Source organism: Carcharodon carcharias, chromosome 12 (assembly GCF_017639515.1).
Source record: "Carcharodon carcharias isolate sCarCar2 chromosome 12, sCarCar2.pri, whole genome shotgun sequence".
Classification (NCBI taxonomy): Eukaryota; Metazoa; Chordata; class Chondrichthyes; order Lamniformes; family Lamnidae; genus Carcharodon; species Carcharodon carcharias.
Window position 1 is genome coordinate 69,012,736 of NC_054478.1, and position 144,179 is coordinate 69,156,914.

Here is a 144,179-nt window from a genome sequence, read left to right on the forward strand (position 1 = left end):
TGCTCTAGATTTAAGTCCCACCAAAGTGCCTGTCTCTGGGCTGGTGGAGGGTGCGAAAGAGCATTGTGACAGGTCTTCTAGAAGTGAATCCTCAAGATCCTCATCCGAGGTGTCTTCAGGGCTGGATATGAGGGGCTGGTTACCAGTGTCACTAGGGTGCTTGGCTATGGTGCCTATGAAGAAGAGTAGAGATACTTAGTACATGGCAACAGACACCAAGACGTAACATTGCACTCACAGTCTTGCAGTCTGAAGTCAGCTGGTTCAGGATCCTCACTTAGGTGTGCCCAGTTGACCTCACTGTCACTGCAGGCACGGTCCTGGTCCTCTCTGGACAGGAGTACTGCTCGCTCCTCATACTGGGTGAGGACCTGATCTCTGGCATGCCACCACCAGTCCAGGACCTCTCCTTTTTAATATGGGCGAGTTTGGTCTGCATGAAGACAGATGGACAGAGTGTAAGCAGGACACATACCAAGGCAGATGATAAGAATGCCTGCTTTGTATTTGTGCTGACTGGAGCCGTGTACAGGATGCACACAAATTGCACACAATTTGAGCCAGATGGAAATATCAAGGTGTATATGGGAGAGTGAGTGGTGATGTCCCTTGTGCTGATAGTGCCTGAGATCCCTGTGGACTGTTATCCTGCGAATGTGTGAGGAGCTTGTGAGATTGTGAGCTGAGATAGATGAGAAGGCTCACTTATCTTGGGTGTGCAGAGAGGCCATTCCTCCATTAGGGGCACTGTATTCTTGTTCTCCTCTGGGCTGAGTTGGTGCTCACCACCACAGCCACCTCCTCCCAAGCTAGGTTGATGATCTTGTTGGAACTTCACCAGCCATACCAAAAATGGAACGTTAGAAACAGAGTTAATGTTTTGAGTCCATACGACTCTTCTTCAGAGCCGTAGTCATACGGACTTAAAACATTAACTCTGTTTCTCTCTCCACAGATGCTGCAAGAACTGCTCAATTTTTCCAGCATTTTTTGTTTTTATTTAAAAAAATGTTATGCTTTAAATCCTTGCTCACGTGGTAAATAACCTCACATTTCCCCCTATTATACTCCATCTGCCACCTTGTTCCCGAATCAATTAACCTGTCTATATCCCTTTGCAGCTTCTGTCATGCCCAGAAGACCTGAAGGAAAATATGTATATCTACATCATCCTGGTTACTTAATTTTTTTTAAATGGACAAAGGCTTTACACTGACTGAAGCCTGACTAGCTACAACCCACACAAGTTGAATTTCTAGCCTTCAGAAAACAGCAAGGACCTTGTTATATCTAGAGGCCCTAATGCCTCTGTGCCTGCAGAAATCAAATTCCAAGGAAATGTACACAGGCCCTTTTCATTTCTAAGGCAGAGCTCTGGCTAATGGAGATGATGCGTCTATGAGGACAAAGGGATCCTGAAACCTCTGAAGCTTATTAATGGACAAAGCTTTAACCATCTCAAGAATCCACACCAGGAATATACAGCCTTTGTCCAAACCAAAGGGAAGAAGTGGGAGTTAAGTCACATCAGTGCTCCCCACCCCCAACCCAAACTGCTAGAACCTATAATATGTGAAGCTAAAAGAGGCAGCCTGCCATCTTCCATCAACAGAACAGCAACAGAACCCAAGATCTGTCCAAGTTTAATTTGCCTGGCCCTCATCTACACTGTTTCTACTGGAACACCTGAACTCTGTACCAGTGCCTACTACAAGACTAGTTCATCTCTACATGCTTCTCCCATCGTGGAAGTCAGCGCTACTGGAAAAGTGGAACACCCCGTATCAGCTTCAGCCTGCTAACCTCTCTGAAGGAATACACCATTGGACTTTTGATTCTGGACTCTGGACTCATGTGAAACAATAATTCTCATTTTATCTGTGGCCTTTGCCCTGCACCTCTTTCTTTCCCTTATCCCTGTTTAATTGCATGAATGTACTGGGGTTACACAGCAAAACCCCCTTTCCACATTTTGAGTGTGTGTAAAATAACTAACTCTCTGATTTTACTCTATCTCGAGTTTACTGGGGGTTATTAACAGAGGATTGGATCGCTCCAAAACTGAGGGGTTGGGGAAAATATACCACCACTTATAAAGGGGGAAATCAGACATTTTAAACAGACCTTTCTGTTTACAGACAGTTGGTGAGAGGAGAAATCAGGGTTGTTTAACTTAGACCCCCTCTCCTATCCATAACATTTCTCTGAGTCCTCCTCACAGTTACTATTCCCAATCCAGAGGCTCAGGCTAATGATCTGGGGATGCTGGGTTCAAATCCCACCATGACGGCTGTGGAATTTAAATTAAATTAGTAATCTGGAATTTTAAAAGCTAGTCTCAGTAATGGTGACCAAATTGATTGTCATAAAAATCCACCTGGTTCACTAATTTCTTTCGGAGAAGGAAATCTACAGTCTTTACCTGGTCTGGCCTACATTTGACTCCAGACCCACAGCAATGTGGTTGACTCTTAATTGCCCTCTGAAATGGCAAGCCATTTGATTCAAGAGCAAATAGGGATGGACAAAAAATGCAAATGCCAGCAATGCCTATATCCTATGAAAAAAAATCTTAGATATTATTGATCCTTTTGTCTATGTCATTAATAAACATTGTAAAAAGCTAAGACCCCAGCATTGATCCTTGTGGCACTCCAGTAATTATTAACTTGAAAATGCCTCATTTATCCCTACTCTCTGCTGCCCGTCTGTTAAACAATTCTCCATCCATATTACTTCAACTCCATGAGCCCCCAATTTACCTATTAACCTTTCATATGGCACTTTGTCAAATGCCTTTTGGAAATCCAAGTAAATCCACTAACTCTCCTTAACTAACATGCCAATTACATCCTCAAAAACCTCCTTAAATTTGTCAAATACAATTTCCCTTTCATGAAACCATTTGACTCTGTCTGATCATCAATGAGTTTCTTATTGCATTTTTAAGACTTCCTTAATAATAGATTCCAGCATTTTTCTAACAACTGATTTCAGGCTAACTGACCTGAAGTTCTCTGTTCTCATGTTCTTAAGGTAGATCATAACAACTGCTCCCATTTTTCCAGGCAATAAGTGAAGGCATTGTTTCTACTGTTGCCATTTACAGCTTCTCTGAACCCATCTTTTGTTTATTTATCTGTCCCATATTTCCTCCCTTTTGCCTTGCACAATGATCCCTTTTGTCATTTTATCACCCTTGCCATCCACCTGTTCACAGTGCTGTCTTCTTGTTCTTTCTCTGCCTTCCCTTTCCCCGTCTTTGTACTTGCTTAAAATCTGTATATTCTAGGCCTGAGAAAGATATCTGAAACATTAATGTTCATACACATAATCTTCACACACAGATGCTACGTGAGCTGCTGAGTATTTCCAATATTTTCTATTTATAGTTCAGATTCCAGCATCACAGTGTTTTGTCTTTGTCAAAGTTCAGTACTGCTTCCGTGGAAGTATGACTGGGCTATTTGAGATGGAGAAGGTTTCTCAGGGCCCACACAAACCAGACCATGAAAGGAGGTGGCAGAACAAGTAAATCCTGAAAACAACACCTAGAACATTTGGTACCTAGCCGTCCAAAGCTGAGCTTGTAAGTGTAGGTATCTGACATTTAGGTGCAGTATCAACTGTCTGGCATCACTCCTTTACTCATCTTTTTCTTTCCCCAAAATAATATATAGTATCAAGGTATTATCGCTTTTGGTTGTTTGGTGAAGATGAAAATGGCAATGCTAAAACCTAATAATCAGTAGTGTTAACAAAACAAATTGTATTGTATGACAAGTTTAGCTTCTGCCTTCAACATTCTCTTGGGTACCATTTTGCCAACTTCTCCCATAAATATTTTGAGCATTTTATGTTAGAGTTGTTCCTATATTGCCTAATATTTAACTATACAAAGCATAACCCAGGGCATAACAAAAGTTTTCAATTGTAATATGAACTAAGTATTTGTGCCTTTTACATATATGTTTCTTCAACCTCTTTGAGAGTGTGCAAACACTTGCTGAGATATAGGCAAAGTAAGAATTATTAAGCAGTTATCATCAGATTCATTTATTTCAATCATTACAAGTCGTCTATATGTAATAATGAAAAATAATAAACATGCTATGCTTCCCACAGCAGCAAGTTGCCCAGCTTATCTTAAACAAAATAATTTCTCATTACTCCATTGCACCTTTTGCGATTCTGGCAGCCTCGTAACTTCCATTTTAAAAATCTGGTCTACTGACTATCACAACGGACGTGACTTATTTTTTCATAGACCAACTAATTGCTTATTATTTACAATCTATGGGAAAATCATATCAAACCTAGCTACTTCAAATCTTAATTAGCTATTGCCTAAGGGCTCTTTTCTTTCAATTTACATGAAGACACTCTGCTTTAACACACGATTAAATTTACATTTTTTAAAACCATCTGTGAAAAGATGGTCAAAAATCCCAAAGCATGAAAGCTCCAATAAAATCTACGAGGAGTACTCTTGTGCTGCATACTGCAAAAAATAATAATCCAAATTGATCCTTTCCCCTTTAAATTCTCACTAGTTTCAGAACAGGGCCTGCAACCGTGACAACAGGTAACATCGTGGAAAAAGATAGCATCCTTTTGTCCCTTGAAAAAACTGGCTAAATTCAGGGATGGCAAGAAAAGCTAATGATGTTGTTAAAGCAATAAAAGAAAAGTACAGCCAGTACATAAGCTAGCGTGTAATCTGATGCTAAGATTTCCAAAGAGAGGATCATTGGAGCAGTGGGTTAGAACAATCAACAATTTACCTGTATTATTGCTGCTATCTTTCTAGAGTGCTGAAAACTTCAAACATCTTTACAACCAGATTAGCAAACCTTCCTCCTGTAAGAGCTGTTCATTGATGTTTCCTGTTGTTTATTTTGTCAAGGTAGTGCTATAACAAATAAAAACTAAATAAGACAGAAGAAATCTGTGAAAATTAGGAAAATGCAGAGCAAAAGTAAGGTCAATTCATTCTTCTTCATTATTCATCAGATTGACCTGGGAATGTAAGCCTATCAGTCAACAGATACTGTAACTGTTCATGTTCATATTTATAGATTTTAACCATTTTATTTTTTCACAATTACATAAGCTGTGATGTAGGTAACTTCTTGAACTTCAAATCCTCAAAAATATTATTGATTAAATAAATTCTTCAATTGACCTCTTTCTAATTATTGTGTTATGGGGAATAAGTAATGACAAATAATCCAAAACTGTGTTTCAGTAATTCTCTTGTTAACCTGTACGGCAGAGAGGAGAGAGAGAAAAACGATACAGTATAAAAGGTCAGAGAAGTACAGGCATAAGCATATTTTTTCTATTTGCGTTGGACATTACTTTAGTACTTATAATAGAAAAATATGGACTGTGACTAGGGTCAGGTAGCATAAAGCAGAAACCACAAACATGACCACCCGCAGACCTAGGTCTATCTCAAAGGTAAGGCCATTTATGGTCATTCCAGAGGTAGAGCAGATTTTGATCCGTTGGGCTAAGCCAAATGGCAAGAGTGTAGCCAAAATTCAGGATTGAGACACTTAGGGCAATGCTGGAAGTATACTTATCTAGATGTCCCTGTGTCTTGGCAACCTGTTCAGTTCTCTCTGTGAAAATGCTGACTATCACAGGTGCATTAATAAAACATGGCTGGAGACAGTCTGGTTGTAATACATAAATATGGATAAGGGGAGTTCAGCATAGGGGTTAAGGGCATAACATAGATCAGAGTCATAAGGTTAATTGGGCTCTATTTGTTTATGTGGGTTGAATAACTCAAATTACATTAGCTGGAATAAAGTAATTCAAACAGTATCATCATGCTTTTATTTAAGGATTGGACAATGAGTACCTAGCATTATTCCAAGTATTAGAGGTTAAGGTTAAGTCTTGTATATTTGGCTGATAAATTTACATTCTTTAAATTTGTTGTTCCTTGAAGAACAACCCATGAGCAGTTGTATTTTTTGAAGAATACTGTACAGACAGAAAAATCTGGGTATATACTACATTGTAATAGTTGAGCATTCTGCTATACTGTCCTCTCTGCTGCCAGCTCTGTTGAGGAGGTGTAAATAAAGTTGTTCAATAATGGCCGCCAGGAGTTGACCATGCGTCAGTCTTAGTATAATACACAACTGAAAGATGGCGACAAGGATGGGATGAAATCCTTTTGTGCACTTCCTTTAAGAAATTAAGGACCGAAGAACAATGTGACACACTTTTTGGAACTTCTAAAATTGATTTTGAGGAGGTTTGAGCAGTTTGAAAGATTGGCCTGTGTGTGCACATCATATATTCAGATACATAGTGAGTCAGTATGATATGTAATTGCAAAATGGCACTGAAGACGTATTTGGGGACAATGGGGGATTTCAACCGTAATAAAAAGGGCTGGTGTGATTACGAACAAAGGTTACACATTTGGCTGAAAGCAAATGTAATAGGGGATGAGGAGACAGCAAATGTTTTCATCACCATTATGGGACCAGATGCTCTTCACAGCATCATAGAATCGTTACAGCGCAGAAGGAGATCATTCAGTCCGTCGTGTTTGCACCAGCTCTCCCACTCTCCGAATGAGAAATTAACCTAGTGCCATTTCCCCATCTTCTCCCTGTAATCCTGCACACCCTGTTCAGATAAAAGTCTAATTCCCTTTTGAATGTTTCAATTGAACCTGACTCCACAACACTCTCTGGCAGTGCATTCCTTAACCACTCGCTGCATGTCAGTATTGCTTCTTTTGCCAATTACTTTAAATCTGTGACCGCTCATTCTCGATTCTCTGATGAGTGGGAACATTTTCTCCCTATCTACTCTGTCCAGACCCCTCATGATTTGAATACTTCTATCAAATCTCCTCTCAACCTTCCCTTCTCTAAGGAAAACAGTACCAACTTCTCCAATCTATCCTCATAACTGATGTTCTTCACCTTTGGAACCATTCTCCTGAATCTTCTCTACACTCCCTCCAATGCCTCTGATGTAGTGTCTAACCAATATTGTCTGAGAGACCCCATTACTATGGACTATGCTGAAATTAATGAGATTCTGAACTCATATTATAGCACAACCAAGAATGAAATTGCACTGAGAGTGATGTTCAGTCAAAGGAAGTAGTTGCCAAGTGAGACTGCTGCAGATTACTTTCTTTAATTAAAGAAGATCTCTTGTCACTGTGGGTATGGCATGAACTTAGAATCAACCTTAGAGACATGTTTGTAGGAGGCCTAAAGAGCAATGAAATCCAGGCCAAGCTTTTGAGCAAAGAAATAAGCTGATGTGGAAGGAGGCCTGTGATGAGTCCAAAGCCATGAAAATGGCAGAAAGAGATAGTTGCAAATTTCAAATGAGTTCTTTTCCTGAGCTGGCAGGATTTCAGCAAGATACTGGCCAGGGCAGCCAAGTTCATAGTCTCAGAGTCAGAAATTTAGATGCCATCATTGCTATGGTAGCCACCAGCCATTTAAATGTCCTCAATTCCAGTCAAAGTACTATGCTGGTGGGAAAGTAGGTCATATACAGACAGCATGCAGGGGTTGAGGAAATAATAATGCTACAGGTCATGGTAAAGCTCCAGCCATGCACTAGGATGAGGTTGTGATGGATCTAAAGCTAGTTCAGGAGTCTGGAAATCCTTGAATGCGCATATGATAGATGTGGAAACAGAAGCTAATGCTATTGAAGAGGGAGGTCAAGAGTTGTACTCAATCTGCGAGCAAGAAAAACAGCACATGGAAGATGAGAGTAATATGGCTGAAGATAAAATTCCAACACCCACAATGGAAATGAAAGTTGGAGATTCACAAATTACTTTCATCGTTGATACAGCCGCAGCCATGTCTGTTAGCTCAGAAGAGAAATGCAAGGAGTCCCTAAATTACATTCCCTTACAGAAAACTGGAATGAAACTGACTAGCTATTCCAATAACAGTATTCCAGTATAAGGTGAATTTTGTGTTGGAGTGGAATGTGATGGTACATCCTATTGCTTGCCATTGGCAGGAGTAGGAGGGACCAAAGTCTCCCTGATAGGAAGGACTTGGCTTAAGAAGTTACGGTTAAACTGGTCCAAGTTATTCACAGGATCAGGAATCAGTAAGAGTACGTCTGACATTGACAAAGTGCTAGGGGAGCACAAACTGGCCATTGAGTAAGGAGGACCAATTGATAAAATTAGGCTTCACAAAGCCCAAATCAAGATGAAGGACAATGTATAGCTGACATTTTGCAAGGCTAAACCAATGGCCTGTGTACAGTTAGAAGCAGTAAGTAAAGTGCTGACTAGATTAGAAAGAACAGGGGCAATTAAGAAGGTGAAGCGCAGTGAATGGGCCACAACCATTGTGGTAGTTCACAAAGCAGATAGGTCCATTTGTACTCATGTAAGTATAAGCAAGCAGTAAATGAAATGATTGAGAATGAAACTTAACCACTGCATAGCAGTGAGGATTTGCTTTCTAATTTAACCAAGGAAGGTGTTCAGTAAAGTAAGCCTGTTAAATGCATATTTGCAATTAGAACTAACTGATGAGAGCGAGGAATTGCTTACCATTCGTACACACAAAGGGGTGCGCCAGTATGGAAGGTTACCATTTTGGGTGTCTACTGCTCCCACAGTGTTCCAGAGTGTCATGGATTAGATAGTAAGTGGGATGAAAGGTGTGTGCTGTTTCTTAGATGACATTCTAATTAGCAGTAAAACAGAGAAATAGCACATTGAAAGGTAGAACAAAGTCCTAAATCAACTTCAAGAGTGTGGCACAAGTGTTGCCATGTGGTCAAGTGTAACATACCTGGGTCATTAAATAGATGGTGAATGTATTCACCCAATGCAGGAGAAGGTTAAGAGGATCTTAGAAGCAAAGAAATCAGAGAACAAAGAAGAACTTAAAACATGCATAGGAATAGGTGTATTATTCTAAGTTCATCGTCGACTTATCATTCCACTGTATTCCACTACTCAAAGATGGAATAAAGGAGAAGTGGTCTGTGGAGTGTCAGAAAGCATTTGAAGAAGTGAAGAAAGTACTGACTAGTGATGCTCCTTTGACCCACTATGATCCCAAGAAATAATTAGTTTTAGTGTGCAATGCCTGACTACAAGGGTTATTTGTGGTGTTATCCCACATAATGGAAGATGGTGTGGAGAAGCCTGTAGCATCAGCTTCACGTATTTTAACAAAGTAGGGCAAAATTACTCACAAGTTGTAAAAGAAGCATTAGCGATCATAATAAAAACAAAGAATGCTGGAAATACTCAGCATATGTGGTCCAGTAGCATCTGTGGCGAGAAACAGAGTTAACGTTTCAGGTCAATGAACATTCACCAGTAAGATAGAAATGTAAGAGTTTTTAAGCCAATAGAAGTGGAGGAGGAGGCAGAAAGAGCGAAAGGAAAGGTCTGTGATAGTGTGGAGGGCAGGAGAGATTAACTAACAAAATATTTCATGATGCAAAGAACAAAGAGAGTGGTAATGGGCTTAGTAGAGAAACAAAGATTGTGTCCAGAGGAGGTGTGAATAACTACTTTGCAACCATCTGAATGCAACACGAAGGGATGAAGAATGAAACAAGCCAGCAAAAAAAACCTAAAAAACAACACATAAAATAGGAGGTTGGCAGAGGTATTGTTGAAATTGTTGAACTCAATATTGAGTCCAAAAGGCTGTAGAGTGCTGATGTGAAAGTTGAAGTGTTGTTCCTCGAGCTTGCGTTGAGCTTCATGGGAACACTGTAGCAGGACATGGACAGGAAAGCTCTCCACCTTGCTCCCACTCTGACCACAGTGAGCCACTGAGTTACCCGTGAATTACTTTATATTAAAAAATGCCAGAAATTAGTGAAGAAACTCGCAAGGATGTGGTGCTCAATAAAGTGTTTAATTATGTTTTGATGGCTGCCCAGTGTGATGATGATAAATTGCAGGAGTATTTCACACGTAGAAATGAATTGAATGTAGGTCAAGGCTATCTCCTTTGGGGTTTAAGAGTCATTATTTTGCCAAGATTTAGAGAGATTTTTTTTAAATTAATTCACGGGATGTGGGTGTCGCTGGCTAGGCCAACATTTATTGCCCATCCCTAACTGCCCTTAAGAAGAGGTGGTAAGCTGCTTTCTAGAAGTATTTCAACAAGAGCACACAATGTGTCTGTATGAAAGCAGTAGCATGAAGCTACATTTTGTATCCAAGGGTAGAGATATTATTGATAAAAGCAAAATACTGCTGATGCTGGAAATCTGAAATAAAAACAGAAAATGCTAGAAAAACTCAGCAGGTCTGACAGCATCTGTGGAGAGAGAAACAGAGTTAACATTTCGAGTCTGTATGACCCTTCTTCAGAGCTAAATAGAAGTAGAAATGTGATGAAATTTATATTGTTTAACAGGGGTGGAGCAGGTGAAGCTGGATAGAAGGCCAGCAATAGATGGGGGCTAAGGAGAGATTGACAAAGATGTCATGGACAAAAAGACAAAGAGAGTGTTAAGTGTTAATAGTAGTTGTAAGGGCTAAAGAAGGTGTTGATAGTGGCATAAAGATAAGAAAGCAGAATGTGTGAATAGCAGAACAAGGGTCAGCACTCTGTGAAAGAACAACATGGAACAAGTAGCAGCTGGCCCTATTGGGGGTGGGGTGGTGGGACAGATGGTGATTTGGGAAAAAAGATTAGAAAAAGGGATAGAAAAAGGGGGATAAAAAAGGGGATAAAACAATGAATAAATGAATACAAATGAAAGTAGTTGGGTAAAAAATAAAAATAAGTTTTTAAAAAGGGATTAAAAAAGGGGTGAGGATAGACGTGAGAGTTCATGTTAAACTCAGTATGAAATCTGGAAAGCCCTAAAGGTGCCTAATCAGAAGATGAGGTGCTGTTCCACCAGTTTGCGTTGGGCTTCACTGGAACATTCCAGCAGGCCAAGGAGAGACATGTGGACATGAGACCAAGATGGTGTGTTGAAATGGCAAGTGACAGGAAGGTCTGGGTCGTGCTTGCGGTCAAATTGAAGGAGGTGCAAGTGAAGCATTGCTTCACCTGAAAGGAGTGTTTGGGCCCTTAGACGGTGAGGAGGGAGGAGGTAAAGGGGCAAATGTTGCACCTTCTGCGATTGCATGGGAAGGTGCCATGGGAAGGGGACGAGGTGTTGGGGGTGATGGAGGAGTGGACCAGGGTATCCCAGAGGGAACAATACCTATGGAATGCTGATGGAGGTGGGGGAGGTGCTGGGGGGGGAGGTGAAAGGAAGATGTGTTGGGTGGTGGCATCATGCTGGAGTTGGCGGAAATGGCGGAGGATAATCCTTTGAATGCAGGGACTGGTGGGGTGAAATGTGAGGGCAAGGAGGATCCTATCATGGTTCTGGGAGGGAGGGGAAGGTGTAAGGGCAGAGGCGTGGGAGATGGGTCGGACACAGTTGAGGACTCTGTCAACCACAGTTGGTGGGAAACCTCAGTTAAGGAAGAAGAAAGACATGGAAAGTGGTATCATCAGAACAGATACGACGGGGACGAAAGAACTGAGAGAATGGGATGGAGTCCTTACAGGAAGCAGGGTGTGAGCAGCTGTAGTCAAGGTAGCTGTGGGAGTCAGTGGGCTTGTCATGAATATTGGTGGAAAGCCTATCGCCAGAAATGGAGACAGAGAGCTCAAAGAAGGGAATGAAATGTCAGAGATGGACCATGTGACAGTGATAGAGGGTTGGAAATTGGAAGCAAAATTGATAATTTTTCCAGGTCCAGATGAGACCATGAAGCGGCACCAAAACAGTTATTGCTGTACCGAGAAAAGGGTTGTGGGAGGGGGCCTGAATACGACTGGAACAAGGAATGTTCCACATACACCAGAAAGAGATAGGCATATTGGGGACACGTTTTATTTGGAGGAAGTGAGACCAGTTAAAAGAGAAATTGTTCAGTGAGAGAACAAGTTTAGCCAGACGGAGGAGAGTGGTGGTGGATGGTGATTGTTCAGACCTCTGTCCAAGGAAGAAGCAGATAGCCCTTAGACCATCCTGGTGGGAGGATGGAGGTGTAGAGGGATTATACGTCCATGGTGAGGAGGAGGCGGTTAGGGCCAGGGAGCTGAAAATTGCTGATATGACGAAGGGCATCAGAGCAATCGTGGATGTAGATGGGAAGAGACTGGACAAGAGGAGAGAGAATAGTGTCAATATAGGAAGAAGTAAGTTCCATGGGGCAGGAACAGGCTGACACAATCGGTCTACCAGGATAGTCCTGTTTGTGGATTTTGGGAAGGAGGTAGAAGTGGGCTGTCCGGGCTTGGGAGACTATGAGGTTGGAAGCTGTGGAGGGAAGATCTCCAGAGAAGATGAGGTCAGTGACAGTCCTGGAAACAATGGCTTGATGTTCGGTGGTGGGGTCACAGTCCAGGGGGAGGTTGAAAGAAGTGTCTGAGAGTTAGCGCTCAGCCTCTGCGAGGTAGAGGTCAGTATGCCAGACAGCAACAGCACCATCCTTGTCGGCAGGTTTGATAACAGAGTCAGGGTGGACCTAAGAGAACTGAGTGCAGCAAGGTCGGAAGGATACATATTGTTGACATTGGTTTAGTCATATTGTATGTTGGGAAATTATGTACATGCACCATTTTCCATTTTAATATATGTTTCTTTGTGGGGAGGGAGTGTAATATCTTGTAATAGTCAAGCATTTAGTTATACTGCCCTCTCTGTTGGGAGGTGAAAATAGAATAGTTCAAGAATGGCTGCCTGCAGTAGAGCATGTGTTAGTCTTAGTGTCATTCACAACAGGCTATATACAATTTTATTTTTCTAATGCAATTTGTAATTAAAGAAGTTGCTGTTTCTTTTTGGGCTGAAGTAGGTGTTTGTAGTTTGAAATTACAAATCGACAATACGATCAGAGGCATCTGAATTGTTCCAAGCCAGACCTTCATGTTGTCAAGCCTCCTCATGTATTTGGGTAATTCTGAATTCCCACTGGAGAATCCTCTCATAAATTTCAGGCACAGTCCACATGAGCAGCACCAAAAGGCTACATATAAAAACAAACACTGCATGAAGGGCTTATTCCCTTGTTGTTAAAGATACTTTTTGCTAACTCTCCTGGTAACTAACAATTTCTGTTATTTAGTTGGTTTTGTTGGAAACTGGGGTAACTTTGAAATAAAAACCGAAAATGCTGGAAATACCTGGCAGTTCAGGCAGCATCTGTGAAGAGAAACGGAGATAATGGCCAAGATCGTCAAGGGCAGGACGGAAAATTTGATGAACCAGCCAAAGGTTTGTCGACTTCGGGAGGGAATTTCCGGTCCTGCGGCAGGCACAACCATAAAATCCTAGCCAATATTTTAGGTTGATGACCACACATCGACCTGAGACATTGACCCAGATCTTACAGTCAGCAGTGGAGGAGTACTGCTGACTGTGATTTATATTTCACCCCTCTCCTATTTTTACTTAGTTCTGTTGAAGGGTCATGAGGCCTTGAAACGTCAACTCTACTCTTCTCCGCCAATGCTGCCGGACCTGCTGAGTTTTTCCAGGTATTTTTTATTTTTTACCCTTTAACATTAGAGTCTTTGGACCTTCTGGTCCTGACTCCAGCTTGAATCCATTGATGAACAGACAGGGGAGGCCTTGTGGCAAAATGTAACTGAAGCGAAGCCATATCTCCTTTCTCATCATGAACTGAAGACATTCATGCCCCTTAAGGTCTCCTTCAGTTCATTAATGTGCAGAATTTTAACTGTTACACCCAGCGTCCCTCCCATGTCACTGCTCACTCCCTTTACCTATACTGCTCATCCTCACCCCTTACCCCGACACTGCTGGCCCTTCCTATGACAATGTTCAACCCCAACAATGCTCGCCCCTGACAATGCTCCCCCTACCCCTGACAATTCTCACCCATGACAATGTTCAACCCCAACAATGCTCACCCCCTGACAATGTCCTTTAAGGTCTCCTTCAGTTCATTGACTTGGGGAGTTTTTAACTGTCCCTATCACCCCCAACACTTCACAGCTTCTCTGCCATGACGCTGCTCACCACCACCACCCACCCCCCCCCCCAACACCTGGCAATGTTTATTATCATATATAAAAACAAAAAAACTGCGGATGCTGGAAATCCAAAACAAAAAATAAAAAATACCTGGAAAAACTCAGCAGGTCCGGCAGCATCGGCAGAGAAGAGCACAGTTGACGTTTCAAGGCCTCATTACCCTTCAACAGAACTAAGTAAAAATAGGAGAGCGGTGAAATATAAACTGGTTTGGGGGGGTGGGGTGGTTGTTGGGACAAGCAAGCAGTGATAGTAGGAGATAACCAAAAGATGTCACAGACAAAAGAACAAAGAGGTGTTGAAGGTGGTGATATTATCTAAAAGAATGTGCTAATTAAGAATGGATTGCAGGATAAGCCAGGTAGCTCTAGTGGGGGTTGGGTGAAATAAACTAAAAGGGCATAAAAGGTATAAATGGTGGCGGAACACATTAAAAATAATGGAAATAGGTGGGAAAAGAAAAATCTATATAAATTATTGGAAAAAACAAGGAGGAGGGGGAAGAAGCAGAAAGCAGTAGGGATGGAGGAGGGAGTTTAAGCAAAATTAATCTAAAAAATTTAAATTTATTAATTTATTAACTTTGCTTCCAATCTCCACCCATCCATCATTTTCACATGGTCCATCTCTGACACTTCCCTTCCCTTCCTTGACCTCTCTGTCTCAATTTCTGGTGATAGACTGTTCACCAATATCCATTACAAGGATCCATTACATCCATTACCGACTCCCACAGCTACCTCGACTACTGCTCCTCACACCCCGCTTCCTGTTAGGACTCCATCCCATTCTCTCACTTCCTTCGCCTCCGTCGCATCTGTTCTGATGATGCTACCTTCAAAAGCAGTTGCTCTGACATGTCCTCCTTCTTCCTTAACCAAGATTTCCCACCCACGGTAGTTGACAGGGCCCTCAACCGTGTCCAGCCCATCTCCCGTGCATCCGCCCTCAAGCCTTCTCCTCCCTCCCAGAAACATGATAGGGACCCCCTTGTCCTCATTTATCATCCCACCAGCCTCCGCATTCAAAGGATCATCCTCTGCCATTTCCGCCAACTCCAGCATGATGCCACCACCAAACACATCTTCCCTTCACCCCCACTGGCAGCATTCGGTTAGGATCGTTCCCTCCATGACACCCTGGTCCACTCCTCCATCACCCCTACTCCTCAAACCCCTCCTACGGCACCTCCCCATGCGAACGCAAGATATGCAACACCTGCCCCTTCACTTCCTCTCTCCTCACCGTCCAAGGGCCCAAACACTCCTTTCAAGTGAAGCAGCATTTCACCTGCATTTCCTTCAACTTAGTCTACTGCATTCGTTGCTCCCAATGCGGTTTCCTCTACATTGGAGAGACAAAACGCAGGCTGGGCGACCGCTTTGCAGAACACCTTCGGTCTGTCCGCAAGCATGACCCAGACCTCCCTGTCGCGTGCCATTTTAACACTCCACTCTGCTCTCTTGCCCACACGTCTGTCCTTGGCTTGCTGCATTGTTTCAGTGAAGCTCAACGCAAACTGGAGGAACAGCACCTCAGCTTCCTACTAGGCACTTTACAGCCTTCCGGACTGAATATTGAGTTGAACAATTTTAGATCTTAATCTCCCTCCTCCATCCCCACCCCTTTCCGTTTCTTCCCCCTCCTCCTTGTTTTTTCCAATAACTTATATAGATTTTTCTTTTCCCACCTATTTCCATTATTTTTAATGTATTCCATTGATCATTTATCTATACCTTTTATGCCCTTTTAGTCTTATTTCACCCCACCCCCCACTAGAGTTACCTGGCTTGTCCTGCTATCCATTCTTAATTAGCACATTCTTTTAGATAATATCACCACCTTCAACACCTCTTTGTTCTTTTGTCTGTGACATCTTTTGATTATCTCCTCCTATCACTGCTTGCTTGTCCCAACAACCACCCCCCTTCTCCCCGCCCTCCCCCCCCCCACCCCCCCACCCCCCACCTTAACCCAGCTTATATTTCACCCCTCTCCTATTTTTACTTAGTTCTGTTGAAAGGTCATGAGGACTTGAAACGTCAACTGTGCTCTTCTCTGCCGATGCTGCCGGACCTGCTGAGTTTTTCTAGGTATTTTTTATTTAACTTTTATTCTCACCCTGACACTACTGACCATCCCCCCTCACCCTCAACAGTGCTCATCCTGACGATGCTCCTCTTCCCCTTCACCCCTGACAATACTCATCCTCGACAATACTCACCCCAATGATGCTCACCCCTTGACAATGCTCCACCTTTCCTTCTCACCCCCGACAATATTCGCCACCAACAATGCTCACCCTCCCCCCTCACCCTCACCAATGCTCACCCTAACTCTTCAAGCCCCCAACAATACTCAACCTCACCCCTCACATCCAACAATGCTCACTCTAACCCCTCAACACCCTAATACTCACCCTCACCCCTCACACTCCAACAATGCTCACCCTCATCCCTCACACACCAACAATGCTCACCCTCATCCCTCACCCCTCACATCCCAACAATGCTCACCCTCACCCCTCACACACCAACAATGCTCACCCTCCCCCCTGAACAATGCTCATCCCTACATTCTCAAACCCCAAAAATGCTCATCCTCCTCCCTAAATCCCTGAAAACATTTATTCACCACCCCCCCTGCCCCGACAAAGGTAACTTTTCCCACATTGGCCAGACAGGAGCTAGGGATTCCGGGAGGTGAGTTGTGATAGGGGGTGCATGTGGGTAGTTGAGCAAAGTCGGGTGAGTGCAGGGTGAGTGGGTAAGCATTGTTGGAGGCTGCTGTTGAGTGGATAAGCATTGTTGGGGGGACTGAGCTGTGAGGGGGGTGGTGAGCAGTGTTGGGAGGAGGCTGAGCTATGTGGAGAATATGGTGAGTGATGTGTGGGTGGATGAGCTCCATGTAGCTTGAGGTGAGCAGTGTCTAGAGCAGGTATCTGGAGAGGGGCGTGCGGTGTCAGGAGGGCGGAGAGCTATTTTGGGAGGGTGAGTGAGTTGTTTCAAAAGTGTGGTGAGCTGTTTCAGGAGGGTAGTGAGCAGTGTCAGGGTTTCAGAAGAGTGGTTCAGTAGTGTCAGTAGGGGGATGAGCAGTGTTAGGAGGGGGTGAACAGTGTCGGGAGGGGGCAAGAGGTGTCGGGAGGGGGTGAGCAGTCTCAGGAGGAGGGTGAGCAGTGTCGGGAGGAGGGTGAGCAGTGTCGGGAGGAGGGTGAGCAGTGTCGGGAGGGGTTGACCGTTGTCAGGAGGGTGCTAAGTGGTGGTGGGAGGGTTCAGCAATGTCAGGAGGAGGATGAGCAATGTCAGGAGGGGATAAGTGGTGTTGGGAGGGGGTGAGCAATGTCGAGAGGGGGTGAGCGGTGTCGGGAGTGGGTGAGTTGTGTCGGGAGGGTTCAGCAATGTTAGGAGCAGGATGAGCAGTGTCAGGAGGGGCTGAGCTGTGTCAGGAGGGGGTGAGCGGTGTCGGGAGGGGGGTGAGCTGCTTCAGGAGGGGGGTGGGGTGTTTCTGGAGGGGGAGGTGAGGTGTTTCGGGAGGGGGGGTGAGATGTTTCAGGAGGGGGGTGGGGTGTTTCGGGAGGAGGGTTCAATAGTGTTAACAGGCATTTGAGCAGTGGCGTGCAGGTGACCAGTGTCTAGGTTGCTGTTGAGCTGGACACGCCAGCAGATTTACTTAGAGCTGCGACCCTGAGCAGGCTTTACACCTGCCGGGAAAAGCTCTAAGTAAGTTGGTATAAAGACCAGAATAAATATAGTGCAAACAGCCCAAGTCTGCCTGGTTATGGCCATCTCTGTTGTTGGGAATTGCAGAGCAGTCTGGCAATGAAAAATTAGCAGTCAGAAGTTTAAACTACCCGCTGAAGTACTGTGCATGTGAGCGTCTGTCATGACTTCCTCAGGGTTGCAATAAGCATCAGCAGCTTCTGTTGACTCATTGCTCCCGATAACAGAGGATTCAGGCCATTAACTCTGTTTCTCTCTCCACAGATGCTGTCTGACCTGCTGCGTATTCTGTTTTTATTTCAGATTTCCAGCATCTGCAATATTTTACTTTTGTGTTATCTGGAAACGTCTTGTTGCCTTCCTGACAGCTTTGTAAAACTATGTTAAATCCCTGTTTGTACAGCTGAAGCTACAGCTACAGTTATCCCATGGGAACACCACTCTGCATCCATGTTCTAGAGGAAGGAAAGATGATTAGAAGAAGCATTTTGGACAGGTATGAGAGATATGCTGAACAGCTGTGCTTGCATTTTAGACATTCTTTTAAGATCCTTCTGTATGGTGCTATTTGCGTACAACATCAGACTTCTATAACTAGAATCATTTGAAGAAACCAGCCTGCATGACTATGATTTTTAAAGAATTCCACAAGTGAAATAGGCACATTCCTGCAGTCAGATGTATGGGCTGATTCCAGGAGGACATCTCTGTTAGTTTCTTTGAAGGTTGCAGCAGTGTTAAACGAACTGATTCTAGGAAAATACAGGCAATCTTTATTCGATCTCCCAATCTGTAGTATACACTTCCATCATGGAAGTCACCAATACTTTGCCTGCCAAAACCAGTGATTGAATTAAATTCCTTTTGGAAGGCAGCCAACAGCAGGAAAGAATCTACTACCTATAATGTGCAGTTGGATTCCTGAGTGCACTGCAAAATATACTGCAACTCTACGTCCATATGTGCCTCTGTTCCAATACAACTCTATTCATGAACAAAACAAGCTGCTGGTCGCCCATGGCCATTGGAATTGAATTACCGGCCTGTGCCTAGTAACCCTTGCTGCCCTATGATTCCTTCATCCAGGGAGGTTGACAATGAAAGTATTATTTGAATGACCATGAAAACTTGAAGGATGACATTGAAGCAGTGGCTCATGACACCATTGTCATCAAGTACAAGATTTGTGAAGAGGCACAATGCACGCAGTATAAGTGAAGCACCCCAATGACATCCTGAAGCAGTGATTCTAATGCTTGGATAGATCAAGGAAATGTTGAAGTCTAGTCCAGCTCAGATCTCTGAGATTATTTTAGCTTGCTATGTCCCACAAAGCATTGCCCTGCAAAATAGCTTAATAACTTCACAAGGGTAGAAAGACAAAGCTCATTCAAAAACCCTCAATTACATGTTCACAGTAGAGCAGCAGTTCTAAACCTTATGCTTTGTTCTGGGATTGGACACTGTCACATGATGCAAGTGGGAATTCCTGATCTCATGATAATATTTACCGGATTGCATTTATCGGCAGCTCTTGGCAGAGATTGAAACAATACTGTCAGGTAGAACTTGGATCTAAGACCACCAAATTCTGACAAGCGCACCAGATTTTCGAGATACTGATATCATTTGTAAGTGCTGGTGATTGGCATGTGAGACCCAACTTTTCAACCATGATTTTGCCGCACCATTCTTCTTTTCCCTTTTCTCTCTCTGCTTGTTGTCTACTCTTTATGCACTGCCATGTAAAATATTTTCATATGCTCTCTGCATATCAATTGTACTCTACTGATTTGCTAATGCTGTCCTGCATTTTATTTCAGTTCTGGAAAGAGCAACAAATGAAGTTCGTCTACATGCATTCATTTAACAGATATGAATCTCCAGCATTTACATTTTTTAACATCAGCTATTTACTTTGTTACAGTAACTGGATATATTGAGTGTTAAGTCTAATAAAATCCCTAGGTCACGCAGCTTCATCCTCAGCTATTTTAATATTGCTTATGTAATGTGTAATTTGTCTGTTACCCATTTCTTTCATGTGGTTCCTCTGGTTACCTCTGGTTTGTCACACTGCTTACCTGACATCCAGTATTGGATAAGCAGAAATTTCCTCCAACTAAATAATGGAAAGATAAGAGCAATTGTCTTTGGTCCCCATCACAGACTCCGTTTCCTATCCACTGACTCTATCACCTTCTCAGGCTGAACCTGATCACAGCCTTGACATCCTATTTGGCCCTAAAATAAGCTTCTGGCCATATATCCACTCTATCATGCGCCGAGACCACCTGCTTCCACCTCCATAATATTGCCCGTCTCTGCTCCAGCTTCAGCACAAATGCTGTTGGAAGCCTTTGATATCATTAGACTTGACTATTCCATTATCTTGTCCTGGGCGTCCTCCATTTTGCACACTCTCTTAAGCTTGTGCTCATCCAAAACTCTGCTGCTTGTATCTTAACATGCGCCAAGTCCATTTCAGCCATCAGCCCTTTGCATCCTTATTTTGGCCTCAACTGTGTGGCCTCTTGCATTTGCTGTATTTAATTTAGCTGCAGACTTCCTCCATGAGGGCGATGGGTTTTGTTTTCCCTGGTGGGTTATATGTGAGTGCTGTCAACAGGGCCAAGTTAACAGTAAGGGCAAACGTTTGCTGTTCTGCCTGAGCTGTTACTCCAGACAATGCAAATATATAGTTCACTCAGAGCAGACTGTGTGCACAGAGTGGACCGACCAGCAAAATGTTAATGAATGAATGAATGAGTGGTTGCCCTGAGCTTTGGTGGCACGAGTTCGCAGATACACTTAAATCAACGCACAAGGAAGCTGCCGTTAACCGTTGCTGTTGTATAGAGGCTGCGCGCAGTCATTCTTATGCATCGGTGGTTCAGTGGTAGAATTCTCGCCTGCCACGCGGGAGGCCCGGGTTCGATTCCCGGCCGATGCAACAATTTCTTTTCCCTTGGTGCCACCCTCCCCCCCCACTCCTTCTCTTAGCAACTTTAATCGTTTCTTTTTAATTTTTGAAATCCTCGTTTACTTTGCTCCTCATAATATCTGAATTATTACGTTGCTCCAGTCCGGGTCAAGCCGGAGGAAACGAGCTAAACTTGTCAATCTCGCTGACACCAGAGTGAAGGGTTGGCGTTCCGCTAGTACCTGTCAACCATCTCAGCGACAAATCTCCAGCTGAATGACCAATCCAGTTGGAAAACTTCATCAACTGAAATTGTATTTCACCGCATCAGGTCAGTTGACTCCACTTCAGCCATTATTTAGGGGCAGTTTTCGGGCTTGGGGATGTAGCTCAGTGGTAGAGCGCGCGCTTCGCATGTGTGAGGTCCCGGGTTCAATCCCCGGCATCTCCATAAAGCTGTATTTTATTTATCTTCTGAACGGAAACGCGATGCTCTGTAACAAAAATTAGTTGTGGAGGAGAAACACATAATATTCGCAAAGTGAAAGGAAGAAGAAGCAATTTAAAACGCCGGGAAGGAATTATTTTTGTTTTCAACATTGCGTTAGAGTCGAAGCAAAATCACCGAGAAACGCAAGAGTCTGTGCAACCAGAGTCTCCTTCCCATAATTAAAATTTACCTGAGTGGACACAAGCTAATCTTTGATTTGAAAAGTAAGTTTTTGGATCATTTTATTTTTACGGAAAAGATCTCGGAATTGGGTTACGTTTTCAAACCAAGTGAATTTACAGTGCTATGGGAAGAAAAGCCCAAGCTGCCGGCCAGACAATGCAGCCTGGGGAATAGTACAATTCACAGCCAGTTTCAATATAAGTAGAAAGAGGATTAATCACAACCCTATTATCCAGGATGACAAGTAATATTTAGCAATTCATAACTTGTCCCACATCGCTGTTGAGATGCCACCTTGAACCAATACTGGAGGTGCCCAACATCATGTCCACCAAGCCAGCTCGTTATTCAAAAGAGATCTGCAGAGTGGACCTGCCAATAATACATTAGCTGTGATTAAATTATTTCAGAAGCATCTCGAACAAAGACCAGTAATTCCAATATGATTCTGATGAGGTGGAGCAATTTACCATTGAACCCGTTTCTGTCTGTTTTCTGCCACGTCAATTCATCAGGAGTGGGTGGTGCCAGGGGAGGGGTTGAGTGATGGTAAGAGAGGCACATGCTTCTTAGACAAAAACAAAAACAAAAATACTGGAAAAACTCAGCAGTCTGACAGCTTCTGTGGATAGGAATACAGCTGACGTTTCGAGTACGTATGACTCTTCATCAGAAGGTCCACCTCTGTGATATCAGTTTAGCCCCAGGCATTCCAGCCAGCTGGTTTTGATAGGCCCTGCAGAATCTACACCTACTGGTCACAGGTGTACATCCCATTCTGGGCCTTAATAAGGCCCCTGAAAGCAAAAAAAAAGAGGTAATCAACTCCAGAGGGATTGCTTTTATGATATACCCACTCCATTTTCCAAGAAAATTAGGAAAGCAGTTTTTTCCATTTTTTATTGGCCCAATTTGTCCTTTTTGGAGTTTTAGGTTCTGCTTTAATTTCTGCCTCCACAGAGAGATTGATGCCTCTGTTAACCATCCAATATTCTAATCTTCCCATTCCTGGGATTTTGATCCCATCATGGCACACCAAAGTAACTTCCTGAATTTCTGCTATGCTCCCTCAAAGGAGTCCGTTAACTTCTTAGATTTCTGAGATCAATGTCATCCAGTACATCATTGTTAAAGACATTTAATAGAAAGGGCAATGGTGCCTCCTATTTTGCCTCCTAAGCCTCCACTTTCATTAGAAATACATTCAATTTCCCATCTGCCTTTACTTGAATCTTGGAGCTGGAATATATTTTCAGATAAAATCCAAGATTTGATGATTTACTCCCATTGCTTCCAAGTTCATCCTTAGAAGGGCTGCATGAAGCAATTTGTCAACAGTCATATAAGGGTGGATTAATCAAATTGTCATATGGTGTTCTACCATCTCAAATGTAACTTACCCAAGCCTCATAAAATCTAGCTTGTTTCTTCTTGATTATACCATAGGCCTCCAAAGCATCTAATAAATGTATCACAAGCATTTGAGGAACTACCTTGATAACAGTGAAATATTCTGTCAGTACAATTCCCCTTTCATAGTGATCACAACTGTACTGTTGAACACCAAGAGTGTACACACCTCAGACAAAAATCCAGTTCCTATGCCACAGAAAGACAGCACCAAGGTGTATTGTTGGACTGTAGCACTGGTCCATTTTCTAAATCCATTATTCACTCTTCTCTCCCTTGCCCTGAGTAGCTTTAAGGAACTTGGCATGAATACCATTCATGTCTACCAATCTACATTTTGGTGTGGAGTCTCTACCCTCAGCAAACTGCTTTATGGAGGTCTCCCATTAGCACAAAACATCTGCCGACCTTTCTGAACTCCTCATGGATGGATCATGGTACAACTCATTGGCATCAATGACCACCAAGTTTAATGTTCATTCTAAACCCTGAAAATGTCCACTCAAGTCTTAAGTGTACCAGACCAGTCATTGATTGGCATTAGCCCAGATAAATCTTTTTAACTATGATTGATGACAAACATTAACCAAAGGAAAAATTATGTCAAATAATATTTGTGTAATTGCTGGGCCTTGCAGATGATGCAACCTATTAATATTGCTTCATCTCCCTAAAAACCTTCCTGACAATAAGAAATGCTATATTATAATTTATCTTCACAGTAGTTCTTGATTGTTCTGAAGAGGCTTCTGAAGAGAAATTGTGCTCTCTACTGTCACCCCATAGTTCTTCTTCCCTTCATAGTACCTTGAAAAAGATCTGCTGAGTGAATATGTGGCAGGTGCCAGCTTAAATTGGTTTTTCATTTTGGCCATAGAGCCAAAAAAAATCATTAGCGACATTAACTGCCATTAAGTAGTCTGTTTTACCCACAGTCACAAGGACCCAATCATGGACTTCATGCTCAGCACCATCTTTCTTGCAGCTCGGTGCCTTGGTGCCAACAACCACTCCAATTTAGTGGTCATCCCTTTGTAAGTCCAGCATTTGTTTCAACACAGCTGCCCTATTGACAAAGGAGATAAGCAGCCCAGTGGTTCAAGATTTCTCAGCAATGTCAAACAAGACAATTTGAAAACAAAGAGGTGTGCCAAGGCATTCCTTACTGTCATATGACTGATTGCCATACTGTGAATGCCCCTTAATGAGTGAACTGCAGAAAGGGGTAAAACACTATTACTACCAAAAGGTTTACAAATGAGAAGTTAAACAATTTGATTCTTTTCAGACTCTGACAGATCTGCTGTGTGCTTCCAGCATTTTCTATTTTTAAATGCAGGAGGACGTTCTCAACATAGATTTCCTAAAAAGAACTGGTGTGTATGACTATTACTCTTGCAGTGAGATACAGCAGATGCCATTGATATATGTAATTTGAAAATCTGCCAAATCTTGTGTAACAACTGTTACTAGATATAACCTATGTCACTACTGTACAAATACAGTATACAGACTTTTATTTCAGGTAATGTTTATTTAAAGCAGTTTGGGTGGTTAGAGTCTAGAATAAACTTCCTGAAAGGGTGGTGAAGGGAGGTTCAATTGAGGTATTCCAAAGGGAATTGGGTTGCTACCTGAAAAGAGAAAATGTGCAAGGTTACAGGGATAAGGCAGAGGCGTGGAACTAGGTGGAATGCTCTTTCAGAGAGCCATGCAGACTCGATGGGCTGAATGGCCTCCTCCTGCACTGTAAAGATAGTGTGACACTGTGATTAACTTATTAACGAATCATGAATAATACTGTTTACAGTGATGCTAGTGTCCAGGCAATGATAGTTCTTTACTGGACATTAAGATACTCTTCCAAAATAAAAACCAGATTGCAGACAAATGGCAATTTTGAAAACTCATACACCTTCCACATAAAGTATCTTATTTGTATAGTTATGGAGAGGTTTCTACCTATATGTAACATTCACACATAAGCCAACTATATTTAACTATGCTAATACTTGCTTCAGAGTTTGCAGGAAATGCTTTCAGCTACATATCCTCATTAGTTACTTTTTACAGGCATAGGCAGACATACCTAATGTACACAATTGCGCACAATGCTTTTCATGCCTTCTCTGTAGTAGCAGCAGCTTGGAGTTTAAATAGTTAAATAGTTGTCACATTGGTGACGCTATATGAGTTTTTTATGCTAATGAGAAACTAAGAAAAGGCACTGTGATGCCTACAAGACTGGTGTTTGTGTTTGAGTCCCATGAACCTTATGTTAGCAGCTGCATGCATTGTATGCAAACATGGACAGTTTTTCTATTTGTGTGACAAATCCGTTTTTGCAGTGTATGCTCTCACTAGAAAGTCAATTCCCAGAGCAAAGTAACAGCATCAGAGTGGTCACTGAGGGAGGGGGGCAAAGGTAACTTTGTGGCAGAAAAGGTAAACATGCTGGTGTAAAGCAGGGTGGGGGTGGAAGAAGAGTGTTTCCATGAAAGAGGAAAAGAGTGCCTCTTTGAAGAGGGGAGTGGGTTTTGTGAAAAGATCTCTCAGTGAAAGGGATACAGGACATAATATAACAAGATAAAATGTGTAACAGTTCAGCCATTTGTAAACAACTGATATTAGTTTCCATAAACAGACCTAATCACTTATTAACTGATATATGTCCATTTATATTATGTTGCTTATGGTTTTGTGTAGCCCAATTTATAAATGAGCAGCGTGCAAAAACAAAAAAGATTTGGATTTATTTGTACAAGACAATGGTTAGGTATAGTAACTTGACGCACTCCGTTCTCTCAGGTCCAACCCTGACTTTGTTATCAAACCTGCTGACAAGGGTGGTGCTATTGATGTCTGGTATAACGACCTCTACCTTGCAGAGGCTGAGTGCCAACTCGCAGACATTTCTTCCTACCTCCCCCTGGATCATGACTCCACCACCGAACATCAAGCCATTGTTTTCAGGACTGTCACTGTCCTCATCTCCTCTGGAGATCTTCCCTCCACAGCTTCCAACCTCATAGCCTCCCAACCTCGGATAGCCCGTTCTACCTCCTCCCCAAAATCCACAAACAGGACTGTCCCAGTAAACAGATCATGTCAGCCTGTTCCTGCGCCAAGGAACTCATTTCTTCTTATCTTGAATCCGTTCTTTTCCCCCTTGTCCAGTCTTTTCCCACCTACATCCGTGATTCCTCTGATGCCCTACATTATACCAACAACTTCCAGTTCCCTGGCCCCAACCGCCTCTTCTTCACCATGGACATCCAAACCCTCTACACCTCCATCCCCTATCAGGATCGTCTAAGGGGTCTCCACTTCTTCCTTGAACAGAGGCCTGAACAATCCCCATCCACCACCACTCTCCTCCGTCTGGCTGAAGTTGTTCTCTCACTGAACAATTTCTCCTTAAACTCATCTCACTTCCTCCAGATAAAAAGTGTAGCTATGAGTACCTGCATGGGCCCCAGTTATGCCTGTCTGTTTATGGGGTATGTGGAACATTCCTTGTTCCAGTCCTACTCAGGGTCCCTCCCACAACTCTTTCTCTGGTACATGGATGACTGTTTCGGTGCCGCTTCATGCTCTCGTCTGGACATGGAAAAATGTATTAATCTTGCTTCCAATTTCCATCCCTCCATCACTTTCACCTGGTCCATCACTAACACTTCCCTTCCCTTCCTTGACCTCTCTGTCTCAATTTCTGGTGATAGACTGTCCACCAATATTCATTACAAACCCACTGACTCCCACAGCTACCTCGACTACAACTCCTCACACCCCGCTTCCTGTAAGGACTCCATCCCATTCTCTCAGTTCCTTTGCCTCCGTTGCATCTGTTCTGATGATGCCACTTTCCAAAACAGTGCTTTTGACATGTCTTCCTTCTTCCTTAGCCGAGGTTTCCCACCCATGGTGGTTGACAGGGCCCACAACTGTGTCTGACCCATCCGCCCTCACACCTTCCTCTCTCTCCCAGAACCATGATAGGGTCCCCTTTTCCTCACTTTTCACTCCACCAGCCTCCGCATTCAAAGGGTCATCCTCCGCCATTTCCACCAACTCCAGCATGATGCCACCACCAAACACACCTTCCCTTCACCCCCTCCCTGTCGGCATTCCGTAGGGACCATTTCCTCCAGGACTCCCTGGTCCACTCTTCCATCACCCCCTACCATGGCACCTTCCCATGCAACCGCAGAAGGTGCAACACCTGCCCCTTTACTTCCCCCTCCTCACCGTCCAAGGGCCCAAACACTCCTTTCAAGTGAAGCAGCACTTCATTTGCACTTCCCTCAATTTCGTCTACAGCACTTGCTGCTCCCAATGCGGTCTCCTCTACATTGGAGAGACCAAATGCAGACTGGATGATCGCTTTGTGGAACACCTTCAGTCTGTCTGCAAGCATGACCCAGACCTTCCTATCGCTTGCCATTTCAACACACCACCCTGCTCTCATGCCCACATGTCCATCCTTGGCCTGCTGCAATGTTCCAGTGAAGCTCAACGCAAACTGGAGGAACAGCACCTCATCTTCTGACTAGGCACTTTACAGCCTTCCAGACTTAACATTGAGTTCAACAACTTCAGACCATAAACTCTCTCCTCCATCCTCACTGCTTTTTGATCCCCCTTCTTTCAAATACTTATTTTTTAATTTTTATATATACATTTTTCCCCACCTATTTCTATTATTATTTTTTAAATTTATTTCCATTCATTGTTTTATCCTCACCTTTTAGCCTATTTTGATCTTTTCTCCCACACGATCCCCTCCCCCTACCCCACCCCCACCAGGGCCACCTGTCACTTGCTCATCCAGCTTTCCACTCTTAATGTCCCCAGTAGCACCTCCTTTAGTCAATATCACCTCCATCAACACCCCTTCGAACTTTTGTTTATGACATCTTTTGCAATCTCTCCTTTGCCTCCACCTATCATTGGCCTCCTATCCAGCTTCATCTGTCCCACCCCCCCACTTAAACAGTATATATTTCCCCACATTTCTACTTCTCTTTAGTTCTGAAGAAGAGTCATCTGGACTCGAAATGTTAACTCTGTCTTTCTCTCTACAGATGCTGTCAGACCTGCTGAGTTTTTCCAGTAATTTTTGTTTTTGTTAGGCATAGTGGTTAGGTTAATCTGTGCAGAATTGGATACCCCATTATGGAAATTTAAGACATCCGGCTGGATTTTCCCTCTAGAGATGGGAAACAGGAGTTGGGACTGTTTCCAGAACACAAACTTGCCGCCGGGGCAAACAGTCACTCTCTGAAATTTTCACAGAGGTTTAGTTGGCCTGGAGACAGGTTCTCTGTCCAACTAAGGGTGGCAGATGGGCTCTTGAAGTTGGAGGCCAATCAGAGGCCTTCCAGTGTGAAAGGAGCAACAGCCTACCGACGATGGTAAGTAACAGAGAGGGAGCTCCAACATGGAGTTGTCCTCTCACCAACTTTTTAAATTTTAAACTAAGATACATCAGCCAGGTCATCAGTGTGTGTGTGTGTGTCTTGGGGGTGGTAGGAGAGGGTGCAAGGTGAGATGTGGAGGGATTGGTGAAATACATCTACAGGGGATTTATGGTTGCAGCTGTACCCAGGGAGTTGGGAGGACCTGTAGGCATGCCTGGAGGGCTGGCTTCTTGGCCTGCCATTGAGTGCCCCCCTCCAGGCAGTTAAACTGACCCCACACTGGTTCAGGAAAGTGAAGGCAGACCGAACAATTCCAGTTGGCCTCCTTTGCTGTTAACAAGGTGCTTAACAAGCCTAATCGGCTACCCAATGTGTGGGGGCAAGTAGCCAGCCTCCTGAAAAATGCCAGCACTGGGAAGTGTCGGGAAACCAGCACATCGCCCTTTGCCAGTATTTTTTGGCCCTGTCAGCCTCCGTTCCTGCCCCTTTCAGGTGTAGGGATCATGATGGCAACTAACACACACCTGTTAATTGCTTATTTTCATGATTTCTGCATCAGCTAGAGCTGACTATTTTGTTGATTGGCTGAGTAGGGGGCCAATACCATGAGTGACTAACACCAATTAAATTCAGCCTGCACCTTTTAAAGAGGAGGTACATTGTGGCTGGAGCATGTTCTGAGAGATGTGATTGAAAACAATCTCACCTGGGAAAGAGTGGAGACAAAGATAGGAAGGGAGTGAGCAGTTCCCAAGGCTTTAAAAGGCTATGCACTGGTGCAGGAGGTGGAAAAGGGGTGACATGTCTTTTATCTGCAGAGGGGAAGGAGGCTCTTCAGACATATGGACAAAAGGTAGTGGGAGCATACAGCCAGGATTTAACTCCATATGCTTAACCTCACCCTCGCACACTTAGCACTGCTGGAAGCCTCACATCTACCCCTCATAGGCTGCACAAACTGTCAGCTATTCAAACAAGACCGCTCCATCAACAAAACAGATTGCATGTCACTCATTGACACAGTTCCTTCTCTCTCACAGGACAAGATAATGCATAAGCAGAGGCAGCAGAAGCTAACCTGAAAGGGACAGGCATGCCTGCATGTTGTAAGTGGGATGTAGAAGACAGTGCTGGCCATTAACTGGATGCTCAATGCTGAAGCCCTGGCTCACAGCAGGGCTGAAATCATTGAAGGTGAGAGCATCCTCATACCTAATCCTTCTCCACACATCCCACTTCTCCCTTGTCACACACTCACTTTCTGATTTACAAGCTACAGGTGACATAGACATGCACCTCTTAATTTCCCCCTCACTCCCCACATCATGCATTACCTTTGTACCTTTTTCTTTCCAGGTACCCAAGAGGTGCAACTTGGCAAGGCAGTGAAGGAGCAGCAAGAAGACAGTGTTGATGAAGACAGTCAGTTGACTTCATTCACATAGCCAACTCAGATACTGACATTGCATGTATCTTAGAAGATAAATTAAAGGTAACATTGGCATGGTGAGACACCAGGAATGAGTTACAGGTGTTATGTCAATAAGGCATGGAAAGGAACCCAAAACCAAATGGTTTCTGAATTTTATTCTTTTTGCTATTTTTAAAACAGACTTTTGGCTGAACCAAAAAGATAGCTGTAGATGGTAACTCTTTCAAAAGCTAATGCCTGGGACTTTATCTGTACTGAAACCAAAGCCAGTCTGAGACAATAGATAAACATCCCTTTCAACATCATTGTGGAGAAAGAATGTCACATGACTTGAGTGACCATTTTGAAATTTCTATAATTCTATGAGAACTGGGATATCCTTAGAACACTGCATTAACACCAGCCGGAAAGAACTCCAGCAGCTCCTGGTTGAGCAAGCAGCTGGCCACCATCTCTCAATTCCTGGAATCCTGATTTTCAAAGTTTCTGATAATCACCTGCCAAGTGTTCTAAGCACAGAAAGCCCATCGTGCTGCAGTGTCATTCATTTAAATTCATGTTGTCTCTAACCAGAAACTTGTCTGGACTGAACCCCACCACGAAGGAAACACCCTCTGGACTTTGACTTCTTAGACTTTGGAAATCATGTGAACTAATATTAATTTCTGTAGTTCTTTTATTGTTGTTGTCCACAGTTATAAATCTTCTTTTCTATCTGCCTTACGGTATAAATGTTTAAGAGTATGTGTGTATGTTTGTGTGTGTGAGGTTGCGAACACTTCATGACTGCTGCCACGTTATTGGGCATTGACCTGTATGATTTGCTGTTTGTGGTAGGACAGCAGCTAGGCATTGAGGGAGTGGAATCCCTTTTGGTTCTGATATAGAAAAGAAATGATATGCATGCAGTCTATGGCACCCTGGGAAGTCTGGACTCTTAGCAAAGCTATTTGTGCTCTGCCTGCTACTCTCTGGCTAATAATTTGGATTGCTCTTTTTGAAAAGACAGCATCAATGATTTCCCTGTCACAACAGTGGGCAGCAAACTCCAAATAGCTCCAATTCCAGCCTTAAAGAAGCCAGACTTATAAAAATTCATCACCGCAGTCACTGGCAATGCCATTCCTCTTCTGTTCTGGAGTTGCTGTTGTGAATGCAGCAGGTAGCATGTTTCAGTAATGATGTCATGTCACATGTGCTTTGCTTGAAGGTAGGTCCTTGGCTCGCTGCCTGATGTTTCATCCTGAGTAATTGTTTTGGCAGATTTTGTTAGTTGTGGTTTGCCATTACCTTCCGTTCTCATGGGCAGGGTGAGGAGGCACGACCCAAGACTATATCAACCAGAATAGGAATTTAACCCATATTGTTGATGATATTCTGAAGCACACGCGAGCCACCTAACCAAGTGAGCTAGCCGCAACCCTTTCCCCCAAGTCAGTGATGATATCCTTATTGAAATGTAAATGTCTCACTCATTATTCTTCTCTGAGGTTCAGCTGGAAGAATTGTTACCTGGGCACCCTGGATGTATCTAGCCCCTTGCTGAAAGCTGTTCTCCCCTTCTCCTCCTCCCTCTTCTAGCAGTTTGTCCTCTCCTGCATGACCTCTATTTATTTTCCAAGTCATCCTGTATAGCAAGGGCTATGCCAACTAGCATACCCATGTCTGGGAGCAATTAGTTTGTGCCAAAGCCTTGAAGCTTTTCAGCATCTGCCATTTCCGCGGCTACGTTCGTGGCCAGATGTCTCTGGGGAGGGAGCACGCGGTGTCTGCTCGAGGCCTTCCATGCCCAGTGGGCACCGTGGGGACTGGGGTGTTTTGTTGACCCCTTTAATCACATTTTGATTTAAAGTTTGTAAGTTTCCTTTAAACTTTGTTCTTGGTTTTACAGTTGACCTGAATTAGGGGCTGTGCCTGATTTATCCCAATTTTGTTAATTTGGTTTAATTGTTTTTAACTCGAAAGAGTTACATCTTCTTAATGCTTGGCCTAAATAGCCAAGTGGTTATGGTACTGGGCTTGTAACCCCAAGATCAAGAGTTCAAATCTCACAATGGCAAACTATGAAACAATGTAATTTCATCTGAAAAGTCCAGGCAGTGGGCGATCGACGGGGGAGTCCCGCCCGATTGTTTGTCCCTCTTCCGCGGCTGCGTTCGCTGCCGGATGTCCCTGGAGAGGGAGCACGTGGTGTCTGCTGACACGCTCAAGGCCTTCCATGCTCGGTTGGCACCGCGGGGACTGGGGTGTTTTGTTGACCCCTTTAATCACATTTTGATTTAAAGTTTGTAAGGTTCCTTTAAACTTTGTCCTTGGTTTTACAGCTGACCTGAATTAGGGGCTGTGCCTGATTTATCCCAATTTTGTTGATTTAGTTTAATTGTTTTCATTTTAAAAGATTATCAAGAGTTCAGCATCTGCCATACCACTTCCTCTGGACTACTGCAATTTGAAACAACTATAGAAAGCACTTGTAGATTCAAAGCAACAGCCAGAAAAAAGTGACCAGCAACTAACCTGTAAGTAATTGACTCTACCATCAATTACTTTAAATAGCAATGATGGCAGGTCCTTCCTGCTGCTACACACACGTTCAGCTAACCTTGCAGGTTAAGAGAGGGCATTGGCTGGAGCACTGAGTGGCAGTACTGGGGTCACATTAACGTTGCACACTGATTGCCATGATTTGCTTGCTGTTCACACATCTGATGGATATTCACTGGGTGCGTGCTAACACCCTCATGAATATGGCATCTGGTGCAATTTGCCCATAAGTGTGTGCATGCATTGCAGACCCATTTTTGAAATCTGAGGGCCCTCGTAACACCCAAAAAAGGTACTAGCCAGTCCAATTTCTCGCTTTATAGATATGAGAGACTTAAGATGATAGGACTATTTTAATTGCAGTATTGATTAAACAGGAGATTTACTAATTAATTTTTTTTAATTTATGAAAAAAATTGAAGTGAATAGGAAAAGATTATTTCCTTTGGTTAGAATATGAAGGGGGTCATCAATTGTCACCAAGATTATGAGGAGAGAGGTTTGGAGAAATTTCTTTACACAGAGCTTTGCTACAAGGAATAATTGAGTCAGTGACTACTGGATTTTTTTTTTATATAGAGCAAATGAATACTTCGATCAGAGGAAACTACAGGATGGTGGATTTAAGTCTGGATGATTATTAAAGATGAAAGCACAGTTTTCAGCGATGTCCTTCAGGACTCAGTTAGTAACATTTTGCATAGCTACTCATGTAGAGCACACCCTTTTTTCCCTCAATGCTTCCTTTGTGTAGTGTTCAACATAGAGGAGTACTCATTCTTCAGTTGCGGTTTGGATTATAAGCTTATGCATTTGATGTTGTTTGGCCCGAAGTCATGTGGAATCTTGAGGCAACAGTGAGGACTCTCAGGGCACTTCCACCAAATTGCATACCAAGGTGCTCCCATCTCTAATGAGTCTATTGAGCTGGTGGGAGAAGCTAAGGATAGTGAAGGAAGAGTCTGGGAGATTGGCTGATAGTCATGATTCTGTGAGTTTAACTCAATCACGCAGATATAAGCTCACATGGGCATTTTTTTCCAGGTGCAGAAAAGGACTTTGGATAGGGTCTAGTTCCATGTGATTATTGTTCTAATTATTTTGAATTTGGTATTAATTGTTTACAACTGAGTACCCTGGTAGGCCAATTGAAAGAACATTAAAGGTCAACCACCTAATGTGGAACTGAAGTAATTTGTTGGCCCGATTGGATAGTCTCCCTTTTGGGGAACCATTTTTTTTTAATGATAATCTGGAAGTTTGTTTTATACTAGCTCTAAACCAGAAATTAGGGAACGTGTTCAATTTCACAGCTGGCCATGGTGGAATTTTAACACAACCTCAAAGTAGTAGTGATCTACTACCTCTGGAAAGTACTGGTAATCCTGTAGTCCAGTATTATAACTACCGTGGGGATCACAAAATCTTAAGCGAAGCAGTCTTAAAGGAATACAACTAACCATAAAAGGGGAAATCGTGATGATGGGAGAGAAATGATGAATTGGTTAGCATTTGGAAGAAATGTACATAATTCCAAGTTTGCTATCTACACCGGGCGTGTAGTACATTTGGGAGGGGCTGGAAGGATCAATTGATCAGGCTCTCTATGTATACAGGATTCAAATTGCTACCTACAACCATTGACTATTCATGAATTATTATAATATGAACTGCGCAAGTGCAATTTTATCAATTTCAATAAGCTTCGAATCAAAAGTAACATGGCACATCAAAATGTATAAATCTACATCAATACATTTCTCAAGCTTGTGGTTTGGATGGATGTCCTGCAAATAGCTTGGTAGCGCAGCACAAAATGAGAAATTGTCTCTGAATTGAGGAAAAACGAGTTTTAAATATTCCATCGAAAGTTTGCAGCTGCCTGTTTTAATCTGTTTCTAATTTCGGAGAATGCTTGCCTGATGATATTCGCTATTATTGTAATGCATCATCGCACACGCAGTAAAACTTGTGTTTCCATTGTACAGCCACTTGTGAGGATCCCCTTTCGCTTTTTCCCCCCACTAAATGCCGTCAATGGAAAAAGCCATCAGTCAGGCGCTGGGCTGTAATTGAAACAAATGTGTCTATTTATAGGATGACGCAGGCAGTGAGCGCGCGCCGCTCACGTCACGGAGTCTGTGCTCCATTGACGCCAGAGTGACGAGGATGTGGAGTTTGTTAGGAGGGCTCCGGGCGCGAGCGGCAGAGCAGCTGGTCACAATGGAGCCTTTATCTCGGAGAGTTCCACTTGGAACAAAGGGCAAGCGGCGCGAGGCTGCCTTAGCAGCAGGTACGCGATGGGTGAGTAGCCGCAAGCTGACCCAAGGACACAGGCACTGGAATCCGAGCTCTGCCCAGCTCTGCTCCACTCCGCCAGCGCTTCCCCACTCCCTGTTTTGGGTGAGTAGAAGTGGACCTGTGTCCTGCCTGCAAATCCTGTTCTATGGTGAATGCTGTGATTAAAACCAGAGTAGGCTTGTCCTTTATCCCACTAGATCTTTATTGATAAGACTCCACGGACGAACCAGGAGAATCTGTACTAACATTTTGTTTTTGACAGTGCAAAGGATTCCAGGACTGAGGACTATATTTATGTTTTACCCTGGCTGCATGAAACACGGTTATTCACCGTAAATACGGTGATCACCTATTTTCATCGCCTTTTTTCAGATAGTTTTTTTTTAAGATTGTGCATTCTCTAGTAAGGCGGCTACTTAGTATGATTTAGTATCAGATCCACTGATTTTCTCCGTTGTTTCTAATGTATTTTAATCGGGAGTTTTATCAAAAATACCCATCGCATAATTAAGTGCATGCCTCAAAAAGTCATTAATTGTATATTAAGGAAATAATTAATTATATGTCAATGATGTAATAATAGTTAACTGAGTAAATAATAGAAGCATATTTCGATTAGCGTAGCAGGATCCACATGGGTTACAGATGTTGCTTAATAAATGGTTAAGCATGGATGGGCATGTAAACATATGGAAAGCAACATGTTGCCATATGGTCCATTTAGCCTCTAACCTTCAGCAGAATCAATCATATAAAATGTGTGTAAAATGACAGTGGTATCTCAATGGCAAAGATGAATTTTATGTCACAATGATATGTGGTAGTACTAGTTCATACATTGCGAGAGATAATAAATAACCATGTTAGTGCTTGTTTCATGTTTGGGGCCTTTGCACTGCAATAAGTTATAGCTAAATGCTTAAATATGTGATCTTGTTAAGAATGAGTAGGATTAAGAAAAGCCTATTTTAATGTTTTGAAGGCAAGTTAGATTGTATTAGGTTTAAGAATACAGAATGAGGAATTGGAATAAATGTTGCAATCCTATAAGTAGACAAAATCATTGTTTAACAGAGAAAAACTTTGGGTTAAGAGATTGTATATAAAGTGCTTAAATACCAGAGGTGGAAGGGGAAGAGGCTTTGGTGCACCCTGCATGTTACTGTGGAAGTTAGGAGCAGATAACCATAATAGCAAAAAATTGAGTTAAAATTTAAGTTCTATATATACCTAAGCTTATAATCCAAACCTTTTCTTCCACAGATTCAAACCAGCACGGACTCTCATACTGTTGACTGACGGTTGGTTTAAATTAGGTAAGTGTTATAAATATGGACTTTTCATGTTTTAAGTAGGGGATGATTCATTTGCTGCTGTAAACCTACACTGTGCTAATGAGTACCTTATGTGTGTATGAACCATATGCTATTCTTCTTCCACTGCTATTGCATCTCGAATATGGATTTTTTATCTTGCATATCACCAGACTGGTTAGATGAATAAATTAATTAGATGAGTGTGAGTTTGTTCAAAATGGGGTAGCGTGGTTCTTTACTGAAATGGCTTAATTCACATTAGAACCACAGCTAGATAAATGATCGTCTGTGTACTAAATTTACTGTAGGTTCGTAGTTTGCTGGTGAGAAGAGCTTTGGGGACAGCAGGGAAGTGGGACCAATTGAAGAATTCTACCAAAGAATCAGCACAGACATGGACTGAATGGTCTCCTTCTGTGCTGCATCATTCTATTATTTTAAGAACCATTAATGTATGATTTCACAATTATCATTGCGCTTAAAATCTTTCTCAACACTTTTTATTTCAATAGAGATATTTTGAGTGCACTTAGAAATGTTTTTTTTTCACTGGTTGCAGACTGCAACAGATGTTCTATATTGTATGAGCAAATATTTTCTCTCTCAGACTTTTTAAATTAGTGATCAGTTCTCTAGGCTGTGATGTACCAAAAATATCCATGTGTTCCTCTTTCCTTCTGCTTGGCCTGCTCCCTGATTTATGTTGCGATCAGTCTCTCTCTTTCTCTCTTTGGCTCTGCTGTGCACAGAGACTAATACCATGTATCAGGATAATTGGGCACAGTGTTATGATGTGGCCAGGCCCAGAATGACATGGAGATATCACTCAGGTGCACAGAACTTGAATCATTTGTGAAATGAGTTTAGTCATCTCAACCCACTTTGTAGAAGGCATATAATTTCCCATTAAATTTATTCTATGGAGATTAATGTTAAGGGAAATAGAACTTATACTGATGTATAATGATGGATGAATGCAGCTCCAACAGCACTGAGGAAGCTTGACACCATCCAGGATCAAGCAACCTTCTTGATTGGCATCATATCCACAAATGTTCACTCCCTCCACCACTGATGCACAGTGGCAGCAGTGTGAACTATCTACAAGATGCACTGCAGGAATTCACCAAGGTTCCTTAGACAATACCTTCCAAACCCAGGACCACTACTATCTAGAAGGACAAGGACGGCAGGCACATGGGAACACCAACGCCTGGAAGTTCCCGTCAAGCCACTCACCATCTTGACTTGGAAATATATCGCTGGGTCATCATCCTGGAACTCCGTCCCTAACAGCACTGTGGGCATACCTACATTACATGGACTGCAGTAGTTCAAGAAGATGGCTCATCACCATCTTCTCAAGGGCATTTAGGGATGGGCAATAAATTCTGGCCTAGCCAGCGACACCCAGATCCCATGAACGAATTTAAAAATAAGGCGGGTCTTTGAGGTTTAAGTCAAGGCATGATGTTGGAGCAAGTAAGATTGCTGCTGTTCATGTGGCTATGCTGTACCTAATCTGAAAATGGCTGGCGCACAAGCAGAGTAACCAAAGTTAGTGCCCCAAACACTGGTATCAAACTCCTTCAGCTTGAGCACTTGAATTCACCCCCACTTTTAAAATTTCTGAACAACTTACTATTATGTAAATTTATAAGTTAATAACAAATTAGTTTTGGATATGATCAACTTAATAAATATACAAGATTTTCTATGTACAGTGGACCTTTCATGTTGTATTTGACAAATTTGTTGAAAAATAGCCACAGTATGCATATAACATTGCTCGGTTTAACCAACTTCTGGAGTAAAATGTAAACAGTTTCAAAAATGCTGGTACTTTCAGAATTTTGGTTCAGTGACTTGTGTTTTTTATATTGTGCCTTTGTTGTAGGGAAATATCCCAAGGCGCTTCTCAGGAGCATTCCCAGACAAAATTTAATACCAAGTATATGAGGCGATATTAGGATGGGTAACTAAAAGCTTGGTCTAAGAGAGAGTTTTTAAAGTTTTAATACTAGATCATTAACACCAATGTTAACACCTTACTTTAGTAAGGGTGGAAGTTGATTGGTGGTTGACCTTATTTTTCTGGTCTGGTCTTGTTCTTGATTTTTTTTCATTTCCCCCACTCAAAGGTTGTGACTCACTGGAGTAATTAGGCACTTTTTACATCTCAATACAGACATTGGGTGACATTACAGTCAAGTTCAACTCTGCTTTCACCCAAAGCCTATACACCTGCAGTTTCCAACCTCGGTCTCTGGGTAGTAGTTAGGAGCCAAAACTCTGGTTAATTGAATCTTCACAAATGAGCTTTGTAGCTTAGTAACATGTATGTGTTTTTAATGTATCCCATTATACATTACTGCTTGAGATATAAGGGGTTATTGTCTCTCATTTTAACTATACTATGTTAAACTTGTAGTTAATATTTTAAAAATCCTAGCAGTTGAATTATAACATTTTTCTTTCATTACAGCGATAGTGCCTCATTCATTGACCCTGAAGGTTGCTGTGTTTAGTGCAGTGAAGCTTTTTTAAGCACAGTATATATGTGGCTCCATTACAGATAAGTACAAAGTGATGCTAGAGCTCCATTTGTATTTGTAAATTAATATTTTAGATAATTTTACTTCTTTCAAAAATATAACCATTTAATATAAACACATCTGTTGAATTAAATATCTTAATGCTCATCTCCAAGCTATACATAGTTGTATAAGTTACACATACATGTTATAAGATCACAAATGGAAGATTGTAATACCACAAAAAATAATATTTTCCTAGTGTAAAAACGGCATTAGAAATGCAACCAAGTATTGCATTAGAACCCTTACAACTAAATTTTTTTATAATAGGATAAATTCAACAGTGCTTCCTTAATTGTAGTAATACTTTTTAGTACAAGGTATATTTAAAATATGTTAAAAACTTGCATTTATATAGTGCTTTTCATATATGATCACCAGACATCTCAAAGCACTTTACAACCATTGAAGTACTTTTTGAAGTGTAGCCACTGTTGTAATGTTGGAAATGTATGGACATTTAGTTTAATGAACAACAGTCCTAGTTTGATTTCTGAGAACGTACTAATCCATGATCAATCCAATATTGAGAACTAAAGAATGCACTTTTTATCAATCTTATGTATATTTCTTTTACTCTGAGGTTTCCTTACATTATACACTGTGTTCAAGTTGAACCAGATGAGGTTACATTGGTGGATGACTAGAAAGTGCGGAAGTGTGTGGTCTAGGCAAATTAACCTTTATAATTTGCTCTGCCTTCCTCCGTCAGAAATATATTGGCCTCTTCTCTTTGCTGTTATATATTTGCCCCAGGACCCGGTCAAAAACTTGTCATGAGGTAAATTTTAGGAACAAACTTGCATCCTAACACCCTACAATGGGAGGAACAATGCCATTCTTCTATGTTGTAAAGGAAGAATGTAGTCTATATATCAAAACTAAAATGCATGCATTATTCTAGAGGTCTTTGATCTAATTAACACTAGCCTTTCTTTTGTTATATGTCCTACCATATCATGTATGGTCATGTACTGTAACTAAATTGTAGAGGGTAAAAAAAAAATAGAATAAGAATTCTATTGCAGTCTACCATCTGTGATTAGAAAAGTTGTATTTTGGAACAGTAAACTATTTTCGACAAATATCTAGCAATGCTGAAAAGGACTGATTGCATTCAACGTCACATAATGACTCCAAAATGATGGGCAATATAAAGGTATCTCTTTTGTTTTCCTTTCTTTACCCCACTCCTCCAATCAAATTTGCTGATTCTACAATTCTGTTCTCTGACCACATTGAAATGGAAATGTATAATTACTTTTCAAATCCAATCCAAATTTACCTTCTGTAGCTCTATCTGCAGTTACAAAATTTGCCAGTATGAATTAAATTTCTAAATTTCAAATGCTTCAAGAGCTTTACACAGTGCTTTTGGGCTACATGGCAATGCTTGTAACTGTAAAGCTAAACTAGTACAGACTTGTTGTTGTAATAACCTTACCAATGACGCACATGCAGCTGATCACTTTCATGTTAGGACAATTATGCAGACTACTTCTAAACATAAACTCTCACTTTTAAAACCCACTTGCAATAGTTTTCTCCTGTCCTGTGCCTCCCTTTGTGGTTCAAATGCAATTTAATTCTCAACATTGAACCTTTAATCACTAGTGTCCATTTTTTTCTTGTAGTTTTATACATTGAACATGTAATACTGAGATTCTGAAAATTATGCTTTTAAAAAAATTATGCTGGCACATAATTTCTGATATTATAAAAATTTCCAAGATTGGCATTATGTTAATTCAAACTCTGGCAATAACTAATTATTTTTACTCTTATCAGATCACAGGCTATAAATATCAATGCTTCTATCAGGAAGACATTTGTCCCATTATGTTTTGTGCTCGTTGTTGCAAGAGTATTTCAATACTAATCTTACTGCCTTCCTCTCTGCCCATAGCCTTGTATTTCCCACTCTTCAAATGTATAGAATGAGGTGTTTTTTGTCCCTTTCTTAAAATGAATAAAAACAGCTAGTCAGCAGAATTTTCTGATCAGTTCTAATATATATTGTGGTTCTAAAAACAAATGGAAAAACCTGTTCATGCGAATGCCTTAATCTTTTGCTTTTAAATTAAATGTAAAAGTCCAAATAGACACCAAACGTAGCATGATTTTCCTTTGAGAAGAAACCAGAAAGGGATAAGTGAAATCTTAAACATAGTATATAAATCTTAGTTATTTTCAAGAATCCTGTAATTATATAGATTATTGAGCATATTACGATTGTACAGGTTTACAGGATTGCTAAACTGAATTGTACAAAATACACAGCAGATCAGTCAGTCACTGAAAGTGAAAAACAAATTCACGTCACAGGTGAGAATCTGCAGTTAATGAAGGTCCCACCTTGAAATATTAACTTGTCTTTTTCACTTTTAGATGTTTACTTCATTTCTTTAAAAAAATTGAAAACTGACGTGAATAATGTTGAACAAACCCAAAATTGGAAAGAAGAGCCAAATACATGGGGAAGTACTGATGTTAAATGTAACAAGTTTTGGTGTTAAAAGCCTGATGATTGTAGAAAGAATTAAAATTAGAGGGAAGTGAGGAGTAACAGAGGTTTGACATCTCAGGAAAGAACAAATTAAGAATGTGACATTCTGAAATAAGAGTTTATGTAAGTATATTGGGATTGTAGGGGGAAAGAGGAAACTATGTATGATGCTGTATTTAGAGAAAGGGAAGTTTTAACCATAGTATTGATCAATAGGGAGAAAAACCAGAAAGACTTGTCAATCAGACCAGTTGAAGGCCAAAGGTATGAAAATGATCACCTATAATAACAACCAATATTCATATAGTACCTTTAATGTAATAAAACATCCCAACACATTTCACTGAAGAAATATAAAGCAAAATATGATACTGAGCCACAAAAAGAAATATTAGGGCAGGTAACCAAAAGTTTGGTCAAAGAGGTGTTTTTAAGGAGTATCTTAAAGGAGGAAAGTGAGGTAGAGAGACAGAGAAGTTTAAGGAGAGAATTCCAGAGTTTAAGCCTAAACAAGTGAAGGCATGATTACCATTGGTGGAACAATTTAAAATCTAGGATGCTCGGGGCCAGGTTTAGAGGAATGCAGATGTCTTGGAGGGTTGTAGAGCTGGAAGAGGTTAGAGGTAGTAGGGGGAAAGCTCATGGAGGGATTTGAAAACAAGGATGAGAATTTCAAAATGAAGGCATTGCTTAAATGGAAGCCAGTTTAGGTCAGCAAGTGCAGGATGTTAGGTTAACAAGACTTAGTGCGAGCTAGGACACAGTCAATAGACTTTTAGACTTTTAAAGGACCTTAACTTTACGAAAGGTAGAACATGGGAGGCTGGCCAGAAGTCAAGGTAACAACGGCCTGGATGCGGGCTTCAGCTTTTCAGAGTTTTAGGATGAGTTGAAGTGCGGTGGAACCAGGTGATGTTACAGGGGTGTAAATAGGTAATATTTGTGAAGGCTTAACTATGTGGTTGGAACTCATCTTGGGTTCAGATATGATACAGGGTTCCCAGGGAGAGGAATGAAGTTGTTCACTAGGGATCAGATGTTTGTGGCAGGGACACAACACAATGGCTTCAGTTTACCCAATATTTAGCCTATCAGCATTTACTTGTCCTGTCCAGTGGTGTGAAACAGATGGTAGCAATGTCTCCCTTTAGATATGGGACAAGTATTCAAGTTTTGGTCAGAGTTCGGCTTGATGAATGTCATGAAAGGTGGGGGTGGAAAATATTTCTTGGCATGAAAAATGAAACTAAGCATGGAGCCAACAACGGCGAAATGGCAGTTCCACCAAGTCGATGATTGTGAAACCACCAATTTTGATTTTAGATGACAGAATATTATGGATACAGCCATCAAAGGTAGGAGGTGATCATTGTAGTGTTCAATTTGCTAAATACAAGAATAAACTGTCTGAAGAATGGAATGAAACAAAGTTTTCATTCACCCATTGACTGACATGGATGTAATGATGTAGTAGTTCAACCACTGCAATGAGAGAACATTACAGTATGAGAGGATGAGGCTGTGCAATGTGATCTGTTATGTATTTCCCTCATTTTCTGTTTAGATTTCATATTTCAGCATTTTTATCTGTGAATCTGTTTTAACTAGACTCAGTTGATTTTTAATCTACACCATGTCCTTGGAAGGAATTGTGGGGTGGGAAATGTATGACATACACCATATTCCTGGGATGGGCATTGAGTGTAGGCCATTTTTTAAAAAAATATTTCTTTTTATGCAGTGTTTGTGCTAATACAGTCATTTCTCTAGACTAACTGAAGAATTTGTTTAACATGTTTAGATATTTCATTCAATTTATTTGCTAATTTCAATCAACAGGAATTGTTGCCCAGTTTGTTTTAAGTTGAATGTAGTCCAGCTTTTATTGGCAAGATGTGGGGAGTTTGCCAAAGCCAAAGAAACATGCTTGAACCTTTGTTTTAACAGTTTAAAATTTACTTTTTGTCCATAAATGGTTTTGAAAATAATTTTTAAATCAGTTGGAAATTGCTAAGAACCATTTGCAGACAAGATCATGTTTGTTATTATCCATGGGGATTAGTTTCAGCAGTAGGCTTAACATTTATAATTGTACTGTATCTGTAACTTTAATTCTTTTTTCATATTTTAGAATTTTCAACGATACATCCACTCAAAATAATATTTTGTAATGTTAGTCATTAACCATAACTGATCAAAACGGAGTCATCGGCACGTGGTTCCTCTAACAATTGGTTTACTTGGGTCTTTTATCAGTACCATCAGGAATTTGATTATTATCTGTGCCATTAAGAAGGATCTGTTTTATATCACATGGATAATTAGGGTGTAAAATGTCCTTTACTAGGAATTATTTCAAATTATTTTTGTTCAGTATATAACTTTGTGAGAAGCATATGAAAACTCTTCCAAACCCTTATTTAACATCAAAAGGAGTTACTTTCGATTGACTTTTGGAATAACTTTGCAATTAATAAGCTGTACTGTTTACTTAACAATAAAAATTTTGTTCATTTTTTTACTTTGTGTCATGCGTCTCTACTTTCTCTTCCCCTTCTCCCCTCCCGCCCCCAACAAACACATGCGCGCGCGCGCACACACACAAAACACAGACGCTTAGATATTTTAGCCTAGGAGGAAATAAGATCAGAAAGCATATCCTTTTTACCATTGTAAAACATCCTGTAATTTTACTCTTCAACAATGAAACTGAATTGGATCAATAGGGTAATTGTAAATGATTAATGTTTTTGGCAAAGACTTAAATTATCCTGTAACAATTCAAGAAAATGTGCTTTCCATTCTGCTGCTATATATCTAGCTGATAACGGCAGTCCTCAGTGCACACTGGGAGCTTGTAATTTAGCCAGCCTACTCTGCTCTATGTGTGAAGAGAAGCTAGATGTGCGTTTGACCTATTTGGTTTCATATGTAAATTTATTTTGGAGAAAATTATGTATAATGTTGTTGGAATATGATTGAGGGCGACTGCCTCTGCCTGGTCAAAACGCGCAACTGCAACAGTTCCGGGCATTTGAATACAACTGTTTCCAGCCCAGTGAAGAACTTGCAAAGCGGTCAACCACTGGAAATATGCCATCTGCCAATAACATTTCCATTTAGACACGTAATGGGCGTTTCGCTTAAATTGTTTTTTTTTCTTAAATTGATTTTACGTTTGGATACTAGATAGCTCAGGATTACTGAGTAGACAAGGGAAGGGGGCCTTTATACCAGAAATAATAATAATCTTTATTGATTAAAATACCGCTTATATAATTTTCCCAACCACACTCCCTGCTTGGCAATTATTAGGTCAAATGTTAAAAGTTGAGGTGCAATGCATCAGGTAGAAGAGGATACGGTCGTAGACGCGGCGGATAGGTTTTAATTCAAAGCTAATCTGTTATACGGTCCGGCTTGCTTTATAGTGAATGTGAGAAAGTACAGAAAGTACAGTGTTGCTGTACCACTGTCTAAACAGCTCGTCAATTGTGGCAAAAACAATAAGCCAGTACAAAATACGCAAAACGGCATGACCCTGCAAAAAAAACAACCCTTATATATATTGCAAACTTGACCCCTTCTAAATAGCCCCGTGCCAAAGCACTAGCTCTAAAAATATCCGCAATGTCTTAATTTGGTGTTCTCGAGTTTCCGATGGGGTTTAAAATAGCCGGAGTAAGTCCTGCCCCTGTGTGCATCACTTGCAGACTGACAGTGCATTGCCAGACCTGCTATTTTTGGCTGAGCCGGCTCTTTGCGTCAATGGCAGCGTTCCTGCGTCACGCGGCACTCTGCCGGCCCCGGCGCGCAGCCGCTCACATTTTCCTTTCGTTCATTAAATAGCTTCGCCCACGATCACTGACGCTGCTCTGCAACAGGCCGGATTAATGAGCTCCCTCTGTCCTCTCCTCGCCTTACATCATTAAAGGTAGTCACCAGACTTTTCCCAACCAGTCCGCCCTCCCTTCACATTGTTTCCAACAATACAAATATATCTGTATATCTATCTGAATATATATATATATATAGTTGGACTTTTATATTTAGTACTGCAGCAGAGCAGCAAATTAAATATTTAACTTCACAATTACCAGTGTAGATCTTTCAAAACTTAGTTAACCGTAAACCAAAACTTATTGTCCCACGCACCCAGCAATCCGAAATTATTATATCTGCCGATTTTTTGATGTTTTACATTCCATAATCAGGACACTTTCCAGTATCCAACGTATCTGCTTCTTAAGCAGCTTGCATCAAATAAAATGCGTGTCTTTCAAACAACTGAATACAAACTGAATAAAGCAAAGGAAGGGAATGCTCTTTGAATGCCAAATAATACACTCGCCGGTTTCCCTTCCTGGCTCTAACGAATTACGAGAATTTACAGAATAAATACTTAATAATGGAATAATTTTTATACCAGAAATAAAAATAATAATTACGCAGTTTACCGTTACAGAAATAAGTCCAAAACAAGTGATCAATTAGATCGATAAGCTACAAACGGCGAATATTCCAACTACGTGTTGTTGTGGAAATGCTGAAACAGGAGGTGAGAAGGTTGCCTCAAGTCATGCCCCAACTACCTTAAAAATCCAGAGCGTTAACGTCACCTCGGAAATTTACCAAAGTGAGACTTAGCCAACCGTGTGGTGCGGGCCCAGCCCTCGGGCGCTCATTGGGTTTGGCTACGCTGACGCTCGCTGACGCTCGGAGACTTGGTTACACGCTGCCGGTGGAAGAGAGGAGCTCACATAAACAAAGGCACATTGGAGAGTAGGGCCAGTCCGAGTCTGATCGCCTGCTCAGAGTGCGGGAACAGCAACCTGTACCACTGCTGCCGCTACTTAAAGCAAACACTGCTGCACTTCAAAGTTAATTCTATGTTGAACCGAGTTTCTACCCATCCTGTGATCTGCGGTATCTAAATGAGATGTGGAAGTAAAAATTTAACAAGTAGGTATTGAATTATTTGAGTAGTCTCATGATGCGTGGTTATGCGAATATTTCTATTATATTGTTCACCGCTGCTGTTCTGATTGTCATGGTTTAGTTTTTCTGAGGATGCTGTGAATTAGCCGTAGAACTAGCCAATTCTGGAACTGTGTATTTGGACAACAGTTACGGACTGGAAGCTCTTTCTGTTACGACCATCGTTGCTCTGTCACTAAGCAATTGAAAAGCACATCCTGATAGTAATTTAAAACAGTGATTGGATATATACTCCTCCTCTTAGAAGTTGTGGGCGATGTCCAGGTTGATCCGCGTGGCTTTGTTTTTACCTGTACGATCCACCTGGTGCCCTGCCACCGCTGTTTGGGATGGGGGCAGTAATAGCGGGTTCTCATTCACACGTGCATCTCTTGCGACCAGCAACATGATATATTAAAAAAACAAAAATACCAAATTAATCTCGCTCACTAAGGCGCAGCCCACATTACAATGTGTAAACATCGGTTTGCAGTCCAAACGATTTGCAGACGATATGAGACAGTTCACAGAAAGTTAGATGTGCCCAGTTAGTTATGGGAACATAGCCACTGTACTTGAGCGGGTATTATGGGGATTATCAATCTAAAATCTGCTTGATGTTTTGTAATTACGACGGTCCGCAAATAATTAAGTCGAGCTACGCAGATATGGTAATATAAATTAAAGCATACGCAGTTGTGATTGTTATTTCCAAAAGTTATTTTGACTTTTTAACATTACATAATTGTTTCCAGATTATGATTTTAAAGGCTATCTGCGCAATAAATGTAGTATGTGTGTGTGTGTGTCATATTGCTAAAAAGCTATTGTTAAACCCATGGTTATGACTTGTACTGTTTGGATTCCGGACTCTTCCAGGGAACCACAGCATAAAACAACTGCCAATATGGTTTACCGAAGGAACTTTGCATGTTTTTTGCGAACAATCATGCATTAGAATGTTTTTAAAGACATATATATTAACATAGTATCGCTGCCTTCCAATATGTGCATTACAGAGCAATAGTTTAATGTGAATTAATGCTGGACATTTGCCTTTCTTTCTGTGCCTGTCTATCTGGCTGTTTTGTCTATGCTTCTATTTTAGATGTGCGTAATACTCTATACAACTATTTTGTGTATAATAATGGGCAGAATTTTGCACACATGTCTTTCCATAGCTATAATTTAACATTTTGAGTAATTGTCTTACTAATGCTGCATTATTAAGAGCAAAGCACACAACTTTCTATAACACCACTTTCTAAGCAGACCTTTTCTAGATGTGCTTTTCCTCTTGCATGTTTTGTCATAGTTTCCTAGGCTGTTGTGTTGTATTGTCCAGAAAATGTGATCCAGTATATACAGAGACGGTGAGGATGTTAATCGTGTTGGTCACTTACTTATAATTTACATACATAGGGAATTCACACATGTACTTCAGCAAAAATGACCTTTTGCTCCAGAGGATGATGAGTGAAGCAAGGCAAAAATGAGAACAAGAAGTTGTTCATGCAGAGGTTTCACAAACCTGCTGTATAACAGGGTACATCAATGCGTATTGAAATCAACTTTTGAAATAAGGAGTCACAAGGAAAATGTTACTTGAAATGGGTGAAATAACGTTATGTGTCCTATGAAAGTCACTGGAATATAATAATTAATATTCTATAACAACTAACAGTTGGCGTGGTGTGAATCAATGATTATTTGTTTCCATCTGTTTTCAGAAAAGATTTCATTGTACTTTTATCTGAACTGCGATTAAGAAAAACATTCCGAATACAGCGCTTCGGGAATTCAAACACAACAGTGTCTACTTTCCAATTCTTTCACAGTCACTTGGTTGAAGGTACGTTGATTTGAATGCGCTGTTATAAGATGTTAATTTATCAAATTATTCTAATTAAATTACATCGTCATTTTATTTAAAGTGACTCATGAAGAATATTCTCCATGTGTTAATATTTTTTAAATTATATTTGCTACTTTGATGAAACACATTACAAATATTTTAGTTCACCTCGAATACTTACAGAACAAAAGGAAACTTGGCTGAATGCAGTGTTGAAATGAAGCATATTAAAGTAACAAGGAGTTACTTTGCTAGAGAAACCGTCACCAGTTGGTGCGTTAAATCGTTTTTAGCTTGTATCTTTGGCACACGCCCTGAAAGTATATCCATGGGGTTTCGAGGCATTTAGTTCAGATTCCTACAGTGCTGCTAGGATGTGGGAAGCAAGATGATTTAGTAGTGGCCGTATGCATTTAAATGGTATGAGTACATGTTCAGAACTTTCATTTACAGCCATGCCCTGTGTTCAAGCTCAGTATGGGTCATCGCCACAAGGAGCCAGTCCTGCCTCTCAGAGCTACAGCTACCACAGTGGGGAATACAGCTCTGACTTCTTAACGCCAGAGTTCGTCAAATTCAGCATGGATCTCACCAACACTGAAATTACAGCAACTACATCGCTACCAAGCTTCAGCACCTTCATGGAGAATTACAGCACCAATTACGACGTAAAACCCCCTTGCTTGTACCAGATGCCACTGTCCAACCAGCAGTCCGCCATCAAGGTTGAAGACATCCAGATGCACGGCTATCACCAACAGAATCACCTACAGCATCCACCAGAGGAGATGATCCATTCTGGTTCCATGTATTACAAGCCATCTCCACCCCCTACCCCAACAACTCCAGGCTTTCAGGTTCAGCATAGCCCATTGTGGGATGACCCCAGCTCTCTTCATAGCTTTTCCCAAAACTATGTAGCCACCACCCATATGATAGATCAGCGAAAAACTCCTGTCTCAAGACTATCTCTTTTCTCCTTCAAGCAGTCGCCCCCCAGTACCCCAGTGTCCAGCTGCCAAATGAGGTTTGATAACCCTCTACACATTTCCATGAACCCTGAGACGGGAGGTGGTCATCACGTAGTGGACAGCCAGAACTTCGCTGTTCCCAATCCCATCAGAAAACAAGCATCCGTGGGCTTCCCTGGTCTCCAGATTGGTCATGGGTCTCAGCTGATGGACAACCAGGTACCATCACCTCCATCTCGAAATTCTCCATCAAACGAAGGCCTTTGCGCAGTGTGCGGGGACAACGCTGCCTGCCAGCACTATGGAGTCCGCACATGCGAGGGCTGCAAAGGCTTTTTCAAGGTGATTGTTTCATTTTAAATTTTGTGTTAAGTTTCCTGCATGTTTAATCATTATATGTATACTGATTAAATGAAATCCGCCAGCTAGGTTAGTAAAAGGATGCGATGCTGTATGTCAGAGTTTAGAAAGACACACGGTTAACTTGTACTTTGGGTTAAAGAATAGGTTTTGCTGTGAACAGTAATGTAATTTCTGACTGCACCAACCACAAGTTTTGGTGTGATTGTCTCAAATACAGATAGCGGAGGGAACCTAGCTAGCGCCTGACTCAAATTCAGACGACTCCTTGAGATTTAAATTGGTAACAACATTAAGCCGTGTCTAAGTTAACCAAGTGGAACAGAATTCCCTGTGGTAAAATTAAAGTGATCTCTTTATCTCAGCACCGTGATTGAATAATCTTATCATTTTAAATCGAGGGGTCTCGGAGGGATGTAAATAATATGAATGTCCACGAATTTGTATTTACCCAGTGTCTGCTCCTTCCCTTCCTCGCATATCAAATACAGCGAGAAGCTGGGAAAGAGGCAGACGGTTAGAGCTACAGTGAGCACTGCAAATATCCATCTATTAAATATGGTGCAAAGAGCAGTGGTTAAAAATCACTGTCTATTTTAAAAATATACATGTATCTGTTATCAGACAATGCAGAAATAACATGAGTAATTTTATTGATTAACGTTTGTGCATTGTTCCTTTAATAGCGCACTGTGCAGAAGAACGCTAAGTACGTTTGTTTGGCAAACAAGAACTGTCCAGTTGACAAACGCCGCCGGAACAGGTGCCAGTATTGTCGTTTTCAGAAGTGCCTTGTTGTTGGCATGGTGAAGGAAGGTAAGTTTAGATCTAAGTCTGTCCATCCACTAACCTGTACTAGAAAGCAATTTGTAAGTACTTTTTTTAGGAATGTCCCTGGTCACTCCATTTTAAGTTTGTTTACAAAGAAAAATCATTTATTTTCCAGTCGTTCGTACAGACAGCCTGAAGGGTCGTAGGGGACGACTCCCATCCAAGCCGAAGAGCCCCCAGGAGCCGTCTCCCCCTTCTCCTCCGGTCAGCCTCATCACAGCCCTGGTCAGAGCGCACGTCGACTCCAACCCTGCCATGTCCAACCTCGATTACTCCAGGGTGAGCCCCACAATTGTTTCATTTCACCAGACACCAGCCACTAGCCAGAGTTTTCAGTCTAAACAGTTTGAAAACATATTTCTGGGTCAGTAATTCAGCTCTGCGTGATTTATCATTACATTGGAAAATCCGCGTAAATCTGAATCTGTTAGGAATTACAGACTAAAGCAAACACCCTGCTTTCTGGGTTGCGGATAAACAGCGGACATTACACCAACCTCAATCTCTTATGGGCTTTACTGAGGTTATTGTAATTTAAACATAGTAACATTTGGACCGGAGAATTACGTTTTATTATTTTATTTCAGATTTCCAGCATCCGCAGAATTTTGCTTTTACAATTCAATATGTTACATCTCGCTAGGACTGTTTGTGAGATTTTAAAGGAAATGTAAAGAGAAAAAGCTTCCCCAGAATTAATTCAGGGATTAACATTTCTTAATTGGTCAACACGAGGTGGGATTGTTAGCAGAATTATCAGGCCTTCTGCTGTACAAAGGGGGTGTCATTCTGCTCGTTATGTAGCCTAACAGGACTTTATTGATCTTTTTCTCTCTGGAAATCTAGTTCCAGTCCAATCCCGAGTACCAGCTGAGCGGCGGGGACACGGAGCACATCCAGCAGTTCTATGATCTTCTGACTGGTTCCATGGAAATCATCCGCGGTTGGGCAGAGAAGATCCCCGGCTACGCCGACCTTCCAAAAGAGGACCAGGACCTGCTTTTTGAATCGGCTTTTCTGGAACTGTTCGTCCTGAGGCTAGCCTACCGGTACATAGATCGTGTACTTTCAAAGTGTCATCGACCTTTTTCCACATCCCAACCCCTTTCAAGCTTCAGTGATTCGGGTTTTATTGCTGTCCTCTAATTAAATTCCGTTCATTACTGAAAAGCAATTAGTAGCGTTATCCTTGTTAATTTCAGGTCTAACCCAGTGGACGGCAAGCTCATATTTTGCAATGGAGTAGTGCTGCACAGGCTGCAGTGCGTCCGTGGCTTTGGGGAATGGATAGATTCAATCATTGACTTCTCGTCCAACCTCCATAGTATGAACATAGAGATTTCAGCCTTCGCCTGCATTGCTGCACTCGCCATGATAACAGGTCAGCGCATTTATTTTAAGTTGTTCCCCTTAAATCGTTTTTTAAAGAAAACCCTTTAACCCTTTCGGCGCCACTTTGCAGTGCCCAAATTCAACCTGGTAACGTTCATGTTTGTTTTTTATATTGTTGCAGAGCGACACGGCCTGAAGGAACCCAAGAAAGTGGAGGAACTTCAGAATAAAATTGTAAACTGTCTCAAAGACCACGTGACTTTCAACGGCGGAAACTTAAATCGCCCAAACTACTTGTCCAAACTTTTGGGGAAATTGCCGGAGCTCCGCACTCTCTGCACACAAGGTCTTCAGCGCATCTTCTACCTAAAACTGGAGGACCTTGTCCCGCCCCCGACAATAATTGATAAGCTCTTCCTAGACACACTACCCTTTTGAAAGCAAACCTAAGCACTTGAACTGAAACAGATTATAATAATAAACTGCTACAGACATACAGCAGAGACAGTTCTGCAGTGAAACCAAACTTTGGTGCCAAACACATTTGCAAAAAGCCTGAGAACTTTTTGCGCTTGTTAGAACTTTGTATTCACAGTCGTTTACTGACCAGGATTCACAGCAAATAAACTGCAAAACGTGGTATATACAGTTTTTAATTATCTATTTTATTTTTTTTATTGACGAGATGAAGCTTCCCCAAGTGGGGATACATGCATTCCTGTCAAGCTCTGTTCAACTTTTGATAGAACTCATATTTGAAGGATACAAAATGGATTGTAAACTCCGTCCTCGGCAAAGCTCGTGCTCTAAGCAGACATAATGCCGTAGTATGTATAATAAAGAATTGGCTTATATACATACAGCAATTATAGGATGATATGATGCGTCCATAACGTCATTGAAAGCCGCAAATAATTGTAAATTAACAAATTAAGTTTTGCTCTGATTATTTTTCTGGCTGATTTGAAATGTACGAGTGGAGAAAAAAGATGGAGATCTAATAGTGGTTAGTACATTATAAAGGCTAAGCATGTGAATGCTGTTGCGGGACTAATCTTCATATTTGTATGTTGGAAATATTATAGGCACTTGGTATCTTCTCGATGGATTATGTCTACAGTATGAAAACCTAAGAAATAGTATTCCAGACACTATGTAGTCTGTTAGATTTTTTTTTTAAGACAGATGTAGTGTTTGATATCTTGTTAGCAGATGTACAATTCTAGCATTTGGCTACAAGTATAAATCGACTGGCATCTTAAAGGGATACATTGTGTTTGTAAAGACCGTTCAACATTCATCGTTTGTAAGTGTTGTATGTACTGTTGATGTTGATAAAAAATTTATATCTTTATTATTTTTGTCGTCTAACATGAATTTGCATGCTACTGCTTTCGACGGTTTTCAGAGTGCTTTTAGAGATAATCTCCTGCAACTTACTGAGCACTTTGTCTTACTTTCCAAACGTCTGCAAAAAGGTGACAGTTGTCATTTCATGTTTCAGTGGGATTTTTAAAGGAAAGTATTTACATACATGTAGGTTTTACTTTGTATATTAAAATATATATATGTATGCGGTACGTATACATTTTGACCTACAAGTCACTGCCTTTTCTATTGTGTATCTTACATTTAGAAATGCTTAAAGTATGTTTTCTGAGAATTCTTTCTTTGAGAAAGAAACATTTAATGTTTACACAAATAAAAAGATGTCTTCAAATTGTTGTTTCGTCGATTCATCTGTATTCAATCCGAATTTCCATTAAATTTGCATATAAAGTCATGTACCATTTCAATTTTAATCATCCATAACAATTCATTTAATACAAACACCTATTCGTCATAGTCAATCTATTTACTATGGCGCTTTGGGGGAGAACAAAATAGCAAAGAGTGTTTGTGTGTGCATTGATCATTTTACTCGTTGAGGAAAAAACTATTTTTTATGTGATAGTGTTTTTTTAAAAAACAAACTTTAAAATGTTTGTCAAAGCGTGCAGATACGCTTCTTAACAAATGACGCTAAATATATAAACAGAAATTATACTGATTTAAAAGTATTTCTCTAGCATATGCGATAAGTACCAGCCCTGCTCTATCCGTGATTTGCAAGTTTTTTTCTCTTATTTCGGCGGAAATGTCCCATCAGTTTAACCACCTTTCCTAATGAGAAATGCAATTAAGGTTTTCGACATCCTATCTGGATAGCATTTGGTTATCGGTTATTCATGTATTCTGTCTTGGGATTCAAATAAATTAAAGGAAATAGCTACCCAGAGAATTTCTCGATTTCATGAATGTCACAAGATTAGCCTCTCTGTCTCCAGATAAGCAATTCAGATTGGTTGCGCAGTGAAAAGATGCGCGTCTTTCTTCATGCACTGACTGCTTCGGTGCCTGTGAATGCAGAAAGCGTTTTTTTTTTAAATGATTACCTTGCCACAATTAGATATCTTATCCGAAGATGTGCGTAGTTGAAAGTTGAAACCGCTAATCGACCATTCAATTCCCCCAAACTATCAATTGAACAATCAGCAGTCAGCGACTAGGAATATTTCCGATGCTGTTAGCGGTTTAAATCCAGTACGAATTCGTAATCGGATGGAAGAAAGTTTGTCGCAGCAAAACAGAAACTGTCACGGAACATTTGCCCAACATTCAGGAAGATCCAGATCAGCTGTAGGCAGTAGAATATCACTGTTGAAACAGCACCTTCGTCACAATAATGAATCCTCTTTAATAGTTAGAAGTAGGAATCCCAATTCATAATAAGTATATTAAATAATTTGCAATATATTGCTTATAGTTACATTTTCAGACTTCCCGATGAATTTATATACCAATATTGAGCCCTGGATATGCACACAGCGCCTGAATATACGCAGGTTTCTGCATAGATGACTAAAACTTCTCGAATTGCTGCATCTGAATGGAAGTGATTTTCCTAAAAGTTCTCAGCCTGAATTATTTATGGGAGTGTCATTTTTATTTTTCAAAACATGGAGCCCAAGATTTTTTTTAAAAATGTAGTTTGTAATAACATGCTTTTTGTTCCAGGTGGCGGGTTATTTCAGGATTTATTGATGCCAACCAGCCTTAGCTTTATGTTGAAATAATGTTCCCAAATTATAGGGAAAAAGTGTTTTGGGAGGTTGCGGTTGTAAACGGCTTGAGAAGCGAGTGTCCTTTCGATGCGTGATTGTTGATGTTCTATGGGATTCTTCCACCTCTCCATTTTGAAACAGTGCAGCATTTCTTTCACAGCACTAATATTTATCAACAATTCCTGCATTAACAAACATCGGAATCGCTTCCACTCTATACAGTGTTTTCACTTAGGGAGTTACCTATAACACACGCCTGAATGCAAAATATTGTTCTGCTTCTATTTTGGAAAGTATGAAGAAACGTGAAAATTAATTCGATTATTATAATGCAACTTACAAATTAGTTTACAAAGACTGTAAATACCTAGTGTGTGTTTGCGTCAACACCGTATTTGTATATTGTATAAGCTGTTCACAAAGATTTACTTTCTTAGCAATAATGCGGTATTACCTTGGTTACTAACTTGATTTGACCATTTATAAGTATCGAAGCACTTCAGTGATTTCTGTTAGGACAGAATGGGCGGCAAATATTATTTAGCAATGTTGGACAACCAGAGGTGAGAAAATAATCGAAAATCCATAAAGTCGCTTATCTGGCTGTACCGCCATTGAGTCGGTTTTAGCAGAACTGTTTCGTGCCCAAGTTCAGAAACGTGAGCAATAACTTTACCATAAGGATTGTCATGTAACAATTCGATTAAGGATCAGCTTTGAAAGACTGAAAATAAGAATCTTATTTCACGAGTTCGAGGTAAATAGCGAAACAGTTCTCCAGAAAATCAGCCATCTCGCCAAAAGAAATACTGTTGTCATTTTAGATAGTTTTGCGAAGGTTTACTGACAGCTTAAGATCTCAGTGCGCTATGATATATAATTTGGTAGGATTTGGAGGCAACCTGTGTGTCGGTGTATGGACAGCACTTTACTGAGGTTCCACAGAGAGTGGTCGGCAGCTGGGGCTGCTGCAGAGCTGGAACCAGAGATTCCACACTTGGAACAGGGGACACCGTTCGGAGGCAGTTCCACCCGCCAAGTAGGACAAGCAGAGGGCCAGCTACACCATAAAGCAGCTGGTTGGAGGGGATAGCTCAGTCCAGAGCACGGGGTAAAATCGCAGATAGCACCCAATACAAAGGAAACATATAAAGCTGAGAACAAAACCTGGAATAGAGACAACACGGTCCCGGTCAAGTTTGGGGACAGAATGTGTAAACGCTATTTTGCGTGCCTCGGTTTTGCACCTGGAGGACACAATGGCCACATAAACGTATATATATATGTATATATATATATATAGCACTCTACGTATTTTTAAACTGGATGACAAAGGCGTGCAACTTGCACGTTTAAACCGTGGAGCATACCGTGCATCTTTATCCGTAAATGCTATTTCGAAATCAATAAACCTTACCACCCCTGCCCCCACCCCCACCCTAGCAATTCTCAAAGCGACAGCATGAAATGCGCACACAAGACTTCAAACATCTGTAGGAACAAACAGGACAAAGTTGTGCTAGCTACATTTGAGAAACAGGATCGCTCTCGTTTCTAATGTTCGCAGGTGTTGTGAGAGTTGTCCCGTCATGTTATTCAAATATTCTGCAGAAATTTCTAATAGGTTCCAAATGATTCCTCAATCATTTGTTAATGGCATCACAGCTGTCAAATCTGGAGCGTCAACACATATCGACGGTCTGCAACAGCTAGTATCGGCAGGAACTGACTCTAAACCACCTTCACCATATAGATTTCATGCTAATTACGGATCATATGGAGTAAATCCAAAGCAATAATACTGAATGTAGATTATGGTTTTAATCCACTACAGACTTGTGTTTGCAGTTTATGATACCATCTGAGCCCATTAATCAGATTAGTGCCCTATATTCCCCCAGAGATATTCATTTTTCTTTTCCTAATTTACATTGTTTCGAGGTATTTACAGCGAGTTGGGTGGTTTCATCCACTGCTTCCTTGGACTGTGGTCTGTTATCAAGTGAATACGCGGTGGTGTAATTCCTGTCCTCACTCACGATGGTATGGCTCAGGGACACTACTGTTAACATATTGTAGAGATACTCGAAAGCGCGTTGAAACCATCTGATTTATGCTGTCACTACATTCCATTCTTGGTACTGGTACAATGCCAAGCTTTTCAATGTTCTGGTGCCAGAAGTATAGCATAGTACTACCTGTGCCAGTCTGATCTCAGAAGTTTCGATGTGAGCATGAAGACCTCCATGAGGTCATTTCACATTGATTTTGCTTTGTTGTGATTGGTGTGAAGCCTGCCTCTTATTTACTGTTTTAAACAAGACATTGCCCGCACAGAAGGCTTTCTTTCTATTTGTTTTAACTGAAAAGAGATTACTACCCCATCAGCTGTATTCAATCAGTAGAAATTTCGCCAGCAGTACTGGGGCCTGGTAAATCATAAATGCAAACGTTTAAACGCACGCAGCCTCTGCACACGTGTAAACAGGCAGTATAATCATATATTCTGTACACATGCCAGTCTTGCACCAATATTACCAATCTAATGACAGCAGGAAAGACAACATAAAAATGGTTATATATAAGGTCTTGTGTTTGTGTGAGACACCTGTTGCCCAGGTATTAAGTAAAAATGATTACTTGAATAATTATAACTACACTTTTAGTCAGACTGATAGTTAATTTTCGTTGTGTTTTAGAGTAGCTGAATTATTTTGCTTTTGTGTCAGATTTCAGCGAAGTCCAGGGATATTCTTGGCCCAAAAGTGCAGTGGGTAACCTGAGTGTTCTCTTTAACCTGTCTGAATGGATCTCTGCTTCCTCACATGTTGCCTTTTTGATTTCAACCATGCTGCTTTGAGCAGCTCTGGAACAAAGGCGAGTGGCTCTCTTCAATAAGGCAGAGAGAGAACATTGGAGCAAGTACTGCCTTGGGTCCCTGTCATGTAGATGTTCTATTGATGACTTCATATTTGTATTGTGGAAGTCTTGGAAGCTTGTTGTCCATTTCACTTTTAGCCAGGGATAATGCACAACATGTAGGGGTTGGTAAAAGAGGAAGGGAGAAAACACCGTAACATTGAGGATAGGGTCCTCCTCGTGACTCTGATGCCTTACTTGGTTAATGCATTGTTCAATGTAAAATTGAGCACCAAGTGACAGCTTCAATCCCCAGTCTGTGCCCAGTTAGCTGTTCTCAGGCAGGGTGATGATTGGGATGATACAATTGGTCTCAGCATGGTTTGACTTCCCAGGAATCCTACACTTGATCATTGCCCAATGACGCTTCCATAGTGGGGATCATTTGTAATGTCCCCATAGTGTCATGCCTGCTGACATTCATTGCTTCGGCTAACACAGGAAGAAGTGTGGGGCATGAGTGACTGGCTGGGACTCATGCAAGGAAGCTATGGCATATGTCAGAGCCTTCGGAAACGATAGAGGAGAGAACTGGAGAAAGATGAAACAGGAAGTTTTATCATTATCAAAAGCAAGGTAGAGACAGACATTTTGCTTGTTTCCACTGTATCAAGGCAATCTGCGTGGAGGTGGCCCACAAAATTTGCCATGGCCCCAGTCAAAATTGCGAGATTCCACCGGTTGCGCTGGTTTGGAAAGTCTCTTGAAATGGTACTCATTTTTTTAGGGGCACGACATGACTAGACATTTTTAAAAAGATTTGTCATATCAAAAAATACTTTGCTGAGGAACTGTGTAGTATACATCACTGAAAACTTTAAGTGGTTCAGTATAGTTTTATTTCGTCATTTTCAGTGATGTAAAAGCAGGACTTTAAATATCCGGGACTGGGCACCTTTAGTAAAGACACTTATTTTTGTTCAGAACCTCGTTTTCAGCTGTATTAATGCACCTGAACTATGTTCTTAGATATATCAAAGAATACTTTTTAATGGAAGCAAAAAGGAACAATTAAGTTATATTACAATGTAAATACAGCTGGTTTATGGAATATTTTACAGTTGGAGTTATGCAAATAACTTTTGGGGAAACGTTGAAGTCTAAAAATAGTAAAAACTTGCATTTTTATAGCGCCTTTCCCAACCACCGGGCATCTCAAAGCACTTTCCAGCCTATGAATTACATTTGAAATATAGTCTCTGTTGCAGCCAATTTGCCCATAGCAAGCTCATATGACGGACAATGTGATATAATTACCAGATAATTTGTTTTTGTGGTGTTAATTGATGGATAAATATTTGCCAGGATACTGGGGATACCACCGCACCACCCCCCACCACCCCCCCCACTCCCCCCCCCCAACCTCCCCCCTTTGCTGGTCTTTGATATAGTACGGTAGGATCTTTTAGCACCACCTGAGAGTACAGACAAGGCCTCCTTTCACATCTCATCCAAAAGATGTCGCCTCCAACAGTGCAGCACTTCCTCATACTGCACTGTCCTGTTAGCCTTGATTTTTGGACTCAAATCCTGGAGTAGGACTTGAACGCCAAGCTTTCTGATTCAAAAGGGAAAGTGTGCTACCAACTGAGGCAGAGCTGACACCCAAGCAGCACAATTCCAAGAACATTTTGGCAATAATTTCAGAATTTGGAAATTTATTTTAAAAATCTTTACTTTATAATGTTAAAGTGAATACAGCCACTTTTGATTTACAGTCATGGATAAGGGCAGCATCTCCAAACTCTCATTTGTTCCTGGGACAAAGGGAGATATATCAAAATTCAGAAATAAGGGGAGTCAATGTTTTATAAAATGTCCATGACATAGACAGATGAGAATTGCACCTAGTAAAGGGTACATTAGTGATCAGTAATAAGCTTTATTCCTGTCATTTGGATGGTGTCACAATTCTGCTCAAACAAGAACCAAGCTCCACCTGGTGTTTTACTGAACCACACTGATCAGCAAAGCCTTAGGCTTGATTCATTGTTTGGTTTGGAATAGCTAATCTCAGCTAGAGTGCTGGTGAAGGTGCTATTGTTGGCCTCAGTTATTTTTTTGCTATGACACTGGAAAGGCCTTCATACAATATTAATAACATCAACGTTATTAAAACAAACAGCGAGTGTTAAGTTTGAAATGCAATGGTTTGACAAATGTCTCAAAAGCATGGACAACTGTGAATATTGAGCTCTGTCATATCATAGAGAATATAGTATACATCACAGGGAACACAACATGGATCACACAGGCTAGATGGGTCACCCAGAATACATCGCTGTTTGGAGTGCACTCGCACGAAACAGTCTACGTCACAGAACAGCCAGAATAGAAGGAGCACAGCATGGCTGCAATGAAAATGCATAGAATACAGAAAATCAAGCTCAGAATGCAGGAAATATAGCTAAGCATGTATAATTAACATAGGTACCAGCCAATAACATAGAGAATACAAATGAAGATATGAGGAACAGAGGAAATGGCCTGAAATGTGGAGATGCAGATACAAATATAAAATATATCCCCTGTAACCTGGAAGACTATTAATCAACCTTATTGACAATTGAAATGGCTGAGGGGGGAAAAAACAGCCTAGAATATAGAAAAAAAACATAGGAATACAAGGGAAACAGATCAGATAGAGCTGTACACACACACAAAAGAAGAGGGAAGATATTCTTTGTTTCCAGTCCCAACTCTAGTATCATTCCTTGGCAACAAAGTTGCCTAAGCCTGAATCCTGGTGACTAGGTGGTAGACACAGCCTTCTGTGTTTGATCTGTCATGACTGAGGAAAGAAAACCCCGCTCTGCTGGCTGAAGTGAGTTCATAATAGGGGTGAGTTCACAGCACAAACTTACCCATTATGTAGGAATATTCGGCACAACATGCTCATTGAATGAGGCCTCAAGGATTGTGATTGTAGAAAAAGGAAAATGTCACAGGGTGGCAGTATTTTTTTCTTTGGTCAGCTGGGTGTTTGACATGTGTGAAAAACTTACCACTATGATTTAGGAATCTCTAACTATTGGGAAATCTACATACATAGAATTTTTTTTTTGCCTGATATGAAGTGGCACATAGAGCCACTTACTTAAATCCAATGAGTTTATGTATAGGTTAAAAGGGATCACAACATGTGTGTAGGTGAGTGAGTTTAGCTTGCTTTATCCACAACATTTCAGGATGAAGCATTGATAAATGCTGGAAGATGTGGAAGAGCCAAGAAAAAGTGGGCACAGATTTATGGTAATTGGAAAAAGAAGCAATGTTGACATGAGGAAAAACCTTTGAATGGAACAAGTGATTAGGAACTGGAAGGCATTACCTGAGAGTGTGGTGGAGGCAGATTCAATTAAAGCATTCAAGAGAGAGTTGAGTTGTTATCTGAAAAGGAAGAATGTGCAGTGCTTTGGGAAGAAGGTAGGGAAGTTGCACTCGGTAAATTGTCCTTACAGAGAGCTGGTGCAGGCACGATGGGCCAAATGGCTTCCTTCTGTGATGTGACAATTCTGTGATTCTCTGATTCTGTAAGCTTCCTGTTGCTTGCCCTGCTAGTACTACCCTATTCATTAAGGAACTGGTTTGCAGAATTATGTAGAGCTGAGTGGTTTGATAGAATAGATATAGAGGTGTTTCCACTTGTGTAAGGCCAAATCTAGAGGCCAGAAATAAAAGATTGTCACTCATAATTCCAATAGGGAATTCAGGAGAAGTATCTACTACAAATCGTTGAGTAGTTGAGACAAATAACATAGATGCAGTTAAGGAAAAGCCAAATAAATGCACAAGGGAAAAAGGACTAGGAGATTATGCTGATAGGGCTAGGAAAAGAGGGATAGGAGGAGCTTGTGTGGAACATAAGTACCAATGTACACCAGTTGAGCTGAATGGCCTGTTTCTGTGCTGCACATTCTATATAATTAGGCAACTGAAAATGTGGATGTGAAGCCTCACTTGGTGGACAGCTCAAAACAGGAACCTCAGTAAGAGCAGCATGGTTGGCAGTGCAACTCACCATAAAATGTGGGAACACATTGCTGCTATCCTGCTGACCACACCATGAGCACACACTGCGCTTAGTTGAAGGTGTGAATCTTTGTCAGCAGCTGATTAACTCTTCTTAACCTAATCATTGTGGATACCAAGTTTTGTTATTTGAAGTGTTTCTCATACCTGACCTCTAACTGACACCTTTGAGCTGTTTTGTCATAAACCTTAGAGTTTCCTCATCTGTTGGAAGACAGGCATCTGCCTACAACAGGAACAACAACTGTTGTGTGTGTATAAATGTACTAAGAGCTTTAATTAGGAAAAAAAATGATGACAATCCAAAGAAGGAGATATCAGAGGGGTCGATCAAAGAGGTGGCTTTTAAGAAGAGTCTTAGAAGGAGGTGAAAAGGTAGAAAACTCAAGGTGATCTGTTCAAGATCTTATTTATGGTGACATACTGAGACAACTGATTTGACATAAGATTAGAAATATTAGAATTTATTTATCTCCTTTTGTACACTTAAACTAGTAAAGAGCATTGTTGTATTAGAGACCAAATGACAGCAACAGTCACCATGGTCCATATGAAACAGGAAACTCTAATGAAGTACAACAACTTTACAAATGATGTGAATAGTGAAAGCACTTTTCTGTCTTTATGTGGGAGCTGGTTCCTGTGGCTAAGCTTTTGCAAATTTGGCTTCAAAAGTGTTTTGAAGGTCCTTACTGTTATCTCAAATTCCTGATAGCACTGAGAGACATCTTGCTTGTTGCACTATGAAGATTTATCGGTTGCAGTGTGGCTGTGAGATAACAGGGTAAAAATTCATCTGGTCCTGTTTTCGAGTCCAGAATCAGCACTGTATGATTGGCGTGCACCCAAAGCAAGGGACACAAGGATTAATAGAAACAGGTCCTTGGGTATCACCTGCACACTCCTGGCTCACTGCAGACGTTGGTTACACTTTCACAGGCAGCTTGCACAACAGGGGAATCCAATTTAAAGCCCCCTGCATTGCTGGATGCTATAACACTCAGATAAGTCCCAGTAGGGGAGGCTGGCATGTACTATGGGCTGGGGGTGGGGGTTGGTAATTTCAGTTGAGGGAGCTCTGCTGCTCCTGCTGGATCCATAGAAAGGATTTTTTCAAAAATAATTCCCATACTTTCTGTTGGTCCCTGTGAGAATCACTAAAGAATTCATTAGGAATTGATTTTGCAAAGGAATCTTTGACAAATGTCCATTCAGGGCTCCTAAAACCAAACCTCTTTAATTTAGCAGTTGGACCAGCACATGCACTTTGGGTATAGGCTGTCTCCTGCTAAATTGGCATGATTTGCACGCATTTTATGTGTGGGAGAAAAAGGGGTCAACATAAAATAATTTCTACCCTGGTGCCTCAATATTGCTTTTGTAAGAGTAAGTGGAACACAAACATATTTCCTGTACATTCAATTCATCCTGTCACTTGCTTTTCTCAAAATTACTTTTTGTTGTTGTTGCATGTATTAACAATTTATTAGCCTTTTTCGTGAGTTGCATGGATGTATATGTATATTCAGACTTGGACCTTTGCAGAGGAGTTTCATAAACCTGCAGGTGCCCCATATTTATTTCGTGCATTGGCTGTATGCTGTCCTATCACCTAATGGGACGCCATTAAATTTACCGATAGCTAAAATTAAATAGCACAGTAGGCACAAATAATTACATTCCCCAAATATTGATTAATAATTAGATTATACAATAGAACAATATGGTCATTGGGACTTGGGGCAGAATGAAAATTTAAATGAGATGGAAGATGACAGGCAGAACAGTAAATTGGCCAGATGCTGGTAGTCCCAGCTCCTCACTCTAAAGATGGTCCAAAGGACTCCAAAGTTCCTCCTGAGAATTCTTGCTATGGGAAGGTGACTTCTTTCTGTCCCATTGAGGAACTCATGTGTTCTGGTAGCATCAGGAGCATAAAACACACAGGAATTGTGGCTTTTGCTCTGCTGCAATCATCTCAGTGAAGTGAGATTGTAATATCTCTTATATCCATATGCTGCTCAAAATGAACACATTACAAAATCTCTAGTAACATCCTTAAATTCTTCTACATGTTCACAGCTATATGTATCAAATTTACTTCCTGTAATGCCAACTTCTATCACGTTACTCTGTCACAATTAAACTTACCTGTTGTTACAATCTTTGTTGAGATCAATAACTTTAAAGAAAAGATTCAAGTTTCCATTTAATAGCTGAAAGAATAACATAACAAGATCTCACATTTTAAGACATTTACTGTAACAAATGACTAAAAACACCATGATTAAACATAATTTTTGTAGCAACTTATACTTTAAGCCACAGAATAGAATCTCTCCCTTCTGATTCCTAGCCCAAACAAAGAAGAAACATATTTCACCAGCTTAATTTACACAGTCCTTTACATGGAAATTCAATTTTCCGAGAATCAATCCAAAGCAATTATCTCCTGAGGGTTTATTCCTGTTCTTTCCTTTTCTCAGCCTGGCAACTTGTAATCTTAGAACTGCCTTTTGAAGTGAGGGTTTCCTTTCCTAGCTCAAACTAGGTGATTCATCCAGCTTTGTTTCAACTACCCACAAATTCAATTTGAGTGCAAGCCTCCACTCACATTTTGCATGGTGAATCATAGAGATGTTTTTGACCTCTGGCTGCTCCTTCTCCCATGGATCCAGGTAGACTCAGAAAACTGTCAGTGATAATCTAAGATAGCCTGTAACCTGATCCTTTCCCTTCCCTTTTTCTATCTCTGCTGTTGCCCCCACCATGACTAGACACTTGCCTGATGCTGACAACCATTTGTTTCTCCAGTGGTGATCTTCCTTCCTTTGCTATAGTTAGATATCAAGCCCAATTCTTTGACGCGCAAGGATTCCACCCACTCACCCACCCAAAATCATTCCAAGAAACTTAAAATTCCTTTAGTATGTTTGCAATGCTTTTAGAACCATAGAAAAGTTACAGCACAGAAGGAGGCTATTTGGCCCATCTTGTCCATGGCAGGCTGAGGACACCCAGATGCCCTTTCTAATCTCACCTTCCTGCACCTGGCCCAAAGCCCTGCAGCTTACAGCACTTAAGGTGAAGATCCAGGTACTTTTTGAAAGAGTTTAGAGTTTCTGCCTCTACCACCAACTTGGGCAGCGAATTCCAGACATCCACTACCCTCTGCATAAAAAAGTTCTTCCTCATGTCCCCCCTACACCTTCTTAAAATATTCAAATAATTAAAGTGCTGAAAATGTGTCTTGCGATTTTTTTCCCCACAATAAAAGTACCATATAATGCAAATTGTTGCTGAAAATGTGATTAAGGAACTTGAACATGGTCCTGATGGTCACTGAAATGCAACTTTGAGAGCTACAGTGGGTGTCTTGGGAGTCATGCCAAGACCTGCAGTCTGGTAATGATGGTGGGGAGGAGCCCAGTTGTTTCTCCAAGACAATGCTGGATAACATTTGTAAGAAATCTCCCATGTTATGAATGAAGCCCTCCCTACACCACTATTGCCTCAACCAAACACCTGCCCTTGAGATTGATTTGAGGCCCAATAACTGTTAATTTTGTTAGCAGCATCCCACCAACTTACTCCTAGTGCTTCCATATAATCAACCCCCTCCCACTAATTTTAAACACAGCAACACCATTCCCAATGTACACACTCCTTTACCACTGTCTCAGTTTTGCCATACCCATATTCATCCTCCACTACCAATTGCTGCATTCAGTACTCTCACACCTGAAGACCATGCTCTTACTTATACAGAATTCTGGTAACCTCTTCCCATTGTCCCCAAACACCATAACTGTCCTCCCTAGGGCTCTCATGTCCCAAAAACCCTCTAGTTGCTCTCAGACCCGTACATTCAACCATTGTTTCCACACTGCATGAACCCAGCACACAAATTCAAGGTCCATCTTCCCAGCACTTACACCATGTGAACTGCAGTGGTTTAAGCAGGCAGATCATCTCCACTTTCTCAAGAGCAATTAGGAAATAGCAACAAATGATGGCCTTGGCAGGAGACATCTATATTCAATGAATGAATAATAAAAATGATAACCCATGGACCCCCTTCCCCCTGAATTCTACATGCAGTCCTAAGATTTACCTTCTATCTAGTTGCAACCTGAAGCATCTTCCTCTTATCCTAGATTTAAAAAAATATAAAACAGTGTTTGTAATTAATAATCATTTAATAACTTACATGCAAATGTACGCATATCATAGAATATTGCTAACATTCCCCCAATACTCAAGAATAAAAATGCAATTTGCCTTATTCTTATATTTTATAATGTTGAGCATTTCTAACATTTTTGTTTTTATTTCAGATTTTCAGAATCTGCTGTATTTTGCTTTTGTTTAAGCCAATAATATATTGTAAATAAGATTGCACAACAGCATATTTTCCAATTTATTATGAGCAGTGCCATGGAAGATCAGCTAATAAAATATTTATTTACAGAATGAATCAAAACTGAATCACATGAAAGGATTTTAATCATCTGGCTGTTGAATATTAGTTGGTGAACAAAATTTGAAATTGGCAAATGCTTCCCTGAGGAAAGATTTTTTTATATGACATGGCCTTAAGCAACTGCATTGCTGTGTGATACAAATGCTTCAGGCAAAGCAATATAAAACATTCTAATAAAGAAATTTCTTCTGAAATAAAGTAGCACTTTTGAATGAAATCATAACCAAAATATAGATTGGGTTTGAATGGTTTATCCAGGATTTTCCAGCCATTGTCCCTCTTAATGTCAGCTAACAAATGATCATTCTATTCAGAGCATTACATTTGCTTAAAATTCATCAAAACCTGATCCATAACATTTAGCATAGCAGATAAATTATAGCCTCTACAGAGTTAAGATTCACTAACAATGATTGTTATTTCTAATGAAGAATGGGGGCCAAGTTTTCTTTAGACATCTTGCCAAATAATTTAATTCTATATCCAAATTGCGCTTAATATTAGAAGTGTGTTAGTTTGTGATGATGCGGTTAATAGGTTTCCAATTAATTTGGGAGTATTGAGATCATGTAAAGTGCTATATAAAAGCAAATTCTTTCTTTCCTTGGAAAGAGGGGATTTGAGTTAGTGAGTGTCTTTTAAAAAGTGAAGTGGTGATGTGCAGAGTTTGTGAATATAGTGCCTATGTTGAGAGCTGAAGACAGAGTAGGATGGAATGAGGATTGGAAGGTAATGAATATAAAGCCAAGTGTGTGGAATGTGAAGTGAGGATGTAGTACTGAGAAGTGTTTGTGCTGTGGCAAGCATTACAATTGAAATATGAAAGCTGTTAGTGTGTGGTTTGAAGAAAGCAAAGGAGGAGATGAATGTGTTTGAACTGACACTTTGCTGCGAAAGTTGGGGGAGGGCTTCCTGACATAATTGGGTGGCCAGTCCCTCAATCATTTTAAAATGAGGCCTTGAGTTAAAATCAAGTTGGGGAGGGGAGGACTGGGGTGGGGTGGGTGGTGGTTGGTAATGGTTTGCTTCTTGCCCAAATGTCTGATTCCCGTCCTGGGTTAAAATCTTGACCTTATTATCTGGTTACTATGCTGGCTAATATTTGCCTATTGGTGCTGCATTTCTGAGCTGTTTCAGCATACATTCAATTTATTAATAGCTTTAGGCTGTATCAGTGAAGGTTGAAACATAATTTTTGAGAAACAGGGGAAGCAATGGGAGCACTGCACAATTTTAGTCGTCCATGCTACAGCTGGATAAGATAATTGTTAGTAATCAACTACACAGTCCAAGACATATACTTCTTGATTACGAGGGGCATGTGCTATTCATGCATAAGTTGCTTTAACCATTAGAATATAAATGGAGTTAGATTTTAAAACTTTGTTATGATCCCTGTAGAGATCGATAACTTTTAAAAATAAATTAAAACTCCCAGTGGGAAACTTAAAGAAATTGCATGGTAAGGTTTTAAGTTTTAAGACTTTTACCGTAACAGACAAACTAAAAGCAACATGACTAAACACTATTCCAATGGATAATTTAAACTCTAAAGATTCTCCGTTTAACATTTAGAACAACCAAAAATCTCTCTCTGTGGTTATACTTTACTCTGTCCCTTAAGTAGACATAAAAACAAAAAAACTGTGGATGCTGGAAATCCAAAACAAAAACAGAATTACCTGGAAAAACTCAGCAGGTCTGGCAGCATCGGCGGAGAAGAAAAGAGTTGACGTTTCGAGTCCTCATGACCCTTCGACAGAACTATGTCGAAGGGTCATGAGGACTCGAAACGTCAACTCTTTTCTTCTCCGCCGATGCTGCCAGACCTGCTGAGTTTTTCCAGGTAATTCTGTTTTTGTTCCTTAAGTAGACACTCTATTCTCCTGGAATCAGTCCAAAGTGATTCTTAGCTGCAGAGGATTTGCTTCCGTTCTTTTTCTTTTTCAGACAGATAACTTCTAATTTCCAAACTGGCACTTACAGTGAAGGTTATTCTAGAGATTCTTCCCTCTAGTGAAATATAGGTGAATCTTCCAGTCTCATTTAAATCCTTATGAACTTGGTCCCTTTAATCTGAGGGCATGCTCCCACTGCACTCTTGTATGGTGAACAATAGAGACTTGTTGCCTCTATCACTTGGCTCTCTCTCTCTCACTCTCTCTCTCAGATTCTGGCAGACTGACACTGTTTATGAGGTTCAGTAATATTTTAAGAAAACACTTTGCAAGATGATCCTATAATGGCTTCCTATGGACCCTCCCCTCTTAAATTCCATCACCATGGCAATGTAAATCACACAGACCTTGTATCCAGGTAGAAATGCTAACTAGTTATCATTTAAACATCCAATTCCACTCTGTCTTGAAATTAAATAGACAGTTTAAAGTATAACTGTCTACAAAACCTGACATTCTGAGACTTTGGAGACTAATAGTGTATTCACTGTCACCACAAATACTTTGGTAATTGATTGCAGGCATGAACACCTTGCAGCTTCTTTCCAGTAAAACAAGCTGGGCTTCCCTTTAATCTTTAACATCCAAATCATCCAGGCTCCTGTTAGCAGAATTCAGAACAGGTCACATGACACCTTTCATTCCCCCATTTTACTGTAAATTAAAGGCACAGTCCTGAACCATAATAACCTTATAAAACCTCACATTTGTAACAACTTGTTGCCCAAGCATAACACTGGTATGGCTGATTGTTCATCAGGTAAAGAACACAGCTCATTTTTATTTCCATGAAATCAATGGAATTGAAAATCATCCAGTTTTTACAACAGGCATCCGGGCAGCAAATTTAAGAAGTCCAAACTGTTTAATATCACTGGTCCCTAACATTTATTTTATTTATTTAGTTGAATAGTTATAAAACAAGCATTTAAAATTTAAGTTATGTCTAATCCTTTATATTATTTTTAGCTGGATTTATTGATGGATTTAGTGATAGAGAACAAAATAAAACTTAAGACAACATTATCAGTAATGGTTCTAATAGGCAAAAAAAAAGTTACTTTATTTCAACAAGAAGCATGTTAAAAAAATACACATAGACAGATTAGCATTGTTGACAAAAACAAGGTCAATGTAATTGTTTTAAAAATAAAAGTGGCTTGGGAGAAGCAGGAATCACTGAATGCAGCCCATTGGCCTGCATATTACATGTATCATATAAAGGGGTAAGAGAAAATAAAGATATCGAATAGAAGGGAAAACTAAATAACTTACACTCATAAAGCACTTACACTAACCTTAGGACATCCTAAAATACTGCACAGCCAATAAAGTACTTTTGTGCTCTTGTAATGTATGAAAACAATTTAGCAAGGTTTCTCCAAACAACAATGATCAGATAAACTAATTTTTGAATGATGTTAGTTGAGGGATAATTATTAGCCAGGACATTTGGAGAATTCCATTTTTCTTCAAAAAGTGCCTTGGAATCTTTTACATCCACCTGAAATCATAGAAGGCCTTAGTTTGCCATCTCATTGAAAGACAGCACCTTCAAAATTTTTGGCTTCAGGCATCATAACACAATGTCATCACTTCTGTAATCTTTGGGTCAATAGTTTTCAGCTTTGGTCCTAACCTGCAGTCAAGCATTCCCACAATACTGCACTGAACTGTCAGCCAAGTTATGTGCTCAACACTCTTGAACCCACTACCTTTTGAGTCATAGGTGGAAGTGCTACACGAAGCCAATGGTGTAGTATTAAGTTTTGTCTGTCTTTACTTAACATTCTTTACCATTCCCCCTTCTTGAATAGGCGTTGACTATAGTCTGACATACAATTCCACAGGTGCTTTCCCCAGTGCTATCAAAATCTGCATCCAAACACTTCAGGTAGGGATTGCTATATAGTGATCAAGATTGGATTTACAAGTGTCAGATTTTCCTCTTTCTAACCCATGTGTGTGGAGTTGAATTGTTGCACCCCTGCTACCATCCTAGCTGAGAGGAGAGGACTCAACATGATCAGGAACCAAACCTTCTTACATTATACTGCTCAGCCCTTGGCTGAAAAAACTCACTGAATTACCAGGGTAGAGTCCAAGTTATGTGATCTCACCAGAGCCCAGATATCATATTACTGCCTTTAGCTCTACCCTAGGGATTGGAAAAAAAAATCTAAACTTAATCTGTAGGAGCAAACTTTCAAAACCTCTCTGTTGGCTAGGGGCTTCAGCACCTCCTCAGTTTATTATGAAGTTAGTAAGTGATATTACAATAGTTTTTGTCATATTGACCTGGATTTTGGAGTCAGCAGCAAAGCAAGGGTACTTGTTGCCGACCATGAAGTAATTCTCAATAAGAGATCTAGCAAAACTGGTGAGAATTTCATCTCTTTTTAAGAGGTTACAAATAGCAACGTGGGGTTGGGAAAGTTGAAATTCTCACTGATTCAGTGATTGTTGGCTCCGGGGGAGCTCAGTGCAAGCCTGTGTCAGAACCCTGAGTAACAAACTGCAACTTTAGAATTCCTATGCCAATCCATGCCTGGCTGACATCCTGGAGTTGTGGTCACTTTCAGAGGGGTAATGACAGTGAATGTTAACGGTTGGTCATCAAACCCCGTCCCCTGTAAAATTCATTGAAACAAATTAACTATATTATGTTGACAAGCTTCCGAGTTCTCTTAGTTTATCAGAAAAATGACATTAAATTGTGCCTGCTGTATGTATCCATTTTGTAACTAGATGAAAAATACTTTATTAAATGACTAATATTAGACTATCATGAGATGCCAATCTAAGTTACTTTCAGTGAGATGCCAGTTACTTGAGTCATCATTGTATATACAACAATGTAAATGATTGCCCCTATGGAAAGAGGTGCTAAATGTGTAATGAAGATTTGTCAAATATGAGAATATTGCTTTCATTACTGTCTGTTAACTGACATCATATAGTAATAGTCTCCAATGAGTGGTGTCAGTTGGCAGTAGAACAAGGAATGTTGGCCACTGACATCACAAAGAACAAGAGGTGAAGATGTTTGTTGTTTTTAAAATAAATTGATCTCAAGGGTATAATAAAGCAAATATTGATGGCAGTTTTTGGGCTGTAATTGGTAAACTATTGCCCCTCTGGTTGCAGAAGTGACCTTAAGTGTGAATAATGCCTTCAAAATCTTTGGCTTCAGGCATCATAACACAATGTCATCACTTCTGTAATCTTTGGGTCAATAGTTTTCAGCTTTGGTCCTAAACTGCAGTCAATATTTAATCATACTGTCCCACAGTACAGGATCAAAGTTATACAGCACATTATTAAAGACACACTGTACTAGTCACAGGGGAGAGAGAAGAGACAAAATGACTGCTCGTTGTTTTCATTGTTTTCACAACACAATGAGACATTTTGACAGGTGTCACATCATCATGCCAACTGTTTGCCAAATCTTTCCTCTTCATTTGCCAAATATTTTTTGACAAAGTTGGGGTCTCTTTCTCCTTAATAGGTTTTGTATCTTTAGTTTTCAGAGCATGCTTTAAGCAAACGTGCAGTAACAATTGGACAGGAACAGCACACACTACTTGAGCTGCGGCAGGGCTAGCCAGTTTATGGTTTCATTCTGTCTCTTAATTATTGCCTCCGCTTTTAACATGAAAAATTGAGTTACCTGATCATTTTTCTTCAAAGAAAACTAAGATCGCAAAACTTGCCAGCTGAAACAGGACATAAAACAAACGGCAGAATTTTAAAGGGTAAGCATAAGCAATGTATTATGTTCGGAAAATGGTGGTGTCCAAGCATCTTCCCTGTAATTTGTTTTTAAATATTTTCACTCAGCTCTTTGGAGATCCCCGTGTCATATATTGTACCTTGTCTAAGAGGGCCAGCAACTGATTTGGTCCCAAGCTTTAGATAATGCCACCATTAGGGGTTCTTCCAGACTGGTTGTGAGAACTGTTTCCCCCAGCTCCCCCTCTTTCTTTGTGTAAAAGTGCCTGAAGTCTGTGCAGTGGGACTGTCTGATGCCACAATGAGAAATGGAACTTAATATGAAGACATGAGTGCAAGTCTTGACCCATCACTCTATCATGCAATGGATTGGAACACTGCACTTTTAAAAATCATTTCAAGACATTACAAAATTACAATATTGTGGCCAGAGTTTTATCTGGATACTTTACACTTCCCCACTTTTGGATAGCAACATAGGCATAAGGATAGGCTGTTCAGCTCCTCAAGCCTGTTCTGCCATTCAGTGAGATCATGCTGATCTATATCTTAGCTCCATCCACCTGCCTTGGCTCCATATCCTTTTATTCATGTGTCTAGCAAGCATCTTTAGATTTTACATTTAAGATTATTAATTGAGCTAGCATCCACTGTTTTTTGTAGGAGACAGTTCCACACCTCCTGTATGCTGTGCATGAAGTGTTTCCTAAATTCTCTTCTGAATGGCATGGCTCAGGTTTTAAAGTTATACCTTCTTGTCTGAGCCCTCCCCATCAGCAGAAAATGTTTCTCTCTATATATCATCAATACCTTTCAAAATCCCCAAATCATCAATCAAACCATCCCCTACCCTTCTAGATTCAAGTGAATACAATTAAGCCTACTTTATGTAATCCCTCCTCATAAACTAGCCCCTGGAATCCCGGTAATATTCTAATGAATCTGCACTCCTTCCAAGGCCAATTAGGCCTTTCTAAGGTGCAGTGTCCAGAATTGTACACAGCACTTGAGATGCGATCTGTGTATAGCTGTGGCAAAACATTCTCCTCTTTACATTCTAGCCCTCTAGAAATAAAAGCAAACATTCAGTTAGCCTTTTGAGTTATTTTTTGTATCTGAGGACTACATTTCAATTATCTGTTTACATGGATCCCTAAATCTCTTTGGACCTCCACTGTTCCTAACATTTCCCCATTGAAATAATATTCAGATCTATCCATTTTTGGCCCAATATTGATGACATCACAGCCATTGCTGTGCTGTTTAATTGTTTTCTGACACCAGTAACTTCATGATGCTGAGCACTGGCAAGACTAAAATGTCATCCCTCTCCAAAATGACCTCATCTCCATTGCTGCTGAAACTCATAACATGCTTTTGCCATTTTCAGGCTCAACTTTTTGAATACATCTTTTACCTTGCTTTTATAACTACCAGTTATATCTAATCTTATATGAATCATCTATCACCCATAATCATCCTGCTTTCCTTGGTCCCCACTTCCCAGTGCATCAATTTCAAAGCTCAGCATCCCTACTCAAAACCCTTTCTCTACTGCCTCTGCTCTACCACCGCTGGCAGAGCTTTCAACCCTCTTGCCTCCACAGCCCTGAGCTCTTTCCCCAAACATTTCACCTTGCTTTATCCCTTCCCTGTTTTAAAAGCTTCTTTAAAACATAGCTTTTTGACCATGCTTTTGTTCACCCACCCACCCACAATCCCTTTTGCTCTCCTGGCTCCAAATTATGAAGCTATATTAAAGATGATATATAAACATAAATTGTTGTTGTAAGAAATAAGATTTGCAATAACTTCACTGCAATGGTGTTTTTGCAGCACCTTTTCTTTTGACCAATTATATGTCTCTATCTTCATACTGTTTTAAAAAACTTGCAGTGTAAGGCCCCATCAGTTTTAGAAAGCTAACAATGCCTGTGTTAATAGGTCTGTTTGTTATGCACATATGTAGGATTGTAGCAGTCGCACTTTATCAAACACTGTGACATCCCAATATGTAACAGCCATTAATAATACACACCTTCATGCTCATTATTGCTTTAGTTGAACAATTCTTGTAATTACCTTAGTGATTTGCTTATGTAACTACTAATTTACTATTAATTTTCAATGAAAGTGAGATGTATCTTTCTGGACACCTCTTTGTCTTGCAAGGGGTGGTTAATTCTTGTTGAATATTGAAAAGCTCAATGATGCAATTACACGTACACACTGAAGGTAGTAAAATATTTAATATGCATATTCTTTCAGAACAGTTAAAAAAATACTTGCAAGGTTAATTGAAAGCAAAAGAAGTGTGCTCAAATTGTATTATTAAATGGTAACAGTTTTATTCAAATTATCTTGAAGCAACGCAATACAGGGTATGAATTCCAGGAGGTGAATGTGATTTCATCAGCAAGAAGACATAAAATATTAAGCTCTGAAACTTGTTGCCTCCCCACGTTTTGCAGACCATGCAGCTTTCGGCACTTGGTTTTCTACCAGATTGCTGCCAGAGCTCTATCAGACATCAATGTTCACTTCAAATGATGCACTCCTTCATTTCCCACCCAGGACAAATCCAACCATTTAAAATGGAGTTAAAGGCAGAAATGTTATTTATTACCTGTCAGGAAGGGAACTCTTTAAATTACACTGTCATTTTTTTTACCATACTTATGCAAGATCCAACAACAAATTTCATGAAAGCGGATAAAGAAGTCATGAAGCCATCCAGGAGATCTGATGACACCAGTGGAAGACACCTGCACCAAGGGATGATTGAGCAAAACTGCCTCTACAGCTCTGTTTCAGCATGACAGTTGAAAAGCTGAGACTACTGCTACAAGCACACCTGCTGTCAGTCTCTGTCGCAGGGGTGGCATTGCCAATGCAGTAAAGGTCATTTCCACATTCAACTTTCCGGTCTCTACCGCCTTTCAGGTTAGCACAGGAGTGATCTGCTGTAACAGCTAATTTTCTACCCAAAGCCAAATCAGTGGAGCTGTGTATTGTTAACGAAAAGAATTTTCATCTTTTTTCCTTCAGAAAGAAACACGTACTTTACAGATGGTCATTTTTACCATACGTCTAATTTCCCAAAGTACGTAGGTTCACTGATGGCATCCAAACAACAAATTCCCTCCTGTTCTCCTTCCTGCACCAGTAAATGAGAAAGGCAAAGACGACCAACAAGAGCCAGTGACATTTACTGTGAGCCTGGCTTTAGCTTCACCTTTGTCTATTCCCCCTATGTTCTTATAGATAAATATGTCTAGGTTGGTCTCTTCAGAGGAATTAAGAGCACATCATTTCTAGTCAGTTCAAGTCTACAGCCTCTTACTATGTGCTGTTTTGTTCTGTATTGAAATGTTTTAAGTTTAAGAAGCACTGACATGTCTGAACCTCCAGCCTATCTTCTTCAGATCTGAAGTAGAGTCATACTGACTCGAAACATTAACTCTGTTTCTCTCTCCGCAGATGCTGTCAGACCTGATGAGTTTTTCCAGCATTTTCTATTTTTATTTCAGATTTCCAGCATCAGCTTTTATCCAGCCTATTTTTTGTCAGGAGCTGGCCATTCATCATGCAATTAGGATGTATGGAAGGATTTTCTCTGTGAAGCCCTTTTAAGATTGCAATCTGACAACAATTTCAACCTGTACACATGGTTATATAGTCATATATACTAAGCACTGAGAGACCTGTGAGTTTGCATGAAGGCTTTGGATGGGTGGAAAATAATAGGACTTCTGTTATTCTTACTCGTTCTAGAGGTGACAGTAATCTTTCTCAACCTGATAACACAGCTAAATACCTTCTTGTGATGGTGACAGTTTATAGTATATTACATTTTTAAAAAATGAAAACCAAATCCTTCAACATAGTTGGTGAAATTTTCAATCCATTAGCTATTAAGTAGGTGGAATGGAGAATACGAACACACGAAATAGGAGCAGGAGTAGGCCATTCAGCCCCTCGAGCCTGCTTCACCATTCAATAAGACCATAGCTGATCTGTTTGTGTTTCAAGTTCTACATGTCCATGTACTCCTAATAACCTTTGATTCCTTTGCCTAACAAGAATCTATCTACCTCTGCCTTAAAAATATTGGGCAATAATCTTATTACAGGGTTCAGCTAACATCATAAACAGTCAAAAAGAAACATGGGTAATTCCAAACACACCTTTGCAGTGAAAGGTTAAAGATTGAATTCACTCAAGGGCATTTATTATATTTTATAATATATAAGTTGTGAGATAATTTTATTCCAGTTTTGGGATAAATTTTCTTACTGACTGATGCTGATACGATGAACATTGACAGACGATAGTTTGAGCCGTTGATGTATGATGATGCTCAAAGTGGAACAATTAATGGTTGTAACATAATCATGGTAAATTGATTTCTGGGAAATAATATGAATTTTACAAAGGGGATAAATCAGAAGATACAACAGAAAATTTATAATAATTAAAAAGGTAAAATAAAATAAATTTTTAACGTACTTCCAAAAAGGCAAATCCAACAAAATACATTGTCCTGAAGGTTGATTCTAAATGAAAATGCTTCTGACAAATTGAGATGAAAATGGATGGTGGCTGGGAGAGGAATTTAAGGAAGACAATGGCTATAGGGAAACAGAAATCTTGGCCAAAATTTTCCCAGCACTTTTGAATCAGGTTCAGAGTTTGGGGAGGTGAGGGCTTGTGAAAGCGGCAGAGGAACCGTTTGGCTGTCCTATGTGTTCTCACCTCCGTGTGCTTTTAACGGCTGTGGTATCACAGTTCTGATGGCTGCCTGCCCTGAAGCGATGGAAAACCAAATAAGGGAGGTGATTAGGTAATTAGGATGCATTTTTTCATTTTGTTCCAATTTCCCTGAAGGTGACCATGACCACCCCTAGTTTCTATGGCTCGCCAGCTCAAAGGAGGCAAGTGCACAGTGAGATTACCCATTGCCAGTGGGCTATGTTTACTTTCAGTTTGGCACGTACACAGGATCACAATGCCAACAGTGTTGGGGTGGAAGCATCGAAGCTTTAATGCAACCACAAAAACAACAGTACTAAATAATGATACAAAGTGACCCCACCCATGAGGGAACCCGAACACCCAGCCACCAGAGGACAATAACATATAGTGGTGTGACTTCATTCTTTCATCTCACTTACCTGTATATCACATACCCATCTTGTGCAAACTAACGATGCCAACCCCTCAAAGAAAATCCAAGATGAATGCATATAATCAGCTTCCTTACAGGAAAATACGCTCACATGTGAACATTTTTCTTTCTTTTTAAAAATTCTTTCATGGGACCTGGGCATTGCTGGCTAGGCCAGTACTTTTATTGTCCATCCTTAATTGCTGTGGTGAGCCATGGATTTGGAAGGTACTGTCGAAGGAGCTTTGGTGAGTTGCTGCAGTGCATCTCGTAGATGGTAAACACTGCTGCCACTGTGCATCAGTGGTGGAGGGACTGGTGGAGGTGGTGGATGGGATACCAATCAAGTGGGCTGCTTTGTCCTGGGTGGTGTAGAGCTTCTTGAGCGTTGATGGGGCTGTACTCATCCAGGCAAGTGAAGAGTATTCCATCACACCCCTGACTTGTGCCTTGTAGACGGTGGACAGGCTTTGGGGAGCCAAGAGGTGAGTTACTCGCTGCAGAATCCCTGGCATCTGACCTGCTCTTGTAGCCACAATATTTATACGGCTGGTCCAGTTCAGTTTCTGGTCAATGGTAACCCCCAGGATCTTGATAGTGGGGGATTCAGCAAATAGTAATACCATTGAATGTCAAGGGGAGATGGTTGGGTTCTTTCTTGTTGGAGGTGGTCATTCCATGGCACTTAGTGTGGTGCAAATGTTACTTGCCACTTATCAGCTCAAACCTGAATGTTGTCCAAGTCTTTCTGCATATGGGCACAGATGCTGCAAGATCTGAGGAGTCACGAATGGTGCTGAACATTCTGCAATCATCAGCGAACATCCTGACTTCTGACCTTTTGATGCAGGAGAGGTCATTGATGAAGCAACTGAGGATGGTTGGGCCTAGGACACTACCCTGAGGAACTCCTGCAGTCATGTCCTGGGACTGAGATGATTGACCTTCAACAACCACAACCATTTCCTTATATGTGGCAGATACAGCAACATCATAAATATAAGAAACTAAAATGCCTTTGCAAAAGTCAGTCCAAACACATGCATAGGAATCATAACAAATGGTGTGCATACTGGGCACACAAACACATTTCTTGGGGATGGCCACTGGGGTTTATTAAATACCAGCATCAATCTAGAAGTATGACATTTGCTAGAAGGTCCGGGGGGCATTTATGATGAGTGGAGAGTCTTAAAACAGGCATGGAGGGAACAGGGCTAGTGGGACATGTAGATGGCTGGCTAGGTGTGCTTAAAAACCAGGATCAGGTGCCTGGGCTGAGGGCTGCAAGGACTGGAATAGGTGATAAAGGCTGTGGCGCTGGATCAGGTATCAGTGTCTTAACATTGAAGGGTAGCTCAGGGATTCACCCAGAAGTCAGTGATTGAGACAGGACTGTGAAATCCATCATAGGAGTTTGCATGGTTAACCCAATAGCCGGCACTTCCGATGCCACTGGAGCTGTGAGTGATCTAGAAAGCTCAGCTGGTATGTCAGGGTTTGCAGGAACAGGCCGGACTGCCAGGATGTGTATGCTCACCATGAGTAGTAGGACCATAGCTGGAAGTGGAGCAGATCACAGAACCAATATAGAAGGCAGGGACCCTATAGCATTCAGATCTTTTGACTCAATAATTTGTGCTGCAGAGCTGGGAATCGATGAATTTGTGAATATTGTACCAGCTGCCATTGATGGATGTAACGGAATAGCTTTGGTGGGCCTTTGGCTTGTTGCGATCGGCATGAAGGGGACAAGATTACCAACATCAACTAAGGTGAGTGTTGGCTGCAAACTTAGGGGGCCTTGGACTTCTGACTGCATGGGTGATTGACCTGACAGAGCTGATGTTGAGTCTCAATAAGACTGTCGTCAGACAGAGAAATCTGCACATTGGTTAACTTGTATCTTTGTGCCAATAATTCTCTAACAGAAAGGCCCTGAGAACAAATACATGAATTGAGTCATGCAGTGGTGATGGACAGGGCCAAAGATGTGATCAGGCCTCTATGTGGTTCTTGGCGTAGGAGCTTATTCTCTGATTTCTCTGCTTCCAAGTTCTTGTTGGGGTTCTTTAGCCTTCTGAGCTCAATGGCAGTGTGATGTTCCTGAAGCAGCTTGTCTCCTAACAGGGTGGAAAATCCAGGGGCAGGATCAGCCCAGATGGCAGCTAGGCCACCATGATGAAGCCCAATGCACAACTGGAGGAGTGTTGTTCATTGGCAATAATGCAAGCATCAGTGTAAGGAGTGACACTCTTATATAACCAAAATGAGTTGTCACTCATGCTTGATAATGTCAGTAGCAAATGAGATGCCAACCACCTTTGGAGGGTCACAAAGACTGGTGATGACAGTGTGCAGGATGATCTGGAGGGCTATGCAAGTAGGGCAGCTAGTTGTATCACCTTCAATGGAGGAATCCATGTCAAGTGCAAAGAAATATTGGTGGGTGACCAATTTGAGCTGATGGCATTACAGATGACCAAGATGTAGGTAGAGAGAGGTGATAAGGCCTGCCAGAACATCACATGGAATGATAATGCATTTCCTGGAGGGGGCAAGGTCTCAGTGCACCAAATGATCAGCAAACCACCTCATGCAATGGTAGCAAACCTGGAGATAGCTTTTGACATTGTGAATGTTAGTAAGCTTCTTTGAAGGGTGGATGCCTTGCAGTAGGTGGGCATAGATGCAATAAAAGAGGGCACATTCAGGCTCGATAGCTAGCTAAGCTGACCTGATGGTGAAAGGGAGTCTTATGGAACCTGATGCAATGCCATCAACAGTTACCCAGTGAACGGTGGAATCTGAAGTCTGGGGTATGAAGGAACAGACTTGGTATGTGGGCCCCTCACAGTCAGGTGCATTGCGGCTTGCAAAATATGAAGGGATGTTCACAGATCCAGCTGGGTGTCTGACAGAGATGTGGTAGCAATTGACCGTGAAAGGCAGGTAATGACATGAGGCTGGCAGAAGATTCTCCCCTGTGCAGTTTCTCAGGGGCTTGCATATAAGGTTTGCTGTCTGTCAGGACACAGTATAATGCTTGGGCTGCACATGGGTTGAAGTGCTTGATAGAAGCTGTGATAGACAAACTTCAATTTCACAAAGCAACCAGGTGATTTGATGACTGTGTGTTTGGCACTGAATAAAACAGCAAGTTCATTTCTGTTGCTACAGGTCACATACTGCATGGATGTGATGCCAAGCTTCTTAACAGTGCCATCTGTGACAATCCAGAGTTGATCATCTGTATGGGGAAGAGTAATAGTTTTAGTGGATGAAAGAGCAGATTGGGTCAAATTAAAGATTGTGTGGAGATCACCTGTCCACTCGATCCTTTCATTGGACTGATAACTGGCGGTAACAGCATCCAAGGTGGCTGTATAATAGGGACACTGAGGAAGGACTCTTGAAAACATCTTTTAGCTCTGATGAAATTTCTCACATCAGAAACATTCTCCAGCGGAGTGCTGGTAGAGAGGGTGGCCACGTGGTGTGAGTTAACTTGCAAGGTGCTCTGGGACCAAATCCATCCCAAAAAAGTTGTAGTCTTAGGGCAGATGACAGCTTCTGGTGCAGATAGGCACAGTTACCTGGTAAGAGCATGTTGTGCACATTGCCAATTATGAAGAAATTCTTCAGGATTGTCACCACCACAGTAGAGGTCAACTGCAAGTTTGACAATGATGCCCTCCACTGAAGATCACTTGGGACACAGCATGTCAATTCCTCAAGGGCAGTTTCAGATTCAGGCATGCCCGTGGCAGATCAATTGTATACATGAACACTTTTGTAGTGTATGACCATTCCACAATGTTTCATGAAAGATCGTGCTAGTGGAATCTGTTTAAAGGTATCAGTTAGAGCTGTTGCAATGATCTTGCGTAAGGTTGAGTCAACATCTGGCCGAGTAAAGGTTGCTGCTTACTCAAGAGCCCAACACTGGCGAATGCTGTGACAGGTTGAAAACCCCCCATTTGACTTCTTCACAAGAAATGATGGGTTAAAGTGCCCCACAGTGATCCCCACATCTTCAGGCTGAGCAAAGACTCCAAGGCATTCAAGGTCATCAAATTTTTGCTGCAACTCAACAAGTTTGTCTCTGACATACTGAGGGAGGTGACCCCTTTATTGTGAAGTTTGAACAGGTCCCACGTTGACACTAATCTTGAAGCCTTGCCCTTGTAACCTGGGGATGCTGGATTGAAGACATCATCACTCTTCTGAAAGAACACGTGGAACTGAGAATGTGCACGCTCAGGCAGGGTGTGATCTGAATCCACAAGAACAGATTCTGAAAACAGCTAATGATGCTTAAGTTTGCAATGCTTGGTAAGCGGCTGTATCATGTTGTCCTGAGAAGCCTGAGAATCTTGGGACCGAAGACAGGTTGTATCTGAGAAAATGTTAATTGCGAGACAGAACTTGAGGTTTAAGGAAGAGGTTCGCGATTCAGCAACTCTAATCAAAAATTGTGGTGGAGGCCAAGGGTTCGGTGGCTTGATCCTGAAGAAAGTTCATGTTCAAATATCTTGAGGTCTGTAAGATCATCATGTTGTGTCATCTTGATGAAATCCCCTGGTCAGATTGTTTTTGACTTTGAGGGGGTGCAAAGTACATGGTGGACCAGGGGAAGTGTGCGATCCATAAACATAGGTAGTGGAATCACCAACTAATATTAGGGCCAGAATTTTACGTCCCACGGGCTGGCTCGGAACTGACTCATCCAGCTGCGAAATAGTGTGATATGACATCAGGTGAGCGTCATCTCGCTCGGTGGGCGTGTGCGGCAGTCGGAAGCGCGCCCACCAACAATTAAGTCTGCAATTAAGCCCATTAAGGAGGCAACTGAAAGTGATTTTTCATGGCCCGTCCACTTTTACGGTTGGCAGCCTGACTAATCGGCCAGGAGGCCTTTACATTTTTGTTCAAACCTCGATCCAGGGCGGGATGAAATCTCCGTGGGGAAATAAATTAAAAAGAGATATCTGGGGACGGTTTTTTTTATGAGGTATGCTTTCTGGTGCTTGATTGTGCTGCATGGACATATTTTGCAGCATATGTGTTTTTTTTTTATCCTGTGGAGGCAGCTGTCTGCCTTCAGGGAGCTCAGTGGAAGCACTTACCAGCACCCGTAGTGACGTCAGCGCCCATCCTCTTCCCGCCAGCATTGGCAGTGCTGAGCCTTCCTCAGCATGCATCTCATGCTGGCTGGCTGTTAATTGGCCAGCCAGAGTGAAATTGTGGTCGGGGGCCAATTGTGGTCAGGGGCCCGTTTCCTGTTCGCCCCTGGGCCCATCAATCGCGCACGCCCGACGAACAAAAAATTCAGGCCTAGGCATTTGGCTGGCCGAATTGACACATCGTTGGTTTCCATGAATGGAATGTCTGCAAGTATCTCAACATCAAGGTTCTCCATGACCAGGCCTTCAAAGGCAAGCTTGTGATGGTCTCTGGACAGAGAGAAATGTGTTTCACCAACCATGTGTAAAGGCGACGAACCATTGATCTGTCGAGCAGATTAGGATGAACTTTTGATTGGGTCATGGCTCATGTTGCCAGCGGCTCCACTGTCAATGGTTACTTGAAAAGCATGTGCTAGAAGAATATGTCTAAATATGGTTACTGACAGATCTGTACATGGAGTGCAGCTGATTCCGATGAGACATCAACAGGTTCCTCATCCCCTTTGTTTAAACAAGTGTCTGTGATGCTATCATGATTATCATCATCCAAGATAGCAGTTATCTTATAAACTTGAGCCATATTTGATCAGGCAGAAAATTACATTTTCTGAGAAAATTACATTTCCTGAGAAAATGCTTATTTGGTTGGCCCATTTGCTTTCATAATGGCTAAGACACCTGTGTGAAGGAGGAGAGTTACAGAGCCTGGTCTTGTTAGACGAAGGTGAAACTGTCTGGCACTCCTGGGAGGAGGAAATGGTAGTGTGGAGAGCCTTGGCATCAGCAGATGTGAGAACCTGATTTAACTGTGAATCCAAGGCTTGGCAGATCTCTGGTTTGACAGATGCCAAGATGTGTGAGCTGAACTCAGTGCCGTACCTCTTCTTCACTAAATGTGGTAGGCTAGGATGAATGAGTTGGAGCCAACATGGAACCGCTATGTTCTCCAATGAGGGTGGCATTTCCTCATCCTTGTCAAGATGTAGACTATGAAGATTGAGCCCACCTTTCCACATGAGGTTATCCTCAAAGAAGGCCATTAGACATTGATGAAGATCCTCATGCCTTAATCTGAAATTAGCCAGGTGGACACTTCTAGTCTGGAAACCATAATGTAGACAGGTGGCCTGCCATATCGAAACGATATGGCATAGATGTTTTAACAACGGAGCTGCATGATACAATGGGGCAATAATTTGCCATCTGCCCTAGCATCAGGTCCACTTTTTTTTTGTGTGGTGAGTCCTGGAGATGTTCCTTCACATTCAGTGTCTCTGAATCCATGGAGAGGGTTGTTCTTGGTTCTCTTCTCCCAGGTGAAACTGTCAATAAGGAAGGGGCAAAGTTTCAAGTGTCAAAGTTTAAGCTAGGTTCTCATGCCAACATCCAAATGAATTGACTGTCTCGATCTTTCCAAAGCACCACTGCTTCGGTTCCCGATGTGGAAGCCATGGTATCCACTGTTACAGTACTGTGATATTGTGGATCAAATAGTGGTTCACTTCTGTGTGGTTCAATGGAAACTTCTAACTTCTGACAGAAGTGTTTGCACAATGCATGGTTGTTATTATATTTACACATAGCAAATTCATTTCAAGTGGCTTCTTTTTGAAAGTATATTTTCAAAAGCATTTCTGGAGCTTGCAACACTGTAATGACATCATGCTTAATCATGCCATGATTTTGAGACACTTATGTTCGATGCTGTTGTCTAGGTATTCAATGTCATGTTTGAAGATTGTGTGTCAATGGTTTACTTTAGTAGAATCACCAGTCAGCCATAAACATGCGCATCTGTGTTGGGAAACTTAAGGCAGTTATGTTGCGAACAGTTTCAAAGTTGGGGCTGAAAATCTGTGAAGGGATACCTTGTGTAAGTGCAGGGATGCACCTACCTAGGACTTTTTCCAACAGCCCTCCCAAAGTTTTTGTGTTAAGGAGGAAGTCCCTTTATTTGTATGGCAGGTGCCCACACTACTAAGGGCCCATCTCAATTGGCTACTCCAGGACACTGGAACATCTACCCAGTTTGGCTGACTTTGAGGAAAGATGGGGGCTTACCCAAGAAGATAACATATCCTGCTTATTGACCCTTTTTAAGGAAACCCAAAGTCGATTAAAATGCCTCAGATATTTATGGATTCATGTTGTACCCTAGGCTGGTAATCCAGTTGAAGCCCATAATTGTCACTTGGTGGTCCATCAGTCATTCTGCTACCAATGTTCCATTGCTCCTCAACTGGTCCTCAAGGACTTTGGATCTCTTGGCATTGGGAGCCTCTGATCCCCCAGCTGCAGATTGTATGTTAGTGGCTTTCAATATTATAGTATATTTGTTCACCTATACATTACATTTAATGTCTTGCCTGTTTCATGAAGGGCAGAATATACAGAAGAAAGCAGTAAGAAAAGTATTTGAAGGTACAAGTAGGTAAAAGCTGTGCAGCAGAATTGGGGAGTTGTTGTTTGCAGAGTTAACAGATTGGTCGAGAGGTCTAGAAGTAATCGGATATAGGGGAAGGGAATAAATTGGTCATCATCATCATCGTCATCATCATATGTGCTCTGTCCTAAGGCAGGCCCTTGGCTCATAGTAGTCTTTCCATATTTCTCAATCCCGTGCCATTCTTTTCATTTGCTAATAACTTCCATCAATTGTAAGCCATCCAACATTGACATTCTCTTTCTTCCTCTGCTTCATTTTCCTTGAAATCTTCCTTCTATAATGTCTTCTACAGGCCTGTTTCCTTTTAAAATGTCTCCTACTCAGTTTCTCTGTCTTTTCCTAATTATGTTTGATAAATTTCTTTGTTCCAGTCAGGTCAGTTATGTAAGGTCTGCCCCAGGTATCATTGTAGCCCAATATCACCCGCTGCAGTGGTTGATTTCTTGGTGACTAAACTGACAGCATGGTGGAAGGCAATGGTGAACCGTCATGGAAAACAGCTAGGAAAATGGCTCAAGATGGTATCAGTGCAAATAAACATCAATGGTGTAGATGAGTACCCCTGTCAAATGGACAACTGCGGGGCTGATAAAATGGCTGCAGCCAGTCACATACTGGTGGTTCTGTAAAATTCTGAGCAGTTTCAATTGACAAAGGCAAACTCATCAAGCTCCTGGAATGTGACATGTATTGTATGAACATTCCAGCCAAGCTAACATAAAGAACTAGCAGATGAGACATCTACACCAGTAAGCTCCGGACAAAGGCAAAGCTATTTGTGACTCCTCATCTCCGACATTGTGCTAATGGTTCCATGGCTCCCTGCTGAAATTTCTTTTCTTTATTTGTTTATGAGATATGGGCATCACAGGCAAGGACTGCATTTGTTGGCCATACCTAATTGCCCTTGAAGTGAGTGGCTTGCCACACCATTTCAGAGGTCAGTTAAGAGTCAACCACATGGAAATATAGAAACATAGGAGTAGGCCATTTGGCCCTTTGAGCCAGCTCTACCATTCAATATGATCATGGCTGGTCCTCTATCTCAATGCTGTATTCCCGTTTTCTCTCCATACCCCTCGATGCCCCCAATATCCAAAAGTTTTAACAATTTCTTTCTTGAATATACTCAGTGACCTGGCCTCCACAGATTTCTGCGGTAGAGAATTCCACAGGTTGACCACTCTCGGAGTGAAGCAATGTTCCCTCATCTCAGTCCTGAATGGCCTGCCCTGTATCTTGAGACTGTGACACCTGGTTCTAGACTCCCCAACCAGGGGAATCATTCTCTTTGCATCCAATCTATCAAGCCCTGTTAGAATTTTATACATTTCAATCAGATGCCCTCTCATTCTTTTAAACTCTTGTGAATACAGGCCCAGTCGAACCAATCTCTCCTCAGTCCTGCCATCCCTGGTATCAGCCTGGTGAAGCTTTGCTGCACTCCCTCTATGGCAAGTATATCCTTTCTTAGATAGTGAGACCAAAGCTTCATGCAATACTCCAGGTGTGGCCTCAGCAAGGCCCTGTATAACTGCAGTAAGGCATCCCTACTTCTGAACTCAAATCCTCTTGCAATGAAGGCCAATGTACTATTTGCCTTCCTGCTTGCTGCACCTGTCTATTTACTTTCATTAACTATTGTACAAGGACAGCCAGATCCATATCCACACTTCCCAATATAGCATCATTTAAGTAACACTCTGCCTTTCTGTTTCTCACACCAAAGTGCATAACTTCATGTTTATCCATGCTATACTGCATCTGCCATATGTTTGCTCACACACAACTTGTCTAAATCGCCCTGAAGCCTCCTCGCATCCTCTTCACAACTGACAACCCTGCCCAGTTTTGTGTCGTCAGCAAACTTGGAAATATTGCATTTGGTTCCCTCATCCAAGCCATTTATATATATTGTGAACAGTTGGGGCCCAAGCACTGATCCCTGCGGTACACCACTAGCCACCGCCTGTCATCTGGAAAAAGACCCATTTATTTCCATTCTCTGTTTCCGGTCTGTCAACCAATTCTCAATCCATGCCATGTGCTTTAATTTTGCCCACTAGCCTCGTATGTAGGACCTTATCAAAAGCCTCCTTGAAATCTAAATACACCACATACACTGGTTCTCCCTTATCTATGCTACTAGTTACATCTTCAAAAAACTCCAGTAGATTAGTTAAGCATGATTTCCCTTTCATAAACCCATGCTGACTTTGTCTAATCCCGTTAAAGCTTTCCCAGTGTTCTGTTACCATGTCTTTCATAATAGACTCTGGCATTTTCCACACTACTGATGTTAGACTAACTGGTCCGTAATTCGCTGTTTTTTTCCCCCTCCTTTTTTAAATAGTGGGGTTACATTTGCCACCCTCCAATCTGTAGGGGTGCACCAGAGTCTATGCAATTTTGGAAGATGACCACCAATGCATCCAATATTTCTAGGGCCACTTCTTTTAGTGCTCTGGGACGTAGATTATCAGGCCCTAGGGATTTTTCAGCCTTTAACCCCATTAATTTCTCTAGCACCATTTTTTTCACTAATACTGATTTTCTCAATTCCTCCTTCTCACTAGACCCTTGGTTCCCTAACATTTTTGGGGAATTATTTGTATCCTCTTTTGTGAAGACAGAACCAAAATATGTGTTAAATTCTTCTGCCATTTCTTTGTTTCCCATTATAATTTCCATAATTTCTGATTGTAAGGGACCTACATTTGCCTTTGTTAATCTTTTTCTCTTCACATATTTATGGAATATAGAATTTACAGTCAGTTTTTATGTTCCTTACAAGTTTACTCTCAGATTCCATTTTCCCCTTCTTAATCAATCTTTTTGACCACTTTTGCTGAATTCTAAACTGTGGGTGTGGAGTCACATATAGGCCAGACCAGGTAAGGATGGCAAATTTCCTTCTCTAAAGGACAATAGTGAACTGGATAATCTTTTACAACAATGGACAATGGTTTCATGGTCACCATTACTGAGGCCAGCTTTTCAATTCCAGATTATTAGTTGAATTCAAATTCCACCAGGTGCCATGGTGGGATTTGAACCCTTGTCCCCAGAACATTAGCCTGGCCTTCTGGATTACAAGTCCAGTGACATTACCACCGTTTTAACAAGGGGACCTCATTAGCGGAATGGCTCGACCCGAAACCATACTGTCACATGACTGAGACTTGTGCTGTTTGAATTGCTTTAATTATACAGATTTTGTGTTCTATCTTCCATTGCTGTTTAACCTCAGGAGAGATAGCAGGACTCCAGGCTATAGCAGCCTGCCTCTGGCACCCATCTCTCTCAAAGCCTGGTCTCTAAAAAGAATCCTGCATTTTGCCTACAAAGTGAACTAATTCCCAGAATACTAGAATACCTTGCTGCATTTTCACCTGCCTCAGCTTTCAACCAATTTCCTAGGAAAAGACCAGGACTTCTTCCAGACAAAGCCAACTGAAAGAACCTCCCTTGAACAGTGAATTACTAGACTCTGGGCTCATGTGAAACAATAATTCTTATTTTTTTTCTGTGGTCTTTGACCTGTACCTCTTTCTTTCTCTTTCTCTTTTATTGTGTGAATGTACCAGGGTTACGTAGCGACAATCTAGCCCTCTGATTTTACCCTTTCTCGAGTTTGCTGTGGGTTATTAACAGGCGATTGGATCACTCCAAAACTGAGGAGTTAGGGAAAATATGCCACCACTTATTAAGGGGGAAACCTAAAACAAAAAACATCATTTTGTTTACAGACGGGTGGTGAGAGGAGAAATCATGGCTGTTTAACTTAAAACTGCCTCCTGTCTGTAACATATGTCAGAGCTCATAATGGGAGGTGGGTGCTGGGGAACACTTGTGACATGAAGCCATGGGCCATCCACAACAACAACACCTATTTATATAGTGCTTTTAATGCAATAAAGCTTCCCAAGGTGCGTCACAGGAGTATTATGAAATATAATGTGACACTGAGCCACATAAAGAAATTTTAGGTCAAATGACCAAAAGCTTGGTCAAAGAGGTAGCTAAGGGGTGGCTTAAAGGAAGAAGCAGAAGGAGGTAGAGAGGTGTAGGGAGGGAATTCCAGAGCTTAGGGCCTAGGCAACTGAAGGCATTGCTAACAATAGTGGATAAATTAAAATCGGGGATGCTCAAGTGGCCAGAATTAGGTGAGTGCAGATATCTTGGAGGATTCTGGAGCTGGTGGAAATGACAGAGAAAGTGAGGGGTGAGGCTGTATAGGGGCTTGAAAACAAGAATGAGAATTTTAAAATCAAAATGCTACTTAATGAGATAAGAGGATGCTGTCAATGCAATAGTACAGGAGGAGATCATAGCAATATTGAATAGAATAAAACTAGACAAAGAGAAGGTACTTAAGACTGGTGGTCTTTAAAGCAGGAAGTGTTGATGTTGGAATTGTGCTGTAACAGAGTGCATGCTTTAATTTGGTGATTAAGCACAGCTGTCCCCAATTGGGGAAGGATTAGGGAATCATTGCAAGAGTATATAGAGCAGTTCACTCTGCACCTGGGAGAATCTGTGACTTTGCTTTCATGGAAATAAACCTGTTTTAAGGTACAGGCTAGCTTCAGACTCATTCTTCCTCAACATACAATTATTGGAATTAGCAGAATGATCACCTGGTCCGGATGGAGTGCATCCTATGCTATTGATTGAAGTAATGTGGAGGCTTTTGTCACAATCTTCCAATCATTTTTAGATATGAAGGTGGCATGGTGTTGAGGATTGTAAATGTTACACAATGTGGAGTGTGATAACCTTGGCAAGTACAGGCCAGTCAGGTTAACATTGGTTTTGGGAACTTTTAGAAATAATAATCTAGGGCAAAATTAATTGGAATTTGGAAAAGTGTGCACTAATAAATGAAAGTCAACATGGGTTTGTTGAAAGAAATTGTGGTTGACTGACTTGATTGAGTTCCTTGATGAAGGGCTTATGAGGTTAGTGTAGTTGATGTGTATATGGACCAGAAGTTCAAATCTCCTCACATGATATGGAGTTTTAGGTGGGTTAGACTGACCCGCAGGATCAAGATGCCTATCTACAAAGCCTGTATCCTCAGCACGTTGCTATATGACATTGAAACCTTGACAGCTTATACTGACCAAGAACAAAGGCTCAAAAACTTTCATCTCCAGTGTCTATGACACATTATTGGCATCACATGGATAGACAAAGTCATCAATGATGACTAGGGCAAACATGTCAAGTATTCCTCTACATTGGAGAGACCAAATATAAACTGGGCGACCGCTTTGCAGAACACCTGCAGTCTGTCCGCAAGAATGACCCAAACCTCCTTGTCGCTTGCCATTTTAACACTCCACCCTGCTCTCTTGCTCACATGTCTGTCCTTGGCTTGCTGCATTGTTCCAGTGAAGCCCAACGCAAACTGGAGGAACAACACCTCATCTTCCGACTAGGCACTTTACAGCCTTCCGGACTGAATATTGAATTCAACAACTTTAGGTCTTGAGCTCCCTCCTCCATCCCCACCCCCTTTCTGTTTCTTCCCCCTTCCTTTTGTTTTTTCCAATAAATTATATAGATTTTTCTTTTCCCACCTATTTCCATTATTTTTAAATATTTTTAAATCTTTTATCCTCCCCCCACCCCCACTAGAGCTATACTTTGAGTGCCCTACCATCCATTCTTAATTAGCACATTCGTTTAGATAATATCACCAACTTTAACACCTATGTGTTCTTTTGTTCTGTTGTCTGTGACATCTTTTGATCATCTGCTTCTATCACTGCTTGTTTGTCCCTACAACCACACCACCCCCCTCCACTTCTCTTCCCCCCACCCCCAACACACCTTAAACCAGCTTATATTTCACCCCTTCCTTGGACTCACCTAGTTCTGTTGAAGGGTCATGAGGACTTGAAACGTCAACTCTTTTCTTCTCCACCGATGCTGCCAGACCTGCTGAGTTTTTCCAGGTAATTCTGTTTTGTCAAGTATTTTAGTGCTAATCAAGCAAAGAAAGGTTTACTAGCTTGGGCATGTGAACAAGATGGAAGTTGGCTGCATCCCTAGGGATATGAAATGCAGAGAGGTAGGCCCTGCCAAAAGACCAGCCGGGCGCCCAAAGCTCCAATTCAATGATGCTGTCAAAAGAGACATGAAAGCCTTCAACATCAATCACAACAAGTGGGAAATTCTAGCTGACACTTGATACAAATGGTGACATCAACTGTCGGTAGGCCATGATGACACATGGTTTCAAAAGCTCCAAAGCTAAAGCCATCCCAACAAACAAGGCATCAGCAGAGATGCCACACCATCGGCAAAGGACAACTTCACATGCGGTAGTTGTGACAGACTTTACCTTTCCAGACTCAGCTTGTTCAGACATCAAAAGAAGTTCAGCAGATGATCTCATTTGACCTCACCAAAGTTCTGAGGCTGCATTCCCATTATCTTGTGCAGATAAAAGGTTGCCAACCAATGGGAGTGGTGGGGGGAGTGGTCTCAATCATGGGAAGACTGATCCATGATCCCGGTAGGTGGTCGGATCCCACAGAGGGTTGGATGTCCAAATCAGGAAATAGGATTGGATCTTGTGGCATTCTGGATCCAGGCTTGGAGGCTGCAATCCCCTATCTAGAATGGGGTTTTTGGATGGGTATGGGGGTCTGATGGCAGGGTTGGAGGGATACGATGACAAGGAAGAGGTATCTTGGGGGATAGGCGGGATGCACTCCTGCTTCTCCTGACCCATAAGAAGTGCTGTAAGACCACCTACCTTTTCCCAAAACTCTGAAACTGTCCTCACCTCCCTTGAGTCACAGGAAACACAACAGCTCATGTTGTTGTTTCACTTTAAGAGACTGAAAAAGGAGAGTCACTGAAGGAAGTGATGTCACATCTCAGATGACCTGAGAGTTGTAGGTGTAGACTGACCCAATGAGATATGTGTAAAATGTGTTCCTGTACTTGTGGTGTGCATATAAGTTCCAGTTCAATCTACAATAAAGAACCCATGTATTCATTGTATTTTGTTTGCATTCCTGTGACTCTGATATCAGTCACATACTAAAGGAGTAAATCATATAATAAATTAAATCTGTAAAGACAGGTTAAATGTGAGGGTCCCAGCATTATCATATTTAAATGGATAAACTACCTTCAAGGAGAAGGTTGGCTGCCACCCATTCCTGCCTCACCTCTGTTAAACCCAGAATGAGCAGGTTGGAGGTGAGTACGGTCATGTTTGAGATTTAAACATTTTTTCACATCTCATTTGACCACAATCCATCTATTTTGGGGGTTAAAATTACCTGCTATGGTTCTATAGATACCATATAAATGCAACTTGTGTTTTGTTTTATATCTATTCCAATGTCCTGAGCGTATTTTAGAGGCTGCTGAGCCAAATTGCCATTGTCTGCCTGGCAAGGTGTATCGTTCTTCTTTGGAGAGGGTGCTTTGGAATACCTAACAACTCTCGTCTCATGTCCACTTATTCCAGGCTGTCAGCCTCTTGTCTTCATAGGGTGCATAAGTTCTTGTCTTTATAAGCCATATAGCTGTTGACAGTAGAGCCCCAGGAAGCCACATGTAAATTTTAATCCATGTTCCCATCAATTTGCATGTACTTCAAGTTGCTGATTCCAGCAGATCTAGATGTTCTGCTTAATCCATCATTATTAAGCCTATGAAGTCTAAGCAGAACAAACCAGCTGGTAGGCAACAGAAGTGCAAATAGAAATGAGTTGCATGGCCTTTGAGAACCATTTTTCCAGTGCTTAGAGCCAACAGGTTGTAAACTCCTGGTTTAGCTGACTTCAAATTGGAGCTGCCGTCTTTAAGGATGGCAAGATTCTGCGATTTCTCACTCTGCCCCGTGTTGTTGCATAAGATATGAATGATGCAGGGCACTTGTTTAGATAATTTGCATTTCCTGGCCTCATAATATCCAGTGCTTGTAACTCTTCACTGTAGCTGAACAGAGCCACTTTTACAATGCGATCCAAGAGGCACTTACTGATTCTATTGCTTTAACAAACAATTCTAATTAAATGTTGACCATTAATAATTTTTAAATAAAACAGTTTTCATTTTTCAGTTAATATCTTCAATTGATTAACAGATGAAATTTAATGCGGTTTTGTGTGAAGTAATTCATTTTGGTAGGATGAAGGCAGAGAGACGGTATAAAATAAAGGGTGCAATTCTAAAGGGGGTGCAGGAGCAGAGGGACCTGGGTGTGTCTGTGCAAAAATCATTGAAGGTGGCAGGACAGGTTGAGAGAGTGGTTAATAAAATGTATGGCATTCTCGGCTTTATTGATAGGATCATAGAGTATAAAAGCAAGGAACTTATGTTAAACTTATATAGCACACTGGGGTTCAGCATCAGCTGGAGTATTGCATCCAGTTCTGTGTGTCACACTTTAGGAAAGATGTGAAGGCTCTAGAGGGAGTGCAAAAAAGATTCACCAGGATGGTCCCAGGGATGAGGAATTTCAGTTACATAGATTGGAGAAGTTGGGACTGTTTTCCTTGGCGAAGAGAAGGTTGAGAGGAGATTTGATTTTGACGTGTTCAAAGTAATGTGTCTGAGTAGAATAGATCGGGAGAAACTGTTCCATTGGAGGAAGAATTGAGAACAAGAGGGCATAGATTAAGGTATGTGGTAAAAGAAACAATGGTGAATGAGGGGAAACTTTTTCATGCAGTGAGTGATTAGGATATGGAATGCATTGCCTGAGAGTGTGATGGGGGCAGTTTCAGTTGTGGCATTCAAGAGGGATTTGTGCAAAGAATATGTAGGGCTATGGGGAGAAGTGGGAGGAGTGGCACTAGCTAAATTGCTATACAGAGACCCAGCACAGACATGATGGGTTGAATGGCCTCCTGTGTTGTAACAATTCTGTGATTCTGTGATCTTTTTAAATAATTCACAAGAAAGGAAAACAGACAGTGGAACCTCCTGCCCCTGAAGGAGATGGGCAGGCCTGAGACTTTGGCAGGTTGATATCAGGGCCCATAATCGACGCCTTCCTGCCTCCACTGGAAGTAGGTTCTGGATGGGAAGTTCCATGGTCGACCTTCCCACCCCACTTCCTTTTGAATCCCTTAAGTGGCCAATTAATGGCCACTTACGGCCCTCCTCCTGCCTCCGCTACAATCTTCCCAGCTCCAGATGGGTCTGCCAACATATAGCCTGCACAACTGCTAAACTGTGCAGGGGTTGGTTCCCTTGATCTGCACTAACCTGTGCATGATCGAAGGCATGGGGCAGGGGGAGTGGCTGCTGACAGCCACTTCCCTGCCCTTGCTGCCGACCCCCCCTGTGCCCTCCCACTCCCTGTAAGACATTCCTTCCAATAGCACTTACTTTTATCCTGGGTTGGTCTGCGATCCTAGGTCTCTGGGGGTGTTGTTCCGGCAGCTGTCATGGCCTCCTCTGTGGCACTGCTGAGAGCAAGGGCTGCCAGCCTCTGACTGGTGGGCGGGAAGTCATCTTGGGGGGCCCTCAGTCTGGAAGAAGGTCTGCCACAGTCCACTCACCTGCCTGATGGGCTGAGGATATGGCAGGCCTTTCTCCTCAAAGTCAATATGGGTGTCTCACTGCTTTTTCAGTCAGTGAGCAAGACACCTACCAAGAACAGAAGATTCTGCCCAGAGCATTTAAATGGCAATGATGTAAATTTAATCCAATTCAATAGTTATTTGAGCATGACCACACGTTCAGATTATTGCTGGACATAGTGTACATTTAATGCAAAAAAATGGTGCTCTTTGAAAATAAATTTTATGGCAAACATAAATAATGAATGATACAGTGCCAGTTTGGAAAGCATTTGTGACTTTTCAAAGGTAGTCAAACCAATGCCATGAAGAATTTTCGTTCCACTTGAAATTTATGTTGGCACCAGAAGCTAAGACTGTATTGTGAAATTGTGCACAAATCAACATGGAGAAAGTCCCTCTTTCAGTTTCCTAAAACATGCTAAAGTGATGCTTCACCCCTTATTTGGGAGCAAGATTTGCAGTACTGAGTGCACTAGCATTCACATTACAAATAGTGTGCAGGATTGTGAGAAATTATATTTTGATTCCAATTAATGTAATAAGAGAGCAAACTTTCTACCAGAGGAAGATATTGTGGAGCCAAACAGTAATTACAGTTGGCTCCGTAGTTAGTTCTGTAGCCAAAAACTGCTTTCAGCTTAGCGTGAGGTCGTTGTGTTTGTCAATTACTGCTTCACAATTCCTATCTTTGTATTCATGCAGCTAATGTTTATCAAAACACAGAGGTAATCCAATCACTGTTCCTGATTTTTATATTATAGGTGAGTTTCCAATTTTTCAGAACTTTTTATTAAATTATATTAGGATGTAAATTATAAAGAAGCATCTTGCCCTTATTTCTGAAAGATTCCGATCTCTACTAAAGCATTTGCTGATACTTTCCTTTTGTACCTGGAAGTCACTTTGCAATTTTTGTAATTTTGATTTAGATTTATTTCCTGTTTCGAAGTTGGAGAATCATTGAAGGCTAAGGGAAAAAAATAAAACTATTTTGTCATATATCTGCAACAGTTTTATTAGAAACTCTGCCTTTACTCAAAAAATGCATGAAAATAGCTTAAGGCTATTTAAATGTCACCCGAAACATTTATAGTACAGACACATAAAGTCATTATGGCAGAGAGGGTGGAATTTAGGCTCATCGAGTTCATGCTAGAGAGTCCAATTCAATCCTAAGAAACCAAAACAGAGGTTCTTAATCTGAAATAGTGGGGTAGAAATTCATCTGGGAATATAGCATAGGGGTCTGGCACATAAAGCGTTAACATGGGACTGAGTACAGTAATGCCCACACCTCTGATGTAAGATAACACATGACCCAAACCTAGGGGTCAGTTTAGTGTAGTGTTGGACACAGACAAATATAGAAGCAAGCATGGAAACAGCTCTTGCTTGGACCTTTACTGTACCTATGTATATAGTTTCCAGTGGTTAATACTTACTGTTCAACTACCTAAGACTACGAATATCTTAATAAGACCTACCAAACTACCCCCAACACCTTACAACATGGTGGCGGTGAATGGAACAACTCAAAACCTCGCAGAGACTGAAGAAGAAAATTAAAATCCTGGAAAACTGAAAGAAAAATCAAAGAAAAGCTAAAGAAATGAAGATGCAAAAGGAAATTGCTGAGAAAAGCTCTGAAGAAAGGCTTGGAAGCTGAAGGCAGAAATTAAATTCTTCATTGCGGCAGAAGACTCCATTGAGTCCCATGGAAGTCTAGCTTCTATACCCAGAGCGGCAGAGTCATCAGGCCTAGCCAGGGGTGAGCTATAAAAATTTAAAATTCCTGGACAACATAAGCCCTGAAAAAAAAAACCACAGTGGTCACAAATCAACATTGAAATCACAGTCCAAGAAACCTGACTCCTTGTCAGTACCTGATCACATGGCAGTCAAGCTCACTCCAAAAGAAAAAAAAATCAAAATTGATTGTGACTGAGTAGGTAGCTTTAAAAAGCTAGCAAAAGCGAGGATTTGATTCTTCCATGACCCGAGAATATTGCGCTAAAGCAGGGAAGAATCAAACCAGCTAATCCAGGCAGCCATTGCTGAAAAAATGTAAATTCTGACATTGCGAAAGCCACTTCTGTGGGAGCTTGCCAAAACTGGCAAGCGCAGGATCAGAAATCCACTCTTCCAGATCAGTTTGGACTCAGTTAATGGCCAAATTTGACACAAAATTGGGCCTCCTGGAGAAGAAAATTTTACAATTACCAGAGTGCATTAGGTCTAAGTAGGAAATCAGAAAAATGTCAGGTTAATACATTTTTATACTCGTTGGATGAATTTGATGATGAAGTAATCCTAATGTAATGCATTGATGAAGCCTTAGCCAGCTTCAATGAAATATAAAAAGCCTTTGACAGTTACTTTAACCTTCAAGCTGTGGAGCACGCCGAGTTTAAAAAGGGGGAAAGAAAACCCCAGTAGAGCTACGAAAGAGCAAAAGACACTACCCAAGCAAACCACATGAGGGTACCAGAAAGGTAGGGAAACTTCCGGAAATATTAAAATCTTATTGAAAATGTCAACACATGGCACATCTCTCAAGCTGCAACAGTAGGTGGCAGTGCTGAGACTGCTGACTATGGATGAGGGAAAAGTTGTAGACTGTTCGATGCTACAAGTGGATAATGAAGCCACGTGCAGCACCATTACAGAACTGGAACAAGTTAAGGCTTCACTAGAGGCAGACCTGGCTAACACTGAAACTGAAGTGAATGACAAGAACAAAGTTCTGTGGCAGGTGGAGAAAGAAAAGGTGGGAATAAGATTGAAAATGTTCGTATCAAAGCTGAATTGGAAGATTTGAAACACAAGCTTCAAGCTAAGCATATACCTTTGAAAAGGTAGATTCAAAACGAAGCAACTGAGCTTTGAGAAGGAAAGGAAAACCTGCTGAAGGACCTTCACATGCTACCAAGATTTCTCAGGCCAAAGTTTGTTTCTCTGGAAAATTATAAAGAGAAGCAAAATCAATTTAATGTCACCCTGAAAAAACTGAAGAACCAGTGGCAGAGAAGACTTGGCAGTGTTTTATATTCCAGGAGGAAGCCAAGAGGTACAAGAAAGAGACAGCAGAGCTGAAGAAAATGATTCTACACTTGTAAGAAAATTGTAAAAACATTATATTTCCAAAGGGATATATGAAGAAATGAAAATTAAGAATCTAGAATGGCAAGAGAAGGTAGAATTTCTCACAAAAGAACATGAAGAGTCTCAGAAATAATCAGCAGAAGTGAGATTACAGAATATGAGTTTGAAGGATAGCAAAGAGGAATTATGGTCTGCTAAAGAAAAACTGATCAGCATAAAGAGTCAACTTTCATGTACAAAAGATGAGTTTGATAATGAAAAATGAGAAGTGACCAGAACACTAGAGTGTCACTCAAAGGAGGTACAACACTTGAACTAGGACTTGGAATGCCTAAATGATGAACAGTTCGAAACAACTTCAACAAAGGTAGATCTTCAATTAAAACTTGATGAACTTCAAACATCAGATGACTCTTGCAAGCATCATGGAAAAAACCTGGAAAAGGAGAAAGGATTGCTGATGTCAGAACAATTGCTTGAAAGCATAATTAACAACCAAAATTGATGAAATTCTTGAACTTTGATCCAATCAGAACAACATGCAGGATGATATGTGCAGTATGGAAGAGCAAATCCAGACTTTAAAAGCAGATAAGGAAAATTCTAAGGAACAGATTGTATAGCTAACAAATGAATTGATAGAATCTAAGGAGTGGTCAGTGAGCATGGAAGAAAGATTCTGAAAGAAACTGAATGCCGAGATAAAGCTGTTAAACTTATATAAGAGTCCTGCAGATAGACAATTGAAATTACCAGAGTGGCTGCGGTGATGAATGGAAAGACTCTTAAACTCAAAAAAGCAACTGGAAAATACAAGAGTGGTGAAAGACTTGGGTTTAATTATGAAACAAGTGGAAATGAAGGGTCCATTTTTGAAACATCTCAATGTGCATCACACCAAGCTGCACGTAGGAAGAAAAAGAAAACACATTGTATAGATGAGCTGAGAGTTTGTTCTCCTTTTAAAGAGTGGGATAAGCCAACCGTCATCTATCACTACCAGTGGGGAATTGTCAAGAAGCCATTCAATGCCAAAGAATGGAAAAAGAGGATAAAAAGGCACCCAGATGTCAGAACAACCTCAAATTCAGCAAAGTTTACCTGTAGCGACAGAGCCTACTACTCCACTGACAGTACTGAGAACAAGATATAGAAGGGTTATAAGGCTTCCGGAAGACCTGAAACTATGAACTCAGAGACTTGAGGGGGCAGGGTGGGGTGTGGTGGGGGTGGGGGGGTCGCAAATGGGGTAGTAGTAATGATGTAAATACATGGGGTAAACTGGGATAACTTGTAAATACTTTGGGTAAAGTCTTGGGGGAAGTATAGCATAAGGGTCTGGCACATAAGAGATTAATGTGGAAATGAGTACCGTGCCGCCCATACATTGTTGTAAGAGAACACATGACCTGCACCTAGGGGTCAGTGTAGTATTGGACAGAGCTGTGTATAGAACCAAGCATGGAGACAGCTCCTAGCTTGGACCTTTGCTACACCTATGTATATAGTTTCTAGGACTGCTGACAAATTGTGAGTTGGGCAAGACTGGCACCTACGCCACTCATTAGAAATAAATACCAAATGGTCCTCGAACAAATGTTAGCTCCCTAATTAACTGTTAGAAGAGATGGACTCCTGTTTTAAGTAGCCACCCATAACTTCTACAGCTGGGTCTGATTAATTTAGCAGTGACCTGAACACATGCATAGTTTAGGCAAATGGGGGTGAATTTTACGGCACCCTCCCAGTTGGCATATTTAAAGGTGGATGGGAGCATAAAAACTAAAGCCCACCACCTCTCCAGCCACCCTGACCTGTCACCCCATATTACAGGGGGTGGGTAAGGCATCAGGAAGCCCACCTGCCCTTAAGCCTATTGAAGCTCTTATAAGGACCTCATTCTACTTCTGCCACTATAATTTGTGCGGCGGGGGAAGGTGGAAGGAAGGTGAGCAGCCCAGCAGATTTCACTGCATGGGCTAAAAGTGGGAAGGCAGGGGGGGTACCTACTGTGAGGCATCTCTTGTACCCATCAGGGGCAACCCCAAGATAATACTCCCAAATTTGTGCCTCCACCCCGGCTCTAAAACCCATAATGGCCAACCCCTCCCCCCTCCACTTGCTGGGATTTCCAAACCATGGCCAACCGAAATGCCTAGGTTTACCTTCAGTCCAGGAGACATTTTCAGTTCTTCTCAGGACTCCTTGTATTCCTAGCAGTGGCGACTACTGTGTTCATGCATTCCTGGGACCACAGAACTGCTGGCTAATCAGATTAGCCATTAGGTCTTGAGGGCAGGAATTCCTGTACCTGAGGAGCAGAACTTCCCACTCTCAAGTCATTAAGGCCTGTCCCCAGCACATTATCACTGCAGGGCAGCCAGATTCAAAGTTGTTGAAGTGACAAACAACCGTTCCACTAAGAGGCTGGGGCTGGGGGTGGGGGGATGGTGCAGGTAGGTGGGGAAGTGGGGGAGGTGCGGTGGTGGTGGTAGTGGGGGTGAGGAATATGTCCATCCCCCAATCCCCCCCAGAGATTCATACCCTGATGCTCCAGTGCTAAATTTGTCAGTATTGAGTGTGTTTTGCACCTGATGAATGGGTGAAAAATATACTAATCTTTCCTTGAAAGTGGAATTGCAGAATATTTTCAACCAACGTACATGCCAGGTTTGTTAGAGTTTAAATTAATTTGCCATATCAATTACTTTTTCAAGGGGTTTACAGAAGTATTAAAACATTATTATATAAATAAAATAATTATTACTATACATTTTAGCATCCAGTGGTAACGGTCTCCGTCTACAGGGGGTCCCGCAGTTGATCACCAGGGATGTGGAGGGATGCTTCATTCAAAGGAGGCCTTTGGTGTCTTAGATATTTGCCCAAGGGAGTACTCTGCAGCTTTTGACACAAGGAAACAAAGGGTAAGGGGCAAGTGTGGGATCAGAGAGTGAATGACAGGCCTGGCTCATGAGACGTGGCCTGGGCAATTTAAACTCTTGGGCCTTATTTCAGTTAGTTAGGCCTCACTCCTGCCACAGCATCAATTATGTGGCATCAGCTGGTGGAAATCATAGAATCAGACAACACATGATCCCATTCAGCCCACTGAGCCAGTGAATGCTCTTTAAAACAGCTATCCAATTGGTCCATTCTTCTGTTCTTTCCTCATGGGCCTGCAAATTATTCCTTTTTAAGTATACATTCAATTCACTTTTTAATACTATTGAATCTTCTTCGATCAATTTCATGTCATTATATCCTTATTATGATGCAACCGATGGTAAAGGCTGAGTTGTTCAAATCCTAGAGGGAAACTTGAAATAACTGTCATAATCCATTTTTTCAATTTATATGTTTTGAGATGCAGGCTTTGAATTCAGTAGTAATAAGACCATTGAGTCTCAAGAGGTTTTTTTTTTATAAAACTAAACTAAACATTTATTATTACAAGAAAGATTGTAAACACATATATATGTGTACAAATTACTACTATAACTACAAAAAATCCCCTAATTAATCAGACTCTCAGTTATACCCCCATTAAGGCAACAGTACATCTCGTAGATTTAAACAGACACCTAGCAAAGCACACCCTGGACAGTTGCATTCAAAATGAGCTTCTTTCAGCTCTGGGTCCTTGCAGACAGCAACTTGAGGCTTACAGGCTGGAGGCTTTACACATTTGTTGGATCTTATACTGCCTCTACCTTACACACAATCTCCTTTCTCCTTTATGCATATCTTTCCCTTTGAATGTAAACTTTCCATTGTATCACTAAGCTTTTAACTTTACCTTTTCCAACAATATCATCCTTTCAACCCACCAATTTTATTAGTAAGCTGAAAAAAATAAACACTTTGCTTGATGTCTTCGAGCTAGGTATAAGATTTCACCCGCAGTCTTGAATGGTTTCTTTCAACAAATGTAAATTTACACTTTATCTTCTACCCTCCTTACATTTACCAAATTAACATCTCAAAACTACTACATAACAAAGCACCCAGACTAGCTAGCTTTAATCCAATTAAGACACACGCAGCCACACACATAGACACAGACCCCACTAGAACACGATTTAAAAAGAAATTCCAAAAACATTATAGACATTAATATCTCTTCATGACAATACTCTGCTTCAAGGAGAACAACCCAGTTTCTCTAATTGCTCCAAACAACTGTAGTCCTGCACCTCTGGCATGGAGTAGGTGAGCATGGCAGGCAGTTGACACTAGAAGCCAATGGTTCCCACCTAGGAGCTTCCATAGTTGATTACTGGGGATGGGTGGGTGTGGAGGAGTGCAATTGAGGGATGCATTGCTCGATGGAGGCCTTTAGTGCCTCAGCCTTTGTCCAGAGGAACATTCTGCAGAATCTGACATGAGGAAACAAAATAAAATATTTGTGTGTGCCTTTCTGAGCTTTTCTTGAGCCTGTTTCTCTTGGTGATGGGTTTCCCAGTGATGCCAGCATCAGGCACTGACCTCTCACCAGTTAAAATAGTGACAACAGGGCCTCATTAATGTCATTGGACCTTGACCTTTGGATCCTTTCTCTTAACATGTACACTGAGTTTCATTTCCTTGGCACCTTTCCTTAATGTTAGGAGATTACAGGTGTAATACCTACTTTTTTCCTAACATAAAGCCCAGGAAATCCAATGGATTGCTTGAGTACATTTTAAGAATTGACCTCAGTATTAACAAATATCACATCTCTTGCTTTTAGTAAATTTGGGGTTAAAGCAGAACCAGAACCCTGAGTTATGCTATCATTTTTATATTCATATAACATTATATTGGATTCATTGAGCACACAATCAACAATGTGATTGCAAATGAATGTGTGCTTTATGGTTCTATAGCTACAGGCACTTGCCAATCGATATAAATTATTAATGAAGGAATCAATAGATTCACTGGGCCTTTGGCTCTCTTCTGATTGAATTTTGCTCTTTCTATAACCAAATTCTTCTTGGGGCTGAAGTAATTATCAAAGACCTCTTAAGCTCATCATATGATGTTGGGTCTTCCTTGATGCCTTGCCTCACGAGGACAGCATCAGTCATGGTTCCCACAGCATATGGAAGTGTACAGAACTGGTGTTTCTGAATTTCCTTTGTAAACCTGAAGCCTTTCAGCACCTTTCAAACTGTCCCTTGCAGAGCTCTCATTGCTGTCCTTGCTGTGGACCCTCGATGTATTGGAAAAGCTGTGGAAGGGGTAGTGGCTCTCAGTGGCTATTGATATTGTGTATCCCTCACTTTTAGCTCACTGTAGTATTTTTCATTTCTGATCTTTATCGCTGTGAAGCCAATTAGTTCAATGATCATCACATGTGTGTCACCGATCTCTGGCAACAGTTTGCGAGATTGTGGCCTCCAGTGGTGCCATCGATGTTGCCAAGCTTTAGTAAGGTTTTACTATTACCATGCTTTCTAGTCTTACCGAACCTTGATGAGGTTTTGTTTCCCTAAGTCAGATTGAGATAATCGGTATAATTTAACTTCAAACAATTTATTAAAAACTACTTGCACAGACCACAGGGTAAGCTCATGGTATTCAGGACACAGACTATTTTGCGCCTCGCTCTCTTGTAGCCTCTTGGTCATCTGACTACTGATCTCACAGTTATATCATTAATATCATCATGGTTGCATTAACATATCCATTAACCCACTACTCTACAGGAAGATATCAATGCATTGGTAAGGTGGGCAGAAAAGTGGCCATTGGAATTCAACCCAGAGAAGTGTGAGGTAATGCATTTGTGAGGTCAAGCAAGGCAAAGGAATACACAATAAATGGGAAGATACTGAGAGGTGTAGAGGAAGTGAGGGACCTTGGACTGGATGTCACAGTTCTCTGAAGACAGGTCGATAAGGTGGTTAAGAAGGCACATGGAATCCTTTCATTTATTGGCTGATGCATAGAAGATAAGAGCAGGGAGGTTCTGGTGAAACTATATAAAACATTAGTTAGGCCACAACTTGAATACTGTGTGTAGTTTTGGTCACTGCATTATGGAAAGTAATTGCATTAGACAGGATACAGAGGAGACTTATGAGGATGTTGAAAGGACTGGAAAATTTAAGCTATGAGGCAAGATTGGATAGGCTAGAGCTGTTCTCCTTTGAATAGAGGAAGCTGAGGGGAGATTTGATTGAGATGCACAAAATTGTGAGGGGCCTGGAAAGAGCAGATGAGAAGGCCCTATTTACCTAGCAGAAAGGTCAGTGATTAGGGAGCATAGATTTAAAGTGATTGGTAGAAGGGCTAGAGGGGTAATGAGAAATACTTTTTTCACCTGGAGGGTGGTAAGGGTCTTGAACACAACGCTTGAAAGGGTAGAAGAGGCAGAAAATCTCATCTCATTTAAAAGATGCCTGGATGTGCACCTAAAGTGCCATAATCTGCAAGGCTACAGACCAATGCTGGAAAGTGGGATTAACATGGTTGGCTCATTTTTTTGGCCGGCTCAGGCATGATGGACCAAGTGGCCTCTTTCTGTACCATAAAATTTCTACGATTCTATGATTTACAGCTTACAAAAGTGGGAGTATAACTGCAGCCTTACTGATTGAGAAAAAATAAGAACATTCCAATTCATTTATCATGTAACTATGTTCAAAAATAAACCTGGGCCCTGAAGATCTGTGATGGCATGTATCTCAACAAAGTGCCAAAATGCATTCTCCACATGTCTGCAGCTGACCCTATCAGACTTTCCAAGAGCAAAAAAAGGATCCCCCTTGTTTACCTACCAATGAGGAGAGGAGGGGGTGGGGTGGTTGGTGGGGGGAGGGGGGGTGGGTGGTGTGGGGGCTGAGTGCTGTGTCATGATAGCCATATCCAGGATGCCAACCTGGCAAGAAGATGGGGGGAAAGTCTGGTGAGCTTTCCCTGAATAGGGAGCAGGAGGGATAGGGTAGCTCTGGACATTCCAGGAAAAATTAAATTGTTATACTAACAACCTTCCTTTTAGTGGGGCTACTTTAAATTTTAAAAAAAATCCTGATCTTTCTCTTCGGGGTTCAGGCCAGAGGTTGAGAACCATTTTACCGGTAGATCTGTTTTTTTTTAAGTTGCCTAAAATTAAAGCTATTGGAAGCCACAGGATAAAAAAAATGGAGTAAAGGCAGAAGCATTCCTCAAGAGGAAACACTTGTTTATTGTGAATCTAAGGAACATTATGCAGTTATATGATGCTGTAAAAAGCCATTTGCTTTAATTTTCTCTGCACTTATAAGAATGACTGCAGTTATGACTGAATTTCATGTCATATTAAATCTTGTGTATCGATCAGACAAAAATCCAGTTCCTACTTCCCAGAATTAGGAAAATACTGTTTTTTTTGTTATCAAAGTTGAATCTTGATGCTGCCCAAACCTTAAATTTGCCTTTGATTTTATTAACTTTTTCCTGCATAGTGGCTCTAGAAGTTTTCTTCGACTTCTTGGTGGATCTTTATCGGTGAAGGTTTTGAGTTTTGCTAATAATTTTACATTGCTGATTAGTCCTTTGATTTGTTGTTTTCTTAATTTAATTGTTTTTGGCTCGTTTCATGATAATACGATCCAAGCAGAAAAGGTTGGAAGCCGCAAATGATATGTGAAAGAGCTGCACGTGGTTCCAGAGCCGTGGGTTGCCAATCCCTGGTCTAGGCCCTCATCTTTGTTGGTAATGTTTGTGAAAATGCAAGTGTAGGCAATCCCTGCCCCGATCCAATCCTGCCCCTCTTATTGTGATGGTTATGCTTGAGGTGGGAAGCGGCTCCACTGCCAAAAAAAAGCTCAGCAATTGTTCAGAGCTGGAGTATCCATGTTTTAGCCTCTTCTTGCCCTTCCAATGGATTCCAAAAGTCACAATGGGGGTATGCATGAAGGGTTGTGGATTTTAAAGGTCCTGACACTTAAAGAATATTTCTAGTCTTGGACACTATTTGACCATCAACTAACAGTACCAACAACAGATTAACCAGTCATTCATCACAATGTTATTAATTGCACCTTGCTGTGCTGAAAATAATGACCATGTTTACGCACGTAACAAAGATGAACATACTTCAAAAGTAACTAATTAGCTATTAAACATGGTGGAATGTTCTGAGAAATGTGCTTTCTAAATGTAAGTTTGTTCTTCTTTGCTTATGACAAAATGTGAAAAACTGAGCATTATTCTGTAATTTTTTAACACATAGGGAACAATGAAATGCAAATTGCTTTCCTCTGGAAAGCACTGTTTCTGTCATAAAGCATTTCATTTCTCTGTATGTGATGTTAGAATCTGTTTTTTTAGGACTGTTTTCCTCATGTTACTATTCCAAAAAGGAAGCAATCACTGTCTGATCTGATACTGGTTAATGAAGTGGACCAAGAAGGTAATGTAAAAGTAGAGGAATACTGGGGGAACAATGACCATGATCAGTGCAAAGATAGAAAAGAAGTCAAAGGCACAGATCATTGACTGCATAATAGTGAGATAAATAGGGACCTCACTTAGATTAAATGAAATGAAAAATTGCCAAATAGAACCTTAAATCATCAATGAGAACTATTTAAACAGGAAATGGAAAGAGTGCCAATTAAATCCATCTTTGTAAGGAACATGATAGTATCTCACAGTTTTGGAACTAAGGATGTGAAAAGAGATTAAGAACAAGGGGCAGCCAGAAGTGTAGGATTAGGACCACTGCAGATCTGGGGAGCCAAAAAGCCTGTTTTTGTGCTGTAGCATTCTATAATGCTATGCTTATGATCTGCATTATATTTTTCCTTTCAGTTGAGCTACAAGAAGAAGACCGTTTTTGAATCAATTTTGTTTTTACAGACAATGCAATTGATTAATTCAAAGAAGCACAGAATGCAGAACTCTGTTATGAAATGGAGCAACTTTTAGCTTAGAGACATAAAATGGTTACAGGAGAGAAGGAGGCCATTCAGCCCATCATGAATATATCAACTTTCTGCAAAAGCAACTTGGTCTGATTCCTTTGTCTTTTTCCTTGCAGTTTTTTTCTCTTCAGATAATTTTCCAACTCTCCTTTGAAAGCCATGATTGAATCTGCATCCACCACAGTCTTGGGCAGTGCATTTCAGATCCTAACCACGAGCTGTGCAAAAAAGTTTTTTTCTCATGTCGCGATTGCTTCTTTTGCAAATTACCTTTAAAAGCCTCTGATTCTTGATCCTTCTGCCAATGGGAACAGTAACTTAATGTTGAGAGTACATTAATTTCTGGTTAAGGCATTGGTTTGCATTGGCAGTGTGTACCATCTACTAGATGCACTGCAGGAACTCACCATGGGCCCTTAGAAGCACCTTCCAAACCCACAACACTACCGTCTGGAATGACAAGGACAGCAGACACATGGGAAAACCACCACCTGGAAATCCCCCTCTAAGCCACTCACCATCCTGACTTGGAAATATATCGTTGTTCCTTCACTGTTGCTGGGTCAAAAACCTGGAACTCCCTTCCTGGCAGCACTGTGGGTGTACCTACACCACATAGGCTGCAGCGGTTCAAGATAGCAGCTCACCACCGCCTTCTCAAGGGCAATTAGGGATGGGCAATAAATGCTGGCCTATCCAGCGATGCCCATAAAACTATAACTGACTTTCACATTTCGCCTTTTTTAATAATCTGCACTAAAGTTCCCTTAGTGTGGAAAAATTCAAATCATTACAGTGTAACTCACTGGAATTAGTTCTGTTATAATGAAATCACTATCCGCTTGCAGTTAAAATCAGTTGCAATATCTGTGATGATCTATTGATTAGCTATAAATGGAGGTTGAACTGGGTAGGAAATTACAGCTAGAGCTGTTAATAATTAATATGGAGTTGAACAAAAGGGGGGCATTGCCATTAGGGAGGTTAGCACCAATGCTTTGCAATGCTGTGTACATGTTGAGCTCAGGTATGTGCCCTTGGTGATGATCGGCTGTTTACTGGAGCAAGCTTAAGGCTTGCTATCTGAAAAAGATTTGTGGCATGGCCTGAATAACAATTAAGCTGAGCCTTGCCAGAGTGGTTTGGGGAAGTGGGGATATAATGATGATAATTGTGCTCATTAATTGTTGAACACTGCACTCTTGGGAATCTTGCATTAGGACCATTAAGAAATAATCCCAGCAGAGATATCATTTCCTTGATATTGCATCAATTTTAAGATACCTTCATATCAGGTAAGACTGAAATATTCAGAGGAGCAGTTATTAGCTGGAAGTGTAATTTTCAAGGCAATTTCTTCAAACTAATATGATTTTGTGACTCAAAGAAGTTGACAGTCATTTCCACTCAATGTAATGAGTTTGCAGGGTCACTGTCTGGATGCTGGATGGAATGTCAGGAAGCAAATTCTCACACATTGCCACATTAAAATATACCTCCTCTCATGTATTCCATGGCAAAACATTAGCATGGGTCTCTATAGAGGCATTTTATTACTGTTCTTTCATTCCATTGCTAAAAGGGGATAGATCATGCATGAGCAACTCTGAAGGACAAAATTAGAAAGAATCCCAGTGAAAAGAAGTTCCAAATAGTTTTTAAATGCAGAACTTCACGGCTTCCTACACACACAGAAGGCTGTTAAATGTTTAATTTTTGAAAGTCTTGCTGATGGACAGGAACTATTCACAGGAAGTTATGAAAGAGATCACTATAAATTTCAATTTGTACCCTATTTTGATCTGTAAAGCATTCTTAGATTTAAAAATTAGCATTAGCACATGAAAATGGACCAAATCTGTTAGTTAGTTAAATTGTTGCTTGAGATCATGACCTTGCAGTTTTCTTCCATTTTTTTATGTAACAAGTCCAATGCAATCAGTTGAATTACAGGTCACTAACTTTTTTCAGTCATTGTATATGGAACTGTTAGAAATCCCTTATACTATGGGAATCCAATCTATGTCCCTCAGGTCATGTGTAGCCCCCAAACCTGACTGATCCAGTTCCCAAAGTTCAAGTTCTAATTCACTGTTTGATTTGTTTTGGGTTTGGAGGTTTTGCAAAGACAGTTTTCTCAGTTGTGGATACATTCTAAACCATAACGCCAAGGTCTGTTCGCATCAGCAACTCTTCCCGACATTAAAGCTGAGACCGCACTTTAAAATAACTTCATTGATGGAAAGGGGTAGTGGGACAGTGTAAGGTTGGGAAAGGTGCTATATAAATGTAAGCCTTTCTTTTCCTTTTGAGATATATGCAAATTAGTAGAATATGAATGTAAACATACATTGCTCTTGAAACATAATCACCCTAAATGGCCATGATGCCTCAAAACTCCAAGTAGCCACTGATGTAATTATTAGACACATAACTGGTACTTAATGACTGAAAATTAATTCCACAATTGAAGATTGAGCAATATTTATTGGCAATGACAGCTGGGAAACAACACAAACAAAGTTGTTGGGTAGTGGTCTGCAGGCACTTGTAGCTCCTGTATAGAGGCGTGGAATAGGCATTTTGGGCTGAACAGTCATACATTTGAGTTAGCCCTTCCAAGTCAGTGACAAGGGCATACCTTGATAAATTATTTCAAGCCAAAAATTTTTTTCCTGAACGTCAATTGACGTACTTTTCCACAGCACAGATGGCAGGCAGAGAGACTAATAGTGTGATTGCTTTGCCCAGAACTTGGGAGTACCTGAACAGAGGTGCTAAAAGATTATTGAAGCAGAGATCTAAGGAAAGCCAAAAGAGTAAGTCCTGAGTTGTATATATCTGTGGGCTGTGACAGTTGTTAGATCATCAGGACTGACTTGCTACAAGCAGAACAAATACCTTGCACAGGAAACGTTTCAGGAACCTTTTTCAGGATTGATGCCATTCCAAGCTGTGGATGCTTAGGCAAATTAGCTCTGTAAACTATTAATATGCAGCACATGCAAATATTGATGGTGGTTATATGGTTCTTTCAGTGGAGCAAGGTGCATTTAGATTTTCAGATTGAGGAAGAATGGCTTGGTAGATGGATCCACATGCAAATGAAAGTGGTAAAGGTAAGTGCATCAGGGCAGTTCTGCTGGCATGGGTGTGCCAAGGGGATTGGGACTTGAAATGTTATCATTATTTTTTACCTTGTAATGTATTCTGAGCGTTCATAACAATTGCATATTTAATTAATGTGCAGCTAAGACAGAATACATAAAAATTCAAAAAACTTAAGAGGTAAGTTCTGAAAGAATTCTACCATTATTCTGTTTTACATGGGGAGATCTGAAAAAAATCCCTGAATCAAATCACATATATGTAGAATCTTCTTAGTAACTCTGTAATTTTGCAGTGAAATTTGTAAACATGGCATTTAATCCTTTAATCTTTATAATTCTTGGTCCAATTCAATATTTTAGGTAAAGCCTGCTGAATTTAATTTCACCCTGTAACGAACCTTGAAAGGAATCGTTTGTGTTTTTGTTCAAAATATGTTCTTTCATACTTTTAACCATGAAATTAATATAAAGAAGCTATAAGAATAAATACTAATATTTAAAGTTGAGCTTGAAATTAAAAAGAAATTGGTTTAATAATTAACTGTAAACTAACTCATGTACTTTAGTTTATGTTAGATATGAATACAAATAATTTCACTGTCTTTTTTATATTTTACAAATACTTTTTTTTGTGTGTGTGTGTGTGTGTGTGTGTGTGTGTGTGTATAACAACTATGTCTGAAAAGCTTCTAAACAGTCTTCTTCAGGGTCTTTGTGCCTATCCAACTGATGATCATTAAAAGTATGTGGGTAAAAATTCATTAAGGTGCAGGGATCACAATTTATGATCTGCTTGTGACTTTTTATTTTATTCATTCATGGGATGTGAGCATCGCTAGCAAGGCGAGCATTTGTTGCCACCCCTCATTGTCCTAATAATTTGTTAGTGAGCCACCTTCTTGAACCATAAAAGTCCATGTGTGTAGGTACACCATCAGTGTCATTAGCAAGGGAGTTACAGGATTTTGACCCAGTGACAGTGAAGGAATGGTGGTATATTTCCAAGTCAGAATGGTGAGTGGCTTGGAGGGGAAATTGCAGATGGTGGTGTATCATGTATCTGCTGCCCCTGTCTTTCTAGGTGGTAGGTGTTGTTGATCTGGAAGGTGCTATCTAAAGAGGCTTGCCAATTTGCTACAGTGCTTCTTATAGCTTCTTATATGGTACACACTGCTGCCACTGTGTGGTGGTTATGGAGGGAATGAATGTTTAAGTTGGTGGATGGGGTGCCCAAAAGCAGGCTGCTTTTTCCTGGATGGTGTTGAGTTTCTTGAGTGTTGTTAGAGCTGCACTCATCCAGGCAAATGGAGAATATTCTATTGCACTCCTGATGTATTTTGTAGGTGGTGGAGAGGCTTTCGGGAGTCAGGAGGTGAGTCACTTGCTGCAGAATACTAAGCCTCTAATCCGCTCTTGTAGCTACAGCATTTATATTGCTTTTCCAATTAAGTTTCTGGTCAATGGTGACCCCGGGATGTTGGTGGTGGAGATAATGCTATTGAACATTAGGGGAGATAGTTGGATTCTCTATTGTTAGAGATGGTCATCACTTGGTGCTTGTGTGGCATGAATGTTATTTGTCACTTACCAGCCCAAGCCTGAATGTTGTCCAGGTCTTATTGCACATAGTGATAGACTGCTTCAGTTTATCGAAGGAGTGCTGAATGGTGCTGTACGCCGTTTAATGATCAGTGAACATCCCCACTTCTGAACTGATATTGGAGGGAAGGCCATTGATAAAGCAGCTGAAGATGGTTGGCCTAGGACCTAGGACACTATCTTGAGGAACTCCTGCAGTGATGTTCTGTGGCTGAGTTGATTGACCTCCACCAGGCCCAACCATCTTCCTTTGTGTCAGTTATGACTCCAACAATTGGAGAGATTTCCCTCTCGATTTGCATTGATTCCAGTTTGGCTCCTTGATGCCACACTTGGTCAAATGCTGCCTTGATGTCAAGGGCAGTCACTCTGACCTCACCTCAGGAATTCAGATCTGAAAGGCATTCTGTCCCTCTTTAAGTCAAAGCTGCACTGTCCAGTGCAATTGGAAAGAAGGGAAATGGAGCAGCAGGGCAGAGAGAGGGCTCTGTGGTTCACCGATGCTGCACTAGAAGACTAGGTGGTAGAGGTAGACAGGAGGACACAGTCCATGTTCCTCCAAGAGGGTATAGGGGGGAGGGGTGGTTGCCAGGGGGCCCTCAGGGAATGGAAACTAGTTGCAGGGAGGTCAACTCTTGGATTCCATGGGTTCTGACCCTCAGGACCTGGCATCAATGCCAGAAAATGTTTAATGACCTTATGAGGGTGGTCAAGACCAGTTCATGCATCTTCACATGACATCTCCTACCCAGCACACCACCAACCTCTCATGCTACTCAATCTTTTTCCATCACTCTCCCATCAACAGTTCTTATCACTCAGGGTTCAATACGAGCATTCAGCTACTCCACCTCAGTCTCACACACTTTCCAATGCTGCCTGCACACCCAACTCTTGCTGCCTTCACATAGTTCCAGCTATTCAGTTATGGCAGGCACATTTCTCAAACAGAGTGTAACACAGTCACTCTTTGGCTATGTAGGACACAGCTGCTCACAAGAGAAGGGACCAACAAAGAAACATGGGGGGTCAGATGTGCCTGCATTGACTGATTTCTGGAGGAGATGGTACTGCACGTCATGAGGCCGGCAGCAACAGAGCCCATAGAAAGCATGTCATCGAGAACATTTAGGATGATGTGTTCCTGCCCTGTGTTCCTTCTCAACTCCCACCTCACCCTCATCCCACAATATGGCATGAAGTGCAAACTGCCAGTGTTGTGATCATGGAATTCATGCTTTACACACCAACCATCTCCCTCACCCTAACCTTCCCTTTCTGATTTTTTGCTTTCAGATAAACAAGAACTGTCATCTATCCAGCTATTGCGGCTTCAGGATGAAGAGAGAGAGAGAAACACCACACCAATAATGAAGAGGCCCTGTCATTTGATCTGATACGTGCAATCACCAGATATAGGCAGTGCACAAACTTTAAAGATTAGTGGAGAGTTGGGAACTGCATGTTTTGAGTCCTTGGCCAGGCCAGGGAGAAAGGATAGCTTGTGTACCAGCTCACTGGAGTGCGAGTTCATAGATGAGTTCTAGTTCAAAGGTAACAGATGAGGACTTCTATAGGGTGGCTTTCAGGAGAATGTGATGAATGTGCATACTGAGCTGCTTGGTACATTGGCAGGCCTGCCAGACAGAGGCCCATCACTTTTAAAGAGCAAGGAGGAGTCCAGCTTCAATGTAGCACAGGGCATCGTGCAGAACCTAGAGACTGTCCTTCCCAGTGTGGAAGTGATGGCCAAATCGATGACTGCCCTTCTGGATCCAACCAAGCTGCCATGTCTAGTGGCCATTGTCTCAGCTTCTATTGCAACATATAGGCAGCAGTCACTCAACATCTCAGTGCTGCTGTGGATGTACAGACAGAGGTCATGAGATCCATGCTTGCTGCCATGCTGACTCGGACGACTGCCAACATGGTTGTGGAGTGTTCAAAGGGTCATGCAGCCTTTCATGACAGTCCAGCAATGTGTCCTCCAACATGTTACTAGGATTGAAGAGGTGCTGCTCTGTGGGAGTCACAGTGGCACTGTGAAACATGACTTTGTTGCCCTCTCTAAGCATGACTGCATTTATACTCCCACCACTGCCACACTGACAGTACGCTTGCTGTTGTCTTTCAGCCAGCCACCAAAGGCTGCTGCCACCCATGCTGACCAGTGCAATCTGAAACCTAGGCCCAGAGCTGCCCGAGGGGGGTCCTGCAAGGCAATCTGCAGCTTCTCCTGTTAAAAGTCAGCAGCCTTCCACCAGCCATGATACAGCCACTGGTGTATCACTGCACAGTAGCAGAAACTCATGCAAAGGCATCTGCCAAGATAGACATGAAAGGTGAGTATTAATTTATGTTTGTATAAGTGGGTGTGTTTTGAGATAGAGATGCTTTTATTCATGAAATGTGGGGACTGCTGGCTCAGCCAGCATTTGTTGCCCATCACTAACTGCCATTGGTGATGGTGAGCTGCCTTCTTGAACCGCTGCAGTGCATGTAGTGTAGGTACAACCACAGTGCTGTTAGGGAGTTTCAGGATTTTGACCCAGTAATAGTGAAAGATCGGTGATATATTTCCAAGTCAGGATGGTGTGTGGCTTGGAGGGACCTTGCTATTGGTGGTGTTCCCATGCATCTGCTGCCCTTGTTCTTTTAGGTGCTAGAGATCATGGGTTGTAAGGTGCTGTCGAAGGAGCATTGGTCGGTTGCTGCAGTGCATCTTGTGGGTGGCACACATTGCTGCCACCGTGCGACTGTGGTAGAGGGAGTGAATATTTAAGGTGGCGGATGGGGTGCCTGTTAAGCAGGCTGCTTTGTCCCAGATGGTGTCAAGCTTCTTAAGTGTTGTTGGATCTACACTCATCGAAGTATTATGACCATGTGAGGAGGCGTAAAAATGACTCCCCTGTCTTACCACTCCAGGTTTGACTGTAACAGGGTTTTTCTGTGAATTTACTGCAGGAGTCCCACAATGTATGCTTTCAGACTTTAAAGAATTAGTGAGACATGTTTTTTTTAGTTTAAGCGAAGAACAAGATATGTTTATTGAAACTCCTTCCCGAAATAAGAAAAAAACAAGGTAAATTGCAACCACCGAAACGTCGCAAACATTCACTGGGCCCACACACACACACACACACACACACACAAGTACAGATGGTAAAATAAGAGGATAGACTTAAGGATTTGTTTTATAGTTTGTGAAGAAGGTAACAAAAGGAGTGTGCAGTTAGCTGTCCTTTGGCTGTTCTCAATGTGGTGACTCCACGTTGTGGCAGTTTTGTTTAATTGTCTTTCCGGGTGTAGTTCAATGAAGCAGATTTCCACATTTTATTCCCAGAAGATCTTGGTTTGCAGTAGATTTCTCTTCTCAGGATGGTTACTTTGCAAATCCAGGCACAATTCTTGAGAGAGAGAGAGAGAGAGTGAGAGAGTGAGAGAGAGAAAACAGCTTCTTTGAAGCCTTTCAGTATAGCATTCTGGTCTCTGATCTCTCTGATCTCTCTGCCTTGGTAAATGGTAATTTAAGTCCCTCTGGCTGCATATTCCAGAGATTTCGATTAATCCATGTCTGCGCCATCATTGTTTTTAGAACAGGTAGCTGCACCCTGATGTCCCATCTCAGAAACATTTGAAAACTTTCAGAATAATTTAAAAATCCACCAGGAGATGATGTCTTTCATGCTCCCCAGGTAGTTTCCACTTGGTGGAATGCAAACTTGCATATTGTAGGTGGCTTACAGTCCTCCATTCTCTTAATAGGATTTCAATCTATGTTTTTTTAAAATCCAGCCAGAAAAAGAAGAATTAGAAATTGTATCCGTTTTTTTAGAAAATCACATCCCTGTAACAGAGGCAAGTGGAGAGTATTCCATCATATTCCTGACTTATGCCATGTAGATGGTGGATGGGTTTGGGGAGTCAGGAGCTGAGCTACTCAATGCAGAATTCCCAGCCTCTGACCTGCTCTTGTAGCCATAATATTTATGTGGCTAATCCAGTTTAGTTTCTGGTCAATGGTAATCCCCCGAACATTGATAGTGGGGAATTCAACAATGGTAATGCCATTGTACATCAAAGGGCAATGGTTAGATTCAATTGTTGGAGATGGTCATTGCCAGTCACTTGTGTGGCATGAATGTTACTTGCCACTTATCAGCCCAAGTCTGGATGTTGTCCAGGATTTGCTCCATATGGATACAACTGCTTCAGTGTCTGAGGAGTCACAAATGGTGCTGAACATTTTGCAATCATCAGCGAACATCCCCATTTCTGACCTTATGATGGAAGGAAGGTCATTGATGAAGCAGCTGAAAATGTTTGGGCCTAAGACATTAACCTGAGGAACTCCTGCAGTGATATCCTAGGACTGAGATGATTATGGAATTATGGATTATGTTATGGTGGCTTTTATGGTAAGATTTTGCCAAGGGGATGTTTTAAAAGGGCATCACAGATAGATGATGAGGTGGAGAATGGTGGAGACAAAGTGGTAAAGTAGTGGAGTCTGAGCAGGTGCTCTCTGACAGCCTGTTGAGAGCAAAGGTGCCTTGGATACATCCTCTTCTACCTCCACTTCATTCATCTCCTCCTCTCCCTCCTCTTGAGGTGGCCTCTGAATTCCTGGTGGCAATGACTGCACACCCATGATGGTGATGTTGTGGAGGATGCAGCAGATCACCAGGAACCTGGAGACATGCTCCAAAACATTGTAAGTGTTCCTTTAGCACGTCGTTGATCTGCTCCATGCTATACTTGGTCGGCTCCATTGCTCTTCTTATACGCCTGCTGTCTATGTGTGGTCAGGTGACATAGGGGGTCATCAACCACATTAACAGAGGTTAGCATTTGTTCCTGAGCAGTCAGGCTCTGGATATTCATGGAGGGATGAAGATGGCAGGAATGATAGACTCTCTCCACATGCCAGAATAGGACCTCTCACCCACCTGGTGTACTGTGCAAGGTTGCACAGCAAATGTACACTGATGGAATGGGAGCCCTTGTGGTTCCTAAAGCATTCCCTGTTGATATGGGGGCCCTGCAGAGCCAGATACATTCAATCGATAGCACCCTGCGCCATTGGGAATCCTTCTATCCTGGCAAATCCACGTGCTTGCTGATCCTACTTCTCCATTCTTAGATTAAACACGATGTAATTGCCTCTCCTTGGAAGATAGGAAAAGAAGTAGACCATTTAACCCTTCGAGTCTGTTCTGCTATTCATAGAGATCTGCGACCTAACTCCATACACTCGCCTTTCCCCCATATCCCTTAAAACCTTTGGCCAACAAAAATCTATAAATCTCAGTTTTAAAATTAATAACTGATATGGCATCAATTGCAGTTTGTGAAAGAGAGATCCAAACTTCAACCACTTTTGGGTGCAGAAGTGCTTCCTAGTTTCTTGAAATGTCTGGTTCTAATTTTTGAATTATTCCCTCCAGTTCTTGACTCCCCAACTGGCGGAAATATTTTCTCCCAATCGATCCTATCTGTTTCCCTTAATTTCTTGAAAATGTCAATCAAATCACTTTTTAGCATTCTAAATTCCAGAAATACAGCCCTAATTTGCTTAATCTCTCTTTTGTACCTTAACCCTCGGAGTCCAGATATCATTCTAGTAAATCTACACTGCCCTCTCTCCAAGTCTAATATCTCCTTTCTAAGATGTCACGCTCAGAACTCGCTATCACTCCCCAAATGCATCAATAGATGGCGCACCAGGAATTGTTGGATGTGTCACCTGTTGCCACCTGGAAATATCCAGTCACTTGGAATTTTAGTGCCACTGTGACCTTATTAGTCACTGTCAGTACTGTCCATGCCCTTGTGTGAGGCTCCAGGCTGGGTTTATGGAGATGGTACAGTTCTCTGATCATCTTCTTGGTGAATCTGAATCTCCTCAGGCACTGCTCCTGGCTCGGCTGGAGGGAATAGAAATGCTCTAGGAAAATACCTAGTGTAGAAAGCCCTCTGTCTCTTCCCTCTTTGCAAAGCTCCCCCTCTCAGCAACATCTGCTCTATTTATTTGTCGTGATGCAGACCCAAAGACACTGTAAATATGGAACATCATGCGGAAGTTGCTGGAAGTGGCCAGTTGTATAGCACACCATTTTGTGCCTTCGGGGCTTTCACAGTGCCGCCACCAGTAATGATACAGAGCCCAAAATTGATGTCTGTATGTATGTGTGTAAAAGCAAGAGAGAACATCTGTACTAAATAAAGAAGGATAGTAAAACAACTGAAGTAACATAATGTAGAATTATGGGAAAATATTTGGTTTTGTAGTGCAAAGTACAAATGGTTTTTCCCCTTCCCCATGACAGGGAATAAAACTGAAACCATAATGGACTGTGTATGTTGCACACATAATAAATGCTGTTCTTCTGTCTTCTCTAGAGAAGCTCCGCAACGACTACAATATACTGGGGGTTGTGTGGCCAATAACATCTATTAATATGTTAAAAAGTTGATCAGAAGGGCAATTGAAAACCTGGAACAAAACATCGCTGTAAGTGCATTGTCTAAAAGTAAGATATTCTTTCAATATTTCAATCGTAAAAGGGCAGTCAGAGAGGAGGTGAGATCCATAACAGATGCAAACAGACTTGAAATAAAGGACAAGCACAGGATAGTAATCAGCACACAAGTATTCACAAAGGACTACATGAGAAATATACCCTCCACAGAATTATTCCAGGCAAAATTAATGACTTTGATAAAACCAAGTTGGATTTTCTAGATAGATTATAAAGACTCAAACACTGTAATAATTCCCCAGGGATGGATGATATTTATTCCAGAATGCTAATTGTAGAAGTTAGTACAAATAATAAGCAGCTTGGAACTAATTCATAAATGTACTAAACAGACAAGTAGACAGTTGTCTTCTGTTTATTTGCAGACTTTTCAAGCAAAATGTGGATAAAAAGGTTTCAGGGAACTGTTACCCATTCCCTGCCAGTTACGTTCTTTGTTGCAATTATGTAGATCTTTTGCCTCTTCATCTATTGTGGCCAGTGTTAAATTTATTTTCCCATAATACTCTCTGGTGTTGTGCACTGTCTTGCCCTGCAGAGGCTGAAAGTTAGTTACTGACTCCTATGCATGATGGGGGATGGGGGTTGGGGGCTGGGTGTGGGGGTGGGTCTGTTGTGCAGTTGCTGAGAGGGATAAGGAACATAATGCAATCAGGGAGAGATGTTGAACTGAAAACAGGTCTGTGAAAGGGCCATGAGAGAAGTTGGTGATTGTGCAAAGGCTAGCATGAGAGTCAATGTCAGCTTGGATACAAAATTAACTTAAGGACAGAAAACAGTGAAGTGTGGTTGTTTTCTAGATGGAGGATGGTAGACAGTTGTGTTCCTCAAGTACTAGGGCCACTTCTTTTTTTGATGTATATAAATGACTTGGATGTTATAATAGAGTAAAATTTCAAAATTTGCCAATGATACCAAACTTGGTTGACAATGAGGATGATAGTGTGACAGGACATAGATGGGCTAGCAGAGTGTGCAGAGTGGCAGAAGGTATTTAATACTGCGAAGTGTAAAGTGATGCATTTTGGCAGGAGAGAATACGGAGAGGCAATACAGATTTAATGTAACAGTTCTAAAAAGTGTGCAGGAACTGAAGGATCTAAGGGAGTTCATGCACATAGAACTTTGAAGGTAGCAGAATATATTGAGAGAGCGGTTGGCAAAGCTTCACAAATAGAAGTAATGAGTACAAAAAAAGGGATGTTTTACTGAACCAATATAAAGCTCTGGTTAGGTCACAATTAGAGTAATATATCCAGTTTTGATCACGACACTTTAGAAAGACTGTGAGGGTCTTTGACAGGGTGCAGAAGAGATTTACCAGAATGGTTTCAGGGATGAGAAATTTTAGCTACAAGGGTGAGTTGGAGGAGCTGGGCTATTCTCCTTGGAATAAAGGAGATTGAGGGAAACTTGATTCAGGTGTACAAGATTATGACAGATTTAGATAAGGTAGGCAAAGAAACATTGTTTTCATTAGCTGATGGTACAAGCACTAGGGAACACAGATTTAAGGTTTTGGGAAAGAGATGCAGGTGTGTGAGGGAGGACTTTTTTACACAGTGAGTGATAATGACCAGGAATTTGCTGCCCGTGAGGGTGGTGAAAGTAGAAATTATGAGTGATTTCAAAATAAAATTCAATGGACACCCTTAAGGGAAATAAGCTTTAGGGCTACGAGGATAGAGTGGGGGATTAGCACCCATTGGCTTGCTCCTTAGCGAGCCAGCATGGAGTCAATGGTCCAAATTGCCTCCTTCTGTGCCATATTGACTCAATGACTATGTGAGAAGGGAATGCTGTGAGTGATTGTTGTGAAGGAAACAAGAAAGAGAGGAATGTCTGATTGTAATATGGGTGAAATTTTATGGTCTCCCTCTGGCGTATTTGCAGATGAGGGGCTTGTAAAATGTAGCCCGAGGCTTGCCTGCATGCCTGCCTTAGCCTGTCACCCATTTTACTGGAGGCAGTGGAGGCATTGGGTGGCCTGCCCTCCCTTGGGTCTATTGAAGCCCATAAGTGGGAAATTAATGACTACTTAAGTGTCTCATCCCATCTCTGCTGTTATTTTACTCGTGCAAGGGGAGGCCAGATGGGTAGCCCAGCAGCTTTTACTGCACAAGCTGGTGTTGGGCAAAAGGAGGGTGGGCCATCAGACGCACCATCTCACATGGTCATACCTCCCCCCTCCCCCCATCTCTACCTCCCCCCCCCCCCCATTAACTATCCCTCACTCTGGCCTCAAACTCAGCTCCCCACCTGCCTTGCTGAGACCTGTCAGCCAGGCCTCGCCGATACCCTGGTCTTACCTGAAGTCCAGCCTCCAGAACATCCCCTTCTTCGGGGACTGCCTGTAGTTTCAGCAGTGGCCACCGCTCAAACCAGGCGCTCTAAGATTACAGAGCTGCAAGCCAATTGAACTGGCAGACAGCTTCCTCCCCAGATGGCGGCAAAAGCTTCGTATTTAGATAAAGAACACACCACTGAACGTTCAATGGCTGCGGGGCAGCTGGTATTGGTGGGGACGTGGTCCTCATTGACTCTTCATAAGGCCAGCTGAAAAATCCTGCCTATGAATGAGGCTTGATATAGTGTGGCCATGTGTCTAATGATGTGATGGAGGGGCGGTTATTGTTGAAAGTGGTGAGGGAGGTTCTGTGGTGTTGAGAAAAATGGGAAATGAAAAGCTATACACACTCTTACAACTGTGAGGTCACTGAAATGCTTCCTGGATTGGAGCCAAACCCTCGGGGTGATCCTTGAGCTGGAAATCTTAGCAATCTCTTTCCATACCTGGTACACTTGGTTTTTGGGGATTAATTTGGCAGCGACAGGGAAGAGAACTATCCTCTTTGTCCTGACTTCTTCTAGTAGGACCTCTGGGCTGGCCTCAGAGATCAGGAGTTTTGCCTTTGATTCATATTGCTTTAGTTTCTTACTGCACCACTCCAACAATGAAATTCCAAAGACAGGAATTAAGTATTGTTTTTAGTGGTGCAATCCCACTTTAAATAAGGCTTCTGACTGACCCACTGGAAACTGTGCTCTGGATTCTTGGTGCATTGCGAATCAGGTGGGAAAGAAGCCCATGAAATTATAATGAAGCCCGAGAGTTAAAACATCCCCGACCTGGAAATAAACAATAGATAACAATAAAACCTTGCGCTTAAGACAACAAATAAAATTAGATTGACATATTCTCCTTAAAGCAGGAGTGGCTACTGCTTTGCAGGGGCCCTCTGCAAAGATTCTGTTTGGGGCTCCAACATTTTACTAAACAGTCAGACTAATTCATCCCTACTTCATCTGGTGTCAAATTCACACTCACACAGACTTGAAAAGACATGTTTACACATTATAAAAATAGTTGGCAAGTTAATTTGCTATCAGATATTGCCATTGTGTAGTCATCTATTCACTGGATCGGCTCGGGGCACCTGACCATCTTGACACCTCTTGCAATCACAGTTTTAATACCAGCCCTACCCAAAAGCATCTTTTGAGTGGCTCAGGCAGGAATATTACAACATAGTAAACACCCACACCTTCTAGCATGTGGCCAGCTGCCACTGTTCAATTGTTGCGTCACAGCTGAATTGGCTACAGTAATAGTGAACATTTCTGCATATGCTTTGCTGGAATAAAGGAGGCTGATGATCAATTGCCTTTTTTTCTGAAGCAGCAGAAATATAATGAAAGCCGATAATAAAAAATCAAATCCTTTAACTTTGAATCTGTTGTCAAAAAGCTTTTAATTTCATATTTCTTTAATTATGACTTCTAGAAATTAATATAACTGCACAATGACCATAATTGCAGGTATAACGAAATACATTAGTACACTGGTGCACCTTTCTAAAAGTAAATTCGGAAGGATTTCTTTCTATGCCAAACCAGAGCACATTATTTCTACAAGCTATTTGATATTCATGGGTTTTAGGGATCTTGCTAACATCAAAGAATCCCAAAATCCTTTGGCGCAATGCTATTTCCATCTGTCAACACAACATAATGCAATAACTACTTAATAATTTATTTCCAAAGACTAAGTAAGTTTCCTAACATTTTTATCGAAGCAATCTTTTCTCACAGCTATCTTATAGTTATTTATTTTTCATCAAAGTTGAACCATAATAGAACATTATGCCAATTGTTGAACCAGTGTTATGCTGATTTGGTGTTAAATTCTTTTCTCTTATATGTATTTCGGCCAACACTATACCTCGACATTATGTTTTGCAGCAGGAATCTGAGATCAGTTAAATTAATTCAAAAGGCAGCATTAATTGAGACCACTACTAATTCAGGCCTGCATACATTTTTTTTTACCCATTTGATCATTTGAAGGACCTTTCATTTTATCTTGTTTATAGGTTTTATTAAGAATTTACCATCATTTTGATCACCATCACTATCCTAGCATGTATTTTTTTAAACAAACTACATAAAGTGGCAACATTTCAGGTAGTGGTTGAATTAGAGACTTGCCCTCCTTAGAAATTAATGGATGCTTTCAATCTTGTTGGCAGAGCTACTTTATCATTCATATGACTAAACAGACAATCAATTTAGCAGCCATGTACAGAGAATGAATGGAATGAACAAATAAGGTATGAATGATGAGAACTGGGAAAGGCCTTAACCAGAATTCCACTCCTTTTTCCCCTCTTGTAATGACCATTACCAACAGGGACAACACCAGTAAAGGGAGGTTAATGACTTGCAAAGATCCTTTAAAATGTGATTGACTGATATTGAAGCTCAATCAAATCAGTCATAAATATTTACTTTCATTTGCAGCTGAGAAATGCCTATTATCGTGCATTGATTTGTTAAGGCCAGCAACAAGCTAAGTCTGTGACTATCACAAGTGTTTTGCTTTAGGATCGATAGTATAAACTTTGCCCTATATCCTAATTTCAAAGGCACAAAAAGATTTCTTGAAGAGGGTCACAAAGAGTTAACATTTCCCAGGGCAGGCATGTTTCCAATTCAATTAGTTTTAATGAACCCTCTGCTCACTGGTTACTGAACTAGAAAGAACAGCAATAAATGCCCAGAGGTAAAAAGTAGATATTAAAGGAAGGCTTAGTGTACAGTATATAAATTTCCAACTGGAAAAATGGCCATGCTTTAATTCAAATTTTGGAATTCAAACCTGGGAGACCTCTGGTTGTTCTATACTGTTATGAATGATGGGGCCATGACTTCTAGGGTGACTGGACTGTGGCTAATATAACTTTGCTGTAGAGCTTTCATGTCATCTCTTAAACAAGTATGTTGTACTCCCTTAGTAGTTATTTGGGTTGTGTAAAATACACTAGAGAACAAGCAGAACTGCAAGAATTTTGTCCTTAGATTTTTCTTGTGAAGTTGGCCATTAGACTGGATTTTCCAATTGGTATTATTTTAGCATTGGTGATAAGATACTTGAAATGCCAATGTTAGAATGACATGGTTTGGAAAGTGGCAGCATCAAAGCAAAAATTGGTTCAAAAGACACTTGTGAATAATGTTACATGCAGATGATTAGATCTATGTGTAGCCCAAAACAACTAGCATAAAATAATTTTATTAATGTTACCGTGTATGTTAGCACAGTTGTAATAAAGTGCTGTGTTACAGTATTGTACCATGTCACCCAGTACTCTGTACTACTCGAAAACAGTAGATTCCAAAATATAAGACACTAATTTTAGGTTAGTTTAACTATGACCATAGATTACATGTTATATTTAAAAGCACTATACATTTCTAATGGATTCTTTGAATTTAACTTACTGAAAATTGAGACACAACATCACAGAACCATTGAGGCTTCATATACAGGGGGTTTATCATATTTTAAACCACATAGAAGAAAAGTAGGATAAAAGCAAAAAACTGCAGATGCTGGAAATCCAAAACAAAAATAAAAATATCTGGAAAAACTCAGCAGGCCTGGCAGCATCTGCGGAGAGGAACACAGTTAATGGTTCGAGTCCATATGGCTCTTCAACAGAACTAAGTAAAATTAGAAAAAATAGAAAAGAGGTGAAATACATTTCACCTCTTTTCTATTTTTACTTAGTTCTGTTGAAGAGTCATATGGACTTGAAATGTTAACTGTGTTCCTCTCTGCAGATGCTGCCAGACCTGCTGAGTTTTTCCAGGTATTTTTATTTTTGTTTTGGAAGAAAAGTAGGATCAGAATCATATGTCAAGTCAGACAAGAACATGGGTGTTGATTTATTTACATGAATGCACATCAGTATGGGGGCAAGGGATTTTATGGAGCCAGCAAGAAAGAGAAATGTGACAGTTGGAGTGACTTAATTAGGCTGGAGCTGAAATTTCACTTTCCCAGTGGTAGCTTCAAATTCAGAGATTATTTGTGGTGGTTTGAGCCTCACATCGTCCTGTGGTGAGTTCCTAATTGCAATACATTTGCATCCATGAATATACATTTTATTAAAGCTATTTGTAATTACCACTTACCTTCATGATGAAGTTGGGGTGAAAGAGAATCTCGTGGCACCAAGTTCACGTTTATTTAAAGGTGGCATTCAAATAGTTGAGTTTGTGCAGCTGTGTCTCAGATGAGCGGTTTCAACATTTGAACTCTCAGCACAAGGGAAGGGAGCAGGAGAATTCCAGCTTGCATGGAGGCTCAGGACTGGCAAGAGTGAGTTGGTGGTTATGGGAATGGGAGGAGTTAGAGTGGAATGGGGGCATGAAGGAGTGCAAGAGGGATCCACGGGAGGACAGAGGGCGGGGTCAGGGGCATCAAGGAGTGAAGTGGGAGAAGCATGAGTTCCTGGGTGTGGTGGGAGGATGGGGTTGGTGGGGACAATCAGTCAAGGTAAGAAAATGAGGGCCAAAAGGTTGGGGTCCTTATTGTCGACAACCTGATACACCTCAGGCAGTTGTTAGGCAGAGGGAGCGTTTATGGCCATGGGGGAAGTTCAATTCGGTAGGGAAGCAAGTCCAGTATGATGCTAGATTTTACTGGTGTGGATCACAGGATCTAACAAAAACCCTGAGGATGAAGCAGGGAAGGTCTAATATCAGAGGTGGAAGGAAGACAGGGATAGGTGTGAGCTCAGGGGGGAGGCTCCAAGTGTCTTTGCAGTGACATTGAACTGCTTCAGACTCCTCCCCGTCTCTTCACAGTGACGCTGACCTGCTTCACACTCCTCCAAGTATGTCCAAAGTGATGCTGACCTGCTTCATACTCCTCTCCGTATCTTCACAGTGATGCTGATCTGCTTCATACTCCTCCCCGTCTCTTCAATGTGATCTGACCTGCTTCACACTGCTCCCCGTCTCTTCACAGTGATGCTGACCTGCTTCACACTCCTCTCCATCTCTTCACAGTGATACTGACCTGCTTCACACTCCTCCCGCTCTCTTCACAGTGATTCAAACCTGCTTCACACGCCTCCCCGTCTCTTCACAGTGATGCTGACCTGCTTCACAGTCCTCCCCAGTTTCTTCACAGTGATGCTCACCTGATTCACACACCTCCCCATCTCTTCACAGAGATGCTCACCTGCTTCATACTCCTCTCCGTCTCTTCAGAGTGACGCTGACCTGCTTCACACTCCTCTCTATCTCTTCACAGTGATGCTGACCTGCTTCACACTCCTCCCGGTCTGTTCAAAGTAATGCTGAACTGCTTCACACTCCTCCAAGTCTCTCGAAAGTGATGCTGACCTGCTGCACACTCCTCCCCATCTCTTTACAGTGATGCTGACCTGCTTCACACTCCTCTCCAGTCTCTTCACAGTGACGCTGACCTGCTTCATGATCCTCACTGTCCCTTCACAGTGACGCTGACCTGTTTCACACTCGTCCTGGTTTCTACACATTGACGCTGACCTGCTTCACACTCCTCCCGGTCTCCTCACAGTGATCCTGACCTGCTTCACACTCCTCCCAGTCTCTTCACAGTGACGCTGACCTGTTTCACAGTCCTCCTGGTCTCTTCACAGTGACGCTGACCTGCTTCACACTATTCCCGGTCTCTTCACGGTGACGCTTACCTGCTTCACACTCCTTCCCGTCTCCTCACTGTGACGCTGACCTGCTTCATCCTCCTCTCCGTCTTTTCACAGTGATGCTGACCTGCTTCACACTGCTCCCGGTATCTTCACAGTGGGGATGACCTGCTTCACACTGCTCCCGGTATCTTCACAGTTGGGATGACCTGCTTCACACTCCTACCCGTCTCTTCACAGTGATCCTGATCTGCTTCACACTCCACCCCATCTCTTCACAGTGATGCTCACCTGTTTCACACTCCTCCCTGTCTCTTCACAGTGATGCTGAACTGCTTCACACTCCTCCACGTCTCTCCAAAGTGAAGCTGACCAGCTTCACAGAACCCCAGTCTCTTCACAGTGATGCTGACCTGCTTCACGATCCTCACTGTCCCTTCACAGTGACGCTGACCTGCTTCACACTCCTCCTGGTCTCTACACATTGACGCTGACCTGCTTCACACTCCTCCCGGTCTCCTCACAGTGAACCTGACCTGCTTCACACTCCTCCCAGTCTCTTCACAGTGACGCTGACCTGTTTCACAGTCCTCCTGGTCTCTACACAGTGGCGCTGACCTGCTTCATCCCACTCTCTGCCTCTTCACAGTGATACTGACCTGTTTCATGCTCCTCCCGGTCTCTTCACAGTGACGCTGACCTGATTCACACTCCTTCCCGTCTCTTCACAGTGATGCTGTCCTGCTTCACACTACCCCCGGTATCTTCACAGTGAGAATGACCTGCTTCACACTGCTCCCGGTATCTTCACAGTGGGGATGATTTGCTTCACAATCCTCCTGGTCACTACACAGTGACGCTGACCTTCTTCACACTCCTCCTGGTCTCTACACAGTGACGCTGATCTGCTTCATTCCCCTCTCTGCCTCTTCACAGTGATACTGACCTGTTTCATGCTCCTCCCGGTCTCTTCACAGTGACGCTGACCTGATTCACACTCCTTCCCGTCTCTTCACAGTGATGCTGACCTGCTTCATCCCCCTCTCCGTCTCTTCACAGTGACGCTGATCTGCTTCATACTCCACTCCGTCTCTTCACAGTGATGCTGTCCTGCTTCACACACCTCCCCGTCTCTTCAATGTGATCTGACCTGCTTCACACTGCTCCCAGTCTCTTCACAGTGATTCTAACCTGCTTCACACTCCTCCCCATCTCTTCACAGTGATGCTCACCTGCTTCATACTCCTCTCCGTCTCTTCACAATGATGCTGATCTGCTTTATACGCCTCCACGTCTCTTCACAGTGATGCTGACCTGCTTCACAGTCCTCCCCAGTTTCTTCACAGTGATGCTGACCTGCTTCACAGTCCTCCCCAGTTTCTTCACAGTGATGCTCACCTACTTCACAGTCCTCCCCATCTCTTAACAGTGATGCTGACCTGACTCACACACCTCTCGGTCTCTTCACAGTGATGTTGAACTGCTGCACACTCCTCCCCAGTCTCTTCACAGTGACGCTGACCTGCTTCACGATCCTCACTGTCCCTTCACAGTGATGCTGACCTGCTTCACACTCCTCCTGGTCTCTACATATTGACGCTGACCTGCTTCACAATACCCCCGGTACCTTCACGGTGAGAATGACCTGCTTCACACTGCTCCCGGTATCTTCACAGTGAGGATGACCTGCTTCACACTGCTCCCGGTATCCTCACAGTTGGGATGACCTGCTTCACACTCCTACCCGTCTCTTCACAGTGATCCTGACCTGCTTTACACTCCTCCCAGTCTCTTCACAAAGATGCTGACCTGCTTCACACTCCTCCCCATCTCTTTACAGTGATGCTGACCTGCTCCACACTCCTCCCCATCTCTTTACAGTGATGCTGACCTGCTTCACACTCCTCCCCATCTCTTTAAAGTGATGCTGACCTGCTTCGCATTCCTCCCAGTCTCTTCACAGTGATTCGTATCTGCTTCACACTCCTTCCTGTCTCCTCACAGTGACGCTGATCTGCTTAATGCTCCTCCCGTCTCTTCACAGTGACGCTGATCTGCTTCGCAGTCCTCCCAGTCTCTTCACAGTGATGCTGACATGCTTCATCCTCCTCTCCGTCTCTTCACAGTGATCCTGAACTGCTTCGCACTCCTCCCCCGTCTCTTCACAGTGATGCTCTTCTGCTTCATACTCCTTTCTGTCTCTTCACCGGTGATGCTGACCTGCTTCACACTCCTCCTGGTCTCTACACAGTGACACTGATCTGCTTCATCCCCCTCTCCGTCTCTTCACAGTGATCCTGACCTGCTTCACACTCCTCCCACTCTCTTCACAGTGATGCTGAACTGCTTCACACTCCTCCCAGACACTTCACAGTGATGCTGACCTGCTTCACACTACTCCCGGTGACGCTTACCTGCTTCATCCTCCTCTCCGTCTCTTCACTGTGACGCTGACCTGCTTCACACTCCTCCTGGTTTCTACATAGTGACGCTGATCTGCTTCATCCCCCTCTCTGCTTCCTCACAGTGAGACTGAACTGTTTCACGCTCCTCCCAGTCTCTTCATAGTGACGCTGACCTGCTTCACGCTACTCCCGGTCTCCTCACGGTGACGCTTCCCTGCTTCACACTCATTCCCGTCTCTTCACAGTGACGCTGACCTGCTTCATCATCCTCTCCGTCTCTTCACAGTGATGCTGACCTGCTTCACACAACCCCCGGTATCTTCACAGTGAGGATGACCTGCTTCACAGTCCTCTCAGTCTCTTCACAGTGATCCTGACCTGCTTCACACTCCTCCCAGTCACTTCACAGTGATGCTGACCTGCTTCACACTCCTCCTGGTCTCTACACAGTGACGCTGATCTGCTTCATCCCCCTCTCTGCCTCTTCACAGTGATACTGACCTGCTTCACGCTCCTCCTGGTCTCTTCACAGTGACGCTGACCTGCTTCACACTACTCCCGGTCGCTTCACGATGACGCTTACCTGCTTCATACTCCTACCCGTCTCTTCACAGTGATCCTGATCTGCTTCACACTCCACCCCATCTCTTCACAGTGATGCTCACCTGTTTCACACTCCTCCCTGTCTCTTCACAGTGATGCTGAACTGCTTCACACTCCTCCACGTCTCTCCAAAGTGAAGCTGACCAGCTTCACAGAACCCCAGTCTCTTCACAGTGATGCTGACCTGCTTCACGATCCTCACTGTCCCTTCACAGTGACGCTGACCTGCTTCACACTCCTCCTGGTCTCTACACATTGACGCTGACCTGCTTCACACTCCTCCCGGTCTCCTCACAGTGAACCTGACCTGCTTCACACTCCTCCCAGTCTCTTCACAGTGACGCTGACCTGTTTCACAGTCCTCCTGGTCTCTACACAGTGGCGCTGACCTGCTTCATCCCACTCTCTGCCTCTTCACAGTGATACTGACCTGTTTCATGCTCCTCCCGGTCTCTTCACAGTGACGCTGACCTGATTCACACTCCTTCCCGTCTCTTCACAGTGATGCTGTCCTGCTTCACACTACCCCCGGTATCTTCACAGTGAGAATGACCTGCTTCACACTGCTCCCGGTATCTTCACAGTGGGGATGATTTGCTTCACAATCCTCCTGGTCACTACACAGTGACGCTGACCTTCTTCACACTCCTCCTGGTCTCTACACGGTGACGCTGATCTGCTTCATTCCCCTCTCTGCCTCTTCACAGTGATACTGACCTGTTTCATGCTCCTCCCGGTCTCTTCACAGTGACGCTGACCTGATTCACACTCCTTCCCGTCTCTTCACAGTGATGCTGACCTGCTTCATCCCCCTCTCCGTCTCTTCACAGTGACGCTGATCTGCTTCATACTCCACTCCGTCTCTTCACAGTGATGCTGTCCTGCTTCACACACCTCCCCGTCTCTTCAATGTGATCTGACCTGCTTCACACTGCTCCCGGTCTCTTCACAGTGATTCTAACCTGCTTCACACTCCTTCCCATCTCTTCACAGTGATGCTCACCTGCTTCATACTCCTCTCCGTCTCTTCACAATGATGCTGATCTGCTTTATACGCCTCCACGTCTCTTCACAGTGATGCTGACCTGCTTCACAGTCCTCCCCAGTTTCTTCACAGTGATGCTGACCTGCTTCACAGTCCTCACCAGTTTCTTCACAGTGATGCTCACCTACTTCACAGTCCTCCCCATCTCTTAACAGTGATGCTGACCTGACTCACACACCTCTCGGTCTCTTCACAGTGATGTTGAACTGCTGCACACTCCTCCCCAGTCTCTTCACAGTGACGCTGACCTGCTTCACGATCCTCACTGTCCCTTCACAGTGATGCTGACCTGCTTCACACTCCTCCTGGTCTCTACATATTGACGCTGACCTGCTTCACAATACCCCCGGTACCTTCACGGTGAGAATGACCTGCTTCACACTGCTCCCGGTATCTTCACAGTGAGGATGACCTGCTTCACACTGCTCCCGGTATCCTCACAGTTGGGATGACCTGCTTCACACTCCTACCCGTCTCTTCACAGTGATCCTGACCTGCTTTACACTCCTCCCAGTCTCTTCACAAAGATGCTGACCTGCTTCACACTCCTCCCCATCTCTTTACAGTGATGCTGACCTGCTCCACACTCCTCCCCATCTCTTTACAGTGATGCTGACCTGCTTCACACTCCTCCCCATCTCTTTAAAGTGATGCTGACCTGCTTCGCATTCCTCCCAGTCTCTTCACAGTGATTCGTATCTGCTTCACACTCCTTCCTGTCTCCTCACAGTGACGCTGATCTGCTTAATGCTCCTCCCGTCTCTTCACAGTGACGCTGATCTGCTTCGCAGTCCTCCCAGTCTCTTCACAGTGATGCTGACATGCTTCATCCTCCTCTCCGTCTCTTCACAGTGATCCTGAACTGCTTCGCACTCCTCCCCCGTCTCTTCACAGTGATGCTCTTCTGCTTCATACTCCTTTCTGTCTCTTCACAGTGATGCTGACCTGCTTCACACTCCTCCTGGTCTCTACACAGTGACACTGATCTGCTTCATCCCCCTCTCCGTCTCTTCACAGTGATCCTGACCTGCTTCACACTCCTCCCACTCTCTTCACAGTGATGCTGAACTGCTTCACACTCCTCCCAGACACTTCACAGTGATGCTGACCTGCTTCACACTACTCCCGGTGACGCTTACCTGCTTCATCCTCCTCTCCGTCTCTTCACTGTGACGCTGACCTGCTTCACACTCCTCCTGGTTTCTACATAGTGACGCTGATCTGCTTCATCCCCCTCTCTGCTTCCTCACAGTGAGACTGAACTGTTTCACGCTCCTCCCAGTCTCTTCATAGTGACGCTGACCTGCTTCACGCTACTCCCGGTCTCCTCACGGTGACGCTTCCCTGCTTCACACTCATTCCCGTCTCTTCACAGTGACGCTGACCTGCTTCATCCTCCTCTCCGTCTCTTCACAGTGATGCTGACCTGCTTCACACAACCCCCGGTATCTTCACAGTGAGGATGACCTGCTTCACAGTCCTCTCAGTCTCTTCACAGTGATCCTGACCTGCTTCACACTCCTCCCAGTCACTTCACAGTGATGCTGACCTGCTTCACACTCCTCCTGGTCTCTACACAGTGACGCTGATCTGCTTCATCCCCCTCTCTGCCTCTTCACAGTGATACTGACCTGCTTCACGCTCCTCCTGGTCTCTTCACAGTGACGCTGACCTGCTTCACACTACTCCCGGTCGCTTCACGATGACGCTTACCTGCTTCATACTCCTTCCCGTCTCTTCACAGTGATGCTGACCTGCTTCACACTACCCCCGGTATCTTCACAGTGAGGATGACCTGCTTCACACTGCTCCCGGTATCTTCGCAGTGGAGATGACCTGCTACACACTCCTACCTGTCACTTCACAGTGACACTGACCTGCTTCACACTCCTCCTGGTCTCTACGCAGTGACACTGACCTGCTTCACACTCCTCCTGGTCTCTACACAGTGACGCTGAACTGCTTCATCCCCCTCTCTGCCTCTTCACAGTGATACTGACCTGTTTCACGCTCCTCCCTGTCTCTTCACAGTGACGCTGACCTGCTTCATCCTCCTCTCCGTCTCTTTACAGTGATGCTGACCTGCTTCATCCTCCTCTCCGTCTCTTTACAGTGATGCTGACCTGCATCATCCTCCTCTCCGTCTCTTTACAGTGATGCTGACCTGCTTCACACTGGTCCCTGTATCTTCACAGTGGGGATGACCTGCTTCACACTGCTCCCAGTATCTTCACAGTTGGGATGACCTGCTTCACACTGCTCCCGGTATCTTCACAGTTGGGATGACCTGCTTCACACTCCTACCCGTCTCTTCACAGTGATCCTGACCTGCTTCACACTCCGCCCAGTCATTTCACAAAGATGCTGATCTGCTTCACACTCCTCCCCAACTCTTTACAGTGATGCTGACCTGCTTCGCATTCCTACCAGTCTCTTCACAGTGTTACTGAGCTGCTTCGCACTCCTCTCGCTCTCTTCACAGTGATGCTCACCTGCTTCATACTCCTCTCCGTCTCTTCACAATGATGCTGATCTGCTTTATACGCCTCCCCGTCTCTTCACAGTGATGCTGACCTGCTTCACAGTCCTCCCCAGTTTCTTCACAGTGATGCTGACCTGCTTCACAGTCCTCCCCAGTTTCTTCACAGTGATGCTCACCCACTTCACAGTCCTCCCCATCTCTTAACAGTGATGCTGACCTGCTTCACACTCCTCTCGGTCTCTTCACAGTGATGCTGAACTGCTGCACACTCCTCCCCAGACTCTTTACAGTGATGCTGACCTGTTTCACGATCCTCACTGTCTCTTCACAATGACGCTGAGCTGCTTCACACTCCTCCTGGTCTCTACACAGTGACGCTGATCTGCTTCATCCCCCTTTCTGCCTCTTCACAGTGATACAGACCTGTTTCATGCTCCTCCCGGTCTCTTCACAGTGACGCTGACCTACTTCACACTACTCCCGGTCTCTTCACGGTGACGCTTACCTGCTTCACACTCCTTCCCGTCTCTTCACAGTGACGCTGACCTGCTTCACACTACTCCCGGTCTCTTCACGGTGACGCTTACCTGCTTCACACTCCTTTCCGTCTCTTCACAGTGATGCTGACCTGCTTCACACTACCCCCGGTATCTTCACAGTGAGGATGAACTGCTTCACACTGCTCCCGGTATCTTCACAGTGGAGATGACCTGCTTCACACTCCTTCCCGTCTCTTCACAGTGACGCTGACCTGCTTCATCGCCCTCTCCGTCTCTTCACAATGATGCTGACCTGCTTCACACTCCTCCCCATCTCTTCAATGTGATCTGACCTGCTTCACACTGCTCCCGGTCTCTTCACATTGATGCTGACCTGCTTCAAACTCCTCTCCATCGCTTCACATTGATACTGACCTGCTTCACACTCCTCCCGCTCTCTTCACAGTGATTCTAACCTGCTCCACACTACTCCCCATCTCTTCACAGTGATGCTCACCTGCTTCATACTCCTCTCCGTCTCTTCACAATGATGCTGATCTGCTTTACACACCTCCACATCTCTTTACAGTGATGCTGACCTGCTTCACACTCCTCTCGGTCTCTTCACAGTGACGCTGACCTGCTTCACGATCCTCACTGTCCCTTCACAGTGATGCTGACCTGCTTCACGATCCTCACTGTCCCTTCACAGTGATGCTGACCTGCTTCACACAACACCCGGTATCTTCACAGTGGGGATGATCTGCTTCACAATCCTCCTGGTCACTACACAGTGACGCTGACCTTCTTCACACTCCTCCTGGTCTCTACACAGTGAAGCTGATCTGCTTCATCCCACTCTCTGCCTCTTCACAGTGATACTGACCTGTTTCATGCTCCTCCCGGTCTCTTCACAGTGACGCTGACCTGATTCACACTCCTTACGGTCTCTTCACAGTGATGCTGACCTGCTTCATCCCCCTCTCCGTCTCTTCACAGTGACGCTGATCTGCTTCATACTCCACTCCGTCTCTTCACAGTGATGCTGTCCTGCTTCACACACCTCCCCGTCTCTTCAATGTGATCTGACCTGCTTCACACTGCTCCCGGTCTCTTCACAGTGATTCTAACCTGCTTCACACTCCTCCCCATCTTTTCACAGTGATGCTCACCTGCTTCATACTCCTCTCCGTCTCTTCACAATGATGCTGATCTGCTTTATACGCCTCCCCGTCTCTTCACAGTGATGCTGACCTGCTTCACAGTCCTCGCCAGTTTCTTCAGAGTGATGCTCACCTACTTCACAGTCCTCCCCATCTCTTAAAAGTGATGCTGACCTGCTTCACAAACCTCTCGGTCTCTTCACAGTGATGCTGAACTGCTGCACACTCCTCCCCAGTCTCTTCACAGTGACGCTGACCTGCTTCACGATCCTCACTGTCTCTTCACAATGACGCTGACCTGCTTCACACTCCTCCTGGTCTCTACACAGTGACGCTGATCTGCTTCATCCCCCTTTCTGCCTCTTCACAGTGATACTGACCTGTTTCACGCTCCTCCCGGTCTCTTCACAGTGACGCTGACCTACTTCACACTACTCCAGGTCTCTTCACGGTGACGCTTACCTGCTTCACACTCCTTCCCGTCTCTTCACAGTGACGTTGACCTGCTTCACACTACTCCCGGTCTCTTCACGGTGACGCTTACCTGCTTCACACTCCTTTCCGTCTCTTCACAGTGATGCTGACCTGCTTCACACTACCCCCGGTATCTTCACAGTGAGGATGAACTGCTTCACACTGCTCCCGGTATCTTCACAGTGGGGATGACCTGCTTCACACTCCTTCCCGTCTCTTCACAGTGACGCTGACCTGCTTCATCCTCCTCTCCGTCTCTTCACAGTGACGCTGACCTGCTTCACACTCCTCCCCATCTCTTCAATGTGATCTGACCTGCTTCACACTGCTCCCGGTCTCTTCACATTGATGCTGACCTGCTTCAAACTCCTCTCCATCGCTTCACATTGATACTGACCTGCTTCACACTCCTCCCGCTCTCTTCACAGTGACGCTGACCTGCTTCATCCTCCTCTCCGTCTCTTCACAGTGACGCTGACCTGCTTCACACTCCTCCCCATCTCTTCAATGTGATCTGACCTGCTTCACACTGCTCCCGGTCTCTTCACATTGATGCTGACCTGCTTCAAACTCCTCTCCATCGCTTCACATTGATACTGACCTACTTCACACTACTCCCGGTCTCTTCACGGTGACGCTTACCTGCTTCACACTCCTTCCCGTCTCTTCACAGTAACGCTGACCTGCTTCAAGCTCCTCTCCATCTCTTCACAGTGATGCTGACCTGCTTCACACTACCCCCGGTATCTTCATGGTGACGCTTACCTGCTTCACACTACCCCCGGTATCTTCACAGTGACGCTGACCTGCTTCACACTCCTCCTGGTCTCTACACATTGACGCTGACCTGCTTCACACTGCTCCCGGTTTCCTCACAGTGATCCTGACCTGCTTCACACTCCTCCCAGTCTCTTCACAGTGGCGCTGACATTCTTCACACTCCTCCTAGTCTCTACACAGTGACGCTGACCTGCTTCACACTCCTCCTGGACTCTACACAGTGACGCTGATCTGCTTCATCCCCCTCTCTGCCTCTTCACAGTGATACTGACCTGTTTCACGCTCGTAACGGTCTCTTCACGGTGACGCTTACTTGCTTCACACTCCTTCCCTTCTCTTCACAGTGACGCTGACCTGCTTCATCCTCCTCTCCATCTCTTCACAGTGATGCTGACCTGCTTCACACAACCCCCGGTATCTTCACAGTGAGGATGAACTGCTTCACACTCCTCCCTGTCTCTTCACAGTGATCCTGACCTGCTTCACACTCCTCCCAGTCTCTTCACAGTGACGCTTACCTGCTTCACACTCCTCCTGGTCTCTACACAGTGACGCTGATCTGCTTCATCCCCCTCTCTGCCTCTTCACAGTGATACTGACCTGTTTAACACTCGTCCCGTTCTCTTCACAGTGACGCTGACCTGCTTCACAGTACTCCCGGTCTCTTTACGGTGACGCTTACCTGCTTCACACTCCTTCCCGTCTCTTCACAGTGATGCTGACCTGCTTCACACAACCGCCGGTATCTTCACAGTGAGGATGACCTGCTTCACACTGCTCCCGGTATCTTCACAGTGGGGATGACCTGCTTCACACTCCTTCCCGTCTCTTCACAGTGACGCTGACCAGCTTCACACTCCTCCTGGTCTCTACACAGTGATGTTGACCTGCTTCACACTCCTCCCCGTCTCTTCACAGTGATCCTGACCTGCTTCACACTCCTCCCGGTCTCTTCACAGTGACGCTGACCTGCTTCACGATCCTCACTGTCTCTTCACAGTGACGCTGACCTGCTTCACACTCCTCCTGGTCTCTACACAGTGATGTTGACCTGCTTCACACTCCTCCTGGTCTCTAAACAGTGACGCTGATCTGCTTCATCACACTCTCTGCCTCTTCACAGTGATACTGACCTGTTTTACGCTCCTCCCGGTCTCTTCACAGTGACGCTGACCTGCTTCACACTACTCCCGGTCTCTTCACGGTGAAGCTTACCTGCTTCACACTCCTTCCCGTCTCTTCACAGTGACGCTGACCTGCTTCATCTTCCTCTCCATCTCTTCGCAGTGATGCTGAATTGCTTCACACGACCCCCGGTATCTTCACAGTGAGGATTACCTGCTTCACACTGCTCCCGGTATCTTCACAGTGGGGATGACCTGCTTCACACTCCTCCCTGTCTCTTCACAGTGACACTGACCTGCTTCACGATCCTCACTGTCTCTTCACAGTAACGCTGACCTGCTTCACACTCCTCCTGGTTTCTACACAGTGACGCTGATCTGCTTCATCCCCCTCTCTGCCTCTTCACCGTGATACTGACCTGTTTCACGCTCCTCCCGGTCTCTTCACAGTGACGCTGACCTACTTCACACTACTCCCGGTCTCTTCAAGGTGACGCTTACCTGCTTCATCCCCCTCTCTGTCTCTTCACAGTGACGCTGATCTGCTTCATACTCCACTCCGTCTCTTCACAGTGATGCTATCCTGCTTCACACACCTCCCCGTCTCTTCAATGTGATCTGACCTGCTTCACACTGCTCCCGGTCATTTCACAAAGATGCTGATCTGCTTCACACTCCTCCCCAACTCTTTACAGTGATGCTGACCTGCTTCGCATTCCTACCAGTCTCTTCACAGTGTTACTGAGCTGCTTCGCACTCCTCTCACTCTCTTCACAGTGATTCGTATCTGCTTCACACTCCTTCCTGTCTCCTCACAGTGACGCTGATCTGCTTCATGCTCCTCCCGTCTCTTCACAGTGACACTGACCTGCTTCGCGGTCCTCCCAGTCTCTTCACAGTGATGCTGACCTGCTTCATCACCCTCTCCGTCTCTTCACAGTGATGCTGACCTGCTTCACACTCCTCCCCATCTCTTCAATGTGATCTGACCTGCTTCACACTGCTCCCGGTCTCTTCACATTGATGCTGACCTGCTTCACACTCCTCTCCATCGCTTCACATTGATACTGACCTGCTTCACACTCGTCCCGCTCTCTTCACAGTGATTCTACCATGCTCCACACTCCTCCCCATCTCTTCACAGTGATGCTCACCTGCTTCATACTCCTCTCCGTCTCTTCACAATGATGCTGATCTGCTTTACACACCTCCACATCTCTTTACAGTGATGCTGAACTGCTTCACACTCCTCTCGGTCTCTTCACAGTGATGCTGACCTGCTTCACGATCCTCACGGTCCCTTCACAGTGATGCTGACCTGCTTCACGATCCTCACTGTCCCTTCACAGTGATGCTGACCTGCTTCACACAACACCCGGTATCTTCACAGTGGGGATGATCTGCTTCACAATCCTCCTGGTCACTACACAGTGACGCTGACCTTCTTCACACTCCTCCTGGTCTCTACACAGTGACGCTGATCTGCTTCATTCCCCTCTCTGCCTCTTCACAGTGATACTGACCTGTTTCATGCTCCTCCCGGTCTCTTCACAGTGACGCTGACCTGCTTCATCCCCCTCTCCGTCTCTTCACAGTGACGCTGATCTGCTTCATATTCCACTCCGTCCCTTCACAGTGATGCTGTCCTGCTTCACATACCTCCCCGTCTCTTCAATGTGATCTGACCTGCTTCACACTGCTCCCGGTCTCTTCACAGTGATTCTAACCTGCTTCACACTCCTCCCCATCTCTTCACAGTGATGCTCACCTGCTTCATACTCCTCTCCGTCTCTTCACAATGATGCTGATCTGCTTTATACGCCTCCCCGTCTCTTCACAGTGATGCTGACCTGCTTCACAGTCCTCCCCAGTTTCTTCACAGTGATGCTGACATGCTTCACAGTCCTCCCCAGATTCTTCACAGTGATGCTCACCTACTTCACAGTCCTCCCCATCTCTTAACAGTGATGCTGACCTGCTTCACACTCCTCTCGGTCTCTTCACAGTGATGCTGAACTGCTGCACACTCCTCCCCAGTCTCTTCACAGTGACGCTGACCTGCTTCACGATCCTCACTGTCTCTTCACAATGACGCTGACCTGCTTCACACTCCTCCTGGTCTCTACACAGTGACGCTGATCTGCTTCATCCCCCTTTCTGCCTCTTCACAGTGATACTGACCTGTTTCACGCTCCTCCCGGTCTCTTCACAGTGACGCTGACCTACTTCACACTACTCCCGGTCTCTTCACGGTGACGCTTACCTGCTTCACACTCCTTCCCGTCTCTTCACAGTGACGCTGACCTGCTTCACACTACTCCCGGTCTCTTCACGGTGACGCTTACGTACTTCACACTCCTTTCCGTCTCTTCACAGTGATGCTGACCTGCTTCACACTACCCCCGGTATCTTCACAGTGAGGATGAACTGCTTCACACTGCTCCCGGTATCTTCACAGTGGGGATGACCTGCTTCACAATCCTTCCCGTCTCTTCACAGTGACGCTGACCTGCTTCATCCTCCTCTCCGTCTCTTCACAGTGACGCTGACCTGCTTCACACTCCTCCTGGTCTCTAAACAGTGACGTTGATCTGTTTCATCCCCATCTCTGCCTCTTCACAGTGATACTGATCTGTTTCACGCTCGTCCAGGTCTCTTCACAGTGACGCTGACCTGCTTCACAGTACTCCCAGTCTCTTCACGGTGGCGCTTACCTGCTTCACACTCCTTCCCGTCTCTTCACAGTGACGCTGACCTGCGTCATCCTCCTCTCCATCTCTTTACAGTGATGCTGACGAGCTTCACACAACCCCCGGTATTTTCACAGTGAGGATGACCTGCTTCACACTCCTCCCTGTCTCTTCACAGTGATCCTGACCTGCTTCACACTCCTCCCAGTCTCTTCACAGTGACGCTGACCTGCTTCACGATCCTCACTGTCTCTTCACAATGACGCTGACCTGCTTCACACTCCTCCTGGTCTCTCCACAGTGACGCTGATCTGCTTCATCCCCCTTTCTGCCTCTTCACAGTGATACTGACCTGTTTCACGCTCCTCCCGGTCTCTTCACAGTGACGCTGACCTACTTCACACTACTCCCGGTCTCTTCAAAGTGACGCTTACCTGCTTCACACTCCTTCCCGTCTCTTCACAGTAACGCTGACCTGCTTCATCCTCCTCTCCATCTCTTCACAGTGATGCTGACCTGCTTCACACTACTCCCGGTCTCTTCACGGTGACGCTTACCTGCTTCACACTCCTTTCCGTCTCTTCACAGTGATGTTGACCTGCTTCACAATACCCCCGGTATCTTCACAGTGACGCTGACCTGCTTCACAGTACTCCCAGTCTCTTCACGGTGACGCTGACCTGCTTCACACTCCTCCTGCTCGCTACACATTGACGCTGACCTGCTTCACACTCCTCCTGGTTTCCTCACAGTGATCCTGACCTGCTTCACACTCCTCCCAGTCTCTTCACAGTGGCGCTGACCTTCTTCACACTCCTCCTGGTCTCTACACAGTGACGCTGACCTGCTTCACAGTACTCCCAGTCTCTTCACGGTGACGCTGACCTGCTTCATACTCCTCCTGGTCGCTACACATTGACGCTGACCTGCTTCACACTCCTCCTGGTTTCCTCACAGTAATCCTGACCTGCTTCACACTCCTCCCAGTCTCTTCACAGTGGCGCTGACGTTCTTCACACTCCTCCTGGTCTCTACACAGTGACGCTGATCTTCTTCATCCCCCTCTCTGCCTCTTCACAGTGATACTGACCTGTTTCACGCTCGTCCCGGTCTCTTCAAGTGACGCTTACCTGCTTCACACTACTCCCGGTCTCTTCACGGTGACGCTTACTTGCTTCACACTCCTTCCCGTCTCTTCACAGTGACGCTGACCTGCTTCATCCTCCTCTCCATCTCTTCACAGTGATGCTGACCTGCTTCACTCAACCCCCGGTATCTTCACAGTGAGGATAAACTGCTTCACACTCCTCCCTGTCTCTTCACAGTGATCCTGACCTGCTTCACACTCCTCCCAGTCTCTTCACAGTGACGCTTACCTGCTTCACACTCCTCCTGGTCTCTACACAGTGACGCTGATCTGCTTCATCCCCCTCTCCATATCTTCAGAGTGATGCTGACCTGCTTCACACAACCCCCGGTATCTTCAAAGTGAGGATGACCTGCTTCACACTCCTCCCAGTCTCTTCACAGTGACGCTGACCTGCTTCACGATCCTCACGGTCTCTTCACAGTGACGCTGACCTGCTTCACACTCCTCCTGCTCTCTACACAGTGACGTTGAACTGCTTCACACTCCTCCTGGTCTCTACACAGTGACGCTGATCTGCTTCATCCCCCTCTCTGCCTCTTCACCGTGTTACTGACCTGTTTCACGCTCCTCCCGGTCTCTTCACAGTGACGCTGACCTACTTCACACTACTCCCGGTCTCTTTTCGGTGACGCTTACCTGCTTCACACTCCTTCCCGTCTCTTCACAGTGACGCTGACCTGCTTCACACTACTCCCGGTCTCTTCACGGTGACGCTTACCTACTTCACACTCCTTTCCGTCTCTTCACAGTGATGCTGACCTGCTTCACACTACCCCCGGTATCTTCACAGTGAAGATGACCTGCTTCACACTGCTCCCGGTATCTTCACAGTGAGGATGACCTGCTTCACACTCCTCCCTGTCTCTTCACAGTGATCCTGACCTGCTTCACACTCCTCCCAGTCTCTTCACAGTGACGCTGACCTGCTTCACGATCCTCACTGTCTCTTCACAGTGACGCTGACCTGCTTCACACTGCTCCTGGTCTCTCCACAGTGACGCTGATCTGCGTCATCCCCCTTTCTGCCTCTTCACAGTGATACTGACCTGTTTCACGCTCCTCCCGGTCTCTTCACAGTGACGCTGACCTACTTCACACTACTCCCGGTCTCTTCAAAGTGACGCTTACCTGCTTCACACTCCTTCCCGTCTCTTCACAGTAACGCTGACCTGCTTCATCCTCCTCTCCATCTCTTCACAGTGATGCTGACCTGCTTCACATACCCCCGGTATCTTCACAGTGAGGATTACCTGCTTCACACTACTCCCGGTCTCTTCACGGTGACGCTTACCTGCTTCACACTCCTTTCCGTCTCTTCACAGTGATGTTGACCTGCTTCACACTACCCCCGGTATCTTCACGGTGACGCTGACCTGCTTCACGCTCCTCCTGCTCGCTACACATTGACGCTGACCTGCTTCACACTCCTCCTGGTTTCCTCACAGTGATCCTGACCTGCTTCACACTCCTCCCAGTCTCTTCACAGTAGCGCTGACCTTCTTCACACTCCTCCTGGTCTCTACACAGTGACGCTGACCTGCTTCACAGTACTCCCAGTCTCTTCACGGTGACGCTGACCTGCTTCACACTCCTCCTGGTCACTACACATTGACGCTGACCTGCTTCACACTCCTCCTGGTTTCCTCACAGTGATCCTGACCTGCTTCACACTCCTCCCAGTCTCTTCACAGTGGCGCTGACCTTCTTCACACTCCTCCTGGTCTCGACACAGTGACGCTGATCTTCTTCATCCCCCTCTCTGCCTCTTCACAGTGATACTGACCTGTTTCACGCTCGTCCCGGTCTCTTCAAGTGACGCTTACCTGCTTCACACTACTCCCGGTCTCTTCACGGTGACGCTTACTTGCTTCACACTCCTTCCCGTCTCTTCACAGTGACGCTGACCTGCTTCATCCTCCTCTCCATCTCTTCACAGTGATGCTGACCTGCTTCACACAACCCCCGGTATCTTCACAGTGAGGATAAACTGCTTCACACTCCTCCCTGTCTCTTCACAGTGATCCTGACCTGCTTCACACTCCTCCCAGTCTCTTCACAGTGACGCTTACCTGCTTCACACTCCTCCTGGTCTCTACACAGTGACGCTGATCTGCTTCATCCCCCTCTCCATATCTTCAGAGTGATGCTGACCTGCTTCACACAACCCCCGGTATCTTCAAAGTGAGGATGACCTGCTTCACACTCCTCCCAGTCTCTTCACAGTGACGCTGACCTGCTTCACGATCCTCACGGTCTCTTCACAGTGACGCTGACCTGCTTCACACTCCTCCTGCTCTCTACACAGTGACGTTGAACTGCTTCACACTCCTCCTGGTCTCTACACAGTGACGCTGATCTGCTTCATCCCCCTCTCTGCCTCTTCAGCGTGTTACTGACCTGTTTCACGCTCCTCCCGGTCTCTTCACAGTGACGCTGACCTACTTCATACTACTCCCGGTCTCTTTTCGGTGACGCTTACCTGCTTCACACTCCTTCCCGTCTCTTCACAGTGACGCTGACCTGCTTCACACTACTCCCGGTCTCTTCACGGTGACGCTTACCTACTTCACACTCCTTTCCGTCTCTTCACAGTGATGCTGACCTGCTTCACACTACCCCCGGTATCTTCACAGTGAGGATGACCTGCTTCACACTGCTCCCGGTATCTTCACAGTGAGGATGACGTGCTTCACACTCCTCCCTGTCTCTTCACAGTGATCCTGACCTGCTTCACACTCCTCCCAGTCTCTTCACAGTGACGCTGACCTGCTTCACGATCCTCACTGTCTCTTCACAGTGACGCTGACCTGCTTCACACTGCTCCTGGTCTCTCCACAGTGACGCTGATCTGCGTCATCCCCCTTTCTGCCTCTTCACAGTGATACTGACCTGTTTCACGCTCCTCCCGGTCTCTTCACAGTGACGCTGACCTACTTCACACTACTCCCGGTCTCTTCAAAGTGACGCTTACCTGCTTCACACTCCTTCCCGTCTCTTCACAGTAACGCTGACCTGCTTCATCCTCCTCTCCATCTCTTCACAGTGATGCTGACCTGCTTCACACTACCCCCGGTATCTTCACAGTGAGGATTACCTGCTTCACACTCCTTCCCGTCTCTTCACAGTGACGCTGACCTGCTTCACACTACTCCCGGTCTCTTCACAGTGACGCTTACCTGCTTCACACTCCTTTCCGTCTCTTCACAGTGATGTTGACCTGCTTCACACTACCCCCGGTATCTTCACAGTGACGCTGACCTGCTTCACAGTACACCCAGTCTCTTTACGGTGACGCTTACTTGCTTCACACTCCTTCCCGTCTCTTCACAGTGACGCTGACCTGCTTCATCCTCCTCTCCATCTCTTCACAGTGATGCTGACCTGCTTCACACAACCCCCGGTATCTTCACAGTGAGGATAAACTGCTTCACACTCCTCCCTGTCTCTTCACAGTGATCCTGACCTGCTTCACACTCCTCCCAGTCTCTTCACAGTGACGCTTACCTGCTTCACACTCCTCCTGGTCTCTACACAGTGACGCTGATCTGCTTCATCCCCCTCTCCATATCTTCAGAGTGATGCTGACCTGCTTCACACAACCCCCGGTATCTTCAAAGTGAGGATGACCTGCTTCACACTCCTCCCAGTCTCTTCACAGTGACGCTGACCTGCTTCACGATCCTCATGGTCTCTTCACAGTGACGCTGACCTGCTTCACACTCCTCCTGCTCTCTACACAGTGACGTTCACCTGCTTCACACTCCTCCTGGTCTCTACACAGTGACGCTGATCTGCTTCATCCCCCTCTCTGCCTCTTCACCGTGTTACTGACCTGTTTCACGCTCCTCCCCGTCTCTTCACAGTGACGCTGACCTACTTCACACTACTCCCGGTCTCTTTTCGGTGACGCTTACCTGCTTCACACTCCTTCCCGTCTCTTCACAGTGACGCTGACCTGCTTCACACTACTCCCGGTCTCTTCACGGTGACGCTTACCTACTTCACACTCCTTTCCGTCTCTTCACAGTGATGCTGACCTGCTTCACACTACCCCCGGTATCTTCACAGTGAAGATGACCTGCTTCACACTGCTCCCGGTATCTTCACAGTGAGGATGACCTGCTTCACACTCCTCCCTGTCTCTTCACAGTGATCCTGACCTGCTTCACACTCCTCCCAGTCTCTTCACAGTGACGCTGACCTGCTTCACGATCCTCACTGTCTCTTCACAGTGACGCTGACCTGCTTCACACTGCTCCTGGTCTCTCCACAGTGACGCTGATCTGCGTCATCCCCCTTTCTGCCTCTTCACAGTGATACTGACCTGTTTCACGCTCCTCCCGGTCTCATCACAGTGACGCTGACCTGCTTCACGATCCTCACTGTCCCTTCACAATGACGCTGACCTGCTTCACACTCCTCCTGGTCTCTACACGTTGACGCTGATCTGCTTCATCCTCCTCTCCATCTCTTCACAGTGATGCTGACCTGCTTCACACAACCCCTGGTATCTTAACAGTGAGGATGAACTGCTTCACACTCCTCCGTGTCTCTTCATAGTGATCCTGACCTGCTTCACACTGCTCCTGGTCTCTTTACAGTGATGCTTACCTGCTTCACACTCCTCCTGGTCTCTACACAGTGACGCTGTTCTGCTTCATCCCCCTCTCTGCCTCTTCGCAGTGATACTGACCTGTTTCACATTCGTCTCGGTCTCTTCACAGTGAC

General features: G+C 42.9%; 1 protein-coding gene and 2 non-coding genes across 5 annotated transcripts; all 3 read left to right on the forward strand.

Moving 5' to 3' along the window:
* Window positions 1-20,665: 20,665 nt before the first annotated feature.
* On the forward strand, window positions 20,666-20,736 carry trnag-gcc. The gene has a single exon. It is a non-coding gene; the product is annotated as a tRNA-Gly (tRNA).
* A 349-nt stretch (window positions 20,737-21,085) lies between these two features.
* On the forward strand, window positions 21,086-21,157 carry trnaa-cgc. The gene has a single exon. It is a non-coding gene; the product is annotated as a tRNA-Ala (tRNA).
* Window positions 21,158-34,373: 13,216 nt separating this feature from the next.
* On the forward strand, window positions 34,374-52,951 carry LOC121285227 (nuclear receptor subfamily 4 group A member 2). 3 transcript variants are annotated; one of them, XM_041201526.1, is made up of 9 exons: window positions 34,374-34,588; window positions 35,750-35,802; window positions 47,613-47,734; window positions 48,191-49,050; window positions 49,755-49,884; window positions 50,015-50,178; window positions 50,746-50,948; window positions 51,102-51,280; window positions 51,413-52,951. In XM_041201526.1, exons 4-9 carry the CDS (start codon window positions 48,193-48,195, stop codon window positions 51,667-51,669), a joined length of 1,791 nt encoding a protein of 596 aa, XP_041057460.1. In that variant the 5' UTR covers window positions 34,374-34,588; window positions 35,750-35,802; window positions 47,613-47,734; window positions 48,191-48,192; the 3' UTR covers window positions 51,670-52,951. The 3 variants fall into 3 exon arrangements, with proteins under 3 accessions (XP_041057460.1, XP_041057459.1, XP_041057461.1); XM_041201525.1 differs by lacking the exons at window positions 34,374-34,588; window positions 35,750-35,802 and adding an exon at window positions 45,407-45,867; XM_041201527.1 differs by lacking the exons at window positions 34,374-34,588; window positions 35,750-35,802 and having other exon boundaries at window positions 47,616-47,734; window positions 48,209-49,050.
* Window positions 52,952-144,179: the final 91,228 nt, after the last annotated feature.

What these genes read in the sequence shown, in the direction of transcription:
- LOC121285227 (XM_041201526.1), top strand. Translation starts at nt 48,193, where the DNA reads ATGCCCTGTGTTCAAGCTCAGTATGGGTCATCGCCACAAGGAGCCAGT. An exon ending in GCTGCAAAGGCTTTTTCAAG is followed by an intron (nt 49,051 to 49,754) that starts GTGATTGTTTCA and finishes TTCCTTTAATAG; the next exon opens with CGCACTGTGCAGAAGAACGC. An exon ending in TGTTGGCATGGTGAAGGAAG is followed by an intron (nt 49,885 to 50,014) that starts GTAAGTTTAGAT and finishes TTTATTTTCCAG; the next exon opens with TCGTTCGTACAGACAGCCTG.